At 50.8% G+C, this 143,192-nt stretch overlaps 2 protein-coding genes across 3 annotated transcripts; one reads left to right on the forward strand and one right to left on the reverse strand.

Annotated features, from left to right (window-relative positions):
• The first annotated feature begins 1,292 nt into the window (after positions 1-1,292).
• LOC147097737 (transitional endoplasmic reticulum ATPase-like) lies at positions 1,293-57,458 on the forward strand. The gene is made up of 18 exons (XM_085971784.1): positions 1,293-1,509; positions 11,845-11,956; positions 14,504-14,676; positions 15,244-15,386; positions 18,085-18,215; positions 22,038-22,169; positions 23,757-23,859; positions 27,861-27,994; positions 34,552-34,687; positions 36,872-36,984; positions 39,189-39,353; positions 41,772-41,894; positions 43,002-43,214; positions 46,299-46,477; positions 49,532-49,661; positions 53,003-53,161; positions 54,127-54,278; positions 55,872-57,458. Exons 1-18 carry the CDS (start codon positions 1,490-1,492, stop codon positions 55,969-55,971), a joined length of 2,418 nt encoding a protein of 805 aa, XP_085827910.1. The 5' UTR covers positions 1,293-1,489; the 3' UTR covers positions 55,972-57,458.
• Positions 57,459-64,438: 6,980 nt separating this feature from the next.
• On the reverse strand, positions 64,439-90,005 carry LOC147097738 (prostaglandin E2 receptor EP1 subtype-like). Of its 2 annotated transcripts, none has more exons than XM_085971786.1 (3): positions 89,646-90,005; positions 76,397-77,282; positions 64,439-70,569 (listed from the first exon to the last, which is right to left on the reverse strand). In XM_085971786.1, the coding sequence occupies exons 2-3, from the start codon at positions 77,255-77,257 to the stop codon at positions 70,324-70,326; spliced, it is 1,107 nt and encodes a 368-aa protein (XP_085827912.1). In that variant the 5' UTR covers positions 77,258-77,282; positions 89,646-90,005; the 3' UTR covers positions 64,439-70,323. The 2 variants fall into 2 exon arrangements, with proteins under 2 accessions (XP_085827912.1, XP_085827911.1); XM_085971785.1 differs by having other exon boundaries at positions 89,202-90,005.
• Positions 90,006-143,192: the final 53,187 nt, after the last annotated feature.

Genomic DNA, 143,192 nt, shown 5'->3' on the forward strand with positions numbered 1-143,192 from the left:
CAGTGCCGCAATGCGGTCTGTCAGTAGCTGCAGCTGGGTACACTTCCTGCACATGTAGTTGTCAGGGACAGAGGAAGTGTCGCTGAGTTCCCACATATCGCAGGAGGAGCATACCACAGCACCGGGCTGTCCTGCCATGACTTACCCTTTAATTAATTGAATTTAAATTAAATCAATCAATCCCACTAATTACACTACAGTTAAATGGTTTACCAACAGTCCCGCTACACCAGAGAGACCTTAGTAACTATAAACCACAGAGTTTAAGTTTATAAAGAGAGAAATACTCACCAACCAATCACCTACCTGCTTTCTGGTGACGTCACACTTTGATTACTTTTTACTTCCCTCCCTCCCCCTGAGCTCGGAGACTGGAGACTGGTACGATGTTGAAAGATGTAAGAAGTCACACAACACCAGGTTATAGTCCAACAGCTTTATTTGAAATCACAAGTTTTCGGAGCGCTGCTCCTTCGTCAGGTGATTTCAAATAAAGCTGTTGGACTATAACCTGGTGTTGTGTGACTTCTTACATTTGTCCACCCCAGTCCAACACCGGCATCTCCACACGATGTTGAAAGAGACCAAGGTGCACATCTGGTGGTGCTAAGTGTGTCCGCTCAGGAACATAAGAAAACAGCCGAAACCACTGATGTAAACCGCACATATGGTCTAAATTGTACTTAACAACCGAATAAATGAAATGTTCACCCAACTCTGCTATTTTATGGGAAAGAGGCCAAAGTTATGGATTTCATTTGCAGTAGCTCGCAGCGGGTAGTGAACTCCTGATCAGCATTTGATATATTTAAACGACGTGAAGCATGCATGTGAAAAGCTACTCTCTTTTTCTCCCTCTTTTTGTCTCCATTGTTTATTGATTTAAAGGCGCGTTTCCACTTGGTGCCTGTTCCTGTATATCACTCCTGCGAGTTCACATTCCTCCCCAGAGTCCATTGCATTTGGAATAGCATCCAATCGCACCACTAGTTGTTCTGCCAGTCACTATGCTGGCCTATGTAATCCCTTCTAATACGCACCGGGCAATACAGACAGGGGAGGGGGGAGGGCGAAAAGAGGACTGCATTGCTAAGCCGAACCAACTCGTTAATAAAATGAACCTTGCAGTTAGAACTGGGTCACTGTTCTGATTCCAATTCTTTTAGCTTGCACTGTGTGTGTGTGTGTGTCTGTGTGTTCTGCTAGAAATTTCTGTCTGGATGGTGGGTGGGGGAAGGGAGGGAGGGAGGGAGGGAGGGGGAGGGGAAAGGGGGTGGCTGACACAAGCTCAATGCAGTTGGGAGATGATCCAGAGCAGAAGGCTGCTGTGACTAAGCATTGAGCAATCTGACATTTCAGCCAAGACTACAGCCAGACAGCGAGAGAGAGAGAGACAAGAGACAGAGAGAGAGCAGTACAACAAACGAAATAAAGGGGAGGGAAGGACGATTTTTCTACAAAATCCGCTGCGTGCGCTCAGAGAATCACCATGCCAAAAGCAGGAGGAGAGTACGTATTCCAAGCTTCAGGTTAATTTTGGTTTTAGAAATTTTGACCTTCTAATTAGCACCGGCTCCGAAACTGTGCCGAATAAATAGATGTCCTTTTATGGATATTGCTTGTGATATTTGCCTGCGAGTCGTGAGAGAAAGAAAAAGAATTAACGTGCTAATGAGTTTTGGAATTTGCTGTTAAACGGAACTAATTGATCTCCGCGTTGATGAAGTAAATGAGCTGGAGGCTTAAATCACAGTCCACTCTGATTTGCAGAGATTCCAGCCGCCCATCTGGGTGACTGTCTGTGAAAGTGCGTTTATTAAATCTTGACTTCAGTCAGCGATTCGATGTATAAAGTTTGTTCTTGTACACTGCCTGTTTTATCGGTAGCACGAGTCACATGTTGTAATGTGAGTTGTGTGGGGGGGAGGGGTGGGGTTGGGGGTTAGGTTTGATCGGATATGTTTTTTATTTTTAAAGTCTCTTGAGATTTCTGTCACAAAATGAGGGCCAGGTGGGCCAGATTCTGATTTGCTCTATTATGTTGTTCCCCCTGCCCTGCCCTGCACCATCTGCATGAGCTGAGCGAGAGTGCAACTGACCTTCATTCTGGCCTGATCATTCTTTCCTGGTGTCTACTTGTACAATTCTGCCTCATTTATTCAACTGGGCCTGCTAGTCTCGACCAGTAACACCATCCTTCAGATTTATTTATCTATTGCCCAACTTTAGAAGGACATCGAGTCTACAGCACAGACACAGGCCGCTCGGTCCCACCAGTCTGTGCCGGTGTCCGTGCTCCGCACCAGTCTCCTCCCGCTCTTCATCTCATCCTATCGGCGTGGCCTTCTATTCCTTTCTCCCTCGTGTGTTTATCCAGCTTCCCCTTAAATGCATCTCTGTTATTCGCTTCAACCCCTCCCTGCGGTAGCGAGTTCCACATTCTCGCCACTCTCCGGGTAATTCCTTCCTGGATTTATCATTGAATGATACAGCACAGAAGGAGGCCATTGGGCCCATTGTGCCAGAGCTTTGAAAGAGCTCTCCGATTAGTTCCACTGCCCTAATCTTTCCCCATAGCCCTGTACTTATTAGTGACTCTTATATGTATGGCCCCTAGTTTTGGACTCCCTCACAAGTGGAAACATCTTTTCTCAGTCTGCAATATGCGTGGGGCGAACAAATGAAGGACAGAGTCATGATGAGTTGCTAGTTCATGAGCTTGCTTTACTGGGCCAGAGCAAACTGAGCATGCTCATACCAAACCATGTGACAAAACATGTGATAACAGATTGCAACGTCTGCCCTATCAAACTCTTTCATAATTGTAAAGACCGCCACCAGGTCACCCCTCGGTCATCTCTTTTCTAGAGAAAAGAGCCCCAGCCTGATCATTCCTTCCTGGTGTCTACTTGTATAATTCTGCCTCATTTATTCAACGAGGGAGAGAAAGTTATTTAGTTTTGGAGGGTGTTCGAAGGGCCTTAATACAACTGAAGGCTGTTCCCAATAGTTGATGGTACAAGGACCAGGTGACACAGATTTAAGGTTTTGGGCAAGAGATACAGGGGGGACGTGAGGAAAAACTTTTTTACGCAGCGAGTGGTGAGGACCTGGAACTCGCTGCCGACGGAAGTGGTGGAAGCGGAGACACTCAATGTTTTCAAAGGGAGACTGGATAGGCACTTGAGGGAAATAAACTTGCAGGGCTACGGGGATAGAGCGGGGGAATGGGACTGACTGGATTGCTCCACAGAGAGCCGGCACGGACTCGATGGGCCGAATGGCCTCCTTCTGTGCTGTTATGACTCTATGAAAGGATTTGATGCTGTCTGTCCTCAACCATAAGGATGAAAGTTGAGTGATTCATGTACTTGTGACTACTCGTAAGGTCGTGAGGGACCCATTAGTGTTCCCCAACCTAAATCATTTATTTTGCGCCCCCTTTCCTGAGGTTGCTGACCCATTCTTGGATACTGCATCACCTAATGTCCTCCAGTACCCCAGCCACTTCACCATTTTTCATCTGTGAATCCCAATGACAGTTGGGTGTTGGCACACTATTGGGCTGAGCTTAATCTGCCCTTGCCTAACATCCACATGCATGCACGTTTTAAAAAATATTTGTTCATGGGATGTGGGCATCACAAGGCCAGCATTTATTACCCATCTTTAGTTGCCATTGAGAAGGTGGTGGTGAGCCCCCTTCTTGAACTGCTGCAGTCCGTGTGGTGAAGGTGCTCCCACGGTACTGTGAGGGAAGGAGTTCCAGGATTTTAACCCAGCGACGATGAAGGAACAGCCGAAATATTTCCAAGTCAGGATGGTGTGTGACTTGGAGGGGAACTTGGAGGTGATGGTGTTCCCATGCGCCTGCTGCCCTTGTCCTTCTAGGTGGAAGAGGTCACGGGTTTGGGAGGTGCTGCCGAAGAAGCCTTGGCGAGTTGCTGCAGTGCATCTTGTAGATGGTCCACACTGCAGCCACGGTACGCCGGTGGTGGAGGGAGTGAATGTTTAAGGCAGTTTCAAGGGTTGCTGGATAGTGATCAGGACTGGGAACCATGCCTAATCGCTGTCCTCTCTGGTCAAAAGCTCCTGAGGTACAATGGTAGCATGCGGCTCAGATCAGCTCACTCAACACCGACCAGGGCTCGAAGCTGGGGCCATCCTGGTAAAGTACCAGACTGTAATATTTACCAACTCAACTTTTGGAGTGCATCCAAAGCACCTGCTCCTTCATGCAGTATATTGAGAGGAATTTTAAAGAACAGTGCAGTCCATCATTGTAGTCTTTTGAGGACAGTGACAGTTTAATAGGTCGTATTCGCATCGCCTCACTTGATCAGACAGAACAGTGATACAGGAGAACATGCTGCAGTATGCTAATAAGAACATAAGAATTGGGAGCAGGAGTCGGTCATTCGGCCCCTCGAGCCTGCTCCACCATTCAATAAGATCATGGCTGATCTTCGACCTCAACTCCACTTTCCCGCCCTATCCCCATTTCCCATGATTCCCCGAGAGTCCAAAAATCTATCGATCTCAGCCTTGAATGTACTCAATGACTGAGCCTCCACAGCCCTCTGGGGCAGAGAATTCCAAAGATTCACAACCCTCTGAGTGAAGAAATTCCTCCTCATCTCAGTCTTAAATGGCCGACCCCTTATCCTGAGACTGTGACCCCTAGTTCTAGACTCTCCAGCCAGGGGAAACAACCTCCCAGCATCTACCCTGTCAATCCCCCTCAGAATCTTGTATGTTTCAATGAGATCACCTCTCATTCTTCTAAACTCCAGAGAGTATCGGCCCAATCTACACAATCTCTCCTCATGGGACAGCCCTCTCATCCCAGGAATCAATCTAATGAACCTTCGTTGCACCGCCTCCAAGGCAACTATATCCTTCCTTAGATAAGGAGACCAAAACTGTGCCCAGTTATGGTCTCGCCAAATGTGTACAATATAGTGCGGTATAAATCTGGCCATGGAAAAGGAAATTGGGCGGAGGGCGAACTGGGCTGCCGATTCGCTGTCGCCCCCATTTTGCGATACCACCCAAGACGGATTTATACTCCAGTGCCCTTAATAAATAAATAGCAAAAAAAAAAAACACCTGCTGCCTGCTCCCTTAAGGTTCCATTGGTGACCCCCCCATGCTGGAAGGTATGTGTGAACAGCGGGTGAGGGCAGGGTCCGGGTTTAGCACTGCCGCCGGGAACCATTCAATAGCCTGGCATCACTCACTGTCCGAGCTCCCGCAGCAAGAGTGGCGAGGTTACTCGAGGACACTCGGGTTCTGTATAAGTGGACGCTGGCATGAGTCAGCACCTTCATGGGAGAAGGAGAAAAATTGAAGGGACAAATTAATTTTTTTAATAAATTCGTTAGAGGAGAAAGTGTGAGTAATTCCTCCCGCCCCTTTTTATATCTCCAAACTTAATTTATATAAATAGAAAGACTTGCACCCTGATGTAGCACGTTGTCACGTCCCTCACAAACATCTCAAAGTGCTCTGTGTACCGTGTTCTCGCAGCTCTTACCATTGGCAGCTATGTTCATACAGCAAAATTCCACAGGCAGAAATAAGATGATTAACTGGATAATGTTCATTCCTCAACCACTAGCCCTAAATTAACAGAGTACCGGTTTGTGGGATCTTACTGTGCGCAAATTTGGCTGCTGCGTTTCCCACATTACGACAGTGACCGCACTTCAAAAAAAAGTACTTCATTGGCTGTGAAGCGCTTTGGGATGGTCTGAGGTCGTGAAAGGCGCTATATAAATGCAATGTCTTTCTTTGTTTTAAAATTCCCACAGGAGAAAGGGAGGGCCGAGGGAGGAAAGAATTACAGAGAATGTACAGCACAGAAACAGGCCATTCGGCCCATCTGGTCCGTGCCGGTGTTTCTGCTCCACACCAGCCTCCTCCCGCCCCTCTTCATCTCACCCCATCAACATATCCTTCTATTCCTTTCTCCCTCGTGTGTTTATCTAGTTTCTCCTTTAAATGTATCTATACTATTCACCTCAACCACTCCCTGTGGCAGCGAGTTCCACATTCTCACCACTCTCTGGGTAAAGAAGTTTCTCCTGAATTCCTATAGAATTCATTAGTGACTATCTTATATTTATGGACCCTAGTTTTGGACCCCCACACATCTTCTCAATGTCTACCCTATCGATCCCCTTCATAATTTTAAATACCTCCGGGGTATAGAATCTTCAGGCGAGACAGAGGGGGGTGTAAAAGGGGAGGGGGTGTTGCAATATTAATTAAGGAGTCAATTACTGCTGTAAGGAGGGATGATATATTAGCGGGTTCCTCTAATGAGGCCATATGGGTAGAACTTAAAAACAAAAAGGGGGCAAGCACTTTGCTGGGAGTGTACTATAGGCCCCCAAACAGTCAGGGGGAGATAGAGGAACAGATATGTAGGCAAATCTCAGAGAAGTGCGAAAATAATAGGGTAATAATAGTGGGGGATTTCAACTTCCCCAATATAAATTGGGACAGTCAGAGTGTGAAAGGCTTAGAGGGTGCAGAATTCTTAAAGTGCATCCAGGAGAGCTTTTTGAGCCAACATGTAGAAAGTCCTACAAGAGAGGGGGCGGTACTGGACCTAATTCTGGGGAATGTAGCCGGGCAAGTGGTGGAAGTGTCAGTAGGAGAGCATTTTGGCGACAGTGACCATAATTCGGTGAGATTTAAGGTGGTCATGGAAAAAGACAAAGACGGCCCGGAAATAAGGGTTCTAAATTGGGGGAAGGCCGATTTTAATATGATAAGGCAGGATCTGGCCAAAGTGGACTGGGAGCAGCTGCTTATAGGAAAATCCACATCAAAACAGTGGGAGACTTTCAGAAGGGAAATAGAGAGAGTACAACGCCAACATGTTCCTGTAAAGGTCAAGGGTGGGACCAACAAGCAAAGGGAACCTTGGATGACAAGGGATATACAAAAATGCATTAGAAATAAAAGGGGGGCTTTTGGCAGTTACAAAAGACTAAAGACAGAAGAAGCCCTAGAGGAGTATAAAAAGTGCAGGGGCATACTTAAAAAAGAAATTAGGAGGGCGAGGAGGGGCCATGAAATAACACTGGCGAGCAAAATAAAGGAAAATCCTAAGATGTTTTATAAGTATATTAAGGGCAAGAGGATAACCAGGGAAAGGGTAGGGCCCATTAGGGACCAAAGTGGCAATCTGTGTGTAGAGCCAGAGGATGTAGGCGGGGTTTTAAATGAATTTTTTGCATCTGTGTTCACTATGGAGAAAGACGATGCAGACATAGAAATCGGGCAAGGGGACTGTGACATACTTGAACATATTAGCATCGAGAGGGAGGAGGTGCTAGCGGTTTTAGCGGGCCAAAAAGTGGATAAATCCCCAGGCCCGGACGAGATGTATCCCAGGCTGCTGTGGGAGGCAAGGGAGGAGATTGCAGGGGCTCTGACACTAATTTTCAGAACCTCTCTGGCCACAGGGGATGTACCAGAGGACTGGAGAACAGCTAACATAGTACCATTATTCAAGAAGGGTAGCAGGGATAAACCAGGGAATTACAGGCCAGTGAGTCTAACATCTGTGGTGGAGAAATTATTGGAAAAAATTCTGAGGGACAAAATTAATCTCCACTTGGAGAGGCAAGGATTAATCGGGGATAGTCAGCATGGCTTTGTCAAGGGTAAATCATGTCTAACAAATCTGATCGAATTTTTCGAGGGGGTGACTAGTGGGGTGGATGAGGGAAATGCTGTGGATGTGGTTTACATGGACTTCAGTAAAGCTTTTGACAAAGTCCCGCATAGGAGACTGGTCAAGAAGGTAAGAGCCCATGGGATCCAGGGTGCCTTGGCGCGTTGGATCCTAAACTGGCTGAGTGGCAGGAGGCAGAGGGTGATGGTCGAAGGTTGCTTTTGTGACTGGAAGCCTGTGTCCAGTGGGGTACCTCAGGGATCGGTGCTGGGTCCCTTATTGTTTGTGATCTATATAAATGATTTGGATGAAAATGTAAAAGGTATGATCAGTAAGTTCGCAGATGACACGAAAATTGGTGGGGTGGTAAATTGCGAGGAGGAAAGCCTCCAGCTACAGGACGATATAAACGGGTTGGTCAGATGGGCGGAAAAGTGGCAAATGGAATTTAACCCTGAAAAGTGCGAGGTGATGCATTTTGGACGGACAAATAAGGCAAGGGAATACACAATGAGTGGTAGGACCCTAGGAAGTACAGAGGGTCAGAGGGACCTTGGTGTACATATACATAGATCCCTGAAGGCAGCGGAGCAGGTAGATAAGGTGGTTAAAAAGGCATATGGGATACTTGCCTTCATTAGCCGAGGCATAGAATATAAGAGCAGGGAGGTTATGATGGAGCTGTACAAAACGCTGGTGAGGCCACAGCTGGAGTACTGTGTGCAGTTCTGGTCGCCTCACTATAGGAAGGATGTGATTGCTTTGGAGAGGGTGCAGAGAAGATTCACCAGGATGTTACCTGGGATGGAGCGCCTCAGCTATGAAGAGAGGCTGGACAGGCTGGAGTTGTTTTCCTTGGAGCAGAGAAGGCTGAGGGGGGACCTGATTGAGGTGTACAAAATAATGAGGGGCATAGATAGGGTAGATAAAGAGGAACTTTTCCCCTTAGTGGGGGGGTCAATAACAAGGGGGCATAGATTCAGGGTAAGGGGCAGGAGATTTAGAGGGGATTTGAGGAGGAACTTTTTCACCCAGAGGGTGGTTGGAATGTGGAACTCAATGCCTGAAAGGGTGGTGGAGGCAGGAACTCTCACAACATTCAAGAAGCATTTGGATGAGCACTTGAAATGCCATTGCATACAAGGCTATGGACCAAGTGCTGGAAAATGGGATTAGACTGGACAGGGATGGATGGGCGGCGCAGACACGATGGGCCGAAGGGCCTCTTTCTGTGCTGTAAAACTCTATGACTCTATGACTCTATGACTCTCTGAGGCCACCCCTCAGCCGCAGACCAGGCCTATACTCTCTAGAGTTTAGAAGAATGAGAGGTGATCTCATTGAAACATACAAAATTCTTTCAGGGCTTGACAGGGAGGATGTTTCCCCCTGGCTGGGGAGTCTAGAACCAGGGGCCACAGCCTCAGGATAAAGGGTCGGCCATTCAGGACTGAGATGAGGAGGAATTTCTTCACTCAGAGGGTGGTGAATCTTTGGAATTCTCTGCCCCAGAGGGCTGTGGAGGCTCAGTCATTGAGTATATTCAAGACAGAGATCGATAGATTTTTGAATATTAAGGGAATCAAGGGATACGGGGATAATGCAGGAAAGTGGAGATGAGGTAGAAGGTCAGCCATGATCTTATTGAATGGCGGAGCAGGCTCGAGGGGCCGAATGGCCGACTCCTGCTCCTATTTCTTATGTTCCTATGTTCTTTTCTAGAGAAAAGAGTCCCAGCCTGTTCAGTCTTTCCTGATAGTCATAAACTCTCAGTTCTGGGATCATCTGGTATTGTAAGAACATAAGAATTCGGAGCAGGAGTCGGCCTCACAGCCCCTCGAGCCTGCTCCGCCATTCAATGAGATCATGGCTGCTCTTTGGCCTCAACTCCACTTTCCCGCCCGATCCCCATACCCCTTGATTCCCCTAGGGTCCAAAAATCTATCGATCTCAGCCTTGAATATACTCAACGACAGAGACTCCGCAGCCCTCTGGGGCAGAGAATTCCAAAGATTCACCACCCTCTGAGTGAAGAAATTTCTCCTCAATAATAAAGATTACAATAATAATTGTAATAAAGAAGTTTCAACAGCTTTAAAGCGCTGGGAAAGATTGGCGTTGGCGGCAGTGCAGTGATTGATGCTTACAACACAGTGAAGATGAGGAGGGAATGCATTTAGGACATCTATGGAGCAATGGCCGTAGCAGTAACAGTGGAACAGAGACACAGGAGATGTTGTCTCTGTAACTCACCCTCATTTTTGTGGCCTATTAAATCCACTGGCCACTGGGATGCAGCAGTAGCCATCCTCTGGCCAATGGAATCCACTCCCGACGGTTTGGAACGCGTTATTTAGGAAAGCTTAAATCAGGTTCAGGTACTGAGGTTGTGCACATCACTCACCGAGCAACTCATTGTGCAGCTGTGCACTATTGGGTGGAGGGGGAGGGGGACAATCCGTCAGCTGCTTGGATACCAGAATGGGCAAACAACTGGGAACCATTTGTATTCGTCTCAGAACAATGGAGCCCATCCTACGATTGAATTCAGAGACTGTGCTGCCCATTCAAAACCTGATGTGGAGATGCCGGTGTTGGACTGGGGTGGACAAATGTAGGAAGTCACACAACACCAGGTTATAGTCCAACAGCTTTATCATCATCAAAGACCCTACCCACCCCAGCCACAGTCTGTTCGCCCTCCTGCCATCTGGGAGACGCTACAGATGCATTCGCACCCTTACGACTAGATTTAGGAACAGCTTCTTTCCCAGGGCTGTCATCCTACTGAACTCCACAAATAAACTCTAAAGCCTGCACATCTGCCAATGCACTTTATTAGGGTTATGTTATGTTAATATACTACAAGCCAAATGTATGTTGAATGTTTAAATGTCTTAATCCAAATGTACACTCTTGGGAGCCGCAAGCCTACATTTCGTTGTACTGCACTTGTGCACTAACAATGACAATAAAAGTTGATTTGATTTGATTTGATTTGAAATCACAAGCTTTCGGAGCGTTGCTCCTTCGTCAGGTGAAGTCTTCTGACAAAGGAGCAGCGCTCCGAAAGCTTGTGATTTCAAATAAAGCTGTTGGACTATAACCTGGTGTTGTGTGACTTCCTACATTTAAAACCTGAATGAGGTAGACTTTTGCATTTGGTCCCAATTTGTGTGACGAGTGAGTGAGTCGCACTGTAATGGAATCGTGTGGTGATCACCCTCATTGGCCCCGCCGCCAGTCATCATAAACACTCCCCTGTGTGCTCTTTGGGATTGCTGACAGTTCAGAAGAGCCCTTTTAATGGCACGTGCTATACACAGGAACATAACAATCGCTAGATGAGAAAAGGCCAAGGTCCGTCTGGTTCAGCTTCTACCATCCCGTTAGTCGCCTGATCCGACGATAATAGAGTTATTGACCAATCACAGCGATCAATCTCGATCAATGAGTCTACAACAGACCCAGAGACAAGGTGAGGAAAACCCCCAGTGATGGAGAGCTTTGGGAACCAGAGGCCCAAAGTCACCCGTTCCTCCTGAGCTCGCTGCACTCCCCACACCTCACGTCTCCATTACTCAGATACTGGAGCGCAAAGTGTTATTTTCTGAAAGAAATCTCTCTAATTTGCATTTGAATGAATCAATACAAACTGCTTCCGCCGTCTCCCTGGTGAGCCTGTTCCACGGATTGGCCACTCGCTCACTGAAATATTATTCAGTGTTGAATTTACCCCCCTTCGAGCGCAGGCCGTGTCCTCTGGTTCTTCTGTTCCGGCCAAGGTGAAACAGCTTACCATGGTCGACATTATCCAGTCTCTTTAGAATCCTAAAAAACAGCAATCACATCACCTCTCAGCCTTCTCTTTGTCCAGTGAGAACATGCTCAATTTACACAATCACGCCCCATAGATCATAGAATGACACAGCACAGAAGGAGGCCATTCAGCCCATCGTGCCTAGGCTGGCTCTTTGAAAGCACTCTCCAATTAGTCCCACTCGTAGTCCAATCCCTCCATCCCCTCAATCATTCAGGTTGCTCTCCTCTGTATCACTTCACACATCTCTTTGTTGAGGGCAACACGTAAGGACTAGTTGCCAGTAAAGCCTAGTCGCACCTGGCTAACCGCTTTCTCGCCCTGATTTCCGCAGCGCAAAGTCAGAGGATATCTCGACCGCTATCCTTCAGCAGAAGCATCGGCCAAACCGGCTCATTGTGGATGAGGCCATTAATGACGACAACAGCATTGTGTCGCTGTCCCAGGTACGTAGAAACATCTCGCACCCTTACCGCCCGGCCTCAGTGCGTCTGTTGTAGCAGCTGGTTTTAGTACACGGGGCTTCTTTACTTTTGTAAAGCAGCGGGCCGCTGAGATACTTAAACAGGTTGAGAGTTCAACGGAGACGAATACTGAAAATCCAGAAAATACCAGAGAAGCACAGCATCTAGATCAGCCTCAGAGGTAACCAACAACTTTTGCATTTACATAGCGCCTTTAGCATAGTAAAACCTCCCAAGGCGCTTCACAGGAGCGATTATCAAGACAAAATTTGACACTGAGCCACATAAGGAGACATTGGGACAGGTGACCAAAAGCTCGGTCAAAGAGGTCGGTTTTAAGGAGCGTCTTAAAGGAGGAGAGAGAGGCGGAGAGGTTTAGGGAGGGAATTCCAGAGCTTAGGGTCTAGGTAGCTGAAGGCACGGCAGCCAATGGTGGAGCGATTATAATCAGGGAGGTGCAAGAGGCAAGAATTGGAGGAGCGCAGAGATCTCGGGGTGGGGGGTTGGGGGGGGTGGTTGTAGGGCCTGGAGGAAATTACAGAGATAGGGAGGGGACGAGGTCCTGGAGGGATTTGAAAACAAGGATTAGAATTTTAAAATCGAGGCGCTGCTTAACCGGGAGCCAATGTAGGTCAGCGAGCACAGGGGTGATGGACGAACGCGAGTTGGTGCGAGTTAGGACACGGGCAGCCGAGTTTTGGATGATTTATTGGTGATTCCTTCATACCCATCCGTCAAGCATCGAGTAAAATGAAGTAGCAGAATTGCAAACCACCAACACTTTGGATGCTACGGAGAGGGCAGTTTAAATTGTTAAGTCCCATCACCAGAGCTCCTTGCCCTCCCGAACCCCTTTCAATCCCCGCAGCTTAATCGTTTATCACTTTGAGAAGCGCTTTGACGATTGAATCAATTCTAAGGTAGGCCTCAATTTTTCCACCATTTTGTTTGCCCATGTGACTACATCTTTTCCTTGGTGCCTCACGCTCACCTTGACTCGCAGTGACCTCTGCTGTTTAGGGTCGCCAACTCTGGTCGGCCGTATTCCTGCCTCCAAACGCCCCTCCCCCCCACCCCGCCACGCTCCCGCCATTGGTCGCCCGACACGTCCCTCTTCGCGGCGCCCCGCCATCCTGCGGCCAATCGGTGTCAGCTGTGGCTCAGTGGGTAGCACACTCGCCTCTGGGTCAGAAGGTTGTGGGTTCAAGTTCCCACTCCAGCGACTTGAGCACAAAAATCTAGGCGACACTCCCAGTGTAGTACTGAGGGAGCGCCGCACTGTCGGAGGGGCAGTACTGAGGGAGCACCGCACTGTCGGAGGGGCAGTACTGAGGGAGCACCGCACTGTCGGAGGGGCAGTACTGAAGGAGCACCGCACTGTCGGAGGGGCAGTACTGAGGGAGCACCGCACTGTCGGAGGGGCAGTACTGAGGGAGCACCGCACTGTCGGAGGGGCAGTACTGAGGGAGCGCCGCACTGTCGGAGGGGCAGTACTGAGGGAGCACCGCACTGTCGGAGGGGCAGTACTGAGGGAGCACCGCACTGTCGGAGGGGCAGTACTGAGGGAGCGCCGCACTGTCGGAGGGGCAGTACTGAGGGAGTGCTGCACTGTCGGAGGGTCAGTACTGAGGGAGTGCTGCACTGTCGCAGGGGCAGTACTGAGGGCACACTGCACTGTCGGAGGGGCAGTACTGAGGGCGCACTGCACTGTCGGAGGGGCAGTACTGAGGGCGCACTGCACTGTCGGAGGGGCAGTACTGAGGGAGCGCTGCACTGTCGGAGGGACAGTACTGAGGGCGCACTGCACTGTCGGAGGTGCCGCCTTTTGGATGAGACGTTAAACCGAGGCCCCGTCTGCTTTCTCAGGTGGACGTAAAAGATCCCATGGCCACTATTTTGAAGAAGAGCAGGGGAGTTCTCCCCGGTGTCCTGGGGCCAATATTTATCCCTCAATCTACATCACTAAAACAGATAATCTGGGTCATTATCACATTGCTGTTTGTGGGAGCTTGCTGTGCGCAAATTGGCTGCCGTGTTTCCCACATTACAACAGTGACTACACTTCAAAAAGTACTTCATTGGCTGTAAAGCGCTTTGGGATGTCCGGTGGTCGTGAAAGGCGCTATAGAAATGCAAGTCTTTTTTCTTTCAATCGGAAAGCGAACAGACTCGTCATTCCCCGATTGGCTGATTCTTGACTCTCAGTCAAACAGCCTTTTAATCCCCCTCCCCTGCAATCTCCAATATTTTTTATAATTAACAAACAAAAGAAAATAAACAATTATCTAACGCCCCTGTGATTTTACTCCCGGGTGTTTGCTCGCCGCAGTGTCCCGGAGATTAACCTTCAACTCCTGGACAATCCTGGTGAGTTGGTAACCCCCTCCTGTTATTCCGTTTTTTTCAATGCACATGACCACCTTTTTATTTTGTAAGTGAATCGGTTTTGGGTTTGGCCAGTTCTTCCAGACACGCCGCCCGCTGAGGGGATTCTTCCCGTGATCACTCGGGACTCGGTGTTTATTGCAGGTGAAAATGGACGAACTGCAGCTTTTCCGAGGGGACACCGTGTTGCTGAAAGGCAAGAAGCGGAGAGAGACGGTTTGCATCGTCCTGTCGGATGAGACCTGCGCGGAGGAGCGAATCCGCATTAGCAGGGTGACCCGGAACAACCTGCGGGTTCGGCTGGGCGACATCGTCAGGTAACAACAACACCGACTGCCGTTTATAGTGCAAAATGTAGCACCGAACCACCCTAAGGAGACATTAGGGACAGGCTCGGTCAAAGAGGCCGGTTTTAAGGAGCGTCTTAAAGGAGGAGAGAGAGGCAGAGAGGTTTTAGGGAGGGAATTCCAGAGCTCGGGGCCCAGGCAGCTGAAGGCACGGCCGCCAATGGTGGAGCGATAAAAATCGGGGATGCTCAAGAGGGCAGAATTGGAGGAGCGCAGAGATCTCGGAGGGTTGCAGGGCTGGAGGAGGTGACAGAGATAGGGAGGGGGCGAGGGCCACGGAGGGATTTGAAAACAAGGATGAGAATTTTTAACTGGTGGCATTGCCAGACTGGGAGCCCACAGCGATCACAGTGGGTGATGGGTGACGGGACATGGTGGGAGTTTTAGATGAGCTCAGGTTTACGGAGGGTGGATGGTAGGAGGCTGGGGGAGAAGCAGTTTCCCCCCCAATGCCCTGGAGCGCTGGGCTACTTCAGGTAGTTGGGGATTAACGCTCTGTGCCATCGGGCGCTAATTGTAGCATTTTCTGCCCTCCAGTATTCAGGCCTGTCCGGATGTAAAATATGGAAAGCGAATTCACGTATTACCCATTGACGATACCATCGAAGGACTAACGGGGAACCTGTTTGAAGTCTATCTAAAGCCCTACTTCCTGGAAGCCTATCGACCTGTGCACAAAGGTATGACCGAACCCGTATTCAGCAGGTTTACGAGTTCCCAGGAGGTCCATGGGTGGCACAGCTGTATATACAATTCACAGTATTGCAACATCCCACTTACCGTATAAACCATACCAGGCACTGTATAAGAATGAAATAAAAACAGAAGATGCGGGAAACACTCAGCAGGTCAGGCAGCATCCGTGGAGAGAGAAACAAAGTTAACGTTTCAGGTCGAAGACCTTTCGTCAGAACTGGAAAAAGTTAGGGATGTGTGATAGGGTGGAAGGCAGGAGAGATTAAATGACAAAAGGGATGATGGTGTGAGGCAAAAGGAGATGGTAATGGGACAAGTTAAGAAACAAAAGATGGGTCTAGAGGAGGTGTAAATGACAACAGCAGAATCATTACCAATAACTGCTGTCCCAAAAAAAATGGGAGCAGTGGTTATGATCTGAAATTGTTGAACTCAATGTTGAGTCCAAAGGTTGAAAAGTGTCTAAACGATGTAATGGACCTGAAACGTTAACTCGGCTTCTCTCTCCACAGATGCTGCCTGACCTGCTGAGTATTTCCAGCATTTTCTGTTTTTATTTCAGATTTCCAGCATCCGCAGTATTTTGTTTTTGTATTACTGTTTAAAACATAGCAGGTACCGCATAATACATTCCAGATACACAGTGGTTATGTTACGGGACTAGTGATCCAGAGGTCCTGGACTAATAATCCAGAGATATGAGTTCAAATCCCGCCACGGCAGCTGGGGAGTTTAAATTCAGTTAATTAAATTAATTAAATAAGAAGCTAATATCAGTAGTGGTGACTATGATTGTTGTAAAAACCCATCTGGTTCACTAATGTCCTTTAGGGAAGGAAATCTGCTGCCCTTACCCGGTCTGGCCGATATGTGACTCCAGACCCACAGCAATGTGGTTGACTCTTAACTGTCCTCTGAAATGGCCCAGCGAGACACTCAGTATCAAACTGCTAGGAAAAACTGCAGCAGTTCAAGAAGGCGGCTCACCACCACCTTCACAAGGGCAATTAGTGTTGACCCGCACATCCAGTGAATAATAAAAAAATAACGCATCCTGTATAACAGGTACCAGCTAGTGCATAACACATACAAGTCTCCTTACCTAAGAAAGGATATACTTGCCATAGAGGGAGTGCAGCGAAGGTTCACCAGACTGGTTCCTGGGATGGCAGGACTGTCGTACGAGGAGAGATTGGGTCGACTAGGCCTGTATTCACTAGAGTTTAGAAGAATGAGAGGGGATCTCATTGAAACATATAAAATTCTGACAGGTCTAGACAGACTGGATGCAGGGAGGATGTTTCCCCTGGCTGGGGGAAGGGTCTAGAACGAGGGGCCACAGTCTCAGGATACGGGGTGGGACATTTAGGACTGAGATGAGGAGGAATTTCTTCACTCAGAGGGTGGTGAACCTGTGGAATTCTCTACCACAGAAGGCTGTGGAGGCCAAGTCAGTGAATATATTTAAGAAGGAGATAGATTTCTAGACACAAAAGGCATCAAGGGGTATGGGGAGAGAGCGGGAATATGGTATTGAGATAGAGGATCAGCCATGATCGCATTGAATGGCGGAGCAGGCTCGAAGGGCTGAATGGCCGACTCCTGCTCCTATTTCTCTATGTTTCTATGTTCTAAGTCAGCATATAATGCCTAACAAGCACTGTACCATACGTTTAAGGTCCTGTATAACATGTATGAAGTACTGTATAATACAGGGTACTGTATAAGCATTCAGCGAATCCTGGATTGAGATGGCATCAGACTTACTGGAGAGATTCACTGCAGAACGATCTTGCTGCAGCACATGCACTGTCTCCTGTACTGGCAACAGTGATGTCAAAAGTTTTTCAAAGGGTCTTTCGGGGAGGTTCCTCCACGAGCTGTTGTATCCAAGGACTCTTCGACGTGTGAGCCTTGGCAGTGAGTATCAGCGGGCTATTCGACTGCCAAAGTCATCACTCCCAAGCCTGATCCTGTCTTTTGCCCAACGCCCACTTCTCCATTTCCAGTGGTGGAGGTGGGAGTGTCACTGTGTAGTAATCCGGAGCAGGAATCCTAGCCCAGGATTGTAATTATAGAGACGATAGCAAAATACTGCGGATGCTGGAAATCCGAAATAATAACAGAAAACGCTGGAAAAATTCAGCAGGCCAGGCAACATCCGTGGAGAGAGAAACAAAGTCAACATTTCAGGTCAAAGACCCTTGTAATTATAGATGCTGAGAGGCTGTCACAGTCTCAGGATAAGGGGTCGGCCATTTAGGACTGAGATGAGGAGAAATTTCTTCACTCAGAGGGTTGTGAATTTTTGGAATTCTCTACCCCAGAGGGCTGTGAATGCTGAGTCGTTGAGTATATTCAAGGCTGAGATCGATTAGATTTTTGGACTCTAGGGGAATCAAGGGATATGGAGATCGAACGAGAAAGTGGAGTTGAGGTCGATGATCAGCCATGATCTTATTGAATGGCGGAGTATGGCCTACTCCTGCTCCTATTTCTTATGTTCTGATATTCTCCTGCCTAACCCACGATTGAACCTTGAACCTTCCTGGCCTGTAGAACAGGCTCGAGGGGCTAAATGGCCTTCTCCTGTTCCTCTGTTGCTATGTACGGCTGCCACCCTGTGTCGGGAGGAGGAGAATGGGGAGGTGGTGCAGTGTAACGCCGGTGTGTCTTTTGCAGGAGACATCTTCCTAATCCGAGGTGGGATGCGAGCCGTGGAATTCAAGGTGGTGGAAACTGACCCAGTGCCCCATTGCATCGTGGCTCCCGATACAATCCTTCACTGCGAGGGAGAGCCAATCAAACGAGAGGTAAGGGCACCCACCCCTGGATTTACAGTCACACTTCGCTCCCCCCCCACCCCCCCCAGGTCAACATGTCCGACTCCGACAGCCTAGATTTAATGGAAGCCCAACAAAGCCTGCAGATACAGCTCTGAGGAGGCAGCCTTGGCGGGACGAGGCTGGGGAGAAGTAGCTTCAACTAGATCCAATCTGGAACCCAATCATGCTCCTTTCTCAATTGTTCTGGGGGGCTGATGAGGGAGGAAGTTGTTCGCAATATATATTAATGATCTGGACGAGGGAATTGGATGTAGTATCTCCAAATTTGCAGACAACACAAAGCTGGGTGGGAGGGTAAGCTGTGAGGAGGATGTCGTGAAACTCCAGTACGATTTGGACAGGTTGGGTGATTGGGCAGAAACATGGCAAATGCACTATAATGTGGATAAATGTGAGGTTATCCACTTTGGTGGCAAAAACAGGAAGGCAGATTATTATTTGAATGGCAATAGATTGGGAGAAGGGAAAGTGCAACGAGACCTGGGTGTCCTTGTGCACCAGTCACTGAAGGCAAGCATGCAGGTGCAGCAGGCAGTTAAGAAGGCAAATGGTATGTTGGCCTTCGTAGCAAGAGGGTTCGAGTACAGGAACAAGGATGTCTTGCTGCAGTTGTACAGGGCCTTGGTGAGACCGCACCTTGAGTATTGTGTGCAGTTTTGGTCGCCTTATCTGAGGAAGGATGTTCTTGCCATGGAAGGAGTGCAGCGCAGATTCACCAGGCTGATACCTGGGATGGCAGGAATGACGTATGAGGAGAGATTGGGTCGATTGGGCTTATACTCGCTGGAGTTTAGAAGAATGAGAGGGGATCTCATTGAAACTTATAAAATTCTAACAGGACTAGACAGACTAGATGCAGGAAGGATGTTCCTGATGGCCGGGGGAGTCCAGAACCAGGGGTCACAGTCTAAGGATAAGGGGTAAGCCATTTAGGACAGAGATGAGGAGGAATTTCTTCACCCAGAGAGTGGTGAACCTGTGGAATTCTCTGCCACAGAAGGCGGTGGAGGCCAATTCATTAAATATATTCAAGAAAGAGTTAGATATATTTCTTAAGGCTAAAGGGATCAAGGGATATGGGGAGAAGGCAGGGACAGGGTACTGAATTTGGATGATCAGCCATGATCTCATTGAATGGCGGAACAGGCTCGAGGGGCCGAATGGCCGACTCCTGCTCCTATTTTCTATGTTTCTATGATCATCGCAAATGTTGCTATATTATGTATGGATTGGAAGGCTGTCCTTTATCTCAAAGGGTCTGGAATAGAAAGGGGTGGCAGTTATGTTACAGCGGTTTAAAGCTCTGGTCAGACCCCATTTAAGACCACTGTGCTCAGTTCTGGGCACCACACCTCCAGAAAGATATAGTGGCCTTGGAGGGGGTGCAGCGCAGATTCACCAGAATCAATATAAGATAGTCACCAATAAATCCAATAGGGAATTCAGAAGAAACTCCCTTACCCAGAGAATGGTGAGAATGTGGAACTCGCTGCCACAGGGAGTGGTTGAGGCGAATAGCAGAGATACATTTAAGGGGAAGCTGGATAAACACATGCGGGAGAAAGGAATCGAAGGATAGACTGATGGAGTGAGATGAAGAGGGGAGGGAGGAGGCTGGTGTGGAGCATAAACACCGGCACGGACCAGTGGGGCCCAATGGCTTGTCTCTGTGATGTACATTCTGTGTAATTCTACGTAAAGAGTTCATGGGATGGCGTGTTTGTTGTTTAGAGGAAAGTTCAGAGCACTGACCATAGTAGTATTGATAAAATAGGCAAGAAAGTTCAAAATGAAGACAAAACCACTGCAATAATTTCACCAGAGCAGCATGGGTCACCCAGCATTCCTTTGCTTCCACATTGTTCACCCCTCACCCTCCCCACACAGAGACCCACCGCAATCGGGAGTTGTCTGTATGTGGAGTAGGGGAGTTACCATCCTATGCACACTGTTTGCCTCAAGGCACTGTCGGAGGGGCAGTACTGAGGGAGCGCCGCACTGTCGGAGGGGCAGTACTGAGGGAGCGCCGCACTGTCGGAGGGACAGTACTGAGGGAGCGCCACACTGTCAGAGGGGCAGTACTGAGGGAGCGCCGCACTGTCGGAGGGGCAGTACTGAGGGAGGGCAGCACTGTCGGAGGTGCAGTACTGAGGGAGCGCCGCACTGTCAGAGGGGCAGTACTGAGGGAGCGCCGCACTGTCGGAGGGGCAGTACTGAGGGAGGGCAGCACTGTCGGAGGGGCAGTACTGAGGGAGCGCCGCACTGTCGGAGGGGCAGTACTGAGGGAGTGCCACACTGTCGGAGGGGTAGTACTGAGGGAGGGCTGCACCGTCGGAGGGACAGTATTGAGGGAGCGCCGCACTGTCGGAGGGGCAGTGCTGAAGGAGCGCCGCACTGTCAGAGGGGCAGTACTGAGGGAGCGCCGCACAGTCGGAGGGGCAATACTGAGGGAGCACCACACTGTCAGAGGGGCAGTACTGAGAGAGCGTTGCACTGTCGGAGGGGCAGTACTGAGGGAGTGCCGCACTGTCGGAGGGGCAGTGCTGAGGGAGCGCCGCACTGTCGGAGGGGCAGCGCTGAGGGAGCGCCGCACTGTCAGAGGGGCAGTACTGAGGGAGGGCAGCACTGTCGGAGCGGCAGTACTGAGGGAGCGCCGCACTGTCGGAGGGGCAGTACTGAGGGAGTGCCGCACTGTCGGAGGGGTAGTACTGAGGGAGGGCTGCACTGTCGGAGGGACAGTACTGAGGGAGCGCCGCACTGTCGGAGGGGCAGTACTGAGGGAGCGCCGCACTGTCGGAGGGGCAGTGCTGAGGGAGTGCCGCACTGTCAGAGGGGCAGTACTGAGGGAGCGCCGCACAGTCGGAGGGGCAATACTGAGGGAGCACCACACTGTCGGAGGGGCAGTACTGAGAGAGCGCTGCACTGTCGGAGGGGCAGTACTGAGGGAGCGCTGCACTGTCAGAGGGGCAGTACTGAGGGAGCGCCGCACCGTCGGAGGGGCAGTACTGAGGGAGCGCCACACTGTCGGAGGAGCAGTACTGAGGGAGCGCCGTACAGTCGGAGGGGCAGTACTGAGGGAGCGCCACACTGTCGGAGGGGCAGTACTGAGGGAGCGCCGTACAGTCGGAGGGGCAGTACTGAGGGAGCGCCGCACTGTTGGAGGGGCAGTACTGAGGGAGCGCCGCACTGTCAGAGGGGCAGTACTGAGGGAGCGCCACACTGTCGGAGGGGCAGTACTGAGGGGGCGCCGTACAGTCGGAGGGGCAGTACTGATGGAGCGCCGCACTGTCGGAGGGGCAGTACTGAGGGAGCGTCGCACTGTCGGAGGGGCAGTACTGAGGGAGCGCTGCACTGTCGGAGGGGCAGTACTGAGGGAGCGCCGTACAGTCGGAGGGGCAGTACTGAGGGAGCGTCGCACTGTCGGAGGGGCAGTACTGAGTGAGTGCCACTCTGTTGGAGATGCTGCCTTTTGGATGAGACGATAAACGGAGGCCCCGTCTGCTCTAGGTAAGAGGAGCGGGGGAGTTCTCCCCGGTGTCCTGGGCCAATATTTATCCCTCAATCAACTAAAGCAGATTATCTGGTCATTATCACATTGCTGTTTGTGGGAACTTGCTGTGTGCAAATTGGCTGCCGCATTTCCTACATTACAAGAGTGACTACACTTCAAACATTACTTCATTGGCTGTAAAGCGCTTTGGGTCCCCCTGAGGTGCTGAAAGGTGCTATAGAAATGCAAGTCTGTCTTGATTTTATGGTGGGGTGGTGACCCTGTTGCTCTTCTGACAGGATGAGGAGGAGAACCTGAATGACGTTGGGTACGACGACATTGGAGGGTGTCGCAAGCAGCTCGCGCAGATCAAGGAGATGGTGGAGCTGCCCCTTCGACATCCGGCCCTCTTCAAAGCCATTGGAGTGAAGGTTGGTGTGTCAGGCATGGAGTTTCGGAAGTATTTTTTCCCAGAGTTTCTCATTTTTAACACGGTGACCGTCACCCCAGTGACAATAGTGGAGCTGAATTCGTCTCGGTTAGAGATAGGATGGAAGAAGGCTTACACGGATGTGTGAAATACAGGCGCTGAGCTCACTGCTGTGAGGCAGGTCGTATGACCAGAGTGTGAAGGTCACCAGCATGAGTTTTGTTGCAACTGCCAATACACAGTGTTACTGTGGTCGCCGCAGTATCAACAAAGCAAATTCAAACATGGGGAGGAAATTCAGGGAATGGGGAGTAAATTCAGCGAATGGGGAGTAAATTCAGAGAATGGGGAGTAAATTCAGTGAATGGGGAGTAAATTCAGCGAATGGGGAGTAAATTCAGCGAATGGGGAGTAAATTCAGTGAATGGGGAGTAAATTCAGGGAATGGGGAGTAAATTCAGTGAATGGGGAGTAAATTCAGCGAATGGGGAGTAAATTCAGCGAATGGGGAGTAAATTCAGCGAATGGGGAGTAAATTCAGCGAATGGGGAGTAAATTCAGGGAATGGGGAGTAAATTCAGAGAATGGGGAGTAAATTCAGTGAATGGGGAGTAAATTCAGCGAATGGGGAGTAAATTCAGCGAATGGGGAGTAAATTCAGCGAATGGGGAGTAAATTCAGCGAATGGGGAGTAAATTCAGCGAATGGGGAGTAAATTCAGCGAATGGGGAGTAAATTCAGCGAATGGGGAGGAAATTCAGGGAATGGGGAGTAAATTCAGCGAATGGGGAGTAAATTCAGCGAATGGGGAGTAAATTCAGCGAATGGGGAGTAAATTCAGCGAATGGGGAGTAAATTCAGTGAATGGGGAGTAAATTCAGGGAATGGGGAGTAAATTCAGCGAATGGGGAGTAAATTCAGAGAATGGGGAGGAAATTCAGAGAATGGGGAGTAAATTCAGCGAATGGGGAGTAAATTGAGAGAATGGGAAGCAAATTCCAAATATCAGAAATTAGGCCAGATTCTCAGAACCACTTTCACTGTTAAAGCAGTCGTGAATCACACTTAGTTATCACACTTGTCACTAGACTGTAAGCCTTTTGCCTTTTGCATTTCTATGAAATTCTTCCAACCCCACGCCAAGACCCTGAGGCAGATCACAAACACTGATTTTCCCCACAGGTCTGGGCCCAGGGACCTGTAGTAACTATGCCGCCCGTCTAGAGGCTGCAGCATTTACGCTGTTGGTCACCCTCGTGCCTTTGGGATGCGAATGGTGCGGACACAAGCGAAGAGAACCAACACCATTACATCTGGTGACCGTCCAGATATGGCGTTGACGCCTGGAGATACATCAGGAGATGAAGAGGCTCCTTGTGGCCTTGGAAGCAGTGGTTGTGTTGCTATGGTACCAATACGGGTTGGGAAATTTGTCTCTATACCACAACTACTAGGGGAGGGGGTTTCGTTGCTATGGTAGCAGTACAAAGTTTGGGGGATGGGGTAGTCCCTGTTAAGCTTTACAACAAGAAGCCATGTTAACGCACCTTTTTTAATTTGATAATCGTCTGGTTCAATCTGCCCACAGCCTCCTCGTGGGATCTTGCTGTATGGACCTCCAGGGACTGGGAAGACGCTAGTTGCCCGGGCTGTGGCCAATGAAACTGGAGCATTCTTTTTCCTGATCAACGGTGAGAAATAAAGGCTCATGGGATTGGGGGCAAAGTATTAACGTGGATAGAGAACTGGCTGGCGGATAGAAAACAGAGAGTTGGAATAAACGGCTCGTTTTCGGAGTGGCAGGCAGTGACCAGCGGGGTGCCGCAAGGATCTGTCCTGGGACCCCAGCTGTTCACAATATATATAAATGATCTGGATCAGGGAATTGGATGCAATATTTCCAAATTCGCTGACGACACTAAACTAGGAGGAGGGGTGGGCTCTGATGAGGATGTCAGGAGGCTACAGTGCGATTTGGACAGGTTGGGGGAATGGGCGGATACGTGGCAGATGCACTATAATGTGGATAAATGCGAGGTTATCCACTTTGGGGGTAAAAACAGGAGGGTAGATTATTATCTAAATGGCAATAGATTGGGAGATGGGGAAGTGCAGAGGGACCTGGGTGTTCTTGTGCACCAGTCACTGAAGGAGAGCATGCAGGTGCAACAGGCGATTAAGAAGGCAAATGGTATGTTGGCCTTCATATCAAGGGGGTTCGAGTATAGGAATAGGGATACCTTACTACAGCTGTACAAGGTGCTGGTGAGACCGCATCTGGAGTATTGTGTACAGTTTTGGTCGCCCCATCTGCGGAAGGATGTTCTTGCCATGGAAAGAGTGCAACGGCGATTCACCAGGCTGATACCTGGAATGGCGGGAATGACCTACGAAGAGAGATTAAATAGTTTGGGCTTGTACTCACTGGAGTTTAGAAGATTGAGAGGGGATCTCATCGAAACATATAAAATTATGGCAGGCCTGGACAGGCTGAATTCAGAGAGAATGTTTCCAATGGCCGGGGAGCACAGAACCAGGGGCCACAGTCTAAAAATAGCGGGCAAATCATTTAAAACAGAGATGAGGAAGAATTTCTTCACTCAAAGAGTGGTGAGCCTGTGGAATTCCCTGCCACAGAGGGCTGTGAAGGCTAATTCAATAAATATTTTCAAGAGAGAATTGGATATATTTCTGAAGGCTAAGGGGATTAAGGGTTACGGAGAAAAGGCGGGGACGGGGTACTGAACTGGTAAGATCAGCTATGATTTCAGACGAAGATCAGCCATGATCTCATTGAATGGCGGAGCAGGCTCGAAGGGCCGAATGGCCTACTCCTGTTCCTATCTCTATGTTTCTATGTTTCTATGAAACGCCAGACACAGCTTCTCCATTCCTCAGTGGGAGGTCACAAGACACATTCAGATGAGAGAGGCCCATCTTAATTCATCCTACAGTGGTCCCCATCTTAGCATCTAATGATCTCCTAAATGGTTCCAAGGTTGTCTACCTGGTTGGCTCCTCTATCTGGGAATCTGTTCCATGTGTTAATCCAAAGATGAATTTCCTGATATTATTCCTAAATTTACCTTTCATTAGTTTGAATCTGTCCCCCCGCCCCCACCTTGTTCCCACTCCCACAATTTACTTTGAAGCAATACGTTGGATTTAGCGTTCCCACCCTGAACCATCATCTACCTCGACAAGATCAGGTGCCTCCTTACCTAGCTGAAGAGCTGGCAACAGTGAAACAAGTGCGAGCTCTCTCACTCAGGGACCGGCGCAGAAACACGCTCCCAAAAAAAACCCGAATCACTTCAACAAGAAAATTAAATCAAACAGCTCGCTCAAAGAGAAAGTTGGATACCGTATTTATCCGATAGTTTGACATCATAATAATACACTGGCAGGAATAATAGAATCTTACAGCACAGGAGGAGGCCATTCGGCCCATCGTGCCTGTGCCAGCTCTTTGAAAGAGCTCTCCAATTAGTCCCACTGCCCCTTGCTCTTTCTCCACAGCCCTGTGAATTTTTCCCCTTCAAGTATTTATCCAATTCTCTTTTGAAAGTTACTATTGAATCTGTTTCCACTGCCCTTTCAGGCAGCGCGTTCCAGATCACAACAACTCGCTGTGTAAAAAAAACCATTCTCCTCATCTCCCCCCCCCTGGTTCAGGACCCTGTGCAGCCCGGATTTATCGTTCTTGACTAGCTGGCATCCTGTGGCATTGCCCACATTGAACCGGAGGCTCCGCTGGTTTATGACTATAGGGGGTGTCATCCACAACGTGCGATGGGCAAAGTGCTCCAGAGAGCACGACACTTACTGAAAGTGTGTGCTCTACACAAGACTGTTAATAATATAGGAACAGAGCAAAGTAGGAACTGGAGGAGGCCATTCGGCCCCTCGAGCCTGTTCCGCCATTCAATGAGATCATGGCTGATCTGTATCTTAACTCCAACTACCCTGGTCTAACAAAAATCTATCAGTTTTGAACTTTTCTATTGACCCCCAGCCTCAACAGCTTTTTGGGGGAGAGAGTTCCAGATTTCCACCACCCTTTGTGTGAAGTGCTTCCTGACATCACCCCTGAACGGCCTGGCTCTAATTTTAAGGTGACGCCCCCTTTGTTCTGGACTCCCCCCACCAGAGGAAATAGTTTCTCTCTCTCCACCCTATCGAATCCTGTAATCATCTTAAACACCTCAATTAGATCGCCCCTTAATCTTCTACACTCGAGGGAATACAAGCCTGCTCTATGCAACCTGTTATATTAATAGATTTTGCCTTTCCTCTATTGGTAAGCTGAGAATACTTTGACTGCTTGTGTCTCGCTCTTTCGCCCTTCCCCTGTCATGCATCGATCCCCTAGAAAGGCCACTTGATCTTTGTGCAAGGCTGTGTCAGCATTACTGATACTAGCTTTTATATTCTAGATTTATTTGATTAACTGAATTAGCAATTCTCCAGCTGGGAGATTGAGTGCAGGAGCAAGGATGTCTTACTACAGTTATACAGGAATAACAACAGAAAATGCTAGAAAAACTCAGCAGGTCAGGCAGCATCCGTGGAGAGAGAAACAGAGTTAACGTTTCAGGTCTGGGACCCTTCATCAGAACTGGAAAAAGCTGGAGATGGAACAGATATTAAGCAGGTGCAGAGACAGGGAGGGGGAGGAAGGAATTGAAAGAACATCCTGTGCTTTTGTAAGAGGCAGGAAAAATAAAATGTTGTAAATGGGAATGGCAAAATCATAGAACATGAAAAATTTGCAACAATGGCCTCCCACATTCTACCCTCCGTAAACTTGAGGTCATCCAAAACTCTGCTGCCCGTGTCCTAACTCACACCAAGTCCCGTTCACCCATCACCCCCTGTGCTCACTGCCCGTGTCCTAACTCACACCCAGTCCCGTTCACCCATCACCCCCTGTGCTCACTGCCCATGTCCTAACTCACACCAAGTCCCGTTCACCCATCACCCCCTGGCTCCCGGTCCAGCAACGCCTTGATTTTAAAATTCTCATCCTTGTTTCCAAATCCCTTCATGGCCTCGCCCCCCCTCCCTATCTCAGTAACCTCGTCCAGCCCCACAGCCCCCCCCGAGATCTCTGCGCTCCTCCAATTCTGCCCTCTTGAGCATCCCTCGATTTCAATCGCTCCACCATTGGTGGCCGTGCCTTCAGCTGCCTGGGCCCTAAGCTCTGGAATTCCCTCCCTAAACCTCTCCACCTCTCTCTCCTCCTTTAAGATGCTCCGTAAAACCGACCTCATCTGCACTGGGACCCCTTTCTCTAGAAAAGGAGATACCCTTATGTGACTTGGTGTCAAATATTGCTTTCTAATACTCCTGTGAAGCGCCTTGGGACGTTTTACTACGTTAAAGGCGCTATATAAATACAAGTTGTTGTTGTTGATTTTCAATGGTAATCCATTCACTTTACTGGGTTATGGTTGGTGTTCTAATTGGAAAATCTAGGTCTAATGGCTCCTTGAATGATCTAACAAGCCATTGTTCACTTATACAACGGCTACTACAAGAAGGTCCACCACCACTTTCTCAGGGCAACTAGAGACGGGCAATAAATGTGGCCAAATCCCCTAAGTACAAACTCAAAAATAAAGTGGTGGATTTTAATGCTTTGCTATAAATGTACTTCTTTGAACGGTGCTGTCACTTACATGTTGCGCAGGCCCTGAGATTATGAGCAAACTTGCCGGGGAGTCTGAGAGTAACCTGAGGAAGGCATTTGAAGAAGCTGAGAAGAACGCGCCAGCCATCATCTTCATCGATGAACTGGATGCCATCGCTCCAAAGAGAGAGAAGGTAACGTTAGAAATCGCAACCCAACCACCGGGGGTTCATTGCTAGAGGGACAGAATTCAAAAGCAGGGAAGTTATGTTAAACCTGTATCGAACCTTGGTTAGACCACGCTTGGAGTACTGCGCACAGTTCTGGTCTCCATATTATAAAAACGAGGAATGAAAGTGTCAGAGAGGCCTTTTTGTTCAAAGTATTACTTATTTTTACAGAAGAAAATAATGGTCTTGGCAAATTTTGTTTAATTTAAAGGCACTGGAGATGGGGCAAAAAAGATTTACAAGGATGATACCAGAACTGAGCGGTTATACCTATCAGGAAAGGATGAACAGGCGGGGGCTCTTTTCCCTAGAAAAGGGAAGGTTGAGGGGGTGACCTGATAGAGGGCTTTAAAATTATGAAAGGGTTCGAGAGGGTAGACGTAGAGACAATGTTTCCACTTGTGTGGGAGACCAGAACTAGGGGCCATAAATATAAGATAGTCACTAATACACCCAATAGGGAATTCAGGATAACTTCTTTACCCAGAGAGTGGTGAGAATGTGGAACTCGCTACCACAGGGAGTGGTTGAGGCGAATAGTATGATGCGCCATCAATTACTCAAAAGACTGAGGTTAAGCGAGTAACAACCAGGCTTTTATTAACTAAAGAATGAAGGTCTAGTCTCGAGTGGTCGACCCGTCCAGGATCCTAAGGGACTGGGAGGTAGTCACTTATATACCTGGAATAGTGGGAGGAGTCAGCCGAGGCATGTCCAGACCTGTACCTAGTGGAATACACATACACATACAGACAGGTATAACAGTGGTTTACCACATTCACACCTTGTTTAAAAATGAGTCCGGCGGGGTGAAGTGTATTTAAAAGTTCGTGTATTGGAGTCTCTCCGGAGGTCTTGTCTGCCGCTGTGATCGACGTGGCGACGGCAGGGGTGGTGCAGCTTCCGGCGTCGCGTCCCGTGTAGGCTGGGGCACTGGAGTGTAGTCCTCGTGGGTGACGGTCCAAGGCGAGCCGGCTGCTGGGGTTGGATATCGGGTCGTGGGGGGGGGTGGTAATGGGTAGTGGGTTACAGCGGTCCCCGAAGGTATCGTGGGGGGGGTGGTAATGGGTAGTGGGTTACAGCGGTCCCCGAGGGTGCGAGGTCTCGTATGGAGACTGTGTCCTCCCGCCCGTCCGGGTACGCAATGTAAGCGTACTGGGGGTTGGCGTGGAGGATGTCGACACTCTCGACCAGGGGGTCCATTTTATTGGTCCTCACGTGTCTTCTCAGTAGTACCGGCCCTGGGGACATCAGCCATGGCGGTAACGCTGTCCCCGATGTGGACTTCCTTGGGAAGACAAACATTTTCTCGTAAGGGGTGGCATTGGTGGCAGTGCAGAGCAGTGACCGAATCGAGTGGAGCGCATCGGGGAGCACCTCCTGCCAGCGGGAGGTCGGAAGGCCCCTAGACTTTAAGGCTAGTAGGGCGGCCTTCCAAACTGTTGCATTCTCTCTTTCCACCTGTCCGTTCCCCTGGGGGTTGTAACTGGTGGTCCTGCTTGTGGCTATACCCCTAGCGAGCAGGTACTGGCGGAGTCCATCGCTCATAAACGATGAGCCCCGGTCGCTATGGATATAGCTGGGGAAACCGAACAGGGTGAAGAGGCTGTTCAGACATTTAATGACCGTGGCACTGGTCATGTCCGGGCAGGGGATAGCGAACGGGAAACGGGAGTACTCGTCAATGATGTTGAGGAAGTACACATTGCGGTCGGAGGAGGGGAGAGGCCCTTTAAAATCGACACTCAGGCGTTCGAAAGGGCGAGTGGCTTTTATCAGGTGGGCTCTGTCTGGTCTATAAAAGTGCGGTTTGCACTCAGCACAGACTTGGCAGTTCTTGGTCATGGTCCTGACCTCCTCAATGGAGTAAGGCAGGTTGCGGGCCTTGATGAAGTGGAAGAACCTGGTGACCCCCGGGTGGCAGAGGTCATTGTGGAGGGCCCTCAGCCTATCGATCTGCGTGCTGGCGCAGGTGCCACGCGATAGGGCATCTGGGGGTTCATTGAGCTTCCCAGGCCGGTACAAGATCTCGTAATTGTAGGTGGAAAGTTCGATTCTCCACCTCAAGATCTTATCATTTTTGATTTTGCCCCTCTGCTTGTTGTTGAACATAAAAGCAACTGAACGCTGGTCAGTGAGCAGGGTAAATCGTTTTCCGGCCAGGTAGTGCCTCCAATGACGCACAGCCTCCACAATAGCCTGGGCCTCCTTCTCGACCGCGGAGTGTCTGGTCTCCGGGCCCTGGAGGGTTCGTGAGAAGAATGCCACAGGTCTCCCCGCCTGATTAAGGGTGGCGGCCAGAGCGAAGTCGGACGCATCGCTTTCCACCTGGAAGGGGATGGATTCGTCCACTGCATGCATGGTGGCTTTGGCAATGTCCTCCTTGATACGGTGGAAGGCCGAGCGGGCCTCTGCCATCAGGGGAAAAGAGGTGGATTTGATCAGCGGACGGGCTTTGTCTGCATAGTAGGGGACCCACTGGGCGTAGTAGGAAAAAAACCCTAGGCACCTCTTCAGAGCTTTTAGGCAGTGGGGCAGTGGGAGTTCCATAAGGGGACGCATCCGGTCCGGGTCGGGACCGATGATCCCGTGTTCCACAACACAGCCAAGGATGGCGAGGCGGTCTGTGCGGAATATGCACTTCTCCTTGTTATATATCAGGTTCAGGAGTTGGGCGGTGCGGAGGAATTTCTCGAGGTTTGCGTCATGGTCCTGCAAGTCATGGCCGCAGATGGTCACATTGTCGAGGTAAGGGAAAGTGGCCTGCAGCGCGTTTTGATCGACCATCCGGTCCATCTCCCTTTGGAAGACGGAGACCCCGTTGGTAACGCCAAAGGGAACCCTAAGGAAGTGATAGAGGTGGCCGTTTGCCTCAAAAGCAGTATACTGGCGGTCTTCGGGGCGGATGGGGAGCTGGTGGTACGCTGATTTCAGGTCGATGGTCGAAAAGACGTGGTACTGCGCGATCTGGTTGACCATGTCAGCTATGCGGGGGAGTGGGTAGGCGTCCAGCAGGGTGTAGCGGTTTATTGTTTGGCTGTAGTCGATGACCAGCCGTTGTTTCTCGCCGGTCTTAACGACCACAACCTGGGCTCGCCAGGGGCTGGAGCTGCCCTCAATAATCCCCTCCTTCAGGAGCCGCTCCACTTCGGTTTTGATGAAAACCCTGTCCCCGGCACTGTATCGCCTGCTCTTTGTGGCGATTGGCTTACAGTCGGGGGTGAGGTTAGCAAACAGTGGGGGGGGTGGGACTCTGAGTGTGGAGAGGTTGCATCTGGTGCGCGGCGGGCAATTTGGAGGCTGCTGGCTGCGGACTGTGAGTGGGGGGAGGGGGCCACCGTACGCCATCGTAACGCTTTTGAGGTGGCACTGGAAATCCAACCCCAGTAGAACGGCAGCGCAAAGTTGGGGCAGGACCAGGAGTTTAAAATTATTGAACACAGTCCCGTCTACTACTAGTGTCACCACGCAGTAGCCGCCAATGTCCGCTGACTGGGACCCGGCGGCCATAGAAATCCGCTGGTGCGCAGGCAGGACTGGGAGAGAGCAACGCCACACCGTGTCGGGGTGGATGAAGCTCTCTGTGCTCCCGGAGTCAAAAAGGCAGTTTATTGCATGGCCGTTTACCTTAACGTCCATTTTGGACCGAGCTAGTTGGTGCGGTCTCGTTTGGTCCAGCATAACAGAGGCCAGCGTAGGGGTCGGTGTGTCGCTGCGGGTATCAGATGGGGGGGGGTTGGCGGCCTGCTGCGTCCCGGCTGGTGTCCAAGATGGCGGCGTCCATGATTCCCATGTGGCTGGAGTCGTCCAAGTTGGCTGCTGCTGCGGTGGTTCGCACATGGCTGGGGAGGCCCAAGATGGCGGCCCGCACGGCCCCCACGCGGCGCTGTTGGGGGCCCAAGATGGCAGCTCGCACGGCCCACACGCGGCGCTGCTGGCGTTCGGGGTGGCTTTGGCCTTGCAGACGCTAGCGTAGTGTCCCTTTTTCCCGCAGCCCGAGCAGGTCGCATTCTTCGCCGGGCAGCGCGCTCTGGGGTGTTTGGCCTGGCCACAGAAGTAGCATTTCTGGCCTTGGGATACTGCTGTCTGGCTTTGGGACACTGCTGCGGTGGTTGGGCCGTTGTTGGGCTGTGGCTGGGGTGGCACGGTGCTATGGGGCTGTCCTACCGTGTCCCAGGTTGTCGTTCCCCGCGGCGTCCACGGTGCAGAGGAGTAGGCATCCATGCCCCGGTAGGCTGCGTCCAGCGTTAGTGCGATTTCGGAGGCTTTGTCGAGGGTGAGGTCACTCTGCTCCAGCAGTCGCTGTCGGGTGTAGTTGGACCTGTGGCCCGCTACGAAGGCATCCCGGATCAGTTCCCCCGTGTACTTAGTGGGCGTTACCGCCTTACACCCACAGGCCCGGCCAAGCACGGACAGTGCTTGGAGGTATTCCTCAGTCGATTCCCCAGGTTGTTGCTTGCGACTCCCCAGGAGGTGCCTGGCGTAAACTTCGTTCACAGGGCGCGTGTACTGGGTCTTGAGGAGCTGGAGGGCGGCTGTGTACGAGGTCGCGTCCCGGATGACTGAGTACACTCGGTGGTTCACCTTGGAGATCAGGACAGACAGTTTGTTCGCATCCGTTACGACCGCAGTGGAGGCAGTCAGGAATGCCTCGAAGCACATGAGCCAGTGAGCAAACTTGGTGGAAGCGTCCGCTTCCCGACTGTCCAGGTCCAGGCATGCTGGTGTGAGGATCTTCTCCATTATAAAATTTAGTTAATAAAATTGATGCGCCATCAATTACTCAAAAGACTGAGGTTAAGCGAGTAACAACCAGGCTTTTATTAACTAAAGAATGAAGGTCTAGTCTCGAGTGGTCGACCCGTCCAGGATCCTAAGGGACTGGGAGGTAGTCACTTATATACCGGGAATAGTGGGAGGAGTCAGCCGAGGCATGTCCAGACCTGTACCTAGTGAAATACACATACACATACAGACAGGTATAACAGTGGTTTACCACATAGTATAGATGCATTTAAGAGGAAGCTGGATAAACACATGAGGGAGAAGGGAATAGAGGGTTATGTTGATAAGGTGAGATGAAGAGGGGCGGGAGGAGGCTCGTGTGGAGCATAAACACCGGCACGGACCAGTTGGGCTGAATGGCCTGTTTCTGGCTTTAAGTTCTATGTTACAATTTCCAAATTATATCTTAAAGAACCATCTTCGGGAGGCCATTTGAAAACAAAGCATTAAATAAGAAGTAGAGGTAAAGGCACCACTTCTGTGGCCAGTAGGTCAGGAAGGAAGGGTGTCACGTTCAGTCCCCGGTCTGTGCGGCATTAACTGTTCTCACCTGGGTCCGAGGTGTGGGGGTTATAATGGGCGTCAGTCCTTAGGGTTAGGAAAAGGGGAAAAATGAGCGCGGGTTCCTGCTACCAATGACTGTCCAGTAACCCCTCGCTGGAGATGCGCGTGTGAACTCTGGGGGAGAGGGCAGGGTGGGTCTTGGTGTGATGCCCCCTCCTGTCCCTGCTGGGACTCAGGGTCACACAAAGAATGGCCACTTGTGGGTGAGGTCAAGGAGGACATTGGCCAGTTGTGGAACTGTATCTCAGTGAGGGAGTTAGAACTTAAGATGTATTGGCCAATATTTGTCCCTCAAACAACATCCCTAAAACAGCACCTCCCAAACCCGCAACCTCCGCCACCTAGAAGGACAAGGGCAGCCGGCGCATGGGAACACCACCACCTCCAAGTTCCCCTCCAAGTCACACACCATCCTGACTTAGAAGTATATCGGCCGTTCCTACATCGTCGCTGGGTCAAAATCCTGGAACTCCCTCCCTAACAGCACTGTGGGAGCACCTTCACCACACGGACTGCAGCGGTTCAAGAAGGCGGCTCACCCCCACCTTCTCAAGGGGCAATTAGGGATGGGCAATAAATGCCGGACTCCAAGGGTTAAGTTACGAGGAGAGATTACACAAATTGGGGTTGTATTCCCTAGAATTTAGAAGGTTAAGGGGTGATCTGATCAAAGTTTTCAAGACATTAAGGGGAACAGATAGGGTAGATAGAGAGAAACTATTTCCACTGATGGGCGAGTCCAGAATAAGGGGACCTAATCTTAAAATTAGAGCCAGGCTGTTCAGGGGTGATGTCAGGAAGCACTTCTCACACAAAGGGTTAGTGGAAATCTGGAACTCTCCCCCCCCCCAAAATCTGCTGAGGATGGGGGTCAATTGAAAATTTCAAAACTGAGATTGATAGAATTTTGTTGGGTAAGGGTATTAAGGGTTACAGAACCAAGGTGGGTAAATGGAGTTAAGATACAGATCAGCCATGATCTGATTGAATGGTGGAAGAGGCTGGAGTGGCTGAATGGCCTCCTCCTGTTCCTATCTTCCTATGATTTAACCGACCATTATTCAAGATGTCAACTTGAGTAATGGTATCACAGGTACTGGCCACACTCTCTCTATTTCTCTCTCTCTCTCTCTCTCTATATATATATATCTCTCGATCTCTCTGTCTTCCAGACTCACGGAGAGGTGGAGCGTCGCATTGTCTCCCAGCTCCTGACCCTAATGGATGGGTTGAAGCAACGTTCTCACGTCATCGTCATGGCTGCGACGAACAGGCCAAACAGCATAGACCCCGCACTCAGGAGATTCGGTACGTTACTGAGCAGCTCCTCCTTGCCCCGCGGCAGGTAAATATCACAGGATGCCCGAGGCGGATTGACAGCTGAAACACAAGATGTGCAGTCACGTTTGTTCTTTATCTTTTCCCCCTCCACCCGCCCCCCCCCCCGCCGCCCCACAACCCCATCTCCAGCTCTTGAACACGTTGAGCTACGGACCCTTGAGCGTTGACAGCTCGAGTGGCTAGTTGAAAATCGACTCCTTGGTTGAAGCCCGCTCTTAGGGATTGAACAGCACACTGCACCATGGGCCGGGTCTGTGCTGGGACTGCCCCCATAGTCAGTGACATAAGAAAACTACTCGGCACTTGGTCTAAGCGTTAAACAAAGCTTTAATCAACTGTTTTACAACATGGAGGTCTAGTTGTGTGCTTCACTAGTTCCTGTTAAGAATGTCCTGCGCAAGCTGGGCCCATGCCCGAATATTTATACTCTCCCTGGACAGCACCACCCGTAGGCCACTCAGTATTATTTCATAAGTCTTTCTTTCATGAATGACTGATTCATGTCAGTCAGCTCATGCTTTCAGTCGTACGACTGCGGGCTGTGGCCAAGTCAAGGCCAGCTATTGCACCTCAGGAAGAGGAGGCAGAAAAAAGCTGCAGGGCTAATAATAAACATAGCAATCGCTAGACGGTAAAAGGCCACGGTCCGTCTAGTTCAGCTTCTACCATCCTGGGAGTCACCTGATCCAACGATAATGGAGTTGTTGACCAATCACAGCGATCAATCTCTATCGATGATTCTATAACAGACCCAGACATGAGACGAGGAAATCCCCAATGGGGGAGAGCTTTGGGAACCAGAGGTCCAAACTCACCCGTTCCTCCCGAGCACGTTGCACTCCCCACACCTCACGTCTCCAATTACTCAGATACTGGAGCACTAAGTGATGTTTTCTGAAAGAAATCTCTCTGAAACAAATTTACTTCGGGCTTTTCTATCATAAATTTTGTCATGTAAACAGTCGACAGAAATTGTGACAAAAAAATGACAACAGGAAGTAAGGTTTTGTAGGGAGGAAGTGCATAAAACCATTAGTAAGATAGACACATAGACAGTTGTAACAACAGAAAATGCTGGAAAAACTCAGCAGGTCAGGCAACATCCGTGGAGAGAAATTAGAGTCAACGTTTTGGGTCGAAACCCTTTTTCAAAACTGGAAAGGAAATGAAATAGATCGAAGGCAGGGCTGCGATAGAACAAAAGAAGTAAAAGAGACATTAAGAGGTATTCAAAACCAGACAAGATGGCGATAGGACAGTGGAGACAAAAGACGGCTGAGATTAGGTGTGAAGTGTACTGGCAGGATGAGAGACAGCTGCCAGGTGGGAGAGAGAAAAAAAAAAGTGGGGGGGAAAGGAGGACCCAAAACAAAGGGGTGGAAAAAAATATAAGTAAAAAAGTAATAGGGGCCGAGGTTATGATCTGAAATTGTTGAACTCGATATTGAGTCCGGAAGGTTGCAAAGAGCCTAATCAGAAGTCCTCCTTTCCCCCCCCCCTTTCCTTTTGTTTCTCTCTCCCACATGGCAGCTGTCTCTCATCCTGCCAGTACACTTCACACCTAATCTCAGCTGTCTTTTGTCTCCACTGGCCTATTACCATCTCGTCTGGTTTTGAATACCTTTTAATGTCTCTAATACTTCTTTTGTTCTATCGCAGCCCTGCCTTCGATCTATTTTATTTCCTTCCCAGTTTTGAAAAAAGGGTTTCGACCCGAAACGTCGACTCTAATTTCTCTCCACGGATGTTGCCTGGCCTGCTGAGTTTTTCCAGCATTTTCTGTTGTTATTTCGGATTTCCAGCATCCGCAGTATTTTGCTATCGTACATAGACAGTTGTGTTTGAACAAAACCCCTTGGCATGTAGGAGCTGGAATAACGTTCTCTTCTATTAGCATTCTTGAGCTTCTTTTCCGGGAGAGGGAACGGAACTGAATCTGGACTCATTCCACATCCCACAGCCATAAACAGTGACCGAAAGCCACCTTATAGTCCCCTGGGCCCTATTGAGAGTGTCGCTGCCTGGGTGATCAGACTGGCGAAGTGTGCCATTGGGCTTGATCCATCCAGCGGCCCCCTTTAACTCCGCGCCCGTGCGAAGGTGACCTCTCTGGATGACTGACACACTAGTGCTCGCTCTGTATTGTGACAGGTCGGTTCGATCGGGAGATCGATATCGGAATTCCCGATTCCATCGGGAGACTCGAGATTCTGCAGATTCACACTAAGAACATGAAGCTGTTGGATGACGTGGATCTCGAGAAGGTAGGAGGTGCTCTTTGTTCGGGTTGGGGGGAGAGGGGCAGGTAATGGTCAGAGCGTGTCTGTTGAGACTGATTTTAACTTGAATTAAAGAATCACTCGAGAAGCACGAGAACTAATTTTGCCTTTGAAGTAGTTTTTGTTTCTCTTGACCGCTGGTTCATTGGAACCAACCCCGTATTCATCACTGTCATAGAATGATACAGCACAGAAGGAGGCCATTCGGCCCATCGTGCCTGTGCCGGCTCTTTGAAAGAGCTCTCCAATTAGTCCCACTCCCCCCTGCTCTTTCCCCACAGCCCTGCAAATTTTCCCCCTTCAAGTATTTATCCAATTCCCTTTTGAAAGTTACTATTGAATCTGCTTCCACCGCCCTTTCAGGCAGCGCGTTCCAGATCACAACAACTCGCTGCGTAAAAGAAATTCTCCTCCTCTCCCCCTCTGGTTCTTTTGCCATAACATTGGCAGCAATCCATGAACAGGCTGTGCCTGTGAAACACAGAATCCTAGAATGATACAGCACAGGAGGAGGCCATTCAGCCCATCGTGCCTGTGCCGGCTCTTTGGAATGTGGAGGCTCTTTGCCTGCTCACTCATTTGACGGTCCCGATTGTGACTGTCATTTCCGGCCCATGGACATTCCTCAGCGTCTTGGGATGGTCTGCATAGATCAGCAGTGCCACACCCCCTATCACAGGCCTACACAGTTAGGCTGAGCACTCAAACCATCCTTCAACAACAACAACTTGCATTTATATAGCGCCTTTAACGTAGTAAAACGTCCCAAGGCGCTTCACAGGAGCGTTTATCAGACAGAATTTGACACCGAGCCCCATAAGGAGATATTAGGACAGGCAACCCAAAAGCTTGGTCAAAGAGGTCGGTTTTAAGGAGCATCTTAAAGGAGGAAGAGAGAGGCGGAGAGGTTTAGGGAGGGAATTCCAGAGCTCAGGGCCCAGGCAGCTGAAGGCACGGCCGCCAACGGTGGAGCGATGGAAATCAGGGATGCTCAAGAGGCCAGAATTGGAGGAGCGCAGAGATCTCGGAGGGTTGTAGGGCTGGAGGAGATTACAGAGATAGAGAGGGGGCGAGGCTATGGAGGGATTTGAACACAAGGATGAGAAGTTTTAAAATTGAGGCTTCAAATTTCATAAGCGCTCACCAGCAGTGAGAGAGGCCCAAGTGAATGCTTCCATTTTATCTGCTCCAAGGTTCAATGGACGCCTTAGTCAACCATAGCAGCAGTGGGTTGGGTTATCAAAGGTTCTCTTCCTCAATCCCACGCACCATCCTGACAGGAATGTCGGATGGATGATGGACACAGTTCCCCCGATGCCACCAATCACTGCTCGGAGTTGCATGGGGTGTGACAGAGTTCGTGACCCTGCTGGCTGTTGATGGATATTCGTAAGAGTGCATTTTAGGCATAACCTCACCCCCCACCGACAGTTGTTCCATTCTGACCAGGGTGTGTGTGGGGGCCGTGCTGCCCCGCCAGTGACAGGCGGGTGCTCGCTCCAACAGCTGACCCCTCGCTAGCAGGTTCACGGTCATTGTCGTCCCATCTCAGTGCCCCGCCCCTCGCCCCCGACCAGCCATCAGTCACCATAGCGCAAATAAACCAAGATGTACCCCACGGGAATTTAAGTGTTGGCAGTTGATTTATAAAGGTTGCACCGGCTGGGGTTGGCGGGCTTGAACATAAGAATTAGGAGCAGGAGTCGGTCATACGGCCCCTCGAGCCTGCTCCGCCATTCAATAAGATCATGGCTGATCTTCGACCTCAACTCCACTTTCCTGCCTGATCGCCATAGCCCTTGATCCCCTAGAGTCCAACAATCTATCGATCTCAGCCTTGAATATACTCAACGACTCAGCATCCACAGCCCTCTGGGGCAGAGAATTCCAAAGATTCACAACCCTCTGAGTGAAGAAATTCCTCCTCATCTCAGTCCTAAATGGCCGACCTCTTATCCTGGGACTGTGACCCCTGGTTCTAGACTCTCCAGCCAGGGGAAACAACCTCTCAGCATCTACCCTGTCAATCCCCCTCAGAATCTTGTATGTTTCAATGAGATCACCTCTCATTCTTCTAAACTCCAGAGAGTATCGGCCCATTCTACTCAATCTCTCCTCATAGGACAACCCTCTCATCCCAGGAATCAATCTAGTGAACCTTCGGTGCTTGACATATTTTCTCGCTGCAGATTGCGCACGATACCCACGGGCACGTGGGCGCTGACCTGGCGGCCCTCTGCTCCGAGGCAGCCCTGCAGGCCATTCGCAAGAAGATGAGCATCATCGACCTGGAAGACGAGACGATCGACGCAGACGTCCTCAACTCGATGGCGGTGACAATGGACGACTTTCAGGTGAGGACCTGCCACGTGTACAACAACAACAACTTGCATTTATACAGCGCCTTTAATGTCCCAAGGTGCTTCACAGGAGCGATTATCAGACAAAATTTGACACCGAGCCACATGAGATATTAGGGACAGGTGACCAAAAGCTTGGTCAAAGAGGTTGGTTTTAAGGAGCATCTTAAAGGAGGAGAGAGAGTCGGAGAGGTGTAGGGAGGGAATTCCAGAGCTTAGGGCCCAGGCAGCTGAAGGCACGGCCGCCAATGGTGGAGCGATGGAAATCGGGGATGCTCAAGAGGCCAGAATTGGAGGAGCTCAGAGATCTCGGAGGGTTGTAGGGCTGGAAGAGGTTACAGAGATGGGGGGGGGCAAGGCCCACAGAGGGATCAAACCCAAAAGCGTGGAGCGATGTAAATCGGGAATGTCCAAGAGGCCGGAACCAAGCTACGGGTGAGGGTTCGGTGGGTGAAAAATTGAGTGTTAAAGGCTGGTATGCTTTATCTTTAGTTATTATTTGTCAACGTACTGCACACAGCGAAACAAGGCCAAGTTTAGTCTTCAGGTGAAGTGAGGTTAGAGGACAGTGATCCCCCCGCTGGACATGGACATCAGGTGAGAACAGGAGCAGCCTTGGCTGTAATGTTCTCCCAGTTGCTTGACCCATGGACATTTAGTCCCCAGACCCAGATGTGTATAAGTACAACAGCAAAATAATGCGGATGCTGGAAATCTGAAATAACAACAGAAAATGCTGGAAATACTCAGCAGGTCAGGCAGCATCCATGGAGAGAGAAACAGAGTTAACGTTTCAGGTCTGGGACCCTTCATCAGAATGTGTATAAGTAGCCTTGTATCTGAGCAGGTGGAGCTGTGCCCACAGCTAAGAGGTAACACCTTCGGGAGAGGAGAACGAGAAAATTGGAGAAATACTGAAATAAAAGTATAGGGGGGAAAAAACCTCAAACTCGCTTCTGAATTTATCTCGATTGCTCCTCTAGTCTTGGTGATGTTCTGCACCATAAGCCTTCACTCAAGAGGACAGGATTGGAGGAGCGCCGAGATCTCAGAGGATTGGCGGGCTGGAGGAGGTTACCGCGATAGGGAGGGAGCGAGGCCATGGAGGGATCAAACCAGAAAAGGGCCCTTATGCTTGCAATGGCAAGTCTTAATTTTGAGTTTGGCGAGTTTAGTTCGTATCTACCACGCAAGTACAGCGACTTCACCTTGTTCGAAGCACGCCAATGGCCAGGCCGGCAGCGAGATGCCGTGTTCGCGAAGCTAATGGCAGAGCGGCGCACTGGGGGTGGCAACCTTTGGAATATCGGCATTTAGCCACGCACCTGCCCCCCCCCGCCCCCCGCCTGAAGTTGCTGTACCATTGACCCATAAATACCGGCGAGCGCCATTAGCCTCACCGTTACTTGGACAGCAAAATATGGCCCCACTAAAACTTTACTGAATAGGCTCCGTGAGAAAGGAGGGTGGATGGGGGCCAATTAAAAAAATGAAATGCAAAGAACAGTTTGCGAATATCTCGGGGGGCTGTTTAGATTCGGAGGAAGGGGCTGCAGTTACCGGTGCTTCTTCGCAGTGTTGTTTTTTAAAAATTATTCGTTCATGGGATGTGGGCATCGCTGGCGAGGCCAGAATTTATTGCCCATCCCTAATTGCCTTTGAGAAGGTGGTGGTGAGCTGCCTTCTTGAACCGCTGCAGTCCGTGTGGTGAAGGTGCTCCCACAGTGCTGTTAGGGAGGGAGTTCCAGGATTTTGACCCAGCGACAGTGAAGGAACGGCCGATATATTTCCAAGTCAGGATGGTGTGTGACTTGGAGGGGAACTTGGAGGTGGTGGTGTTCCCATGCGCCTGCTGCCCTTGTCCTTCTAGGTGGAAGAGGTCGCGGGTTTGGGAGGTGCTGCTGAAGAAGCCTTGGCGAGTTGCTGCAGTGCATCTTGTAGATGGTACACACTGCAGCCACGGTGCGCCGGTGGTGGAGGGAGTGGATGTTTAAGATGGTGGAGGGAGTGAATGTTTAAGATGGTGGAGGGAGTGAATGTTTAAGATGGTGGAACATAAGAACATAAGAACATAAGAAGTAGGAGCAGGAGTAGGCCATACGGCTCCTCGGGCCTGCTCCGCCATTCAATAGGATCATGGCTGATCCGAATCTAGACTCACGTCCACTTCCCTGCCCTCTCCCCGTAACCCCTAATTCCCTTATCTGCTGGGAAACTGTCTATCTCCGATTTAAATTTATTTAATGTTGCAGCTTCCACAGCGGTGGTGGAGGGAGTGAATGTTTAAGGTGGTGGAGGGAGTGAATGTTTAAGGTGGTGGAGGGGGTGAGTGTTTAAGGTCATGTTTAATGCTAGCCTGGAGAATGTTTCGGAATGTTTAACCCTTGTGATCTGCTTCTACCTGTATTCCAGTGGGCTTTGAGTCAGAGTAACCCGTCCGCCCTGCGGGAGACCGTGGTGGAGGTACCGACGGTAACCTGGGAAGACATCGGAGGCCTGGATGAGGTGAAACGTGAACTCCAGGAGCTGGTGCAGGTGTGTGCTTAAAAATAACAAAACAAGGAATACTTCCCGTGTCAAAGGTTGAAACTTTCATGGCTATATTCAGGACAGAAGGGATTTTGATGGAGTAAATAAGGAGAAACTGTTTCCACTGGCAGGAGGGTAAGTAACCAGAGGACACAGATTGAAAATAATTAGCAAAAGAACCAGAGGGGAGATGAGGAGAATGTTTTTTACGCAGCGAGTTGTTGTGATCTGGAATGCGCTGCCTGAAAGGGCGGTGGAAGCAGCTTCAAGAGTAACTTTCGAAAGGGAATTGGATAAATACTTAAATAGCAAAAATTTGCAGGGCTGTGGGGAAAGAGCAGGGGGAGTGGGATTAATTGGAGAGCTCTTTCAAAGAGCCGGCACAGGCACGATGGGCCGAATGGCCTCCTTCTGTGCTGTAAACTAAACAGAGTTCTAGAGCATTCTAGAGCTCCTGAGTGGGGTGGAGTGGGTTGTGGAGAATAATTTAATGATGTGGCGTTGGGAAGGTGCAGGCTGATAGGTTTATATATTGTAGTGTTAATGACTTTTATCGACATAAAATCAGTTGTTACGATGGCCGAGCTTAGAAGCTGCAAGCCTGGAGCGTCTAGAGCTCAAATCCTAGTTAGAATCACAGGACAGGTGACTCAAAGCTCGGTCAAAGAGGTCGGTTTTAAGGAGCGTCTTAAAGGAGGAGGAGAGAGGCGGAGAGGTTTAGGGAGGGAATTCCAGAGCTTAGGGCCCAGGCAGCTGAAGGCACAGCCGCCAATGGTGGAGCGATTAAAATCAGGGATGCTCAAGAGGCCAGAATTGGAGGAGTGCGGAGATCTCGGGGGGTTGTGGGGCTGGAGGAGGTTACAGAGATGGGGAGGGGCGAGGGCCAGGGAGGAATTTGAACACGAGGATGAGAATTTTAAAATCAAGGCACTGCCGGACCGGGAGCCAATGTAGGTCAGCAAGCACAGGGGGTGATGGGCGAACGGGACTCGGTGCGAGTTAGGACACGGGCAGCCGGGTTTTGGATGAGCTGAGCTTTGCGGAGGGTGGAACGTGGGAGTCCGGTCAGGAGAAGTGAGAACAGGATTCATTTCCGTCCTTGTCTCTCCTCAGTACCCAGTGGAGTATCCAGATAAATTTTTGAAGTTCGGCATGACTCCCTCCCGTGGCGTTCTGTTCTATGGGCCCCCAGGGTGCGGAAAGACTCTGCTCGCCAAGGCTATCGCCTGTGAATGTCAGGCTAACTTTGTCTCCATCAAAGGGCCGGAGCTGCTTACCATGTGGTTCGGGGAGTCAGAGGCCAACGTCCGGGATGTGTTTGACAAGGTAGGAGGTTATTTATTCACTAACCGTGGATTTACTGATATCTTCTTCTTAGGCAGTCCCTCGGAACTGAGGATGACTTGCTTCCACACTAAAAATGAGTCCCGTGCGGGACCTACAGTCTCTGTCACAGGTGGGGCAGACGGTGGTTGAAGGGGCTGGTGGGTGGGGTGCTTGGGTTGACGTGCGCTCCTTGCGCTCCTTGCGCTTGGCTTCCGCTTGCTCCCGGCGAAGAGACTCGAGGTGTTCGGCGCCTTCCCGGATGCTTCTCCTCCACTTTGTGGGGTCTTGGGCCAGGGATTCCCAGGTGTCGATGGGGATGTTACACTTTTTCAAGGCGGCTTTGAGGGTGTCCTTGAAGCGTTTCTTCTGCCCACCTGGGGCTCTCTTGCCGTGTCGGAGCTCCAAGTAGAGCGCTTGTTTTGGGAGTCTTGTATCGGGCATGTGGACAATGTGACCCGTCCATCGCAGCTGATCGAGCGTGGTCAAAGCTTCGATGCTGGGGATGTTGGCCTGAGCGAGAACACTGACGTTGGTGCGCCTATCCTGCCAATGGATTTGCAGGATCTTTACTGATATATCGCATGAAGGGCAGCTGTGTGAAAGGTTTGAGTACGTATTCGCGATATGTGCACATGTAGACTGGAGAAGCTGGGATTGTTTTCCTTAGAGCAGAGACGGTTAAGGGGAGAATTAATAGAGCTGTTCAAAATCATGAAGAGCATGGTGGCATAGTGGTTAGCACTGTTGCCTCACAGCGCCAGGGACCCGGGTTCGAATCCGGCCTTGGGTGACTGTCTGTGTGGAGTTTGCACATTCTCCGTGGGTTTGCTCCGGTTTCCTCCCACAGTCCAAAGATGTGCGGGTTAGGTTGATTGGCTATGATAAATTGACCCTTAGTGTTAGGGGGGTTAAATACGTGGGGTTACGGGGATCGGGTGGGATATGTGTCGGTGCAGGCTCGATGGGCCGAAATGGCCTCTATCTGCACTGTGGGGTTTCTGTGATAAGGAGAAACTGTTTCCAGTGGCAGGAGGGTCGGTAACCAGAGGACACAGATTTAAGGTGATTGGCAACAGAACCAGGAGAATTTTTTTTTACGTAGCGAGTTGTTGTGGTCTGGAACGCGCTGCCTGAAAGGGCGGTGGAAGCAGATTCAATAGTAACTTTCAAAAAGGGAATTGGATAAATACTTGAAGGTGAAAAATGTGGAGGGCTGTAGGGACAGAGCAGGGGGGGGGGGGGTGGGACTAATTCTCCAAGGAGAGAGTGCGAAGATACGAAAGCAATAACAACGGCAGACTGTTAATCATCTGAGATCCTTCCACTGCTTCACATTGTTTTCCAAGGGGAACAGCGTGAAGATACGGAAGCAGCAGCAGTGGGTTAATAGCCCCCGTTGAAACAGCCCACAAAGGAATTTAAGAACATAACATAAGAAATAGGAGCAGGAGTCGGCCACTCGGCCCCTCGAGCCTGCTCCGCCATTCAATAAGATCATGGCTGGTCTTGGGCTCAAAGCCACTTCCCCGCCCGCTCCCCATAACCCTTCACTCCCTTACCTTGCAAAAATTTGTCTATCTCCACCTTAAATGTAATTTCACATGAACATGTTGCATGACCAGAGGAAGTTAAACCCTCACGGCCCTGGTATCACTTGCAGAATCCCTGTCCGTCCAGTGTAAGGTATGGTGGCACGGTGATTGTGTTACAGGCCTGGACTATCAGAGTGCAAATCTCCCCACAGCAGCTGGGGAATTTAAATTCAGTCAATTAAATAAATCTGGAATAAAAAGCTAGCATCAGTCATGGTGACCATGAAACTACAGGAAACTTTGGTTTATCCGGAGGTTGTATGTCCGGAATACTCGATCTAACGGCAAAAATCAGGAGCCGTTTTCTGTAAGTTTTTTTAGTTCTCGTGCTTTTTTTTTCCCAGTCAGGCACTGCAAGGTCTGTAGCTATAGCAACAGCTTCAGCTACAGACGCTTGCAGCTGCAGCCGACTCTTTAGAAGCTGTTGCTAAGCAACAGTGTTTGTTGTCAGATACGGAGATGAAAACCTCCGTATGCTTCCACATTAACTTTGTATGTCCGGCAGTTTTGATAGATCGGCAACACGCCGGTCCCGTCAGTGCCGGATATCACAAAGTTTCCTGTACCGGGATTGTTGTACAAACCCATCTGGTTCACTAATGTTTTTTAGGGAAGGAAATCTGCCGCCCTTACCCGGTCTGGCCGATATGTGACTCCAGACCCACAGCAATGTGGTTGACTCTTAACTGCTCCTCTGAAATGGCCGAGCGAGACACTCAGTTGTACCAAAAACCGCTACGACAGTCAGCACTGTGGGAGTACCTTCACCACACGGACTGCAGCGGTTCAAGAAGGCGGCTCACCACCACCTTCTCAAAGGGTGATTAGGGGAATGGGCAATAAATGCTGGGCCTTGCCAGCGATGCCCACATCCCAGGAACGAATAAAAAAAAATATAAGGAGCTCTGTTGAACTTCAAATATCAATTCCTTCATTGTCTTTATTAGTAATTCTAAATAAAATGTACATAAGTGCGCATGAAGACTTCTGGTAAAATGTAATTCATTCTCGGGGATGTGGGTGTCGCTGGCAAGGCCAGCATTTATTGCCTATCCCTGGTTGCCCCCGGATACAACTGAGCGGCTGGCTGGGCTTCTCCAGAGGATTTTCAGAGTCAACCACTTTGATGCTGGATTGGAGTCACGTACAGGCCCAGGCCGGGTCAGGGCGGCAGGTTTACTTCCCTGAGGGACATTAGTGAACCAGTTGGGTTTTTACAACAAGTTGATCGCGTCTACTGACGTCAGCTTTTTATTTTTATTTCCAAATTTTTTTTCAAACTGATTTCCAAGTCCTCAAGCTGCTGTGGTAAGAGTTTGACCTCGCATTCCCTGGGTCACTAGTCCAGTAACAGAACCACTACACCACTGTACCTGACACTGTTCCAAGGCCGATTGAATGTCAGTCAATGAATACTTTGTTCTGTGTTGTTCCCAATCTAGCCTTTTGGGCTGAATGCTCATGTTCTGATTGGCTGTTGCTGTTTTTAAAGGCGCGACAAGCTGCCCCCTGTATCCTGTTCTTCGATGAGCTGGACTCCATCGCCAAGTCTCGTGGAGGGAATGCCGGTGATGGTGGCGGGGCCTCGGACAGGGTGATTAACCAGATCCTCACTGAAATGGACGGCATGTCAGACAAGAAGAATGTCTTTATTATTGGAGCCACAAACAGGTAGATCGAGACAAGGCCCGCTCCCAGAGACCGGGCCCACTCCCAGAGACAGAGCCCACTCCCAGAGACATGGCCCACTCCCAGAGACAGGGCCCACTCCCAGAGACAGGGCCCACTCCCAGAGACAGAGCCCACTCCCAGAGACAGGGCCCACTCCCAGAGACAAGGCCCACTCCCAGAGACAGAGCTCACTCCCAGAGACAGGGCCCACTCCCAGAGACATGGCCCACTCCCAGAGACAGGGCCCACTCCCAGAGACATGGCCCACTCCCAGAGACAGGGCCCACTCCCAGAGACAGGGCCCACTCCCAGAGACAGGGCCCACTCCCAGAGACAGGGCCCACTCCCAGAGACAGGGCCCACTCCCAGAGACAGAGCTCACTCCCAGAGACAGGGCCCACTCCCAGAGACAGGGCCCACTCCCAGAGACAGGGCCCACTCCCAGAGACAGAGCCCACTCCCAGAGACATGGCCCACTCCCAGAGACAGGGCCCACTCCCAGAGACAGGGCCCACTCCCAGAGACAGAGCCCACTCCCAGAGACAGGGCCCACTCCCAGAGACAAGGCCCACTCCCAGAGACAGAGCTCACTCCCAGAGACAGGGCCCACTCCCAGAGACATGGCCCACTCCCAGAGACAGGGCCCACTCCCAGAGACATGGCCCACTCCCAGAGACAGGGCCCACTCCCAGAGACAGGGCCCACTCCCAGAGACAGGGCCCACTCCCAGAGACAGGGCCCACTCCCAGAGACAGAGCTCACTCCCAGAGACAGGGCCCACTCCCAGAGACAGGGCCCACTCCCAGAGACAGGGCCCACTCCCAGAGACAGAGCTCACTCCCAGAGACATGGCCCGCTCCCAGAGACAGGGCCCACTCCCAGAGACAGAGCTCACTCCCAGAGACAGGGCCCACTCCCAGAGACAGGGCCCACTCCCAGAGACAGGGCCCACTCCCAGAGACAGGGCCCACTCCCAGAGACAGGGCCCACTCCCAGAGACCGGGCCCACTCCCAGAGACAGGGCCCACTCCCAGAGACAGGGCCCACTCCCAGAGACAGGGCCCACTCCCAGAGACCGGGCCCACTCCCAGAGACAGAGCTCACTCCCAGAGACAGGGCCCACTCCCAGAGACAGGGCCCACTCCCAGAGACAGAGCCCATTCCCAGAGACAGGGCCCACTCCCAGAGACAGGGCCCACTCCCAGAGACAGGGCCCACTCCCAGAGACAGGGCCCACTCCCAGAGACAGGGCCCACTCCCAGAGACAGGGCCCACTCCCAGAGACCGGGCCCACTCCCAGAGACAGGGCCCACTCCCAGAGACAGGGCCCACTCCCAGAGACAGGGCCCACTCCCAGAGACAGGGCTCACTCCCAGAGAATGAGCTCACTCCCAGAGACAGGGCCCACTCCCAGAGACAGGGCCCACTCCCAGAGACAGGGCCCACTCCCAGAGACAGGGCCCACTCCCAGAGACAGGGCCCACTCCCAGAGACCGGGCCCACTCCCAGAGACAGGGCCCACTCCCAGAGACAGGGCCCACTCCCAGAGACAGGGCCCACTCCCAGAGACAGGGCCCACTCCCAGAGACCGGGCCCACTCCCAGAGACAGGGCCCACTCCCAGAGACAGGGCCCACTCCCAGAGACAGAGCCCACTCCCAGAGAGGGCCCACTCCCAGAGACAGGGCCCACTCCCAGAGACAGTGCCCACTCCCAGAGACCGGGCCCACTCCCAGAGACAGGGCCCACTCCCAGAGACAGGGCCCACTCCCAGAGACAGGGCCCACTCCCAGAGACAGGGCCCACTCCCAGAGACCGGGCCCACTCCCAGAGACCGGGCCCACTCCCAGAGACAGAGCCCACTCCCAGAGACAGAGCCCACTCCCAGAGACAGGGCCCACTCCCAGAGACAGGGCCCACTCCCAGAGACCGGGCCCACTCCCAGAGACAGAGCCCACTCCCAGAGACAGAGCCCACTCCCAGAGACAGGACACACTCCCAGAGACAGGGCCCACTCCCAGAGACAGGGCCCACTCCCAGAGACAGGGCCCACTCCCAGAGACAGAGTCCACTCCCAGAGACAGGGCCTGCTCCCAGAGACAAGGCCCGCTCCCAGAGACAGGGCCCACTCCCAGAGACAGGGCCCACTCCCAGAGACAGGGCCCACTCCCAGAGACAGAGTCCACTCCCAGAGACAGGGCCCACTCCCAGAGACAGAGCTCACTCCCAGAGACAGGGCCCACTCCCAGAGACAGGGCCCACTCCCAGAGACAGGGCCCACTCCCAGAGACAGGGCCCACTCCCAGAGACAGAGCTCACTCCCAGAGACAGGGCCCACTCCCAGAGACAGAGCCCACTCCCAGAGACAGAGCCCACTCCCAGAGACAGGGCCCACTCCCAGAGACAGAGCCCACTCCCAGAGGCAGAGCCCACTCCCAGAGACTGGGCCCACTCCCAGAGACCGGGCCCACTCCCAGAGACAGGGCCCATTCCCAGAGACAGAGCCCACTCCCAGAGACAGAGCCCACTCCCAGAGACAGGGCCCACACCCAGAGACAGGGCCCACTCCCAGAGACCGGGCCCACTCCCAGAGACCGGGCCCACTCCCAGAGACAGGGCCCACTCCCAGAGACAGGGCCCACTCCCAGAGACAGGGCCCACTCCCAGAGACAGGGCCCACTCCCAGAGACAGAGCCCACTCCCAGAGACAGAGCCCACTCCCAGAGACAGGGCCCACTCCCAGAGACCGGGCCCACTCCCAGAGACCGGGCCCACTCCCAGAGACAGAGCTCACTCCCAGAGACAAGGCCCACTCACATGGACAGGGACCATTCCCTCAACTAATATCACTAAAACAGATTATCTGTTCATTATCACATTCTGTTTGTGGGAGCTTGCTGTGCGCAGATTGGCTGCTGTATTACAACAGTGACTACATTTCAAAAGTACTTCATTGACTGTAAAGCATCTTGCGATGTCCTGAGGTCATGAAAGGCGCTATAGAAATGCAAGTATTTTCTTCATTGCTTGACTTAATTGACTTGTTTATTTACAGACCAGACATCATCGATCCAGCCATCCTACGGCCAGGGCGCCTGGATCAGCTGATTTATATCCCGCTCCCCGATGAGAAATCAAGAATGTCCATTTTGAAGGCCAACCTGAGGAAATCGCCGATAGCTAAGGTGAGGAGACAAGGAATTCAAGCACAGGGCACCAGAGAGATGGAATAAGCTGGTGGAGAAAGCCATTGAAACCAACCGGTTAATATGTTTGAAGAAAAAAGGTTAGATGGATATGGTAAGAAGGCAAGAAAAGCCTGGTTAGGATCAACCCAAGGCCTGGTGGGCTAAATGGCCTTTTACAGATACTTCCTAGTGTGTGTGTGTCAGATCAATGTCTTCCCGCAGTCGTGCTCAATAATTCCCCATCACTCTCCATAATCATATCAGCACAACACACTCCTCAAATATACTAAAGGGGGGAGAGCCATAACTGTGTTTTTAAAAATTCATTCATGGGATCTGGGCGTTGCTGGTAAGGCCAGCATTTATTGCCCATCCCTAATTGCCCTTGAGAAGGTGGTGGTGAGCCACCTTCTTGAACCGCTGCAGTCCGTGTGGTGAAGGTGCTCCCACAGTGCTGTTAGGGAGGGAGTTCCGGGATTTTGGCCCAGTGACGATGAAGGAACGGCCGATATATTTCCGTGTCAGGACGGTGTGTGACTTGGAGGGGATTGTGGAGGTGGTGGTGTTCCCATGCCCCTGCTGCCCTTGTCCTTCTAGGTGGAAGAGGTCGCGGGTTTGGGAGGTGCTGCCGAAGAAGCCTTGGCGAGTTGCTGCAGTGCATCTTGTAGATGGTCCACACTGCAGCCACGGTGCGCCGGTGGTGGAGGGAGTGAATGTTTAAGGTGGTGGATGGGGTGCCAATCAAACGGGCTGCTTTATCCTGAATGATGTCGAGCTTCATGAGTGATGGGATGAAGGAGCCATGGTCGGAATGAGGCAAGTTCCATTCTTATTGCATGAGAATTTGGCATTCCGTGATTCTGTCCAAATGTTCCTTGCAAGCCATAAACCAGCGGCCCTAGCCACGTGCTGCTCTTGCCGTGATTATATCACAGGCAACTGAGGTTATGGATTATTTTCAACACAAATTAATTCACCAGCTTGATGCCTCATCAGCTTAATGAACTTTAAAATTCCCCTCAAATTAAAAATTAATCAGTAAGTTTCGCGCCAAAGTTATTGGTGGAATTTCAACCACCATTTGAAGTTGTCTCCTGCCCAGGATTTCACGAGGCCCCCTAATCAAACGACAAGTTCGAACGCTAAAAGATGATGAAACCTTTAAAGGAAAGATCCAATTGTGCTTATAGTTATCCAGCTATCTGTAGTGGGGGCCGGGTCTAAAGACAACATAAAGCACTGCCACCTCCGTGCAGTAGGGGCGCTCTTCTGAGTCAGGGTGGAAGCAAGTTGTTGGGTTATAGCTTCATTCCTTCTCCATTTCTTCTTTCTATTTTTCAGACATTTTATTGCTTTAGATGTCCCTCCCCACCCCCCATTTTTGTAATTATTGTGTTGTCATCTCTGAGGCCTCTCATCTATTTGACCAGAGCAACAACCCCTCTCCCCCACCACCGTCCCTCCCCACAGGTAGGACGGGACCTGTTCTCACAGTATTTACAGCACAGAAACAGGCCATTCGGCCCAACTGGTCCGTGCCAGTGTTTCTGCTCCCTCCCGCCCCTCTTCATCTCACCGTATCGACATAACCTTCGATTCCTTCCTCCCTCATGTGTTTATCGAGCTTCCCCTTAAATGCATCTATACTATTCGCCTCAACCACTCCCTGTGGTAGTGAGTTCCACATTCTCACCACTCTCTGAGAAACTCCAGGATGATTTGGACAGGTTGGGTGATTGGGCAAAAGCATGGCAGATGCAATATAACATGGATAAATGCGAGGTTATCCACTTTGGTGTCAAAAACAGGAAGGCAGATTATTATCTGAATGGCAATAGATTGGGAGAAGGGGAAGTGCAACGAGACCTGGGTGTCCTTGTGCACCAGTCGCTGAAGGTAAGCATGCAGGTGCAGCAGGCGGTTAAGAAGGCAAATGGTATGTTGGCATTTGTAGCGAGAGGGTTTGAGTACAGGAACAAGGATGTCTTGCTACAGTTGTACAGGACCTTGGTGAGACCACATCTTGAGTATTGTGTGCAGTTTTGCTCATCTTATCTGAGGAAGGATGTTCTTGCCATGGAGGGAGTGCAGCGAAGATTCACAAGGCTGATACCTGGGATGGCAGGAATGACGTATGAGGCGAGATTGGGTCGATTGGGCTTATACTCGCTGGAGTTTAGAAGAATGAGAGGGGATCTCATTGAAACTTATAAAATTCTGACAGGACTGGACAGACTAGATGCAGGAAGAATGTTCCCGATGGTCGGGGAGTCCAGAACCAGGGGTCACAGTCTAAGGATAAGGGGTAAGCCATTTAGGACAGAAATTAGGAAGAATTTCTTCACCCAGAGAGTGGTGAACCTGTGGAATTCTCTACCACACAAGGCAGTAGAGGCCAATTCATTAAATATATTCAAGAAGGAGTTGGATATATTTCTTAAGGCTAAAGGGATCAAGGGATATGGAGAGAAGGCGGGGACAGGGTACTGAATTTGGATGATCAGCCATGATCACATTGAATGGCGGAACAGGCTCGAGGGGCTGAATGGCCTACTCCTGCTCCTATCTTCTATGTTTCTGGGTAAAGAAGTTTCTCCTGAATTCCCTATTGGGTTTATTGGTGACCATCTTATATTGATGGACCCTCGCTGTTAGTGCTACATCACCAGTCACTTGCTAGCCTATGATAGAGTGCCTGGGGTAGCTCCTCAGGGGAGTGAGGTCTTTCCATGTGGTGGTTCAAGACCAGGAACTTCTGTGTCGGGTAGTTTGGGACACCAGGTGGACACCTCTGGTGGAAACAAGAAACAAGGGGGGAGACACACAAAAATAGAAACCTCGGCCGATTTACGACAGGTTTGTCAGGCGAAGCTCGAAGGATTGAGGGCCACGACTGCCTGTAGTACAGGAAACTCTTTTTTATCGGGCACCGACGGGACCGGCGTGGTGCCGGTTTATCAAAAAGTCCGGATTACCGAGAGGTATAGTAAAAGGTACGAGAGCTCCGTACACAGCAACAAATCCAGGCTTCCCTGTTGCTTAGCAACAGCTGCAGGAACCCCGGCCACAGACCAAGCGTCCCTGTTGCTTAGCAACAAGTGCAAGAACCCCGATTACACAACCACAGATCCAGGAACGGCCACTAATATGAAGAAAAACTTAACTGAACCTACTCCTGAATTTTGCCGGTTAACTGAGATTTCCGGTTGTTTGGGTGCCGGTAAATCGAGAGTTTCCTGTAGTCCAGTTCTCTGGAAGTTAGGTTGTTACTGCTGCGGGGAGATGTGATGAAGCACAATGTTCACCCCCCCCACCCCGGCTCTTCTTTTGGTTCACAGAACGTTGACTTGGCGTACCTGGCCAAGATAACCCACGGCTTCTCGGGCGCCGACCTCACCGAGATTTGCCAGCGGGCGTGCAAACTGGCGATTCGAGAGGCCATTGAAGCGGAGGTTAAACGGGAGCAGGAGCACCAGAACAACCCAGATGTGGCCATGGTGAGTGACGTTCACACGACACCGCGGACACCACGGAATGACAATTACCTGAGCGTTGTAAGGCTGGAGCACGTGGGGACCTCTGATAGCTCTGTGTCCTAATCCCAGCTGGCTCTTGACATTTACACTTTGGGTCCCAAGCATCATTAATGGTATTTGTGGAGATACACACTGGCTGAGGTGAATAAAAAGCCTCAACAGCAACAGATCGCATTTATACAACACGTAGTAAAACGTCCCGAGGCGCTTCACAGGAGCGATTATCAAACAGTATTTGACACCGAGCCACATAAGGAGATATTAGGGCAGGTGACCAAAAGCTGGGTCAAAGAGGGAGGTTTTAAGGAACGTCTTAAAGGAGGAGAGAGAGGCGGAGAGGTTTAGGGAGCAATGGTCCCGCTAAGGTGCGCGTCGCACGGCCACGCAGTGATCTGAAAGGTCCCGCGCGGGCCGCTCACCGGCTTCTACACTGTAACCACCGCGCAGGCGCAGAAATTTAAAGGGACCGCGCATTGAAAGCAACAGGCCGTGCGGAAACAAAGCGCGGCAGCTCACGGGGAACAATTCCCCAGGGATTCCACAGCTTGGCAGCTGAAGGTACGGCCCTGTCATTCACCCCGGTCCCAGATGCCCCGTTGCCCTCGTTATCAGCTCGCCATGCTCGAGCTGGAGTGGGAGGGGGGAAAAGTCTAACTAACAGGGTCACGTCACGAGATGACTGCGGCTCCAGCAAAATTCTGGGCCAGTAAAGATTTCCAACAGAGCAGTGGGGGTTGCGAGTTGAAATCTGCCGCTCTTCAAGTTGCTGATGTTAAGTCAAAGGCCTCTTTATGAAACTAAACTCTGCCCCCTCCCTTCGAGCCACTTCCGCTGCAGTTTAGGCCAGGATCTTTCCCGCTGCAGTGCCGGGGTTTTTTGTCCGATACCCGCTTCCACCGCTCCGCATTTTTCTTTTTTCTCGACAGGAGGATGACTACGATCCTGTTCCTGAAATCCGCCGCGATCACTTCGAGGAGGCCATGCGGTTCGGGCGCCGCTCGGTCAGCGATAACGACATCAGGAAATACGAAATGTTCGCCCAGACACTCCAGCAGAGTCGCGGCTTCGGCAACTTCAGGTCTCTTTACTGTCGCGGCACGTTGTCGCACCGCGTTTATACCGCGCCTTTCACCACCTCGGGGCGGCCCAAAGCGCTTCACAGCCAATTTTTGAAGTGTAGTCACTGTTGTAATGTGGGAAACGCAGCAGCCAATTTGTGCACAGCAAGCTCCCACAAACAGCAATGTGATAGCGATCAGATAATCTGTTTTAATGATGTTGGTTGAGGGATAAATATTGGCCCCGGGATAACTCCCCTGCTCTTCTTCCAGATAGCACTGTGGGATCTTTTACGTCCACCTGAGAGAGCAGACGGGGCCTCAGTTTAATGTCTCATCCGAAAGATGGCACCTCTGACAGTGCAGCACTCCCTCAGTACGGCCCCTCCGACAGTGCAGTGCTCCCTCAGTACTGCCCCTCCGACAGTGCGGCGCTCCCTCAGTACTGCCCCTCTGACAGTGCAGCACTCCCTCAGTACTGCCCCTCCGACAGTGCGGCGCTCCCTCAGTACTGCCCCTCCGACAGTGCGGCGATCCCTCAGTACTGCCCCTCCGACAGTGCGGCGCTCCCTCAGTACTGCCCCTCCAGCAGTGCAGCACTCCCTCAGTACTGCCCCTCCAACAGTGCAGCGCTCCCTCAATACTGCCCCTCCGACAGTGCGGCGCTCCCTCAGTACTGCCCCTCCGACAGTGCGGCGATCCCTCAGTACTGCCCCTCCGATAGTGCGGCGATCCCTCAGTACTGCCCCTCCGACAGTGCGGCGCTCCCTCAGTACTGCCCTTCCAACATGCGGCGTTCCCTCAGTACTGCCCCTCCAACATGCGGCGTTCCCTCAGTACTGCCCCTCCGACAGTGCGGCGCTCCCTCAGTACTGCCCCTCCGACAGTGCGGCACTCCCTCAGTACTGCCCCTCCGACAGTGCGGCGCTCCCTCAGTACTGCCCCTCCGACAGTGCAGCGCTCCCTCAGTACTGCCCCTCCGACAGTGCGGCACTCCCTCAGTACTGCCCCTCCGACAATGCGGCGCACCCTCAGTACTGCCCCTCCGACAGTGCGGTGCTCCCTCAGTACTTCCCCTCCGACAGTGCGGCGCTCCCTCAGCACTGCCCCTCCGACAGTGCGGCGCTCCCTCAGCACTGCCCCTCTGACAGTGCGGCGCTCCCTCCATACTGCCCCTCTGACAGTGCGGCACTCCCTCAGTACTGCACTAGAGTGTCAGAGATTTTTGTGCTCAAGTCTCTGGAGTGGGACTTGAACCCACAACCTTCTGACTCAGAGGTGATGGCGCTACCCATTTCTCACACCGGCTGCTGTGTATGGAATCTGTGCCCTAAAGAAAAAGGACTTGCATTTCTATAGCGCCTTTCATGAACTCAAGACATCGCTAAGTGCCTTACAGCCAATGAAGTGGTTATTTTTTGAAGTGTCCTCACTGTACGAGGCACTGCCATTGCAACAGGGGTAAGAGGAGAATATTTACAAGAGGAACTTTCTGATTCCGATGTGCTAACCTCGGGCTGTCCCGGCGAGTCCACGCATTGTTACACAATGGACATCATGTTGATAATCTTTCCCAAAGTGCCAACCGGTGTCTCTTCCCGTTCCTCTCGCAGGTTTCCGTCCGGCAGTCAGAGCAGTGGACAGGTGAGCAACGACGGAGGGAGTGGAGGGAACCTGTACCGCGAAGAGGGAGACGACGATCTTTACAACTGAGCAACAGGTCAAAAATCGCAGGTCATGTTTTGAGGAAGGCTGCCTACCCCTGCACCTTGCACGTCGCCAGGGACAGAACTGCCACGCCTTGAACTTTGCAGGAAAGTGGCGCATTATTTGCGACGGCCTGGACTCCCGAGTGTAGCTTCAGCTTTGTGACCTCTGACCCGCGTCCCAGTGCCTACGTGTGATTAACGACGGCCGCGAGTTCATAGCTCAGTGCTTTGTACAGTGCACAGCGAGCAAACGGGGATGGCCCACTCACCCGGCGGACTGCGCAGGGCACGTGTGCATGCTTGTGTGTGAGTGCGCGTGCGTGTGTGTGTGTGTGACTGCACGTGTGTGTGTGTGTGTTCACCCCTGTACACTGAGTCGGCCACCCATCCAGATTTGGACCGGATAGCTCGGACTTTTCACAGCACGGCTAAATCATAAACCAAACGTCTGGGCTCCAAACAAAAGAAAAGTCCATTTTCTTTTGAGGTGCTTCTGTGTTTCATAATGTGGCGTTCGGAACGTTTTAAAGGTTTTCAATCATTTTCATCGGGAGGAACGCTAGTGGCCGAATTGTCACTGTAATCCCATCTCCTCGCCCATCCTGGTTCATCTCTCGAAGTCTTGGATCTGGCAATCCTGCTGTACATGTGCATTGTAAACTGGGATACGTGGTGCGAGGGCAGAAACCGGTTGTGTCTGAGGGATAGCAGAAATGGAAACTCATTCGCAAACCTCCCAGCTTTTAGATGGCATGTTTTGGGAACAAGACCGATACTGGCTCCTGGTCCCTCAAGGCTACAAATTTAAAATTCTCATCCTTGCGTTCAAATCCCTCCATGGCCCTCGCCCCTCACCCCCCTCCCTATCTCTGTAACCTCAGAGAGATTGTGATCCCCAGATGTGGCGGGGGGGGATGTGAAATCACAATCTCCCACGAGGCTCCCCTGAGGGTGTGGCTTGGCCTGATTCTGATACTGCTTTAAATGTCAGACGTGTCCTAACTCGCACCAGGTCCCGTCCACCCATCGCCCCCCTGTTTCTCGCTGACTTACATTGGCTGTCGGTCCGACAACGGCCAGGATTTTAAAACGTGCATCCTTGTGTTCAAATCTCTCCGTGACACAGCCTAAGGATAAGGGGTAAGCCATTTAGGACAGAGGTGAGGAAGAATTTCTTCACCCAGAGAGTGGTGAACCTGTGGAATTCTCTACCACAGAAGGCAGTTGAGGCCAATTCATTAAATATATTTAAGAAGGAGTTGGATATATTTCTTAAGGCTAAAGGGATCAAGGGATATGGAGAGAAGGCAGGGACAGGGTACTGAATTTGGATGATCAGTCATGATCTCATTGAATGGCGGAACAGGCTCGAGGGGCCGAATGGCCTACCCCTGCTCCTATCTTCTATGTTTCTATGTGGCCTCGCCTCCTCCCTATCTCTGTAATCTCCTCCAGTCCCACAACCCCGCGCCCCCTCCCCCCCCGCCACCCTGAGATCTGAGGGATGGAAATTGGACAGCGTTGGGTGCAGGGAACGATCCCAGGTAGGCCCAAAGCCTCATTTAAATTAGACCGGCGAGCTGGCCCCCAGAGGGTTACTTTTAGTGCCTCAAATAAGTTAGCGCCCCTGCGCCATAAATTCAGCGGTAGCGCCCCAAGCAGGAGGCGGGGTGCTATTGGACGTGCTCCCCCTCCTTCCCGGGGCGCTAACATTGAAGATCGCGGTGCGACGTGCAACAGCGCCACCCACGTTGACTGGTAGCGCCGCGGTACTGCAGGCCTCCCTCCCCTGATTAAAGGGGAGAGGCCTAGCGCAGCACGCACCGGGGCCCTGCTGGACCACTGGGGAGCGGGGTGCCGGGAAAAGAGACCGGCGCTCGAGAGGAGCTGATCGCGGCCGGCGCACCGTAGGAGGAGGCCAGAAGGGGCAGGTGCTGGCAGGGCGGCGCCAAAAAAAATGGCCGCCCGACACCTGCCCTTTAATTATCGCCGCCCCTGGCCGCAAACACGGCACCCCTGACCCTGTCGGACGCGGCGTCCGGCGGTATGTCAGGGGTGCGCGACCGAAGTTTGCAGCCGGGGCGCTGCGCAGGGCGATGAAGTCATTGCCGGAGGCGCAGCGTCGCGGGGCGCTACCACTGCCGCTGACCTCCGCTGAATTTCGCGGGAGGCGTTAGCGGCACCGCGCCCTCCAGGGGCGCTAACAGGAGGCGCTAAGCCACCCATTTTTCCCCCCCTTTTTGTTTATAAGTTACGTAAATACTAGAGATGGGGCAAAAAGGCTGTTTGACCGAGCAGAGCGGAGAGGGAGGGGAGAGGGAAGGGAGGGGAGGAGAGAGGCACAGGGAGAGGAGGGGAGGGGAGAGGCACAGGGAGAGGAGGGGAGGGGAGAGGGACAGGGAGAGGAGGGGAGGGGAGAGGGAAGGGCGGGGAGGGGAGGGGAGAGGGAAGGGAGGGGAGGGGAGGGGAGAGGCACAGGGAGAGGAGGGGAGGGGAGAGGAGGGGAGGGGAGAGGGAAGGGAGGGGAGGAGAGAGGCACAGGGAGAGGAGGGGAGGGGAGAGGGACAGGGAGAGGCGCTGAGAGAAGAGGAGGGGAGGGGAGAGAGGAGGGGAGGGAAGGGGAGAGGAGAGGAGGGGAGGGAAGGGCAGAGAGGAGAGGGGAGGGGATGGGAGGGATTGTGAGGGAAGGAGGGGGGACTGGAGGAATGGGGAGAGGAGGGATGGGGAGGGGAGGAATGGGGAAAGGAGGGATGGGATGGGATGGGGAGTGGAGAGAAGGAGGGAGGGGAGGGGAGCAGAGGGGGACAGGGAGAGGAGCTGAGAGGAGAGGGGAGGTGAGGGGAGGGGAGGGAAGGGGAGAGGAGAGGTGAGGGGGCAGAGGGGAGGGGATGGGAGAGGAGAGGGGAGGGGAGGAGAGAAGAGGAGGGGAGGGAAGGGGGGAGGAGAGAGGAGAGGGGAGGGGAGCAGAGGGGGACAGGGAGAGGAGCTGAGAGGAGAGGAGAGGTGAGGGGAGGGGAGAGGAGAGAGGAGAGGGGGCAGAGGGGAGGTGAGGGGAGAGGGAGAGGAGCTGAGAGGAGAGGTGAGGGGGTTGGAGGTGGGAGGTCACGTGATGAAAGCTCCAGGAATATATCCAACTAGAGTCGGCAACGCTAGCAATGGGTCTGTTTTGAAAGCTATCCGTGGTTTTTTTGTTGCCTCCAGGCCGGAATTCCGCCTCTCTCTCTCTCTCTCTCTCTCTCTGCAAATTCAGAATTAATGAGAGAAAGATCCTGCCCGTAATTCCCATGATTCTTTTCTCCTGTGAGGACTGACGCGGGCTCCAGGCCTACATACGCTGGTCTGGTTTTTGCTGGAGCAAGGAACAGATTTAAAGCTTGCTCCTCGACCATCAGTGCCAAAAGCCTTTAATGCTTTGAAAATGGAAAGGGTTTAAAAAAAAAAAATTCCAAATATATTTCAGAAATAGGTCCAATGACAGTCAAAAACATACGGAATCCAGTCGCGGTTGTGACATTTTGTTGAGTGCAAAATTTGGACGGAGAGTACGACGGGGGTGGATCAGTACGGGGCAGGGGTAGAATCGATCAGGGTGGGTTTCTGCCTTTTGCTTTGCTGATGAAAGTTCTTTGAAAACCTTTAATGGCCTCATTACCCCAAGACCTCCTGGTCATAAAACACAGAAGATCTAGATTGATTCCTGGGATGAGAGGGCTGTCCTCGGAGGAGAGATTGTGTAGACTGGGCCGATACTCTCTGGAGTTTAGAAGAATGAGAGGTGATCTCATTGAAACATATAAGATTCTGAAGGGGATTGACAGGGTAGATGCTGAGAGGCTGTTTCCCCTGGCTGGAGAGTCTAGAACTAGGGGGCATTGTCTCAGGATAAGGGGTCGGCCATTTAAGACTGAGATGAGGAGGAATTTCTTCACTCAGAGGGTTGTGAATCTTTGAAGTTCTCTGCCCCAGAGGGCTGTGAATGCTGAGTCATTGAGTATATTTAAGACTGAGATCGATAGATTTTTGGACTCTAGGGGAATCAAGGGATATGGAGATCGGGCAGGGAAGTGGAGTTGAGGTCGATGATCAGCCATGATCTCATCAATGGCGGAGCAGGCTCGAGGGGCCATACGGCCGACTCCTGCTCCCATTGCTTATGTTCTTAACAATCTGATTGTATATGTATTCTGATTGAAATAAACAATGAGGTCGTCTTCCGAGGGTGTTCCCTCAAAGCACGACTCCCTGAGGTTCAATCCCCGGTCTGTGCGGAATCGGCCAATCCCAGCCAGGGAAGCGACCGGGGCTCTCTCCATTGGCTTCAGTGCACTTTGGATCAGGAGAGGGGAAAGTCCGGCCTGCTCCGGATCGCACTCCAGCAATTCCCGGAAAGTGCAGCTCTGGGGGGGGGGGGAGTCGGCTAAGGTCAAGACTGCGATGCCTTCTGGTGTTGAATAGCCCCTCCACCCCTCATTGCCTGAGCCCCCACATCGAAGAATGGCCCATGCCCAAGTGGTGGAAGGCTGCCAGTGCCGGTGGAAACTACAACCCAATATAAGTTAGTCGGGGAGAAATAAGGAAAGGATTGAGCCCTGGCAATACAACTCAATTAGCCCAAGAAAATCAATTAGTCCTTAAACTTCTTATTCACTGGCTCGTCTAGTTTGGGCCTGGAGGTCTGGCAAGGGCGTTTCTTAGTGCTGTTCCCTCTTTGACAGATGAATCCTAAATCAGAGCAGGAAGATCTGGACCAGAAACTGGAGATATTTGCAAATGAATGGGAAGAGGAATTTAAACTTTATATGGCCACCTACCCCAGTATACCTCTCCAACCTCCCTGAAGGCTGTAAGCTGCTTTACTGCTTATTCTGCTATGGAGAGGTTTGCAGCAGATCCCACTCCTTATCCAAGGCAGTAACCTGCCTTCACACGGTGCGAGGGTAACGTTAGCTATAGCGTGTGTTTGAAGCAGCTTTAACTCCTCACAGAACAACCTTGAAAGCCAGAAGCTCGACTGGGCAGCAATTAACGAGTCCATCATTTTTCATAATTACGTTTTTGAACAGTTTGCAAACTGATCTACCAAAAAATTAGAGTTGTGCTGTACTGACTGCTTCAGGTGAACTATTGGTAGGTCCCCTCCTCCTCTCCACTCCCCATCCCATTCCTCCTCTCCCCATCTCTCCTCTCCCATTCCTCCAGTCCCCCCTCCTTCCCTCGCAATCCCTCCCATCCCAATCCCTCCTCTCCCCTCTCCCCTCCCCCTCTGCCCCCTCTCCTCTCCTCTCCTCCCCTCTCCCCCACTCTCCTCTCCTCCCCTCTCCCCTCTCCTCTCTCCCTCTCTCCTCCCCCTCTCCCCTCTCCTCTCCTCCCCTCCCCCCATCCCAACCAGTACCAAAGTAACAGTGTGGAGATTCTGGTTTGCAAACTGTTAAATGACCTTCCGATCAAAGTAATCTGCATCGTGACATCTGCGAGTTTTACTATATCCGTCTGTGATATCATTTAAAGTTTGAGATTCTTGTGGTTTCATTTTGGATTATGAGCTGAAGTTGTACACATTTATAAAACATATTATAAAGTCTATAAATCACAGCTTGCTGAGACATGGCACAGATTAAAGTTCATCCACTCTGATGTAAAAGGACACTAAAGGTGCTGAACTACGAATTCTACTTCAATAAAAGTGAAACCTAAAGGAGGCATTTTTGTGGCTCTAAGATATAAAGCTTTGTCGTAGATAATGGAGAAGCAGGCCGTAATGTAACCGTGGCCTTCACATAAATACTGTGGCAACAAGAGCAGGTCAGAGGCTGGGTATTCTGCAGCGAGTGTCTCACCTCCTGACTCCCCAAAGCCTTTCCACCATCTACAAGGCACAAGTCAGGAGTGTGGTGGAATACTCTCCACTTGCCTGGATGAGTGCAGCTCCAACAACACTCAAGAAGCTCGACACCACCCAGGACAAAGCAGCCCGTTTGATTGGCACCCCATCCAACACCTTAAACATTCACTCCCTCCACCACCGGCGCACCGTGGCTGCAGTGTGTACCATCTACAAGATGCACTGCAGCAACTCGCCAAGGCTTCTTTGACGGCACCTCCCAAACCCGCGACCTCTTCCACCTAGAACGACAAGGGCAGCAGGCGCATGGGAACACCACCACCTCCAAGTTCCCCTCCAAGTCACACACCATCCTGACTTGGAAATATATCGGCCGTTCCTTCATCGTCGCTGGGTCAAAATCCTGGAACTCCCTCCCTAACAGCACTGTGGGAGCACCTTCACCACACGGACTGCAGCGGTTCAAGAAGGCGGCTCACCACCACCTTCTCGAGGGCAACTAGGGATGGGCAATAAATGCCGGCCTTGCCAGCGACGCCCACATCCCATAAACGAATAAAAAAAATGATCTGACTAACTTCAGGAGCGAAGTCTGAGCCTCCAAGCAGAGTAACTGATTGCTTCCTCCGTTTCAAACATCAGGCACACAAGGTAAGCACTGGAGAGTTGGAAGATGGAACGTGCGAGCGCCTTGACAGGGAAAGGGGTTATTCACCTCACAACATGGCTTCTGGGAAAGGTCATGTCTTACAAACCTGATTGAGATCTTCGAGTGCAGTGGGTTCCTAGATGAAGCTAGCGCTATAGACGTAGGCTTTCGACAAGGTGCAGTACAATAGGTGACTAGAGCTAGAGTCCTGTGGGATTGAAGGGAAATTCTGGGGTTGGAGAGGAATTGGTTACATTCTTATCGACAAAGGGTTGTCACTGATGGTGTGGGCTGTGACCAGTTACTAGAGGAGTTCCCGCAGGGATCAGGGATAGGGCCGTCATTCTTCAGGATCTGGACCAATGATCTGGATCCAGGCTTTAGGGGTTACTGTCTGCAAGTCCGCAGATGACGCCAGGAATTGTGCTAGTGTCAGAACCCTTGAGGAAGAAAAAAAAGATTACAAGCGGGTCCTGATGCGACGGGGAGCGAGCCTGCACGCGCCGGGTTTTCTGAACCCAAGCCTATCACTTGGGACATTCCTGAGGCCATGGAGCAGCGAGCACCACCATGAACCCTGTTCACAGATCGCCCACCACATTCAAGTGAATTGACCCCATTGAGTGGGAAAGAGACCGAGATGTTTTGGTGCATGAGTGTCGACAGGTTCATGACCAGTGCCGAGAGGCTCGAGTGAAAGCAAACTGAGTAGGAACATACAACATTGATGGGCAGGAAAAGACCAGCTGGTCCATCAAGCCTTCCCCGTGCCATGATGGCCAGGACATCGTGACTAAACACTTCCTCCCCTCACCCACCCCTCCCCACACCCGTCACCCACCCTCTCCCCACACCTCCTACCCCCTCTCCCCACTCCCCTCAACCACCCCCCTCCTCCTCCTCACTCCCCCCACTCCCCTCACCCACCCTCTCCACCTCCCCACTCCCTCTCCCCACTCCCCTCACCCACCACCTCCCCCTCTCCCCCATCCCCTCTCCCCACACCTCCTACCCCCTCTCCCCACTCCCCTCAACCACCTCCCTCCTCCTCCTCACTCCCCTCACCCATCCCTCACCCACCCCTCCCCTCTCCACCTCCCCACTCCCTCTCCCCACTCCCCTCAACCACCTCCCTCCTCACTCCCCCCACTCCCCTCACCCACCCCCTCCCCTCTCCACCTCCCCACTCCCTCTCCCCACTCCCCTCACCCACCCCTCCCCACACCCCTCACCCACCCTCTCCCCCTCTCCCCACACCTCCTACCCCCTCTCCCCACTCCCCTCAACCACTCCCTCCTCCTCCTCACTCCCCCCACTCCCCTCACCCATCCCTCACCCACCCCCTCCCCTCTCCACCTCCTCACACCCTCTCCCCACTCCCCTCAACCACCCCCCTCCTCCTCCTCACTCCCCCCACTCCCCTCACCCATCCCTCACCCACCCCCTCCCCTCTCCACCTCCCCACTCCCTCTCCCCACTCTCCTCCTCCTCACACCCCTCCCCCTCTCCCCACACCCTCTCCCCCCACTCCCCCTCACAGCACCCCCACCCCCCTTACTACACTTTCCCGCCACTCCCCTCACCCACCCCCCTCCTCCTCCTCACTCCCCCCACTCCCCTCACCCATCCCTCACCCACCCCCTCCCCTCTCCACCTCCCCACTCCCCTCAACCACCCCCTACCCCTCTCCACCTCCTCACACCCTCTCCCCACTCTCCTCCTCCTCGCGCCCCTCCCCCTCTCCTCACGCCCCCCTCCTCACACCCCTCACCCTCTCCCCACACCCTCTCCCCCCACTCACCCTCACAGCACTCCCACCCCCCTTACTACACTTTCCCGCCACTCCCCCCACCCTCTCCCCTCCGCCCACCTCCACTCCCACTCCCCCTCCCCTACTCACCCCACTCCCTTATCCGTTCCCCCCAGCCCCCCTCATACCTTCCCCTGCAGCCATGCCGGTTAAATATTAAATACAAAGCGTATGATGAATGTCTATTTTTATTCAATCACATCAAAGCACTGACTAAAAAGGCCACAATACAAAAATACACGGAGCAGGTATATTTCTTTTAAAACTAATGACAATAATTCTTAAATACATTCATTTAATATATATATAGTTTTAAAATTCTTTCAGCTAAACGACTCCACAAAGAATAAACAGTACTGGGATCTTAGCAAATATATAGATATTTCATTTAAGTGCCACTAGCAAAATAAAGTGCAATGATTTAAGGAGTTCACAGTCAACAGTAGCTTAAGATTCAACCCCTTCACAGAACGCGTCACAGTCTTGACTGTTAATGTTTTTGGAATTTTCTAGAAAGTGGTCAGTGCTTTGTTTATTTTTTTCAAATCTAGCCCCGGCCTACCCAAGTCACACAGCGACAGTGCCGGTGACAATGTCACGTTGGGAAAAGAACTTGCATTTCTATAGCACCTTTCACCACATCAGGACGTCCCAAAGCGCTTTACAGCCAATGAAGTACTTTTTGAATTGTAGTCGCTGTTGTAATGTAGGAAACGCGGCAGCCAATTTGCGCACAGCAAGCTCCCACAGACAGCAATGTGATGAATGATCAGTTAATCCATTTTTAGTGATGTTGATTGAGGGATAAATATTGGCCCAGGACACCGGGGAGAACTCCCCTGCTCTTCTTCGAAATAGTGCCATGGGATCTTTTATGTCCACCTGAGAGAGCAGACGGGGCCACGATTTAGCGTCTCATCCGAAAGACGGCCCCTCCGACAGTGCAGCGATCCCTCAGTACTGCCCCGCCGACAGTGAAGCACTCCCTCAGTACTGCCCCTCCGACAGTGAAGCAATCCCTCAGTACTGCCCCTCCAACAGTGCGGCGCTCCCTCAGTACTGCCCCTCCGACAGTGTGGCGCTCCCGCAATACTGCCCCTCCGACAGTGCGGCGCTCCCTCAGTACTGCCCCTCTGACAGTGTGGCGCTCCCTCAATACTGCCCCTCCGACAGTGCGGCGCTCCCTCAGTACCGCCCCTCCGACAGTGCGGCGCTCCCTCAGTACCGCTCCTCCAACAGTGCGGCACTCCCTCAGTACCGCTCCTCCGACAGTGCGGCGCTCCCTCAGTACCGCCCCTCCGACAGTGCGGCGCTCCCTCAGTATCGCCCCTCTGACAGTGCAGCGTTCCCTCAGTACTGCCCCTCCGACAGTGCGGCACTCCCTCAGTACTGCCCCTCCGACACTGCGGCGCTCCCTCAGTACAGCGCTCCCTCAGTACTGCCCCTCCAACAGTGCAGCGCTCCCTCAGTACTGCCCCTGACAGTGTGGCGCTCCCTCAGTACTGCCCCTCCGACAGTGCAGCGCTCTCTCAGTACTGACCCTCCGACAGTGCGGCACTCCCTCAGTACTGCCCCTCCGACAGTGCGGCGCTCCCTCAGTACTGCCCCTCCAACAGTGCGACACTCCCTCAGCACTGCTCCTCCAACAGTGCGGCGCTCCCTCAGTACTGCCCCTCTGACAGTGCGGCGCTCCCTCAGTACTGCCCCTCTGACAGTGCGGCGCTCCCTCAGTACTGCCCCTCCGACAGTGCGGCGCTCTCTCAGTACTGCCCCTCCGACAGTGCAGCGCTCTCTCAGTACTGACCCTCCGACAGTGTGGCACTCCCTCAGTACTGCCCCTCCGACAGTGCAGCGCTCCCTCAGTACTGCCCCTCTGACAGTGCGGTGCTCCCTCAGTACTGCCCCTCCGACAGTGCGGCACTCCCTCAGTACTGCCCCTCCGACAGTGCGGCGCTCCCTCAGTACTGCCCCTCCGACAGTGCGGCATACCCTCAGTACTGCCCCTCCGACAGTGCGGCGCTCCCTCAGTACTGCCCCTCCGACAGTGCGGCACTCCCTCAGTACTGCCCCTCCGACAGTGCGGCATTCCCTCAGTACTGCCCCTCTGACAGAGCGGCGCTCCCTCAGTACTGCCCCTCCGACAGTGCGGCACTCCCTCAGTACCGCCCCTCCGACAGTGCGGCGCTCCCTCAGTACCACCCCTCTGACAGTGCAGCGTTCCCTCAGTACTGCCCCTCCGACAGTGCGGCGCTCCCTAAGTACTGACCCTCCGACAGTGCAGCGCTCCCTCAGCACTGCACTGGAGTGTCAGCCTGGATTTTTGTGCTCAAGTCTCTGGAGCGGGACTTGAAAGCATGACCTTCTGACATCAAAGGCAGGAGTGCTGCCCACTGAGCCACGGCTGACACTGTTTGACGTCTGTGCCCACTGGTTTTAAATATGTTTCTTTAAAGATTTAACTCCAATTCCCGCGACAATGGCCTGGGCTGAGCAGTTCTCTCGGCCAGCTCTCTCACGGGCGAAGACCATTTCGGCGCACGTTGAAGGCAAAAGTTGCACAGCGTTTGCTTCCAACACCATTGGCTTGGAATCCCCGGCAGAAAGCGGGGGAAAAAACTCGCCTGCAAATTTAAAAATAAATATGGGGCAGGAGCGCTCTCACCTGCAACGAGAAAGTGACGGTATTATTTTGGATTGAGATACTTTGTCAAAATGAACCAATATCCTGGCTTTTCCTTTTCACAGGTGCTGGAGAGCCTATCGTGTGTTTTTCAGCAATTTTTGCATAGAATGTACAGCACAGAAACAGGCCATTCGGCCCACTCGAGCCTCCTCCCACTCTACTTCATCTCAACCTATCAGCATACCCTTCCATTCCCTTCTCCCTCATGTGTTTCCCGAGATTCCCCTTAAATGAATCTACCATATTCGCCTCAACCACTCCCTGTGGCAGCGAGTTCCACACTCTCACCACTCTCTGGGTGAAGGGGTTTCTCCTGAATTCCCTGTTGGATTTATTAGTGACCGTCTTATATTGATGCCCTCTAGTTTTGGACTCCGCCACATAGAATCATAGAAATTTACGGCACAGGAGGAGGCCATTCGGCCCATCGTGTCCGTGCCGGCCGACAAAGAGCTCTCCAGCCTAATCCCACTTTCCAGCTCTTGGTCCGCAGCCCTGGAGGTTACGGCACTTCGAGTGCAGATCCAAGTACTTTTTAAATGTGATGAGGGTCTCTGCCTCTACCACCCTTTCAGGCAGAGAGTTCCAGACCCCCACTGCCCTCTGGGTGAAAAAAGTTCTCCTCAACTCCCCTCTAATCCTTTCACCATCTCAGGACATCCCAAAGCTCTTTACAGCCAATTAAGTATTTTTGAAGTGTAGTCACTGATGTAATGTACGAAACGCAGCAGCCCCTCGAGCCTGTTCCGCCATCCAATTAGATCACAGTTGATCTGTATCTTAACTCCATCTACCCGCCTTGGTCCCATATTCCGTAAAGAGGAGGTGTTGAGTGACAGAGAAGGGTGCGGTTTATCATGGGACGTGGTAGTCAATTGGTAAAAAGGTTCCTTTTATTAGGTTGCTGTTCCTTGTCCTAACATGGGCAAAGGGTCTCTTGTTGATTATTTCTGTGAGTTCAGAGGTTCTATGTCATTGATCCCAGGCAGCCGTACCAATGACCTGGTCTTACTGAAGCTGATAAAAACCCTTCTCGTGGCTACCTTGTGCCAAACCATTTGGCTATTCTAATGTGTTGCTCCAAACTTTGGTAGGTCAAAGTATGTTCCTGGGGTGGACATCACCTCTTACAGAAGGTGGGTACTGCAGGGAATTCAGGCCCACAGTGAGCTCCTGGACTAGTGTCGATCGCCTAGATGGTGCGGAGAAGTTGTTTTTTTCTCCAAATCGGCCTGGGTTTTTTATCTGGTATTTTCCGCCTCTCCCAGGAGATCCTATGGTTTCGGGGTGGGGTGGTGAGTGTATATGTCGTGATGCACAAAGTATCGCAATTGTGTGGGACGGGCTGAATGGACCAGAGGGTCTTCACCTGTCCGTTATTGTGCATATGAAACCCCCCCCCCCCCCCGCACCCCACCCCACCATAAACTCCTACTCCGAGTTGGGTTATTGAGGGGCGCCTCCAATGCAGGGCAAGGATCGCCATCACAGGCAGGTACGCTGGTGGAGAGAGTAACCTTGGCCCACACCCGCCCATCTCCCAGTCGCTGGCTACAGACCGGGCTGGACCAAAGCCTGGGCATAAACTGGGGCTCCTCGTCCATCTGTCCAAGGGGCAGGTTGCACGGCGCACAGGGGGAAAACGTAAACGTCAAGAAGGAGTTGGATATATTTCTTAAGGCTAAAGTGATCAAGGGATATGGGGAGAAAGCAGGGACAGGGTACTGAATTTGGATGATCATTCATGATCGCATTGAATGGTGGAACAGGCTTGAGGGGCCGAATGGCCTATTCCTGCTCCTATCCTCTATGTTTCTATGGAGCAAAAAGGAAGGGAACATATTTTTTTTTAAAACACACTCACGTCAACATCAGAACAATTAGGTAGAATCCAAAGGTGCACATCAAAGAGCAGCAACGCCAAGAACCACCACAGCTATAGGCAGCACACCAACACAACTTCAAAGATATTATAGCTCCTACAAAGGAATAGGCCTGTTCAGTGTTTCTGCTTCATGCAGGCTAATATCTAGATCCAGTTGGACAACACTGTCAAAGTAGCGGACATTTAAAAAAACTGTGTTGCCATCTTCTGATCTTGGAAATTCGACGTCAGCCAGTGTTACAACATCCCCCCACCACCCCTCCCGAAAACACGTACAGCAACTTGGGAACTTCTTGTTGTACAGAGACGATTGCAACATTAGACACCATGGCATGTGGCTAGCCAACATAATATTGTTAACTAGTTTCCTTAAGTGTCTTCAGAAGATGGTGGTTTGGCTGTTCTTGCTAAGGTTTACTTTACTTTACTTTACTTTACTACCACTTGACTTTCTGCTCTTCCTTATTTGTGCTAGACGGTACTTTTTTGTTCTTCATTTTTTAAAAATACTTAATCTTCATCATTAGTTCCCTGTTCCACCCCTTCCTCTTCTACGCCAGGTCCTGTGTGGCCAGAAAGGTGGGTTCTGCCAAAGCTGTAGATGTCCCAACAACCTCCACCGCACAAAATGAGACAGCCAGACGGATATCTAGAATGGAATGGCCAACAAACCATCTTTTCTCCCAAGAGGTGACTTACCAGAAGGAAAGCATTCCACCTAGATGGAAACTGGCGTAATTCAGCCCGGCTGTAGCTGGCTGATCTGAGAGTGACCAGGCCAACTTGGAACTCTCAGCCCATTAGTCTCCTGGTAGACCAGCGAGCACTTTACCATCAAGTCACTGGTCTGCAGAATCAGTCAAGGTTCAGGGCATGTGACGCCTCCCCTCCCTGCCTATCGCCCTAAAACCCCATTTAATGCAAGAAGGGGATTCTTTTCTTTCTTGATCAACCTCAAGTGTCGCACAGATCAACTCAAGCCCAAAGAAAGAGATGACTGCACTAGAGAAGGATCAGCCTGTTGTGTGTACAGATACTCTACTGATTATGCAGCTTGGTAGATGACGATGATGATCACCACCACGCAGACGGCTGTGTCCAGTCCTCCATAACTTGAGGTACTTCAATTCAACTTCAGTCTGAATTTCTCAATCCCAATACTCTAAGATCTAAATCAAATCCCAACGGGTTAAAATGGCAATTTGTTTTCTCCTGGTCGACTGAACCCCAGCTGTTCCAAAGAACCCTGAGGGATATAGTCATCGAGTCCAGTTCCGATCTTACCCTCCTCCTCTTGTCTCCCTAGTGTCATTTCCTGCCTTCTGTTCATCCAAAGACGCCTTTATGTTCTTTGAAGGGTTCTTTTGGTCCCCCGTACAACACCCCCTCCCCCGCCCCACCCCGCGTTGAACCAGGCCTGTCCTGATTCATGTCCAGGTAATCAACTACTTCAACAATCTCTTCCAATACGCAGAGGCTGTTTCCATTCAGAACCTGTTGACCGCACTACGCTCCGAGCTCTGAAACGAGCTGATCTCCCAGCGGTCAAACTTGCTCTTGTTGAAGTCAGTCTTTCTCACGACCATTTTGTACACGTTCCTCAGGACTGCACGACGGAGCAGGATGTAGACCCAGGGGTCCAGAATCTGATTCCAACTGGCCATGCGGACCCCGAGGAAGCTTAACCAACGATAGTCCTCGCTGTGCTGGATTCTGATTATAGAGACGGTCACCTGAACGCAAACAAAATGAATGGAAGTTCAGTGAATGGTGCAGAACTGACACAGAATCTACAGCACCGAAACAGGCTGGCCATTCAACCCAACTGGTCCATGCTGGTGTTTATGCTCCGCACCAGCCTCCTCTTCATCTCAACCTATCACCACATCTTTTTTTTATTCGTTCACGGGATGCGGGCATCGCTGGCAAGGCCGGCATTTATTGCCCATCCCTAATCGCCCTCGAGAAGGTGGTGCGTGAGCCGCCTTCTTGAATACAACTGAGTGTCTCGCTCTGCCGTTTTCAGAGGGCAGTTAAGAGTCAACCACATTGTTGTGGGTCTGGAGTCACATACCGGCCAGACCGGGTAAGGGCAGCAGATTTCCTTCCCTAAAGGACATTAGTGAACCAGATGGGTTTGTATGACTATCCGGCAGTTTCATGGTCACCATTACCGATACCAGTTTTTTATTCATAAGAACATAAGAAATAGGAGCAGGAGTAGGCCAATCGGCCCCTCGAGCCTGCTCCGCCATTCAATAAGATCATGGCTGATCTGATCCTAACTGCCAATCCACTATCACAGAACCATCCCCTGAATCTAACAGAATTAGACACACGAAATAGGAGCAGGATCAGGCTACACGGCCCCTGGGCCTGCTCCGCTACCCACAGGGCCATGACCGATCCGAACCTAGACTCATGTCCAAATTCCTGCCCGCTCCCCGTAACCCTTAATTCCCTTTACTTCTAGGAAACTGTCTATTTCTGTTTTAAATTTATGTAATGATGTAGCTTCTACAGCTTTTTGGGGCAGCATATTCCATGGACCTACCACCCTCTGAGTGAAGTAGTTCCTCCTCATCTCAGTTTTGAAAGAGCAGCCCCTTATTCTAAGACTATGCCCCCTAGTTCTAGTTTCACCCATCATCGGGAACATCCTCCCCGCATCCACCCGATCCAACCCCTTCACAATCTTATATGTTTCAATAAGATCGCCTCTCATTCTTCTGAACTCCAATGATCAAATTGTACAGATTTATTAAAATGTCAGGGTGGGATTTGAACTTATGTTTCCAGGTCAATGAGTTTAAACCTACTGGATTACTGGTCCAGTAACATAACCACTGGTGTTTGAGCCTTGTTTCCCTCATGTGTTTATCTAGCCTCCCCTTAAATACTTCGGGCAAGTTACAAATATTTCAGCCACCGTAACACAACTTTCACTTATACAGATCCTTTAATATAAAGCGAATACCCCGAGATACTTTACAAGGAGGGGAGTGGACAAGGAGCAGGGTTTTGGGAGAGGGGTTTACCCACAGGAGGGACACAGTAAGGTGGGCAGGGTAATTCCAGACTGTAGGGGTCAGGTAATGGGGACCAAATCAGGAGCTGTGCTGCTGACCAGAGTTGTGATTTGAACTGATCATTTGTACTAGACTGTTGGCAATGTTAAACTTGTGTATCTGTTAAACTATAACTATTCTGAGAATATGTGATTTGCTACACTGATCACCCTTTGCAAAGGGCTAATTAATCCTTTGAGGAATCAGGTTGTTCCTGTGCGGAGGAAGATCGAGGTCCTCAGAGGTAATTGTTGTAGTTGAATGTATTTAGAAGCATCCGTGGTTGGAAGAGAGATGTTGACCTTGGTCAGGGCTGTGCTGGGATCATGGTTACATAGAGTCTGCAACACAGAAACAGGCCATTCGGCCCACCTGGAGTATTGTGGAGAGCTTTGGTCTCCTTACCTAAGGAAGGATTTCCTTGCCGTAGAGGGAGTGCAATGAGGGTTCCCCAGACTGGTCCCTGGGATGGGGGGGATTGTCCTATGAGGAGAGATTGAGGAGACTAGGCCTATATTCTCTAGAGTTTAGAAGAATGAGAGGTGATCTCATTGAAACGTATAAAATTCTTAAGGGGCTTGACAGGGTAGATGCTGGGAGGATGTTTCCCCCTGGCTGGAGAGTCTAGAACCAGGGGTCACAGTCTCAGAATAAGGGGTCGGCCATTTAGGACTGAGATGAGGAGAAATTTCTTCACTCAGAGGGCGGTGAACCTTTGGAATTCTCTACCCCAGAGGGCTGTGGAGGCTCAGTCGTTGAGTATATTCAAGGCAGAGATCGATAGATTTTTAGATACTAAGGGAATCGAGGGATATGGGGATCGTGCAGGAAAGTGGAGGTGAGGTTGAAGATCAGCCATGATCTAGCTGAATGGCGGAGCAGGCTCGAGGGGCCGTATGGCCGACTCCTGCTCCTAATTCTTATGTTCTTCTGTTCGTAACTGGTCAAAGCCGGTGTTTATCCTCCACACGAGCCTCCTCCCAGCCTATCTTACAGATGATCAAAACCAAAAAAGGATCTACTCCTCATACAAAACTACTGGGCGCGATGTTCGTCGATGAACATTTAATACCTGGGAATCAAATTCATCTCTCCACCACTTTTAACATTTAAAATAAACAAGACAATCTTCCTTCTGTGGGCTTTCCCCCCCCCCCTCCGCCACCCTTCCTGGCACGTCATCCGTTGCTGGTGGGCCCGGGAGTCCTGATATTGGCCAGCCTCAATCTGACGAGCTGTGTCTAGAGAGGCCCGTTTGGCGTCCGGCAACTCGCCGGCCTGGTGTTAACCGGGCCGTAGGCTCAAAACGGCACCAATTAAAACATTTTTTTTATTCGTTCGTGGGATCTGGGTGTTGCTGGCGAGGTCGGCGTTTATTGCCCGTCCCCTAGTTGCCCTCGAGAAGGTGGTGGTGAGCCGCCTTCTTGAACCGTTGCAGTCCGTGTGGTGAAGGTACTCCCAGCAATTGAAAGAAAAGAAAGCATTTGCATTTCTGTAGCGCCTTTCACAACCTCAGCACATCCCAAAGCGCTTTACAGCCAATGAAGTACTTTTTGGAGTATGGTCACTGTTGTAATGCGGGAAACACGGCAGCCAATTTGCGCACAGCAAGCTCCCACAAACAGCAATGTGATAATGACCAGATCATCTGTTTTAGTGATGTTGGTTGAGGGATAAATATTGGCCCGGGTCACCGGGGAGAACTCCCAAAAGTCGGGGGCGAGGGGAAACAGACGTAATTCTATGCAGAATGTGCTTTAAAGTTTGTGTCATAATTCTAGTGGATTCACCAATTCTCTCGGGAAATTTGGCTACTTCAAGCGGGGAAAGTAATTGGGCGGCGCTGAATTCGGGCTTGTAACAGCCCCACTGCAGCACCAGGGGGAGGTGTGGGACCACAGATGGGGGCCAGGCTCACCGAGCTCGCCGGCCGGAAAGCACTGTGCTGGCAGCAAGGAGGTTACTGCACAGCAGGAGAGGGTTTCAGAAATCTTAGCTCACTCCCCCCGCCAATCGCCAGGCCCCACACCAGAGAAGAATCCCAAATGGGAAACAGAAGCGAAAATAAGAGTGAAAAGAAAGACACTTGGATTCCTACAGCGCCTTCCACCACCTCAGCCAACGGAGTACGTTTTCCGAAGTGCGGTCACTGTTGTACTGTGGGAAAGCCGGCAGCCAATTTGTGCACAGCAAGATCCCACGAAAAGCAGTGAGATAAATGACCGGATCATCTGCTCTTTGAAGGATACATTTTGGCCAGGACACCTAACAATGGCTGAGTACCAGCTCGATAGGATACTTAACAACAACAACAATAACCTGTATTTATACAGCACCTCTAACATAGTAAAACGTCCCAAGGCGCTTCACAGGAGCGAATATCAAACAAAATTTGACACCGAGCCACATAAGTTGAAGTTAAGGCAGGTGACCAAAAGCTCGGTCGAAGAGGCAGGTTTTCAGGAGTGTCTTAAAGGAGGAGAGAGAGGTTTAGGCAGGGAATTCCAGAGCTCAGGGCCCAGGCAGCTGAAGGCACGGCCGCCAGTGGTGGAGTGATGGAAATCGGGGATGTTCAAGAGGCCAGAATTGGAGGAGCGCAGAGATCTCGAGGGGGGTTATAGGGCTGGAGGAGGTTACAGAGATAGGGAGGGGTGAGGGCCATGGAGGGATTTGAAAACAAGGATGAGAATTTTTAAAATTGATACGCTGCTGGACCGGGAGCCGATGTAGGTCAGCGAGCACAGTGGGTGATGGGTGAACGGGACTTGGTGCGAGTTCGGACACGGGCAGCCGAGTTTTCGATGAGCTCCAGTTTACAGAGGGTGGAATGTGGGAGGCCAGCTTTGGGAGAGCGTTGGAATAGTCAAGTCTGGAGGTAACAAAGACATAGATGAGGGTTTCAGCAGTCTCAAAGGAGGATAGAGAGGCAGAGAGGTTTAGGGAGGGAATTCCAGAGCTTAGGGCCCAGGCAGCTGAAGGCACGGCCGTCAATGGTGGAGCGATTAAAATTGCGCAAGCGGCCAGAATTGGAGGAACGCCGAGATTCCGGAGGGTTGCAGGGCTGGAGGAGGTGACAGAGATAAGGAGGGATTTGAAAACAAGAATGAGAACAAGGAGGGTTGAGGCCAGTTAAAGTTTCCAAATCACCACCCATAAGGATACCGGGAATCTGAGTCTAAACCTTGTGAATTGGCACATCCTGAGGATAATTGCTTCCTTCCTCCTTTTTAAATGCTTGTTGATTGATGGATTCCTATCTGGTCCGCTGTAATGTGTTGCTGTTTTAGGAACATGTTGAGGCCAATCAGGTGCGGCAGACGTTATGTGTGATATTATCAAGTGTGATGCTATCAAGTGTGATGCGTGCACGGGAGGCAAGGTTTGACTCTAACAGACCTCCCGTGGCATTGCTTATAGCGAGTCAGTAGATAGACTGAGCGTGACATCTCAGGTGTGACCTCGAAACTGTGTCACTTACAACAATGGTGTGCAACACACAATACCTTTAATAGAGATGGACACAGCGCTTAAAGCAGATTATATTAAAAATGTGTTTAATGTGTGTAAAATAGAGTGCATCATTATATAAAATTAACAGGGAATATTTCTTAGTAACAACTTTGCCAGACCTGGGAGGAAATCACTCAAACTGGTGCTTCAAAAAAAGGCTACTAAATCATCTGCTAACACTGTCTCGCCCCCTCCCTATCTCTGTCACCTCCTCCAGCCCTACAACTCTCCGAGATCTCCGCGCATCCTCCAATTTTCAGCGCTCCACCATTGGCGGCCGTGCCTTCAGCTGCCTGGGCCTTAAGCTCTGGAATTCCCTCCCTGAACCTCTCCGCCTCTCTCTCTCTCTTCCCTCCTTTAAGGTGCTACCTCATTGAGCGTGTATTTGGTCAGCTGTCCTAATATCTCCTTTCATAGAAACATAGAAGATAGGAGGAGTCAGCCATTCGGCCCCTCGAGCCTGTTCTGCTATTTAATGAGATCATGGCTGATCATCCAAATTCAGTACCCGGTCCCTGCCTTCTCCCCATATCCCTTGATCCCTTTAGCCTTAAGAAATATATCCAACTCCTTCTTGAATATATTTAATGAATTGGCCTCAACTGCCTTCTGTGGTAGAGAATTCCACAGGTTCACCACTCTCTGGGTGAAGAAATTCCTCCTCATCTCAGTCCTAAATGGCTTACCCCTTATCCTTAGACTATGACCCCTGGTTCTGGACTCCCCCGCCATCGGGAACATCCTTCCTGCATCTAGTCTGTCTAGTCCTGTTAGGATTTTATAAGTTTCAATGAGATCGCCTCTCATTCTTCTAAACTCCAGCGACAAATTTAGTCCGATAATTGCTCCTACGATGCGCCTTGGGATGTTTTACTATGTTAGAGGCGCTGTAGCAATGGTTGTAGAAATCTATTTTTTTAAAAACACGTTAGGTGAGGGATTAACTTTTTATGTAACATTACATGATATTCCCAATACCCACCAGCAGAGGGCTCCAGCAGATGCAGGAGACCATCATGATCCCAATCAGCTGTACGACCATTTCAATGTCGTGGGACTTGGCCCTTCGATTGCAGTTCTTCTTTTTAATCCTGGCCTGTATGAGTGTCACTCCGCTGATGGTGTTGCAGATCAAGGATATCAAAAGGGCCGTCACTCCGAGGAATGAGAAGAGCAGGGCAAAGACGTCCTCTGTCCAGTGGCTGTTGGGGCCCACGCTGATGAAGCACCAGGTCTCTGGCCACTGGACACCATACCTGCCCACGTTTACCAACGGCAGCAAAGCCACCGAGCCGGCGAAGAGCCAGAGGCAGATGACCGCCAGCTTAGTCCTTGTGGAGGTCACCGCTGCTGAATGGAGGAGGGGCCTGGTCACGCCGACGCAGCGCTCAATCGCCATGATGCACCCGAGGAAGAGCGGGCACAGGCCAAAGAACACCAAGCAGCCCCCCAGAAACTGGCACATGGGACCGGCACCGTCTATTTTCTTGGAGTAGAGGCGGAGGACCAAAGCACCGGGGATGACGTGGCCAGCGAAGTCCGTCAGCACCAGACTGCTGGCAAAGAGCAGGAAGGTGGCTTTGGACCTCCTGCGGAACCTGGCGTAGGACTTGATCAGAATGACGAGAGCGATGATGTTCGACAAGGCCCCCAGGGTCATGGAGAAGATGGGGACAGCGACAGACTTAGAAGAGGGCGCGGCTACCTCTGAGCAGAGCAGAGTGCTGGCGTTGGCTTGAGGCAGGCTGCTGTTGTCAGTCGAGCTGCTGATAGTGTTAACGTGGTCTTGATAGAGCAGCGTCATGTTGGCATACTGACCCATGATGCATTTCACCACCTCCATAACCCACGCAGGTCCATCTATGCAGCTATCAACAGGGAAATTAATAGTGTTAAATAAATAAAAACTAGCACAGGATGAAGTATAAGCTCACTTGATCAGAAAGTTATTCATTTGAGAACCATAAGAACATAAGACCATAAGAACTAGGAGCAGGAGTCAGCCATTCGGCCCCTCGAGCCTGCTCCGCCATTCAATAAGATCATGGCTGATCATCGACCTCAACTCCACTTTCCTGCCCGATCTCCATTTCCCTTGATTCCCCTAGAGTCCAAAAATCTATCGATCTCAGCCTTGAATATACTCAACGACTGAGCCTCCACAGCCCTCTGGGGCAGAGAATTCCAAAGATTCACAACCCTCTGAGTGAAGAAATTCCTCCTCATCTCAGTCTTAAATGGCCGACCCCTTATCCTGAGACTATGCCCCCTAGTTCTAGACTCTCCAGCCAGGAGAAACAACCTCTCAGCATCTACCCTGTCAATCCCCCTCAGAATCTTGTATGTTTCAATGAGATCACCTCTCATTCTTCTAAACTCCAGAGAGTATCGGCCCAATCTACTCAATCTCTCCTCATAGGACAACCCTCTCAGCCCAGGAATCAATCACTGCCTGAAAGGGCGGTGGAAGCAGATCCAATAGTAACTTTGAAGCGGAGAAAATTTGCAGGGGCTCTGGGGAAAGAGCAGGGGGGCAGTGGGACTAATTGGAGAGCTCGTTCAAAGAGCCGGCACAGGCACGACGGGCCGAATGGCCTCCTTCTGTGCTGTAAGAATCTATGATTCTAATTCATCTTATTTCACAAGAGGTCATTGCGGTCCAATTGCCCTGGCCATTCCAGACTGCCTGATTGAGGAGCAGGTGCCTTGGCTTGTCCTGCAGTTAATGAAGAATTGTATTGAGAAATGGGAAGCCTCTATTGCGTCTGCCTGCCAACTGTGCCTCTTGTCTTCTGAAGACAGAATGAGTTTATCCAGTGGGTGGCAAAGCCGCGGGGAGCAGAGAAAGACCTCAGACTTGACTCGCCTGTGCTGGGTTAGCCTGGGTGGCAGCAATGAGAGGCGCAGTCTCAAAGCCCATGGGTTAGCGAGGGAATAAGAACATAAGAACATAAGAAATAGGAGCAGGAGTAGGCCAATCGGCCCCTCGAGCCTGCTCCACCATTCAATAAGATCATGGCTGATCTGATCCTAACCTCAAATCTTCTATCACTCTGCATCCACCCGAACCCATGTGATCTCCCGGGAGAGGCGAAAAACCAGATAAAGACCCAATGGCCAATTTGGGAGAAAAAAATCTGGGAAATTCCTCTCCGACCCATCTAGGCGATCGAAATTCTTCCAGGAGATCACTCTGTCCCTATATTTTCTACAGTACTTACCTTCTGTAAAGGCGATCTCCACCCCAGCCAGGAACAGGAATAAAACCATCTCCTGAAATCTAACAGAATTAGAACACAGTAGGAGCAGAACAAGGCTACACGGCCCCTGGGCCCGCTCCACTACCCACAGGGCCATGACCATTCCGAACCCAGACTCATGTCCAATTTCCTGCCCGCTCCCCGTAACCCTTAATTCCCTTTACTTCTAGGAAACTATCTATTTCTGTTTTAAATTTATTTAATGATGTAGCTTCCACAGCTTTCTGGGGCAGCAAATTCCACAAACCTACCACCCTCTGAGTGAAGAAGTTTCTCCTCATCTCAGTTTTGAATGAGCAGCCCCTTATTTTAAGATTATGCCCCCTAGTTCTAGTTTCACCCATCATTGGGAACATCCTCACCGCATCCACCCGATCAAGCCCCTTCACAATCTTATATGTTTCAATAAGATCGCCTCTCATTCTTCTGAACTCCAATGAGTAGAGTCCCAATCTACTCAACCTCTCCTCATATGACCACCCCCTCATCCCCGGGATTAACCAAGTGAACCTTCTTTGTACTGACTCGAGAGCAAGTATGTCTTTTCTTAAGTATGGACACCAAAACTGTATGCAGTATTCCAGGTGCGGCCTCACCAATACCTTGTACAACTGCAGCAATACCTCCCTGTTTTTATATTCCAACCCCCTAGCAATAAAAGCCAACATTCCATTGGCCTTCTTAATCACTTGCTGCACCTGCATACTAACTTTTTGAGTTTCGTGCACCAGGACCCCCAGATCCCTTTGTACTACAGTACTTTCCAGTTTCTTGCCATTAAGATAATAACTTGCTCTATGATTTTTCCTGCCAAAGTGCATAACCTCACACTTTCCAGTATTGTATTCCATCTGCCAAATCTCTGCCCACTTACTTAGCCTGTCTATGTCCCTTTGCAGGTTTTTTATGTCCTCCTCACTCACTACTTTCCCTCCCATCTTTGTATCATCTGCAAACTTTGATATGTTACACTCGGTCCCCTCCTCCAAATCGTTAATATAGATTGTAAAGAGTTGGGGACCCAGCACTGACCCCTGCGGAACACCACTAGTTACTGGTTGCCAATCTGAGAACGAACCATTTATCCCAACTCTCTGCTTTCTGTTAGAGAGCCAATCCTCCACCCACGCCAGAATATTACCCCCAATCCCGTGATTTTTTATCTTGAGCACAGTGTCCTCTTCCTAATTCCTTATCAAGCTACTTATCCTGGAAGTGAGTGCATGTGTAGAGTGACCCTTTCACCTGAAGCTTCCCTCTTGGAACTTGCCTATTCCCACCAGAAGGGATTGGTCTTGTTTCCAATGTTGTTTTCCACTTACTCGCTATCAAAAGGGAACTGGACTCTTCATACACCTCTTCCCGTTTATACCCAGCCGCTAGATAATGGCTTCCCAGCGGAGGCGGTGCGTGTCTGCACTGATCTTTATTCAGTTAATTGTATGAGGCGGGACAGCTGTGAAACGCATCTTGAAGAAACAGAGGAAGAATCAGTCGCAAATATGTTTTGAAATCTGACCAAGGCTGGCGGGAATTAAAGGGACACTCCAAAACAAAGTGTAAACCAAGCATAAGAAGGCAAGAGGGGCATCATTTTTAACCCAACCCGCTGGCGGGACCGGGAGGCACCCCGCCCGATTTCACTCTCCGTTGAGGTCAATATTGGGCGGGGTGGAAAACCGCGTTCCACCCGGTCCCATGGAGCTCCCACACAGCCAGTTAAAATTAAACCCAAGATAACCTGTTCAGAGAAAAGGCCCTTCATCCCATCAGCCAGAAACCTGATTCTGTCACGGATCTCCCTGTTAGTTTAGGTGCTGGCTCTGAGGTATGAAGCTAATTGCCCTTCTCTGCACTCTCTCCAATGTGTATGAGGCCAGACCAGCGCTTGAATAAGCCTATCACTATCCCTTGTATAAATCTATCCCTCTGGCTATTACCCCATGGATCTTGTCCGCATTCTGCACTCCTGCTATACACTAAGCTGACCATTCCTGCTAGTTCTCCCCCACATCCCGCTCGCATATTTTGTCCCGAAGAATACCATTAAACTTATTGCCCTCCCCTAGTCTCATCACTTGGCATGACCAGCAAGGTCTGAGAATTTATAGATACTCTCTTAATCAATATTATAATTAAGCTTCCGATCAGAACCAGACCAGGGGTGGGGGCGATCAGTCTGCAAGTCATTATATGTCGGAACAGGAGGAGGCCATTCAGCCGCTGGAGCCTGTTATAGAGTCATAGGGGGAGAAATTCGATTGGTTGCGTCACTGATTAACGCCTAAAGAGGCCGAGAAGTGGGGCGTTAGCCAATTTCCGGGCGGGCGCAAGGCGCCTAGCGCCTCGCCCCATATTGAGCATGCATTTAGCGCCGGCGCTAAATCTTAGCGCCCGCTCATGGGCGCAGGCTGATTATGATGTCATTTGAGTGTGCAACGCCTTTTTGGTGCCCCGGACTGGAAATTCAGTGGCGCCCCCTCCGTAGCGCCTGGCGCTAATAGTGACAGCTTACCTGGGCCTTACCAAGTCGCTCTCGGGCTGGAGGAGCGTTATTTAAAGGGGACTGGTGTGGTTTAAAAGCGGCAGCCATTTTTGGTGCACAACTTCCTCGAGAGCTGCAAAGAGTTGCTGAGCTGCACACTGAGAGCCATCTGACCACTGAGCCAGCGCAGGCAGATGATCTTCAGCCTTCTGACCATCACCTTGCTATTGGTGAGCCTTGACAATGGGGAACCTGCCTGTGGGCACTTATTATGGGGGCTGCATTGGAGGGGAACGTCCTGCTGCTGAATCATCTGGAAAGGGCACTGAGACACTGGGAGAGGGGGGCGGGCATGGCCAGACGGAGGAGGGCCAACAGACGTCGCCACAGCAGACCTTACGCTGGCAGGGTTTTCCGACAGCAGTTTTCCTATATGAACATGCCGGAGGAGCAGTGTGTCAGAGGGCTGCGATTTAGAAAGGAGGTGGTGACTGAGCTGTGCCAGCTGCTTCAGCCAGATCTGCAGCCTCAGATAAGGTGCAGGACATCTCTGTCGGTGGCTGAGAAGATGCCAGGTGGCCTGAACTTCTACGCGAGTGGCTCTTCTCAGGCTGCGCGTCAGAGGTTGATCAGAAGTAGCTTCTAGGCCCCTCTCACGGAATGCTTGCTGCCATTCCAAGAACAGGAATGGAATGGGTCTGATACCCCCAAGCCTGTGAAGGGCAAGATGCATGTAAATAGCAGGTATGGCCATTGTAAATGAAGAAAGTGTTTCATTACACAAAATGTGGTTCCTTCAAACATGAGAAAGCTATGGCAACAGAAAGCAAAACTAATACACTGACACATAACTGGCTCTCACACCCGGGAGACTGTCCAAAACATAAATCACATTCCGACCATCTTCCTTGGCCTTGATTCCACTGCGCCAACCAAAGCATCCAATGCCCCATCAGTGAGGCGTTCCGCCCTCTGCCTCACCCTTTCCATGTCTTGCTAGGCTGGTGCGCCACAGGTAGGCTCCCACCGCTTTGAAGGCCTACAAGGTAGTGAGTGTGTCTGGTGATGCCAATTGACCTGCCCCTTTAAGAGCTGGCCGGCGCCACTGTGTCTCAGGGAAAGTGATTATTGAAAGCACCTGCGCTGCACCCCGTCGCCGCTAAATTGGGTTGCACCCCCGGGTTAGCACCTTAAGAGCCTTGTGCAGCGCCTGATTTAGCGCCGCAATCACCCTCAGGGGCGCAACGACCCAATATCGCGCCAGGTGGCGCTAAATCGCAACTGGCGCTAGGCTTTGCGCTTCACCAGAACTAGCGCCCCAAACGGGGCTATACCCAATTTCTAGGCCATAGAGTCATAATGGCGCAGAAGGAGGCCATTCGGCCCATCGAGTCTGTGCCGGCTCTCTGTAGAGCAATCCAGTCAGTCCCATTCCCCCGCTCTATCCCCATAGTTTATTTCCCTCAAGTGCCTATCCAGTCTCCCCTTGAAAACATTGAGTGTCTCCGCTTCCACCACTTCCGTCGGCAGCGAGTTCCAGGTCCTCACCACTCGCTGCGTAAAAAGGTTTTTCCTCACATCCCCCCCCTGTATCTCTTGCCCAAAACCTTAAATCTGTGTCCCCTAGTCCTTGTACCATCAACTAGTGGGAACAGCCTTTCCCCGCCTAGCCTATCCAAACCCGTCATAATCTTGTACACCTCGATCAAATCACCCCGCAACCTCCTTTGCTCTAATGAAAATAAATCCAGCTTCTCCAGCCTGTCCTTGTAACTAAGATCCCCCATCCCCAGAACCATTCTGGTAAACCCACCATGCAATCAGATCATGTTGTTGATCTATATCTTCACTCCATCTACCCGCCTTGGTTCCGTAACCCTTGACCCCTTTACCCAACAAAAATGTATCCACCTCAGCTTTGAAATTTTCACTTGACCCCTCAGCTTCAACAGCATTTTGGGATTGTCCAACAGGGCAATGAAGAGTCTGTTCGCTTCTCGACAGGCGGTGGCTCTGCGAGGGTGGACATGTCGGAGCAATGATGGGGGGCGGGTCAGTGGAAGGCCAGGTCATGAAGCCTCCAACCTGATTTGGCAAACCCTACCTTGGCTGCGGGCTATTCTCAGTAGAAAGCATCTCCCACCTCGGAGGGGCAGTACCGAGGGAGCGCCGCACTGTCGGAGGGGCAGTACTGAGGGAGCGCTGCACTGTCGGAGGGGCAGTACTGAGGGAGCGCTGCACTGTCGGAAGGGCAGTACTGAGGGAGTGCCGCACTGTTGGAGGGGCAGTACTGAGGGAGTGCCGCACTGTCGGAGGGGCAGTACTGAGGGAGCGGCGCACTGTCGGAGGGACAGTACTGAGGGAGCGCCGCACTGTCGGAGGGGCAGTACTGCGGGAGCGCCGCATGGTCGGAGGGGCAGTACCGAGGGAGCGCCGCACTATCGGAGGGGCAGTACCGAGGGAGCGCCGCACTGTCGGAGGGGCAGTACTGAGGGAGCGCCGCACTGTCGGAGGGGCAGTACTGAGGGAGCGCCGCACTGTCGGAGGGGCAGTACTGAGGGAGCGCCGCACTGTCGGAGGGGCAGTACTGCGGGAGTGCTGCACGGTCGGAGGGGCAGTACCGAGGGAGCGTCGCACTGTCGGAGGGGCAGTACTGAGGGAGCGCTGCACTGTCGGAGGGGCAGTACTGAGGGAGCGCCGCACTGTTGGATGGGCAGTACTGAGGGAGCGCCGCACTGTCCGAGGGGCAGTACTGAGGGAGCGCTGCACAGTCGGACGGGCAGTACTGAGGGAGTGCTGCACTGTCAGAGGGGCAGTACTGAGGGAGCGCCGCACTGTCGAAGGGACAGTACTGAGGGAGCGCCGCACTGTCGGAGGGGCAGTACTGAGGGAGCGCTGCACTGTCGGAAGGGCAGTACTGAGGGAGCACTGCACTGTTGGAGGGGCAGTACTGAGGGAGCGCCGCACTGTTGGAGGGGCAGTACTGAGGGAGCGCTGCACTGTCAGAGGTGCAGTACTGAGGGAGCGCTGCACTGTTGGAGGTGCGTCTTTTGGATGAGATGTTAAACCGAGGTCCCGTCTGCTCTCTCAGGTGGATGTAAAAGATCCCATGGCACTATTTCGAAGAAGAGCAGGGGAGTTCTCCCCGGTGTCCTGGGGCCAATATTTATCCGTGTGAGTGTGAGTGAGTGTGAGTGTGTGAGTGAGTGTGAGTGTGTGAGTGTGTGTGTGTGTGTGAGTGTGAGCCGGTGTCTCTGTGTGTGTACGGATATGTGAAAGAGTCACACAGAATGATCGGTGAGTTGAGAGGTAAATCCTTCAGAATGAATATACTTCATGTTTATTTTAACTCAGTTCTGCTCCTTTGTCTGTTCCGTCCACAGCTTAGAATGTGCACGGGACACTTTGTTTCATTTCTGACACTTTAAGGATCCAGAAGTTATTTCCTTTTTTTCCCAAACAACATTCCTGTTACTCAGGGATTAGTAGACGATACTCAGTCTGACTCTTGTGGTTTTTTTATTAATTCCTATAATAAAGTGAATTGTAATCAACGCTTGCTGTGCTTTGTGCTGGATCGTGGGGCTGATGGTTCATTAGACACACGAAGCTTTGACCGCGCTCGATCAGCTCCGATGGATGGGTCACATTGTCCACATGCCCGATACGAGACTTCCAAAACAAGCGCTCTACTCGGAGCTCCGACACGGCAAGAGAGCCCCAGGTGGGCAGAGGAAACGCTTCAAGGACACCCTCAAAGCCTCCTTGAAAAAGTGTAACATCCCCACCGACACCTGGGAATCCCTGGCCCAAGACCGCACAAAGTGGAGGAGAAGTATCCGGGAAGGCGCCGAACACCTCGAGTCTCTTCACCGGGAGCAAGCGGAAGCCAAGCGCAAACAGCGCAAGGAGCGCACGTCAACCCAAGAACCCCACCCACCCGCCCCTTCAACCACCGTCTGCCCCACCTGTGACAGAGACTGTAGGTCCTGCACTGGACTCATCAGTCACCTGAGAACTCATTTTTAATGTGGAAGCAATTCATCACAGTTCCGAGGGACTGCCTGGGACTCACGGAGATGGCCAAGAAATGTTATTGTTATAAAACGCAGGGTCATTGGTGGACAGGTGGTTCTTTGCGTGTGGATCTGTTACAATCTCTTGTTTCACATAACGACTAGGCACATGGGCTTATGTGAGTGACTATGTGTGTGAGTGTGAGTGTGTGTGAGTGTGAGTGTGAGTGTGTGAGTGTGAGTGTGTGAGTGAGTGTGAGTGTGAGTGTGTGAGTGAGTGTGAGTGTGAGTGAGTGTGAGTGTGTGGGTGTGAGTGTGTGGGTGTGAGTGTGTGAGTGTGTGTGAGTGAGTGTGAGTGTGTGAGTGTGAGTGAGTGTGAGTGTGTGAGTGTGAGTGAGTGAGTGTGAGTGTGTGAGTGTGAGTGTGAGTGTGTGTGTGAGTGTGTGGGTGTGAGTGTGAGTGTGTGTGAGTGTGAGTGTGTGAGTGTGAGTGACTGTGAGTGTGTGTGAGTGTGAGTGTGTGTGTGAGTGTGAGTGTGAGTGTGTGTGAGTGTGTGTGTGTGAGTGTGAGTGAGTGTGAGTGTGTGAGTGTGTGTGTGTGTGAGTGTGTGTGTGTGTGAGTGTGTGTGTGTGTGAGTGTGAGTGTGTGTGTGTGTGAGTGTGTGTGTGAGTGTGTGTGTGTGAGTGTGAGTGTGTGAGTGTGAGTGTGAGTGTGTGAGTGTGTGTGAGTGTGAGTGTTCCCCGCACTCTCTGTCACTTGTTTTTTCTCTTCCTCTGTCTCTGTCTGTCTCTGTCTCTGTCTGTCTCTGTCTGTGTCTCTGTCTGTCTCTGTGTCTCTGTCTGTGTCTCTGTCTGTCTGTGTCTCTGTCTGTGTCTGTGTCTCTGTCTGTGTCTGTCTCTGTCTGTGTCTCTGTCTGTGTCTCTGTCTGTCTCTGTCTGTGTCTCTGTCTGTCTCTGTCTGTGTCTCTGTCTGTCTCTGTCTCTGTCTGTCTCTGTCTGTCTCTGTCTGTCTCTGTCTGTGTCTCTGTCTGTCTCTGTCTCTGTCTGTCTCTGTCTGTCTTTCTCTGTCTCTTTCTTTTTGTCATCCTTTCCCTTGTCACTTTCTCTTTCTCCCAAGTTGTTTCACTCTCTGTGCCTTGTCTTTGTCTTGTCACTGTATTTAGACTGACTCCTTTTTTTCCCCTCGATATTTTCTCTCTCCCTCCATTTCGTTCTTTCGTTCATTCGCTTTTTCTTTTATTCTTTCTAGCTCTTTGTTTTCCTGCGGGCCAGCAATGTAATTCGCAGTGATGTCAATTCCCTCCTGTGGTCAGTCAACAGGAGGGGGGTTGTGTGTCCCCACTTCCTTCCCCCTGACAGATGCACAGCACAGACACCACACCACAACTAAACCTCCCGACTCCTGAGACTCTCACGGTGCATAAAACCCAGTAAATTGACGAGTTCAACTCTCTGGTATGGAAACAGCGCCCCCAACACCTTTACATAGGAAATTTCCATTACAATTGTGAACACGGGAGTGGCGGAGAACAGATCCTTCAAATCTAAAATGGATAAATGGGCTGGCGAAAAGAAAGATAGAACTAGCATTTATATAGCGCCTTTCACGACCACAGGATGCCCCAAAGCGCTTCACAGCCAACCATATACTTTTAAAGTGCAGTCACTGTTGTAGCGTAAGAAACGCGGCAGCTAATTTGTGCACAGCAAGCTCCCACAAAACAGAAATGCTATGAATGACCAGATAATCTGATTTTTAGTGGTGTTGATTGAGAAGTAAATATTGGCCATGATACCAGAGAGAGAACTCCCCTGCTCTTCTTCGAAATAGCACAATGGGATCTTTTACATCCACCTGAGAGAGCAGATGTGGCATCTGAAAGATGGCACTTCCGACAGTGTAGTGCTCCCTCAGTACTGCCCCTCTGAGTGCAGCGCTCCCTCAGTGCTGCCCCTCCGACAGTGCGGAGCTCCCTCAGTTCAGCCCCTCCGACAGTGCAGCACCCCCTCAGTACTGCTCCTCCGCCAGTGCGGCGCCCCCTCAGCACTGCCCCTCCGACAGTGCGGCTCTCCCTCAGTACTGCCCCTCCGACAGTGCAGCGCTCCCTCAGTGCTGCCCCTCTGACAGTGCGGAGCTCCCTCAGTTCAGCCCCTCCGACAGTGCAGCACCCCCTCAGCACTGCTCCTCCGCCAGTGCGGCGCCACCTCAGCACTGCCCCTCCGACAGTGCGGCTCTCCCTCAGTACTGCCCCTCCGACAGTGCAGCGCTCCCTCAGTGCTGCCCCTCTGACAGTGCGGAGCTCCCTCAGTTCAGCCCCTCCGACAGTGCAGCACCCCCTCAGCACTGCTCCTCCGCCAGTGCGGCGCCACCTCAGCACTGCCCCTCCGACAGTGCGGCTCTCCCTCAGTACTGCCCCTCCGACAGTGCAGCGCTCCCTCAGTGCTGCCCCTCTGACAGTGCGGAGCTCCCTCAGTTCAGCCCCTCCGACAGTGCAGCACCCCCTCAGCACTGCTCCTCCGCCAGTGCGGCGCCACCTCAGCACTGCCCCTCCGACAGTGCGGCTCTCCCTCAGTACTGCCCCTCCGACAGTGCAGCGCTCCCTCAGTACTGCCCCTCCGACAGTGCGGCACTCCCTCAGTACTGCCCCTCCGACAGTGCAGCACTCCCTCAGTACTGCCCCTCCGACAGTGCGGCACTCCCTCAGTACTGCCCCTCCGACAGTGCAGCGCTCCCTCAGTACTGCCCCTCCGACAGTGCGGCACTCCCTCAGTACTGCCCCTCCGACAGTGCAGCACTCCCTCAGTACTGCCCCTCCGACAGTGCGGCACTCCCTCAGCACTGCACTGGAGTGTCTGCCTGGATTTTTGTGCTCCAGTCTTTGGAGTGGGACTTGAACCCACGACCTTCTGACTCAGAGGCGAGAGTGCTGCCCACTGAGCCACAGGCTGACAAACTTAGGGTCAAGAGATGTTCCATCACTCATTAGGTTTCTCCAAATCTACTCCACGAGATGTCGCAGGGATTAAAATATGAAAATGCAGGAACTACTCGATAACCGGAATAAAAGCTGAGTGCGCACAAACCCAGCGCTGGCTCGCTGCGCGAAACACAAAGCTGAAGTTTCTCCTTTCATTACACGAGCGACGGATGATCATTTTAGCAGAAAGTGAAAGTCAGGAGCAATGCGGCAGGGAAACACGCGTGACGGCCCCAGTGGGAGGGAAACACGCGTGACGGCCCCAGTGGGAGGGAAACACGCGTGACGGCCCCAGCGGGAGGGAAACACACGTGATGCCCCCAGCGGGAGGGAAACACACGTGATGCCCCCAGCGGGAGGGAAACACACGTGACGGCCCCAGCGGGAGGGAAACACACGTGATGCCCCCAGCGGGAGGGAAACACACGTGATGCCCCCAGCGGGAGGAAAACATGTGTGACGCCCCCAGCGGGAGGAAAACATGTGTGACGCCCCCAGCGGGAGGAAAACATGTGTGACGCCCCCAGCGGGAGGGAAACACACGTGACGCCCCCAGCGGGAGGAAAACACGCGTGACGCCCCCAGCGGGAGGAAAACATGTGTGACGCCCCCAGCGGGAGGAAAACACGCGTGACGCCCCCAGCGGGAGGAAAACACGCGTGACGCCCCCAGCGGGAGGAAAACATGTGTGACGCCCCCAGCGGGAGGGAAACACGCGTGACGCCCCCAGCTTTTATTCATTCTTAGAACCATACAGCACAGAAAGATTAGTCCCACTCCCCCCCCCCCCGCTCTTTCCCCACAGCCCTGCAAATTTCTCCTTTTCAAGTATTTATCCAATTCTCTTTTGAAAGTTACTATTGAATCTGCTTCCACCGCCCTTTCAGGCAGCGCGTTCCAGATCACAACAACCCGCTGCGTAAAAATTAATCTCCTCGTCTCCCCTCTGGCTCTTTGGTCAATCAGCATAAATCTGTGTCCTCTGGTTACCGACCCGCCTGCCACTGGAATCTTCTTAATTACAGGAGCTATTTTATTTGCAAACTTACCTTTATCCCTTTTCCTCTCCTCGGGAGGTCCGGCTCGCAGACGGCAAGGGACAGGAGCCGCTGCACAAAGGTCGGTCCCCAAAGTTTCACCCTGCCAGGCACTGCGGTCCCTCTTTCGGAAAGACTCCGCCTGTGGGAATGAGCTCAGGATCCCGGGCTGCGGAGAGCTGCTCCTCTCCTACGGTTGCGGGTCGGCAGGGATGGGACGGGGGGAAGAGGAGGGAGAGGCAGGACCCACCACCCGGAGGGTGAGGGCACGCCCGCCTGAGAGAGAGAGAGAGGCTGCGGGGGGTGGGCAGGGAGGGGTGGGGGGGGGGGGCGAAGCAAAAGACCTCAAACTGCAGGCTTTGAAGTTCACCACATTCAACTCTGTGTCTCTCACACACACACACACACAAAAACACTTCCTACAGCAGAGCAAAAAGCATTTGTGGTTTCTCTGACCTTCCTTGCAGGCTTGCGGAAGAGAGGGGGGAAGGGACGAATGGAACCGCTTTCCTTTTCAAGTTTCCTGTAGAAAAGGTTGTGAACGAGGTCTCAGGGAATCTGCCCCTTAGCTGTCACTGCCAAACCTTCAGTGACAGTTCCCTGCTGGGCAGCGCTGGTCTCCAATTCATCTCCCCGGTGTGTAAGATCGCAGCTTGTCCTTTTGCGAGTGAGACCTCTTTTCTCTTTTAAGGCACAGAGTGGGAGCTTTAGCCGGCGGGGAGAGAGCAATTTTCACCGTCTCCTTCAGCCTCTGTGTCTGTCTCTCCGGCGCTTGTAGCAGCTTGTCTACAAGAACCAGTCCTGACTTTGACTCACTCTCTCTCTCTCTGGCAGCTCCTGTGAAGCCCTTTATAACCAGCCCCTTTCCACAGCTCCCCTGCTCACAGCCAATAGGGGGAGGATCCCAGCTTCCAGACCACAATGAAATATTGCAGGCAGCCACGTTCAAAAGCTCTCAGTTCAATCTCACTTCAGATCGACCAACTTCCTGAGTGTGCAGAAACAAATTTAAAAAAAATCCTGTTGCACCAAATTCGAATTCACTCCCTGAATTCTAAACTGTTAGTTCTCTTGGCACTAAAAAGATCTTTGTAAACTGTTTGGTTTGTTTCTGTAATTTTATTTTTGGCTAGCTACAGGCTGCCAGCTTCCCTGTGCTTCAGTTAATATCGCCTGGAACCAAACCTACTCTTACAGGTCAGGGATGCCCTAGATGTTCGGTTTCTGCTGGTCTCTGCCAGTCTCTGCTGGTTGCTGCTGGTCTCTGCTGGTCTCTACCAGTCTCTGCTGGTCTCTGCCGGTCTCTGCTGGTCTCTGCTGGTCTTTGTCAGTCTCTGATGGACTCTGATGGTTCTGCTGGTTGCTGCTGGTCTCTGCCGGTCTCTGCTGGTCTCTGCTGGTCTATGTCGGTCTCTGATGGTCGCTGCTGGTGTCTGCTGGTGTGTGGCAGTGGGGCAGTTACCACTGAGCTCAGTGCCCCTGCGCTGGGGAATGTTGGGTGCCCGCTCCTGCAGGGAATCGTGCCCATGTTCTGGAGAGGGGGGTTGGGAAGGTGGTGTCTGGCTCGGCTGTGAAAGAAAGAAAAAGAAAGACTTGCATTTCTATAGCGCCTTTCATGATCACCGGACATCCCAAAGCGCTTTACAGCCAATGAAGTACTTTTGGAGTGTGGTCACTGCTGTAATGTGGGATGCCCTCCTGCAGTCGAATTGCCTGTAGGCGTTCACTATCTTGCCTCGCACACGGAGGACGGTTGGAGGGTGGAATGGCGCTGCCTCGACCTGGATGGTCTCAGGCTTTGACCCTTGGTCTGTGCTGATTTACCGGACCACGGCCAGTGGGGGAGGGGTGAGGTGGGGGCCGGGAGCCGGGGGTTATAATCAGTCTCGGTGCCACCGGGATTGAGAAGAGACAATAAATCCTCCAGGGTTGCTGCCGGTCTCTGCCGGTCTCTGCCAGTCTCTGCTGGTCTCTACTGAACTATGTCGGTCTCTGATGGTCGCTGCTGGTGTCTGCTGGTGTGTGGTGTATTGATTTCTTTGTGGGTTCAATGATGAGACATTTATGAAAGAGAATGAGTTTTAATCTAAAGTCTGTTCAACTCTTTATACAGCTTTTTACAGGAGACATCAAGCTAGTTGTGCATCTAGAACGAAACTGAAACTAAACTCCACTGCCTTGCTTGTCTCGGTCACATGACCTCTGCTGGTCAGGCACAAGCAATCAATACCTGCAATCATGCTGCTAAGGCATCATAATCGAACAGGCAAATACCATCTCTATTTGCTGATATCATTACATCTCCTTTCCTTAAAACAAAAGTATTTTACTTTTAACTAACAACATGTTTTCTTTGTATTAATCTGCATTTTAACTGTAACATTTAATGAACTTACATTATCATTATCATGATCAAGGTTTTTTAACCTTGCTTTGTGTGTTCACATGAAATATGTCAATACACTAGAACTTGAAGAAAGAATAAGATAACATTACTTCCTTCTATAACAATAGTCCTTAAATTTGCTCAATGAGTCTCTCAGGAGGCTTCACGTGTCTTGAGGATTTTCTGATTGATTGTCCTTGAATCTGAGTTGTTGCCTCAGATGATTGGTTCTCAGCTGTGTGATCAGGTTGTTCAACAGTATCAGTCTCTTGACCTGCTGTGGCTGGTCCCATGAGAAGATCTCGACGATTTCTTCTCAGAACAGCACCCTCATCTGTCTGAATGGTGTATGATCTTGGTTGAACTTCACTCAGGACAGTTCCCTTCTGAGTCCATGTGTTTGTTTTGTCTTTCAACCTTACTTGGCCACCAGTGTGGAGTTCAGGTAGGTTTTGTGTTCCTCTGTCATAGTAGTACTTTTGCTTTTCTTTCTGTTGCTCTTTGAACTTCCTCACTTTCTCCCCCTCTTTTGTTTTCAGGAGGTTCTCCGGGATGGGTAGGTTTGACCTTAGCCGACGTCCCATCAGGAGTTGGGCTGGTGACATACCACACTCGAGCGGCGTTGTGCGGTATACAAGCATGTTCTGGTAGAAGTCAGTTCCACTGTCTTTTGCCTTGTACATCAGTCTTTTCACTGTCTGGACCGATTTTTCCACTAGTCCATTGGACTGTGGAAAGTGAGGACTTGACGTTGTGTGGACAAAGTCCCACTCTTTGGCAAAGTGTCAGAAACTTGCATTGTAAAACTGAGGTCCGTTGTCTGTGAAGACCTCGCTTGCCACGCCATGTCTGGAGAATATGGCTTTCATACATGTTATCACCGCACCTGCAGTGGTGGTGTGCAGTCTACAAACCTCTGGATACAGGGAGTAATAGTCTGTGACTACAAGATAGTCCTTCCCTTGACATACGAATAGGTCAGCGCCTACCTTCTGGTAAGGTCTGTCTGGTGCTGGGTGTGGCTTTAGTGGTTCTACCGGATTGCTTGCTCGATATTTCAGGCATATTGTGCAGTTTGACACCTCATTTGTCACATCTTGGTTGATTCGTGGCCAGTACATCACCTCTCATGCTCTTTTCTTACACTTTTCGATTCCCAGATGTCCTCCATGGATCTTTTTTAGCATCTCTCTTCTCAGACTCTTTGGGATAACTATTTTACTTCCTTTGTAGATGATGTCTTCAACCACTGATAGTTCCGCCCTGCAGTTCCAGTACTCTGCTATATCAGGTGAGCAGTCTTGCTTCATGTTGGGCCATCCATCCAAGATGTTTTTTCTCAGTCGTCTCATTGTTTCATCTTTGTTTGTCTCAGTCTTTATGAGCTCCATTTTTGCATCTGCTATGGGCAGTGCACTTGTGATCATGTCCACGTAGGCGTTCACTTTTTCATCCATTGTGGTGTTTGCGGGCTCACTTGGGTCAACAGCTCTGGACAACGTGTCTGCTGTATACATCAGCTTACCCGGTGTGTACGCAACATTCAGTGTATAGCGTTGCAGCCTGATCATCATTCTTTGTATTCTAAGCGGACAGCTATTTAGTGGCTTTTGGAACAATGCAATCAAGGGCTTATGGTCAGTCTCTATACTGATTGCTTGTCCTGCCACAAACTGGTGAAATCTTTCACAGGTGTATGTGATGCTGAGCAGCTCCTTTTCTATTTGAGCATATCGCGTCTCCGCGTCTGTCATTGAGCGCGATGCATATGCAATAGGTTGCCAGTAGTCATATTGTTGCAGAAGAACGGCACCGAGCCCACTCTGTGATGCATCTGATGATATCTTGATGGGTCTCGTTGGGTCATAAAACCTCAGAACTGGTTCCTCTGTGAGCAGTTTCTTTAGATCGCTCCATGACTTCTCATGCTCATGATTCCATTCCCATTCTATGTTCTTTTCAGTTAGTCTTCTCAGTGGCGCCATCTTTTCTGAGAGGTTGGATATGAATTTCCCCATGTAGTTGATCATTCCATTAAACCTCTGCACGTCCTTTTTGCATTGTGGCCTTGGCATATTCTCAATGGCGGACACCTTTCTGGGATCTGGTCTGACGCCCTCACCGCTAAGGATATCTCCCACGAATGTCAGTTCTGTCACCCCGAGCTGGCATTTCTCTCTATTCAGCTTCAGGTTTGTTTTCCTTGTTGCTTCCAGCACTTTTTTCAGTCTCTCGTCCTGCTCAGTTCTCGTGGTTCCCCATACTATGATGTCATCCATTGATGTATCAACTCCCTCCAGGTGCTCATAGATCATATGGATAGTCTTGTGATACACTTCAGGAGCTGAGGCAATGCCAAATGGTAACCTTAGGAATCTGTATCTGCCAAATGGACTGTTGAACGTGCACAGTCTTGAACTTGCTTCATCCAGCTTCATCTGCCAAAATCCTGATGATGCATCTAACTTGCTGAAATATTTTGCATTTGCAAACTGTGCCATGATTTCCTCACGTGTAGGAAGCTTGAAGTGCTCTCTCTTTATTGCTCTGTTTAGATCTCTTGGATCCAGGCAAATTCTGAGCTTTCCATTCTTTTTGTCCACTACAACGAGGGAACTCACCCACTCAGTTGGCTCATCTATCTTCTGAATCACGTTCAGGCTTTCCATCCTGTCCAACTCTGCCTTCAGTTGCTTTTGAAGAGCAAACGGAACTTTTCTGCATGGATGTATGACCGGTGTCATACTTTTATCTACTCTGATCGTGTGTTCTCCTGGAATGCAGCCTAGACCCTTAAATAGGTCTTTGTACTCTTTCATGAGTTCATCATAGACTGTCTCTCCTTCGCTTTCCACAACGAGGACTCTCTTTACCAGGTTCAGTCTCTCACAGGCTTTTAAACCTAGTATGGCTTGCACATCCTTTGGCACCACGATTAATGCTAGCGTGTGCTCTCTGTCCTTGTGTGTCACTTTGACAATGCATCTTCCTTTCACTGGTATTTCAGTACCTGAGTATCCTGTCACTTTCACTTTGATTCCTTGTATCTTTGGTCTGGGTCTAATTTTCTTAAAATTAGTCTCTGATATCACATTAACTTGTGCTCCAGTATCCAATTTAAATGGAATGTGTATGTCATTCACTTTTAGTGTCAGCATCCAGTCTCTTTCTTCTTTTTTTGTTTTCAGACACAACATCTACATTGAACTCCTCTGTCTCGCTTTCATCTACTGCATGGACCTTGCTTTGTTGCATTTGGTTCTTACAGCAACAGGCATAATGGTTGTTCTTGTTGCAACTATTGCATGTTTTACCATATGCTGGACACTTTCTTGGTGGATGCTGTGTACCGCATCGACTACATGTCTTTCGATTGTCCCTTTCATTTTTGTTCGCTGGCCACGCCTCTTTTTTCACATTGGCGCTCTTTTTGTTAAACGGTTTGTGTCCGTTCTTACTCACTGCATCCACGTTGCAGCTATTGTCACTGAACAGCTCCTTTGCCTGCAACTTCACAGTCTCTGTAGCCCTACACAGTGCTATGGCTTTTCCCAGGTCTAGATCTTGCTCTCTTAGCAGTCTTTCCCTTAGACCATTATCTGGAATACCACACACCAGTCTGTCTTTTATCAGCGAGTCTGTCAGTCCCCCAAATTCACATGTTTTGCTTCGGTTTCTCAGTTCAGTCACATACTGATCAATAGTCTCACCCGTTTTCTGTACACATGTGAAAAATCTGTGCCTCTCAAACGTCACGTAACGTTTAGGTATGCAGTAGGCCTCAAACTGTTCCATTATTTTATCTAGCTTCATTTTGTCTCCATTAGCAGCGAATGTGAAGTTATTATACACCTCCAGCGCCTCATCACTCACGACATGTAAGAACAGTGACGATTTCCTTTTATTACTTTTCTCGTCAGCTCCGATTGCTGATAAATACAACCCCACACTTTGTTTGAACCTCCTCCAATTTTCAGCCACATTACCTGTCAACTGAAGCGCCGCCGGTGGGTGTAAACCTTCCATTTTTTCACTTCATTAGCTATTCTCCAATGGTAAGCAACGATGTTCTCTTTTGGCTTGCTAATTTGTGGAGAGCTGATTTAACTTCAGATATTTTCTCTTCATCTCTTTCAATCACTTCTGACACCATGTATTGATTTCTTTGTGGGTTCAATGATGAGACATTTATGAAAGAGAATGAGTTTTAATCTAAAGTCTGTTCAACTCTTTATACAGCTTTTTACAGGAGATATCAAGCTAGTTGTGCATCTAGAACGAAACTGAAACTAAACTCCACTGCCTGGCTTGTCTCGGTCACATGACCTCTGCTGGTCAGGCACAAGCAATCAATACCTGCAATCATGCTGCTAAGGCATCATAATCGAACAGGCAAATACCATCTCTATTTGCTGATATCATTACATGTGGCAGTGGGGCAGTTACCACTGAGCTCAGTGCCCCTGCGCTAGGGACCATCAGAGACCGACAAAGACCAGCAGAGACCAGCAGCAACCATCAGAGACCGACAAAGACCAGCAGAGACCAGCAGCGACCATCAGAGATCACGGTACGGTGGATGTATGGTTGAGGGAGGGGGGCCGTGGAAGTGGGGCGAGAAAGGGAAAGGACACAGCAGTGATGCCCTCCATGGGTGGAAAAGCCCACTCACCCTCACTGTCGAGGCTCATTCCCCAATGTCAAGGGGCTGAGAGACTTAGGCTCTTTCGCCTGGAACAGAGGCGTCTGAGAGGCAATGTGATCGGGGTAAGTAACTGTGGGAGCAGGACAGGGGAACACAGCTTCAAACTAACAAAAAGGGTAAATTTAGCAGGCAGCGAAGATTCACCAGACTGATAACTGGGATGGCAGGAATGACGTATGAGGAGAGATTGGGTCGATTAGGCTTATATTCGCTGGAGTTTAGAAGAATGAGAGGGGATCTCATTGAAACTTATAAAATTCTAACAGGACTAGACAGACTAGATGCTGGAAGGATGTTCCCGATGGCGGGGGAGTCCAGAACCAGGGGTCACAGTCTAAGGATAAGGGGTAAGCCATTTAGGACAGAGATGAGGAGGAATTTCTTCACCCAGAGAGTGGTGAACCTATGGAATTCTCTACCACAGAAGGCAGTTGAGGCCAATTCATTAAATATATTCAAGAAGGAGTTAGATATATTTCTTAAGGCTAAAGGGATCAAGGGGTATGGGGAGAAAGCAGGGACAGGGTACTGAATTTGGATGATCAGCCATGATCGCATTGAATGGCGGAGCAGGCTCGAGGGGCCGAATGGCCGACTCCTGCTCCTATCTTCTATGTTTCTATGTTCCCTTCTTCACACAGAGCGTGATCGACGCTTGAATGGCTGATTGGTGGAGGAGAAAACCCTGGAATCAGTTCAGTTGCGTGTCAGCTGTGGCTCAGTGGGTAGCACTCTTACCTCAGGGTCAGTCATGGTCGTGTGTGGCTCAAATCCCACTCCACGGGACTTGAGCCCATTACTCCAGGCTGACACTGACACCAGTGCTGAGGGAGTGCCGCACTGTCGGAGGTGCCGTCTTTCAATGAGACGTTAAACCGAGGCCCCGTCTGCTCTCTCAGGTGGACGTAAAAGATCCCATGGCACTATTTCGAAGAAGAGCAGGGGAGTTCTGGCCAGTATTTATCCCTCAACCAACATCACTAAAATATAAAAGATCATCGAATCGTTAACTCTGTTTCTCTCTCTGCAGATGCTGCCTGACTTGCTGAGTATTTCCAACATATTTTGTTTACATCTCCAAAAAAACAGATGATCTGGTCATTATCGCATTGCTGTTTGTGGGAGCTTGCTGTGCGCAAATTGGCTGCCGTGTTTCCTACATTGCAACAGCGACTACACTTCAAAAGTACTTAATTGGCTGTAAAGGACTTTGGGACGTCCTGAGGTTGTGAAAGGCGGTATAGAAATGCTAGTCTTATATTTTCTTTCTTTATCACAAAGGTTGACATGCCTTCAGGTTATTAACCAGTTCTGATCAACTGCTAATAACGAAATCTAATGCAGCAGCCGCCCCAGGTTCTTTGCTTGACTTTGGAGGGTGGAGGCCTCCCCCTCTATGACACTGTCTGTGATTTCACCCGTTGTGTTGTGGTTACGCCTGCCTGTCCACTTTACCCATGGGGCATTCTACTCGCCCAGCATGATGACATTAGAAATTCCCATCTCATCTTTCACCGGCAGAACCAAGTCATCGCCTACCCGTTCCACTCGAGCAGATGGCCAAGAGCAGTGGACAATGATTACATTGTTACCCTTGTCACTAATGTTCCTGCTCTGCACTTTGTTGTCATATCAACCCTTTGAATAATCCCTTAGCCACAACGTCGCTCTCCCGCCCCAATTTACCACGTCAATCTTCTACTTCCTTTTACACCATCTCATGGCCACATTCTGCCCGCGGCCGTGTTTCTGCGACATCCACCAACGTCAATGTTTTTTGCTAACTGTGTATATTCCGTTGTGAAAGGCGCTATATAAATGCAAGCCTTATTTTTTCTTTCTTTATCACAAAGGTTGACACCACTTCTGATCAACTTCTAATAACTAAATCTAATACAGCAGCTGCCCCAACTGTCTAATTCTGGACTCTTGAGCCTCCCTGACTTTAATCGCTCCACCATTGGCGGCCGTGCCTTCAGCTGCCTGGGCCCTAAGCTCTGGAATTCCCCCCCTAAACCTCGCTACCTCTCTCTCTCCTTTAAGACGCTGCTTAAAACCGACCTCTTTGACCAAGCTTTTGGTCACCTGTCCTAACTTCTCCTTATGTGGCTCGGTGTCAATTGTTTTGCCTTATAATACTCCTGTGAAGCGCCTTGGGACATTTTACTCCGTTAAAGGCGCTATATAAATACAAGTTGTTGTTGTTGTATATCTCAACAACAACTTACATTTATATAGGAACATCACAAGGTGCGTTACAAGTAGCCCTAATGGAAATGAGGCTGAGGTGGCAGGAGATGAGGAGGGAAGACCAAAAGGTAGGCGTTAAAAAAAGTTTTCATCAACAACAACTTGTATTTATATAGCGCCTTTATAGTGCCTTTAATGTGGTAAAACGTCCCAAGGCGCCGCACAGGAGCATTATTGAACAAAATTTGACACCGAGCCACATCTCACCCTATCAACATATCCTTCTATTCCCTTCTCCCTCATGTGTTTATCGAGCTTCCCCTTAAATGCATCTATACTATTCACCTCAACCACTCCCTGTGGCAGTGAGTTCCACATTCTCGCCACTCTCTGGGTAAAGACGTTGCTCCTGAATTGGATTTATTAGTGACTATCTTCTATTTATGGCCCCGAGTTTTGGTCTCCCTCACACGTGGAAGCATCGCCTCTAACTGGAGGGGCTTAGAGAAGGAGTTGCAGGGAGTTGGACCAAGGCAGCTCGTCCGCTAACGGGGAGGGAGGGGTGGTGCGGAGAGGGGAGGGGGGTGCATAGTTTTTTTTAAATTTGTTTTTATGGGATCTGAGCGTCGCTGGCAAGGCCAGCATTTATTGCCCATCCCTAATTGCCCTTGAGAAGGTGGTGGTGAGCCGTCTTCTTGAACCGCTGCAGTCCGTGTGGTGAAGGTGCTCCCACAGTGCTGTTAGGGAGGGAGTTCCACGATTTTGACCCAGTAACGATGAAGGATCGGCCGATATACTTCCAAGGCAGGATGGTGTGTGACTTGGAGGGGAACTTGGAGGTGGTGGTGTTCCCATGCGCCTGCTGCCCTTGTCCTTCTAGGTGGAAGAGGTCGCGGGTTTGGGAGGTGCTGCCGAAGAAGCCTTGGCGAGTTGCTGCAGTGCATCTTGTAGATGGTACACACTGCAGCCACGGTGCACCGGTGGTGGAGGGTATAGTAGGCTAGAGTAAGGGGAATGGAGCGCTCAGTAGAGGGTGTAGGAGGAGACATGAAAGATATAAACAAAGAGAGGATTTTGAATTTAATGTGTTGAGTGATGGGGAGCGAGTAGATCTCCATCAGAGGACCTCGAAACCGAAATTATTCTTAATAATCCTTGCACTTTCACTCGGTTTCTTTTTCTATCTTTTTCTCAAAGTTTTCTCCTCCTATTTTTCTTGATCAACCACAACCCTTGCATCATCTATTTTAAACAGAGTGCTGTCTCCTCCTCTCCAAGCAGCTTTAAACGATTCCTAATTATTGATGTTACGTTTGTGCCAACATTGAGTCCATTAGTGGTTAAGTGCAGCCCAGTCTTGCTGTAGGAGTCTATCCCACCTGAGGAAGCTCCTCCTCAGTAACTGCCTTCCTTTGTTCACCACTTTAATAACCACTTTTTGGGAACAGCAACAGCAGCTGGCATTTATATAGCGCCTTTAACATAGTAAAACATCCCAAGGTGCTTCACAGGGGTGTAATCAAACAGAATTTGACACCGAGCCACATAAGGAGAAATTAGGGCAGGTGACCAAAAGCTAGGTCAAAGAGGGAGGTTTTAAGGAGTGTCTTAAAGGAGGAAAGAGAGGTAGCAAGGCAGGGAATTCCAGAGCTTAGGGCCCAGGCAACAGAAGGCACGGCCGCCAATGGTTTAGTGATTATATTCAGGAATGCTCAAGAGGCCAGAATTGGAGGAGCGCAGATATCTCGGGGGGTTGTGGGGCTGGAGGAGTTTACAGAGATAGGGAGGGGCGAGGGCCATGGAGGGATTTGAAAACAAGGATGAGAATTTTGAAATCGAGGTGTTGCTTAACCGGGAGCCAATGTAGGTCAGCGAGCACAGGGGTGATGGATGAACGGGACTTGGTGCGAGTTGGGACACGGGAAGCTGGGTTTGGATGACCTCAAGTTTATGTAGGGTAGAAAGTGGGGGGCCAGCCAGGTGTGCGTTGGAATAGTCAAGTCTAGAGGCAACAAATGCATAGATGGGGGTTTCAGCAGCGGATGAGCAGCCGGGCGATGTTACCGAGGTGGAAAAGTCAATTATTGGCCCAGAAATTAGGTTCGGGGGCTTGCCGCGCGTGCAAGCCCCCGATGTGCACTTACCCGGCGCGCCGACAGCCGAAGCCTGGGCCTGCTTGGAATTCCTGTCACTGGCCCGGTTCAGCTGTCGGCGCGATGTGCTTGCCTGATCCAGCGGCATAGTTAGTTCGATGTGCCGGCTGGGATCAGGTGAGCACTGGGCAGCCAATCAGGGGAGGGAAAACTTCATTCATGAGTTTGATAGTAAGAACTGTCAAACTCATGAAAACTACGGGCGCCCAAAACACTACTTAAACTTTAAATAAAATTAAAAAAAAACCCACTAATTAAATGAACTATAAATAACTTTTAAAAACTATTTTAAACAATTATTCAAATTTTTGAAAAAAATAATTTTTTTAAAAACCGGGTCTAAAAATACACTTACCTTACTGTAAAGCCCTTAAAACAATAAAGCTGTGGAAAAAATGTTATAATTTTAAATAATAGACCACTTATCTTAAAGAATCAAGTCCTTACGTCTCCTTTTTACATTTCTAAAAAGTTGGGGCCCTTACACACGGGCAAACCTGTCAAAAAGAAGGAAGTTCAACGCGTGCGCGCAGAGTCCTGCGCGCACACGTTGGACCTCTGAACCCCTTGGAGGAAATGTCGGTTTCCCGCGCATGCGATGTCCATGCAAGAAACCGGAAACTCCATCGGGTCCACGCGTGAGTACCCCGTCCGTACTCACGCGTTGGGACCGGAATTACTGGGCCATTAAGTCTTATTGAATTCCTACAACCTACAGGTTTTTAAACCCTGAGCTAGACATTATTTCTTGTCTTCTGCTTCACTCTTTCCAGCCTTGCTGATGTCCAGTATACTGGAAGCACCCACATTCCTGCACCCTTTGCCTCAATCTTATCCATTTTCCATCGTATGTCCCTTCTTTATTTTGAGACCTCTTGTCCCAGATATCAGCTGTCCCCACATCCAATGAAACGAAGAATGGAAGAAAGATCTTGCATTCATATGGCGCCCTTCGTGTCCTAAGGAAGTCGCAAATTGAATCACTTTTGAAGTTCTTTGTGGGCAGTACATTTGAAACAATCCGTTCAACCCTGTCCTCTTTCTTCAGCCCACCAGGTCTTGCTTTTATATCCTTTGCTCTCAGGAAAAACATTATACGGCACTACTAGCATTCATTGAATCATAGATTGATACAGCACAGAAAGAGGCCATTCGGCCCATCCTGCCTGTGCCAGCTCTTTGTCGTCTGGTGACCGACCCTCCTGCCACTGGAAATAGAACTGGAACAGTATTATCACCCCAGCGCAACTCAATTTCTATCCATCCCACTATTGAGTTCCCTCTTATGATGGTTACTTGTGTTCAGCCTGCTCTTCCATAGAAACATCGAAAAATAGGAGCAGGAGTTGGCCATTCGGCCCTTCGAGCCTGCTCCGCCATTCAATATGATCATGGCTGATCCTCTACCTCAATACCATATTCCCGCTCTCTCCCCATACCCCTTGATGCCTTTTGTCCCAACATATTTGCCACCACTCCATTTGCCTCTTCACTTTGGGTGGTAGTCTTTGCATTGTCCTCTGTATGTGCCTCGGAAGCTTCCGCCCTCCGAAGACACGCTTCTTGTGGCTTCCAGAAACCTCTGGATCGTTTTCAAGCCCGTGAAGCTTTTCACTTCAGCCTGTAAATCAACGAACCGTTTAAACTCTTCCAACTGCGCGTATTAGGAGCGCCGAGGAACGTGTCCAATTTGCTTCCCTTCCCTTCTCCGCAAGTTTTGGATCTGCCGTCACTGCATTACAAAATCTCCTCAGTCTAACGATTAATTTTGATTTTGATTAGCGCAATCCCACTCTGTTACCGTGAGATTATTTCCACACATTAACTGATAGGGTCAGAGGGGTTGGTTCATTTCCATTTTTTAAAATGGTAAATACTGACTATTAAAAACGTGTTATGGTTGGCGAGCTTCCCACAGCCCCTGCCATGCAGTTAATTGGAAAATGACGATTTCACAGCTTGGTGTTAAACGTACAGAGTTACTCCTCCTTCATCACCCAAAGTCCACATGTTACCTTTTCACATAATTCCGTCTCATGTTAATTCACCTTCCTCGTCCTTAGCATTTCTTCCATTTCTTCAGGGTTGTGGTAGACCTCCCATTCTACACCTCGCCCAATCTGCCCTTCCATTGACTTTAACAGAAAGGACAATTGGGCTGGGTGGACATAGAATTACAGAGTATTTACAGCACCGAAACAGGCCATTCGGCCCAACTGGTCCGTGACAGTGTTTCTGCTCCACACGAGCCTCCTCCCGCCTCCACTTCATCTCACCCCATCAGCATAATCTTCTACTCCTTTCTCCCTCGTGTGTTTATCGAGCCTCCCCTTAAATTCATCTCCATTCGCCCAACCACGCCCTGTGGCAGCGAGTTCCACATTCTCACCACTCTCTGGGTGAAGAAGTATTATAACGGGCGGCTGGTTCGATAGCGCCCATTTCACACCCTCACCCAAAGGCAGAATCACCCTCAGTGAGTTCTTGTGATTGTTAGTCTTACTATCTATCGCCTCGCTGAGCATATAACAAGTCAACGGCGCGGGCCTGTTGGTGACTTTTTGCAGCCCGTGTTTCTGTGCCGGGGAACATGCTTCTGCGATGAATCCGAGCTCAGGGCTGCATCCGCGTCCTGTTTTCTTTACCACTTTTAAACCCGCAATCAGCGTTTGGGTATGTGGCTTGGCATGTCTTGGGAGAGTTGTCTTATTTTCCACCCGGGAGGAAGGTTTGTGTGAAAACAGCAACGGGAATCAGAGTTGCATTCCCAGTGAATGTCTGGCAAAAGAATCCAGTAAATCTATCACAGAGCCATGAGTGCGCTCATTGCCATCAATTATAATGTTACAAATCTCACATTCTTACAGGCTATTTCCTAACTTCCTGCTGAAGCTGAATTATGGGCATTGAGGCAGATCAAGCCTGAAAAGAATGAAAGACTTGCATTTCTATAGCGCCTTTCACAACCACCGGACGTCTCAAAGTGCACTACAGCCAATGAAGTACTTTTGAAGTCTGGTCGCTGTTGTAATGTGGGAAACGCGGCAGCCAATTTGCACACTGCAAGCTCGCAAAAACAGCAATGTGATAACTGACTGTTTGTTTTTGTTATGTTGGTTGAGGGATAAATATTGGCCCCAGGACACCGGGTAGAACTCCCCTGCTCTTCTTCGAAATAGTGACACAGGTGCTTTCACATCCACCTGAGAGAGCAGACGGGACCTCGGTTTAACGTCTCATCCGAAAGACGGCACCTCCGACAGTGTGGCGCTCCCTCAGTACTGCTCCTCCGACAGTGCGGTGCTCCCTCAGTACTGCCCCTCCGACAGTGCGGTGCTCCCTCAGTACTGCCCCTCCGACAGTGCGGCGCTCCCTCAGTACTGCCCCTCCGACAGTGCAGCGCTCCCTCAGTACTGTCCCTCCGACAGTGCGGCGCTCCCTCAGTACTGCCCCTCCGACAGGGCGACGCTCCCTCAGTACTGCCCCTCTGACAGTGCGGCAACCCCTCAGTACTGCCCCTCTGACAGTGCGGCGCTCCCTCAGTACTGCCGCTCCGACAGTGCGACGCTCCCTCAGTACTGCCCCTCCGACAGTGCGGTGCTCCCTCAGTACTGCCCCTCCGACAGTGCAGCGCTCCCTCAGTACTGCCCCTCCGACAGTGCAGCGCTCCCTCAGTACTGTCCCTCCGACAGTGCGGTGCTCCCTCAGTACTGCCCCTCTGACAGTGCGGCAATCCCTCAGTACTGCCCCTCCGACAGTGCGGCGCTCCCTCAGTACTGCCCCTCCGACAGTGTGGCGCTCCCTCAGTACTGCCCCTCCGACAGTGCGACGCTCCTTCAGTACTGCACTGGGAGTGTCAGCCTAGCTTTACGTGCTCAAGTCCCTGGAGTGGGACTTGAACCCACAACCTTTTGACTCAGGGGCAAGAGTGCTTAGTCTTCAGAAAGAGCACATGGCTGGGAAACAGGGATGCTTCACTGGAATATTAAGGTGCCAGTAAATCTAAGCCTTGAATACCAACCTGCCCGCGCCACACAGTACTGCCCCCCGATTATCAAAATCCACGACAAGGCCTTGGACAACGTGGACCACTTTCCATACCTCGGGAGCCTACTGTCAACAAGGGTAGACATCGACGACGAAGTCCAACACCGCCTTCAGTGTGCCAGTGCAACCTTCGGTCGCCTGAGGAAGAGAGTGCTTGAAGACCAGGACCTCAAACCCGGCACTAAGCTCATGGTCTACAGAGCAGCAGTGATACCCACCCTGCTGTATGCCTCAGAGACATGGACCATGTACAGCAGGCACCTCAAAGCACTGGAGAGGTACCACCAACGCTGCCTCCGCTAGATCCTGCAAACCCATTGGCAGGATAGGTGCACCAACGTCAGCGTTCTTGCTCAGGCCAACATCCCCAGCATCGAAGCTTTGACCACGCTCGATCAGCTCCGTTGGACAGGTCGCATTGTCCGCATGCCCGATACGAGACTCCCAAAACAAGCGCTCTACTCAGAGCTCCGGCACAGCAAGAGAGCCCCAGGTGGGCAGAGGAAATGCTTCAAGGACACCCTCAAAGCCTCCTTGAAAAAGTGCAACATCCCCACCGACACCTGGGAATCCCTGGCCCAAGACCGCACAAAGTGGAGGAGAAGCATCCGGGAAGGCGCCGAACACCTCGAGTCTCTTCACCGGGAGCAAGCGGAAGCCAAGCTCAAACAGCGCAAGGTACGCACATCAACCCAAGCACCCCACCCACCTGCCCCTTCAACCACCGTCTGCCCCACCTGTGACAGAGACTACAGGTCCCGCATTGGACTCATCAGTCACCTGAGAACTCATTTTTAATGTGGAAGCAAGTCATCCTCGATTCCGAGGGACTGCCTAAGAAGGAGAAGACTAAGGTGAGCCTTTCTTGGGATTGAGGTGAACTGTTGAGTCATGGCTGCAGTCGCCGTTGTAGCACACAATTGCTTTGAGAAGTGCTGAGGTCTTTTGTAATTGGATAGGTTCCACACGGTTAAATCATTTAAATGGGAGCAGTGTCGGCCAGTGAGATACCAGATTGACGCACTCCTAACCAGGAGATTGACAAAAAGCCAATTACTTCACAGCGGCAGAGAGCAAATAAATAAATCAGTGTGAATTTTCACTGCGAGGAGGTGAGCTTATTCTTTCCCTTAATACCAGCGAAGGTTTGATCTGTCCTCAGGGAATTCTTGATGTCTGTGGAGCGCTCAGAGTGTTCTGTCCCCAGTGAAGTTATTTGTTCACAGGTACCTGGATGTACAGATGAGCTCATTTTCACGCCAGACTGACCCAAGAAGCTTCCCATCATTTTCACCGGTGAGGCATTGAACCGGCTTCTTCACGGTAACTCCAATTGTGCCGTGTGGCTGGAGGGAAATCAAGGGGTCCAGCTTTGGGCTTGAGGCCGCCTAGCAAAGGCAGCTTCCAGCCGCTCCTGGTTTCACACTGCTTGCAGTATAGCTGAGAGTCAAGGCCCTGATTTTTAATAGTTACGAGGTTTTCAAGTCGCGCGCCTAGAGCACCCGTAAGGTTTCGATGCAACAGCTGTGGCTCAGTGGGCAGCACTCTCGCCTCTGAGTCAGAAGGTTGTGGGTTCAAAACAACTCCAGAGACTTGAGCACAAAAATCTAAGCTGGCACTCCCAGTGCAGTACTGAGGGAGAGCCGCACTGTCGGAGGGTCAGTACTGTTGTAGCACAGTTCTGCCCCTCCTACTGTGCGGCACTCCCTCAGTACTGCCCCTCCGACAGTGCAGCGCTCCCTCAGTACTGCCCCTCTGACAGTGCAGCGCTCCCTCAGTACTGCCCCTCCGACAGTGCAGCGCTCCCTCAGTACTGCCCCTCCTACAGTGCGGCACTCCCTCAGTACTGCCCCTCCGACAGTGCGGCGCTCCCTCAGTACTGCCCCTCCGACAGTGCAGTGCTCCCTCAGTACTGCCCCTCCAACAGTGCAGCGCTCCCTCAGTACTCTCCCTCCGGCAGTGCGGCGCTCCCTCAGTACTGCCCCTCTGACAGTGCGGCGCTCCCTCAGTACTGCCCCTCCGACAGTGCAGCACTCCCTCAGTACTGCCCCTCCAACAGTGCGGCGCTCCCTCAGTACTGCCCCTCTGACAGTGCGGCGCTCCCTCAGTACTGCCCCTCTGACAGTGCAGCACTCCCTCAGTACTGCCCCTCCGACAGTGCGGCGCTCCTTCAGTACTGCCCCTCTGACAGTGCGGCGCTCCCTCAGTACTGCCCCTCTGACAGTGCGGCGCTCCCTCAGTACTGCCCCTCCGACAGTGCACCTCTCCCTCAGTACTGCCCCTCCGACAGTGCAGCACTCCCTCAGTACTGCCCCTCCGACAGTGCGGCGCTCCCTCAGTACTGCCCCTCTGACAGTGCGGCGCTCCCTCAGTACTGCCCCTCCGACAGTGCGGCACTCCCTCAGTACTGCCCCTCCGACAGTGCGCCTCTCCCTCAGTACTGCCCCTCCGACAGTGCAGCACTCCCTCAGTACTGCCCCTCCGACAGTGCGGCGCTCCCTCAGTACTGCCCCTCCGACAGTGCAGCACTCCCTCAGTACTGCCCCTCCGACAGTGCGGCGCTCCCTCAGTACTGCCCCTCCGACAGTTCAGCGCTCCCTCAGTACTGCACCAGGAGGGAATCACTGCCATTGGAACTGTACCCCAGCTGGTTCTTGGTATCCTACTCTCCTCTCTCTGACTCCTGGTCTCCTGGTCACCTGTCTGCAGCTTCTGGAACACCAGCATGCAATCATGGCCGTGTGTGGGAACAATCTGCATTCACTCAAAGCCCCAGTGAGTGATGGAGATTCCTATATGTGGATCATAGATTATTCTCGACTAGAAGATATGTGATGGCGCACCTTATAGCCCTCACTGTCGGTACCGCCAGACACCAGGGAACTTGTATGGTAGACTGAGAAAGTGTGCAAACATTGCTGATGTTAAGTCTGTGTGTCCCAGTTATGCTTATTATAAATCACTGGACACAGACCACAAGAATAACTTTAACAGGTCTTTACTACTCGGAGGTCAGGGCTGAACTGCCCAGCAAATCCCTACACAACACTTATATACCGCTGTGGTCACCACCGGTATTACAGTATACAGCAGCCAAGAGAAAGTAGTGCATCTCTTAAGGTAGTTCTCTTAAGGTGGAACAGGTTACATACACCACAATCCTCCCTTTTTAGCTTAACAGTTATATCCCCATTTAACATAACATAATAACATATATATATATATACAACTTCATGCAAAACAGTTCAAAGATTCAGTCTCTGAGGAGGCCTCCTGATTCGAGTTGGATAACGCCTTTCAGGGGTCTCTGATTCTCGTTGCTGGGGTGACTCATCTCGTTGGTCTCTTATGGATTGGACATCATCATCAGGTACATTCACTTCTGAGGTAGATGCTTCAGGTTCACTAACTTCTTCCACGGTTGTCTCTGCCGTAACCATGGGTTCGACCCTTGTTCTCGATTCTACCAGTTGGTCAGCATGACGCCGTATTACATTTTCACCAATATCTACCGTGTACATCAGGGGTCCTTGTCTGGCCCGAATTGTTCCAGATTGCCATTTCTCGTTTTTATAGCCCCGGGCTAACACTGGTTGTCCTATTTCGAAGCTCCGAGTGGTCTTGTTATTTATATGCTGGAACTGTTTGTTTGCAACTTCCCTCCGCACATTTGGTTTTAACAAGTCCAACCTGGACCGCAACCTCCTGTTATAGAACATCATGGCAGGACTTTGGTTTGTCACTGCATGAGTGGCGTTTCGATATGTGATGCGCTATCAATTACTCATAAAAGACTGAGAGTTAGAAGAGTAACTAAAGGCTTTTATTAACAACAGAATGGAGGTCTGCCTCGAGTGGTCGACTGGTCCAGGATACAAGGGCTGGGGAGCAGTCACCTTTATACTAGGACCTGTGGGAGGAGTCAGCCGAGGCATGTCCAGGCATGTACACAGTGGAATACAAACAGGACAAACAGGAATACAAACAGTGGTTTACCACATTCACCCCTTGTTTAAAATTGAGTCCGGCGGGGTGAAGTGTATTAAAAGTTAGTGTATTGGAGTCTCTCCGGAGGTCTTGTCTGCCGCTGTGATCGGCGTGGCGACGGCAGGGGTAGTGAAGCTTCCGGCGTCGAGTCCAGCGTAGGCTGTGGCACAGGCGTGTCGTCCTCGTAGATGTCGAGCGGGTCGCGGGGCCCAGGCCTGCCGTCTGCTGGGGCTGGATATCGGATCGTGGGGGGGGGTGGTAGTGGGTAGTGGGTTACTGTGGTCCCCGAGGGTGCAAGGTCTCTTATGGAGACTGTGTCCTCCCGCCCGTCCGGGTATGCGATGTAAGCATACTGGGGGTTGGCGTGGAGGAGGTCGACCCTCTCGACCAGGGGGTCCGTTTTATGGGTCCTCACGTGTCTTCTCAGTAGGACCGGCCCTGGGGACGACAGCCATGGCGGTAGCGATGTCCCTGATGTGGACTTCCTTGGGAAGACAAACATTTTCTCATGAGGGGTGGCGTTAGTGGCAGTGCAGAGCAGTGACCGAATAGAGTGGAGCACATCGGGGAGCACATCCTGCCAGCGGGAGGTTGGAAGGCCCCTAGACTTTAAGGCTAGCAGGACGGCCTTCCAAACTTTTCTCTTTCCACCTGTCCGTTCCCCCGGGGGTTGTAACTGGTGGTCCTGCTTGTGGCAATACCCCTAGTTAGCAGGTACTGACGGAGTTCGTCGCTCATAAACGATGAGCCCCGGTCGCTATGGATATAGCTGGGGAAGCCGAACAGGGTGAAGAGGTTGTTCAGACATTTAATGACCGTGGCACTGGTCATGTCCGGGCAGGGGAAGGCGAACGGGAAACGGGAGTACTCATCAATAATATTGAGGAAGTACACATTGCGGTCGGAGGAGGGGAGAGGCCCTTTAAAATCAACGCTCAGGCGCTCGAAGGGGCGAGTGGCTTTTATCAGGTGGGCCCTGTCTGGTCTATAAAAGTGTGGTTTGCACTCAGCGCAGACTTGGCAGTTCCTGGTCATGGTCCTGACCTCCTCAATAGAGTAAGGCAGGTTGCGGGCCTTGATGAGGTGGAAGAACCTGGTGACCCCCGGGTGGCAGAGGTCATTGTGGAGGACCCGTAGTCTATCGATCTGCGCGCTGGCGCAGGTGCCACGCGATAGCGCATCCGGGGGTTCATTTAGCTTTCCTGGCCGGTACAAGATCTCGTAGTTGTAGGTGGAAAGTTCGATTCTCCACCTCAAGATCTTGTCATTTTTGATTTTGCCCCTCTGCTTGTTGTTAAACATAAAAGCAACTGAACGCTGGTCAGTGAGCAGGGTAAATCGTTTTCCGGCCAGGTAGTGCCTCCAATGACGCACAGCCTCCACAATCGCCTGGGCCTCCTTCTCAACAGCGGAGTGTCTGGTCTCCGGGCCTTGGAGGGTTCGTGAAAAGAAGGCCACGGGTCTCCCCGCCTGATTGAGGGTAGCGGCCAGGGCAAAGTCGGACGCGTCGCTTTCCACCTGGAAGGGGATGGATTCGTCCACTGCGTGCATGGTGGCTTTGGCAATGTCCTCCTTGATACGGTGGAAGGCTAAGCGGGCCTCTGCCGTCAAGGGAAAAGAGGTGGACTTGATCAGCGGACGGGCCTTGTCCGCATAGTAGGGGACCCACTGGGCGTAATAGGAGAAAAACCCTAGGCACCTCTTCAGGGCCTTGAGGCAGTGGGGCAGTGGAAGTTCCATAAGGGGACGCATCCGGTCGGGGTCGGGGCCGATGACTCCGTGTTCCACAACACAGCCAAGGATGGCGAGGCGGTTTGTGCGGAATATGCACTTCTCCTTGTTATATGTCAGGTTTAGGAGTTGGGCGGTGCGGAGGAATTTTTCGAGGTTTGCGTCATGGTCCTGCAAGTCACGGCCGCAGATGGTCACATTGTCCAGATATGGGAAAGTGGCCTGCAACGCATTTTGATCTACCATCCGGTCCATCTCCCTTTGGAAGATGGAGACCCCGTTGGTGACGCCAAAGGGAACCCTAAGGAAGTGATAGAGGCGGCCGTTTGCCTCAAAGGCAGTGTACTGGCGGTCCTCAGGGCGGATGGGGAGCTGGTGGTACGCTGATTTCAGGTCAATGGTCGAGAAGACGCGGTACTGCGCGATCTGGTTGACCATATCAGCTATACGGGGGAGTGGGTAGGCGTCCAGCAGGGTGTAGCGATTTATTGTCTGGCTGTAGTCGATGACCAGGCGTTGCTTCTCGCCGGTCTTAACGACCACAACCTGGGCTCGCCAGGGGCTGGTGCTGCCCTCAATAATCCCTTCTTTCAGGAGCCGCTCCACTTCGGTTTTAATGAAAACCCTGTCCCCGGCACTGTATCGCCTGCTCTTTGTGGCGATGGGCTTACAGTCGGGGGTGAGGTTAGCAAACAGTGGTGGGGGGGTGACTCTGAGTGTGGAGAGGTTGCACCTGGTGCGCGGCGGGCAATTTGGAAGCTGCTGGCTGCGGACTGTGAGTGGGGGTAGGGGTCCACCGTACGCCATCGTAACACTTTTAAGGTGGCACTGAAAATCTAACCCCAGCAGGACGGCAGCGCAGAGGTCAGGCAGGACCAGAAGTTTAAAATGATCGTACACGGTCCCGTCTACTACGAGTGTCACCACGCAGTAGCCGCCGATGTCCGCCGACTGGGACTCGGAGGCCATAGAAATCCGCTGTTGCGCAGGCAGGACTGGGAGAGAGCAACGCCGCACCGTGTCGGGGTGGATGAAGCTCTCCGTGCTCCCAGAGTCAAAAAGGCAGATTGTATCGTGACCATTTACCTTAATGTCCATTGTGGAACTGGCCAGTTGGTGCGGTCTCGCTTGGTCCAGTGTAACGGATGCCAGCGTAGGGGTCGGTGTGTCACTGCGGGTATCAGATGAGGCGGTGTCGGGGGCCTGCTGCGTCCTGGCTGTCGTCCAAGATGGCGGCGTCCATGATCCCCATGTGGCTGGAGGCGTCCAAAATGGCTGCTGTACCGGTGATTCGCACACGGCCGGGGAGGTCCAAAATGGCGGCCCGCATGGCCCACACGCGGCGCTGCTGGGGTTCAGGGTGGCTTTGGCCCTGCAGACGCTAGCGTAGTGTCCCTTCTTCCCGCAGCCCGAGCAGATCGCGTTTTTCGCCGGGCAGCGCGCTCTGGGGTGTTTTGCCTGGCCACAGAAGTAGCATTTCTGGCCTTGGGGCACTGCTGTCTGGCCTTGGGACACTGCTGCGGTAGTTGGGCCGTTGTTGGGGTGTGGCTGGGGTGGCACAGCGCTATGAGGCGGTCCTACCGTGTCCCAGGCTGTCATTCCCCGCGGCGTCCACGGTGCAGAGGAGTAGGCATCCATGCCCTGGTAGGCTGCATCCAACGATAGTGCGAGTTCAGAGGCCTTGTTGAGGTCGAGGTTACTCTGCTCCAACAGTCGCTGTCGTGTGTAATTGGATCTGTGGCCCGCTACAAAAGCGTCCCGGATAAGTTCCTCTGTGTACACGGCGGCCTTTACACCCTTACAACCACAGGCCCGGCCAAGCACAGACAGTGCCTGAAGGTATTCCACGGTCGATTCCCCAGGTTGTTGTTTACGACTCCCCAGGAGGTGCCTGGCGTACACTTCGTTCACTGGGCGCGTGTACTGGTCCTTGAGGAGCTTGATAGCATCCGCGTACGAGGTCGCGTCTTGGATGACCGAGTACACTCGGTGGTTCACTTTGGAGGTCAGGACATCCAGTTTGTCCTCGTCCGATTTGATTGCTTCGGAGGCGGTCAGGAATTTTTCGAAACACTTAAGCCAGTGAGTAAACTTGGTGGATGAGTCCGCCTCCCGATGATCTAAGTCCAGGCATGCTGGTGTGAGGATCTTCTCCATTATAAAAATGTTGTTAATAAAATTGATGCGCTATCAATTACTCATAAAAGACTGAGAGTTAGAAGAGTAACTAAAGGCTTTTATTAACAACAGAATGGAGGTCTGCCTCGAGTGGTCGACCGGTCCAGGATACAAGGGCTGGGGAGCAGTCACCTTTATACTAGGACCTGTGGGAGGAGTCAGCCGAGGCATGTCCAGGCATGTACACAGTGGAATACAAACAGGACAAACAGGAATACAAACAGTGGTTTACCACAATATGCCAGTAGGAATTTGTCCACCTTGTGTTGTAGTGGAACCTGATTTTCGCTCATGGCCTTTATTGCTTTTTTGAACGTTTGTACAAATCTCTCGGCCAACCAGTTTGTAGCCGGATGATATGGGGCAGAGGTATAATGTTTCACCCCATTCTTCTTCATGAATTTCTGGAATTCTTCTGACACGAACTGCGGTCCGTTGTCTGAACATATTTGTTCTGGCAATCCATTTCTCGCAAATATCGTTCTTAGCACCGCGATCGTCTTTTCCGAGGTAGTGGTAGTCATCTTGATCACTTCTGGCCATTTAGAATGTGCGTCCACCGCAATTAAAAACATGGAGTCCATGAATGGACCAGCAAAGTCAATATGTACACGTTGCCATGGGGTTGAAGGCCATTCCCATGGATGCAGCGGTGCAATCGGAGGTGCATTTTGCACTTTTTGGCACCCTGAGCAGCTTTTCGTCAGATCCTCTATCTGTTGGTCGATACCCGGCCACCACACATAAGCCCTAGCAAGGCTTTTCTTCTTGACTCCCCCCCAGGTGACCTTCATGCAGCTCCTTTAGAACTCTCTCTCTTAACTTAGGAGGAATAATCACCCTTGTTCCATACATCAATGTTCCTTGACAGACGGACAGCTGGTCTCGTCTTGCTGAGAATGCCGGTAACAGTGGATCACCATGTGCTGGCCATCCCTTCACTGTCACTTCGTAGACCCGGGACAGTGTCGGGTCGTTCCTGGTTTCTCTTTCAATACTTGCATTGGTGACTGGTAAACATTCGATGATGGTTGAGTGAAATAACTCAACAGGGTCAACCGTCGGTGCCTCCTCCTCTGTAGGTAGTGGCAGGCGCGACAGCCCATCAGCATTACCATGCTGCTTTGCACCTTTGAATTCGATCTGATATTGATGTGCCCCTAGGAAAAGGGACCATCTCTGGAGTCTCTGTGCTGTCATCACTGAAACACCCTTCTTAGGGTTAAAAATGGATACCAACGGCTGGTGGTCTGTCAGAAGCGTAAACTTTTGGCCCTGCAGGTAATGATTAAACTTCTTTACTCCCCACACAAGGCTGAGAGCCTCCCTATCTATCTGAGCATAGTTGCGCTCAGCGGAGGTCAATGATCTGGATGCGAACGCAACTGGCCTCTCCAGGCCATTTGGCAACTTGTGTGAGAGTACTGCCCCAATACCATATGGAGAAGCATCACAAGCCAAACGAATAGGCAGCGTTGGGTTGAAGTGAGCCAACACTGCCTCTGAGGTGATCAATGCCTTGCTTTTGCAAAAGGCCCTCTTACAGTCCTCGCTCCACTTCCATGGTACTCCCTCCTGCAAAAGAGCGTTCAGCGGGTGCAGCACCGTGGATAAATTTGGCAGAAACTTATGGTAATAGTTAATCAACCCTAGGAACGACCTCAACTGGGATACATTATCCGGAGCGGGAGCCTTCACAACAGCTTCGATCTTGTCAGGAGACTTATGAAGCCCCTCCTGGTCAATGACATAACCACAGTATGAGATCCGCTTCTGAAAGAACTCACATTTCTGGCGATTAACTCGAAGTCCATATTCTTTCAATCTTGTGAGCACCAGTTCCAAATTTGCAAGGTGTTCCTCGTCATCATCTCCTGTAATCAGAATATCGTCCAGGTAACATTGTGTGCCTGGAATTCCCTGTAATACCTGCTCCATGGCCCTCTGCCAAATTGCTGGAGCCGATGCCACTCCAAAAACCAGTCTATTATACCGGTACAAGCCTCTATGCGTGTTGATCGTGAGATACTGGCGTGACTCTTCCTCAACTTCCATCTGTAAGTACGCCTGCGCCAGGTCTATCTTGGTGAAGTGTTTCCCGCCAGACAACGAAGCGAAGATATCCTCAATCCAGGGAAGCGGATACTGCACCGTGTGAAGCACCGGATTAACAGTGATCTTGAAATCTCCACAGATGCGAACCTTCCCCGGTTCCCCCGGCTTGTTGCTCGATGAACGCTTCATGACGGGAACAATGGGCGTGGCCCACTCACTCCAGTCTACCTTAGACAGTACTCCTGAACGTTCTAGCCCTTCCAGCTCAGCTTCCACAGCAGGTCGTATCGCATAAGGTACCGGTCTGGCTTTGAAAAATTTCGGGTTTGCATGTTCTTCAACCTTGATGTTTGCCGTAATTCCTCTCAGTGTTCCCAGTCCCTGTTGGAACACCTCTTTAGCATCGTCCAATATTCTGGACAATCGTTTAGGTTTGACATCTTTTTTACCGGAATCTACCGTTAGTGCTTTTAAGGAATGCCAGTCCATATTTATTTTCCTAATCCACTCCCGTCCCAGTAGTGGTGGACCTCCCTCAGGTAGCACATATAAGTCCATTCCTGGGCTTTCTTTGCCCTTGTGGACCACCTTTACCTCTATCTTCCCGATGGGGTATACTCTTTGCCCCGTGTATGTTTTCAATACAATCTCTGTATCCCGTAGGGGAATATGTGGGAATAACCTTTTGTAATCTTGCTTATTCATGACCGTCAATGCCGATCCAGTGTCCAATTCCATCTTCACTTGGACTCCTGCTATCTGAAGTGTGACCCAGATTGTTTGGAGGTCTGCTTCATTACCAACATTGTGTACTCTTAGACTACCCAGTTCATTACTGCTGGAGTCTGAATTTGACTTCTGTTCGTTCGAACTGTTCTCTGTCACCTTGTGTACCTTTCTGTACTTTTCCTGCAGTGACTTTTTGTTGCTGGTCTTCTTTCCTGACCGGCATACTTTAGCTATGTGACCAAGCCTGCCACATTTTCTGCATTCCTGATTTTTGAACCAGCACTGGTTCTGATCGTGCGTTGTCTTTCCACAACGATAACATTTTACTGTACCCAAGACCATTTGATTGGTGCTGAGTTCCGGTGACCGTAGCTGCATTTCCGCAGTGCCTCTCGCTGCGGCTTCGTGCGATGCTGCAATAGTGACAGCTTTATCAAGCGTAAGATCATTCTCCTCAAGCAGTCGCTTTTGTATTCCTTCTTTTAACAATCCACACACAAATTTATCTCTCAGCGCATCTGCTAGTCCTGTTCCAAACTGACAGTACTTTGATAGCTTACGCAGTTCAATTAAAAATTCAGCGTTGCTTTCGTCTTTCAGCTGCGTTCTTCTGTAAAATTTAAATCGTTCCGCTATCATCAGCGGCGTGGGGTTTAAATGATTTTTCAGGACAGTAACAATATTCGCGAAAGTCTGATCCACCGGTTTATCTGGTGACAGAAGGTGCTTCAATAGCCCGTATGTCTTCGCACCCATTGAGCTTAATAAGGTTAGTGCTTTCTCATCATCTGGTACCTTATTTGCTTTACAATAAACTTCCATGCGTTCTACATACGTGGTCCAATCTTCGATATCGCTATCAAAGGTATTAATGTTCCCATGTTTAGGCATCCTTGCAAGTTTTAAAATTTTTCTTTTTCTCAAAATGGCGGCTTCCCGCGCTTGTCTTCTTCCCCCGCCTACTAAAATGGCGGCTTCCTGCGCTTGGCGGTCTTTCCCGCGCTCGTCTTCTTCCCCCGCCGACTACAATGGCGGATTCCCGCGTTTGCCTTCTTCCCCCGCTGGCTGCAATGGCGATTGCCTTGCTGCTGCCGTTCTCGCCTCCCCAGCGGTTCTCAATGCCTTAAGCTGCCCCAGTCGCTGCGCCTCTCGGCCTCGATTGCAGCCCGGCCCTTTTCACCAGCCGTGGTCGAGTTCTCCGCCCTTTTTCCTCCGTTTTCCCTCCACCACTCCACAGTCAACGCGGCCGACTTTCTGCTTGTGTCGCTGATCGGCTTACCCACCACCGTGGTAGAAGGGATGATCACTGCCTGTCGCTGATGGAGGGCTTCGTGGTCAGAATTTTTCTTTTTAACCCGGGTTCTCGATGCCTCCCGTGCGATGGTGCTCAGCAGGATGATGAGGGCGGATGCCTCTTCTCGACGCCCGTTCTGAGGACGAAGCTGCCTTGGATGTAAAACTGCCGCAGGGTAAGATCGGACTCGTCGCCACTGTTAAGTCTGTGTGTCCCAGTTATGCTTATTATAAATCACTGGACACAGACCACAAGAATAACTTTAACAGGTCTTTACTATTCGGAGGTCAGGGCTGAACTGCCCAGCAAATCCCTACACAACACTTATATACCGCTGTGGTCACCACCGGTATTACAGTATACAGCAGCCAAGAGAAAGTAGTACATCTCTTAAGGTAGTTCTCTTAAGGTGGAACAGGTTACATACACCACAGCTGAGTGCCGTAAAAAGTTTACTAATCAAATAATCGTTGACTTGTTAAAGCTCCAAATCATAATGAAGTAAAATCTAACCCCAAGAATATCTTTTATGCTGAAGAACTCCACAGTGTAAATCCAAGGGAAAAGGTCCCAATTTACAGGAAATCTCACCGAGTCATTTGCTTGTTTTTGCAGAAACAGTGATTAAGGATTAGGAATCCAGAGTAATAGCCACACAATTCGGTACAGATCGTCAATCATGCGGGAATGTTTGAAAGCCATCCTACGTATTCTTGTTACATTTGTCATGTGTACGATGTGAGTTTCTAAATTAACGATACTGCTCAACCAGTTATTTAAATGAACGTACAGTCTGTGCGTCCGACAAAAAAGCACAGTCAGGCATCAGTTTCACTGCTGCCCAAAACACGCTGAACCGACGCAATCCACGCACCACCAGATACACCGCCCAACTCGGGAAGCCATTCCATCAATCACGCTTTCAGAGGCCAGATTACAAGGTGCAGGCGTGTAGTGAATCTCGGCTCGCAACCCTGGAGTCGTGAGTGAAACTGCATTCAATTAATCTGGAGACTTGTGGACTCAGAGAGCTGCCGGGCTGTTGTCAAAAAAACACGACCACTTCGCTAATGTTTCCTTGGGGAATGGAACCTCGGGATGTGAAGGAATAAGTCATAAAACCTGACATAAGAAAACTACGAGGCACTTGGTCTAAGCGTTAAACAAAGCTCTAATCAACTGTTTTACAACATGGAGGTCTAGTTGTGTCCTTCACTAGTTCCTGTTAAGAATGTCCTGCGCAAGCTGGGCCCGTGCCCGAGTATTTATATACTCTCCCTGGACAGCACCACCTGCAGGCCACTCAGTATTATTTCCTAAGTCTTTCTTTCATGAATGACTGATTCATGTCATAACCTATTCAGAGAAATACACTATCTTATGAAAGAATTCTGGCCTTTTGAAACATGACAAACTGGGTTTGGAAATCTAGAAACCGAACTATGAAATAGCTATGAAAGCATTCTGGCTATTGAGATAAGATAGTTGTTGACCCTGAATAAATAACCTTATTGAAACAGAAGGTTAAGGGCTCCGACAGGCTGAACTTTTTGGAACGAAACAATGGTTCACCCTGGATAAGGTGTTCTAATTTACACTTCATAAAGAAGCACATAAAGTAAGGAAGGGTTCTGAAGAAGGGTTTCGACCTGAAACGTTAACTCTGTTTCTCTCTCCACAGATGTTGCCTGGCCTGCTGAGTTTTTCCAGCTTTTTCTGTTGTTATTTTAAAGTAAGGAACATCTGCCCTTGTAAAGATGACATCAAGTAAGGAACACCTGCTGTCACACCGTTTTTTATATGGTAAACTTAGAACACCTCGAGATGAGACATGAGTCTGGTTGAGCTGGCAGTAAGAATTGCAGAGGTCAGCAGAAAAATGACTAAAGATAATTAGCTTGCATCAGCAGAAAACCTTAAAGGAAATACCACTGGAAAAGGGTATAAATATTGAACTCTCAAATGGGATAGTAGACTCGCTTTAATTGGGCAAAGCGATTCTCGGCTTCAGAGGCAGCTCTGTAAGTCTCCAACTCTTTGTACCTCAGGGATCAAAGGTATTTGATTTTGGTGGATATCCTGTAGAACACTAAGAACTGTAAAACTGTAGTGAAGTTAAGATTTAAAAGTAAGATTCTTTGATAATAAGATTGTAAGTTTTCTCTTTTTGGAACTGTTAATGTTGCGATTGACTCACCAACTGTAAATTGCATGTCGGTTCTTTAATAAATCTATATATTTTTAGAATTGTCTCACATAAGACTTCTGTATCAAAAACTTGCGAACTCAATCTCTGTACACTCTTTGGTGGGGAGTTACAGAATTCTGGGGGAGTTTTCCGGACCCTCATAATATCCGGAACGTTACAGTCTAGCTAAACTTATTAAAAGCGCTATCTGGAGGATGGTAACATTCTCGGGTTGTTCCTTTCCTTTAGAGAGAGATAGCCCGGACCTTTAGACCCAATTAAGCGTCTTTAGGATTCGGCTACCTCAAACTTTAGTTGAAAGTGAACGTCTGAGAAATACGCCTGATCCAGGGTAGTCCTAAAGGGGCTCGGACTAGTAATTATCCCTTCAGGGATGGGCAGAGGGTGATTGGGCATTGGGTGGAGGGGTGCAGATATCAATCCTTGGTGGGGGGAGATTGGGCCCCAGGGGAGATTGGGCAGGGGGTGGGCAGAGATCGTGCCTCGGAGGAAGAGGTCGCGGGCATCAGGGGAAGATCACGGGCATCGGAGGGGAGCCGCCACATCCTGTTAATGTGGCGTTGGTGGGGGGGGAGCACTCCAGCTCCTCCCGGCTCCACGATCAACCAATCACGGGGTAGTCTTCCAGCTGGTTAGTGCCATGTCGTGCTGTGCGAGTTCAGCACGTGGCGAGTGAAGTGCTGGACCCTAATTCGAGTAAGTGATTCTACAGTTAAAACGCTCCCGACATGCGATGATGCTGCCGTTGGCGCACCGACCTTACCCAACATGGCGGGCGGCGCACTTCCAGCCCGAAATGCGCGCACTCTTCCTGCCTGCCATGTTGGTGGCTTCGGAGGTTGTCTAGTGCCCAAAATATGGGTGTTGCGCGGCTGAATTTCTAGGCCAGGGTGTCACTTGCAGTATTGCGGGAGGGCGATAACGTCTGGAGGAGTGTCTCTTGGTTGAGGCATAGTGCAAACATGATTAGTTCTAGCTAGGCAATTTTCTATCTATTCTGAACCCAGTTTAAGTGTGTCTTTCCTGTGCAACCAAGTAGAGATAGACTGACAAGAAGCCTATAAATTTAGGTCTATAGATCGTCTACATCACTGGGTCGACAGGGTGTCCGCATCAGAAGACCCAAAACACAATTTTACATTAAAAAAAATTCATTCTCGGGATGTGGGCGTCGCTGGCAAGGCCGGCATTTATTGCCCATCCCTTGAGAAGGTGGTGGTGAGCCGCCTTCTTGAGCCGCTGCAGTCCGTGTGGTGAAGGTACTCCCACAGTGCTGTTAGGGAGGGAGTTCCAGGATTTTGACCCAGCGACGATGAAGGAACGGCCGATATATTTCCAAGTCAGGGTGGTGTGTGACTTGGGGGGGAACTTGGAGGTGGTGGTGTTCCCATGCGCCTGCTGCCCTTGTCCTTCTAGGTGGAAGAGGTCGCGGGTTTGGGAGGTGCTGCCGAAGAAGCCTTGGCAAGTTGCTGCAGTGCATCTTGTAGATGAAGTGCTATGAACTGAATATTGATTATTGACCATGATACCCGCTCTCATCCATCTACCCACCAATGCCCCCTTCAGCAAATACTTCGGACAAAAGTTTTTGCCAAAGCAAGATCCTCTCTGCAATTCCTTCCAGCCTCTGTCAGTGATGGGTTACACCAGTTATTGAGACAACCATCCCAGACTTCATGAGAGTTCCCATTCAATCGGCATAGCAAACTTCAGTTAAGTACATCTAACCGATACAGTGACTCTTGTGCACTTTACAAAGCCCACCCAGCCTGCTACATCAGCGGACACGGCCGCAGGAATACCCGTGAGCCTTCGCCTGTGGGCTCGTGCTTGCAAATACCTCGGCAACAAGCTCCCGATGTTGTCTCTGGCAGTTTCCCTGACCTTCTTCCCAACCTCCCTTCTAGTTCAAAAGCAGGGCTGGCAGAGGCCTGTAGTTCATTTCAGTTAAATAACTTGCTCCCATTATATTACCTGTGCCACTCAGCATCTTAAAAGCCTTTCCTACATTACAACAGTGACTACACTTCAAAAGTACCTCATTGGCTGTAAAGCGCTTTGGGAGATTGTGAAAGGCGCTATAGAAATGCAAGTCTTTCTTTCTATTCTTTTGGACTGCGCCTCCATTCAAATATCGCCAGCAAGGACAAATCAAGCTGTACTTAAGTTAAACTCTCAAGTCCCAGAATCGGCCTTGTTTCGCTTCGGTGTCGTTCTTCAAGGTAAGGCTCTTAAAGTTGAATATACGGTAGTATTGTAAATGTATCTTTAGATTGCTTAGACTAGGCTTGTATTCCCTGGTGTATAGAAGATTAAGGGGTGACCTGATCGAGGTGTTTAATTGTTAAAAAGGATTTGATAGGGGAGATGGAGAGAACAAGGGAACACAATCTTAAAATTAGAGCCAGGCCATTGAGGAGGACATTCACAGAAATCACAGAAACCCCACAGTGCAGATAGAGGCCATTTCGGCCCATCGAGCCTGCACTGACACATATCCCACCCGATCCCCGTAACCCCTACACCAACACATATCCCACCCTATCCCCGTAACCCCACGTATTTAATCCCCCTAACACTAAGGGTCAATTTATCATAGCCAATCAACGTAACCCACACATCTTTAGACTGTGGGAGGAAACCGGAGCACCCGGAGGAAACCCACGCAAACACGGGGAGAATGTGCAAACTCCACACAGACAGTCACCCGAGGCCAGATTCGAACCCGGGTCCCTGGCGCTGTGAGGCAACAGTGCTAACCACTATGCCACCGTGCTGCAGGAAGCACTTCTTCACACAAAGGGTAATGGGAATCTGGAGTTCTTTCTCCCAAAGGCTGTGGTTGCTGGGAGGCAATTGGAGTTTTCAAGACTGAGATGGTTAGATTTTTGTTGGGCCAGGGTACCAAGGGATATGGAGCTGTGGAGGATGGATGGAGTTGAGGTCACAGATCAGCCGTGATCTGATTGAATGGCGGAACGGGCTCGAGGGACTGCATGGCCTCCTCCTGTTCCTGTGCTCCTTCCCAATTGGCTGCAAAGAGTTAAATCATCTTGTTCAACTTGTAACCAAATGCTTTGGAGATGCATCCTAAGATTTGACTGACACTGTTTACCTCGGCTTTACATCTGAATGGGGACTTTCGGTAAATGGTTTCAAAAATACATTCAAATCATTCGAAATATGTTCTGCCAAACTCCTCAGATTCTTCACTTGGAGGCCAACCTGTTAATATCCCTGTGGTTTCATTGGAGGGTGTTTATCTCCAGGTTATTTTTAACTCACAGAGCCAATTCCAGCGTGCAACAGTTTGTTCATTTGTTAGGAATTCCACAATCAGCACCAGCAGAAATATTCTCTTGCACAATTAATTAAGGCTCACTGACGTTTAATGGGCTTCATCCTGTCATTAACTTCCTGTCATCTGATAGACGATAGAAACAATGGGGAAGGTTTCCTGCTGGGAGCAGTTACATAAGAACATAAGAAATAGGAGCAGGAGTCGGCCATTCGGCCCCTCGAGCCTACTCCGCCATTCAATAAGATCATGGCTGATCTGATCTTGGCCTCAACTCCACTTCCCATTCGCTCCCCATAACCCTTGACTCCCTTATCGTTCCAAAATCTGTCTATCTCCACCTTAAATATATTCAACGACCCAGCCTCCCTGTTAGTTGACGCACCAATGCCATTCAATCTTTCGGCTTGAATAAAGACATGTTCCCGATGATTAAACATTACTTCCTGTCCTGCTCCTGCCTTTCTTTCGACCCCGGTGACCTACATTACCATAGAATGATACGGCACAGGAGGAGGCCATTCGGCCCATCGTGCCTGTGCCGGCTCTTTGAAAGAGCTCTCCAATTAGTCCCACTCCCCCCCTGCTCTTTCCCCAGAGCCCTGCAAATCTTTCCCCTCCAAGTATTTATCCAATTCCCTTTTGAAAGTTACTATTGAATCTGTTTCCACCGCCCTTTCAGGCAGCGCGTTCCAGATCACAACAACTCGCTGCGTAAAAAAACATTCTCCTCATCTCCCCTCTGGTACTTTTACCAATTGTCTTAAATCCGTGTTCTCTGGTTACCGACCCGCCTGTCACTGGAATCAGTTTCTCCCTCTTTATTCTATCGAAACCCTTCATGATTTTGAACACCTCTATTAAATCGCCATTATGAGCTTAGGTCCATCATGTCTCAACAGGCTTCCAGGAACAGGGCTTGAGCTAGAAACACTGTTGCTTAACTTGCCCTGTATTTATAGGGTAAATATATAATATCGGATATCAGGGTATGATTGCCGTCTATTCTTGGATTGCAGGTGACCTTTGAAGGAACATCTAACCTGTAATGACCTCTTCATGCCAATTCCATTTATAAATGGTCGAGTTGTCTCAGGCCTCTATATTTATATTGCCCTTGCTTTGGCCTGTGGATAAACTAACTGGGGGACGGTTGAGGGAGGTGGGAGGGTGTTTAGGTTATTGTACTGTGATTTCCTTCCCCTTAATGTCCTCCTTTCCCTCCTATGGCCTGATTCACGCCAGGGCCCAGTTTTACGCACGTTGACAGTTGACCTCTGCTCTTTCGCCCAATTGACCGCTCCCCGGGCGGGAGCGCAGACAGTGAGTGACCTCGCCCGACATCTGCACAAATACTTTTTCTGGAAGGAGCCGCTGGATAATGGTTGGGAGCAGAAATCCTGGCCAACTTTTCCCTCCATGAGCACTGGTACTGGCTGACTATCTCTCCAAAGCTAAAATCTAATTTCATATAAAACGTCTTATGCAGTTCACAGAACAGATCACAGAAACCCCACAGTGCAGGTAGAGGCCATTTCGGCCCATCGAGCCTGCACCGACACATATCCCACCCAATCCCCGTAACCCCTACACCAACACATATCCCACCCTATCCCCGTAACCCCACGTATTTAATCCCCCTAACACTAAGGGTCAATTTATCATAGCCAATCAACCTAACCCGCACATCTTTGGACTGTGGGAGGAAACCAGAGCACCCGGAGGTAACCCACGCAAACACGGGGAGAATGTGCAAACTCCACACAGACAGTCACCCGAGGCCGGATTCGAACCCGGGTCTCTGGCGCTGTGAGGCAACAGTGCTAACCACTATGCCACCGTGCTGCTTGTTCTTCTTGTATACTATGAATAGGAACATTGGGAGCACAAGGCGTCCATTCAGCCCCTTGAGCCTGCTGCACTATTCAATTAGATCATAAGAACATAAGAAATAGGAGCAGGAGGAGGCCATTTGGCACCTCGAGGCAGCTCCGCCATTCAATAAAATCATGGCTGATCTTATCTTGGCCTCAACTCCACTTTCCCGCCTATTCCCCACACCCCTTGACTCCTTTGTAGCTCAAATATCTCTCTATCTCCGCCTTGAATATATTCACTGACTCCGCCTCCACAGCTCTCTGGGGCAAAGAATTCCAAAGATTCACGACCCTCAGAGAGAAGAAATTCCTCCTCATCTCCGTTTTAAAAGACTGATCTGCACCTCAACTCCATTTACCTGCCTTAGCTCCATATCTCTTGACGCTCTTCCTTAACAGAAATCTATCAATCTCAATCTTCAAAGCTTCAATTGACCCTCAGCAGCCACAGCCTTTTGGTGGAAGAGAGTTCCCGATTTCCACCACCCTCGGTGTGGGGAAGTGCTTCCTGACGTCACCCCTGGACGGCCTGGCTCTAAGTTTAAGATTGTGTCCCCTTGTTCTTGACTCCCCGCCAGTGGAGATAGTTTCTCCAAATCTGCCCTATCCAATGCTTCTTAACACTTTAAGCACCTCGATCAGGTCACCCCTCAGTCTTCTATACTCTAGGGAGCACAAGCCAGGTTTATGCAACCCGCCCTCACAATTTAACTCTCTAAGCCCCGATAACATTCTGCTGAATCTGCACTGCACCCCCGCCAAGGCCAAAACATCCTTCTGAGGCGCGGTGCCCAGAACCGGACGTAGTGCTCCAGATGGGGTCTGACCAAGGCTCTGTACAGCTGAAGCATAACTTCCTCCTCTTTATACTCCAGTCCCCAGTATACATGTTTATATACAGCATATATATAGCGTGCGCTGTAACAAGGGAACAATTGCTGGTTTTTGTAACGCTTCACTGGAGTGTTAGCAGACAACATTGGACACCGAGCCACCTAAGGACAGAGAGATAGGTTTTAAGGAGCGTCTTAAAGGAGGAGAGAGAGGTAGAGAGGCGGAAAGGTTTAGGGAGGGAATTCCAGAGCTTGGGGCCCAGGCAGCTGAAGGTACGGCCACCAATGGTTGATCGATTATAATCAGGGATGCTCAAGAGGCCAGAATTGGAGGAGCGCAGATATCTCGGGGGGCTGGAGGAGGTGACAGAGATAGGGAGGGGCGAGGCCATGGAGGGATTTGAAAACAAGGATGAGAATTTTGAAATCGAGCCGTTGCCGGACCAGAAGCCAATGTAGGTCAGCGAGCACAGGGGGTGATGGGCGAACGGGACTTGGTGCGAGTTAGTTCAGAGGCGGTTCAGAGAAGGTTCACTCGGTTGATTCCGGAGATGAGGGGGTTGATGTATAAGGAAAGGTTGAGTAGGTTGGGCCTCTACTCATTGGAGTTCAGAAGAATGAGAGGCGATCTTATCGACACATATAAGATTGTGAGGGGGCTTGATCGGGTGGATGCGGTGAAGATGTTTCCACTGATGGGTGAGACTAGAACTAGGGGGCATAATCTTAGAATAAGGGGCTGCCCTTGCAAAACTGAGATGAGGAGAAACTTCTTTACTCAGAAGGTAGTAAATCTATGGAATTTGCTACCCCAGAGAGCTGTGGAAGCTGCAACATTAAATAAATTTAAAACGGAGATAGACAGTTTCCTCGCAGATAAGGGAATTAGGGGTTACGGGGAGAGGGCAGGGAAGTGGACGTGAGTCTAGGTTCAGATCAGCCATGATCCTATTGAATGGCGGAGCAGGCCCGAGGGGCCGTATGGCCTAATCCTGCTCCTACTTCTTATGTTCTTATGTTCTTATGTTCTTAGGATACGTCTCACATTTAAAACAGTATCAGAATCAGGCCAAGCAACACCCTCAGGGGAGCCTCGTGGGAGATTGTGATTTCCCATCCCTCCCAGCTGGGGATCACAATCTCTTGCCCGTCTTGGCAGAACTGACGATTCCAGTCTCTCAGTGGACATGGAGCTATCCCAGCATTCACAGCAGAAGTAAAAGCTCCCTATTAAAAGCATTGAACGTCTAGTTTTGATGGAGGGCCTTCACTATCATCATGGCTTCTGTTATAGCTCAGCCTCCATAGCTGCACTCTCACCGGACCAGGGACAGTAAATAAAGAAGAAAGCAGTCGCAAATCCCGCAGTCAGGCAGACTTTTTATTTATTCGTTCAGAGGATGTGGGCGTCACTGACAAGGCCCCGCGTTTATTGCCCATCCCTAGTCGCCCTTGAGAAGGTGGTGGTGAGCCACCTTCTTGAACCGCTGCAGTCCGTGTGGTGAAGGTGCTCCCACAGTGCTGTTCGGGACGGAGTTCCAGGATTTTGACCCAGCGACGATGAAGGAACTGGGAAAAGGAAAGGAAGACTTGGATTTCTACAGCATCTTTCACAGCCTCAGGATGTCCCAAAGCGCTTTAGAGCCAATGAAGTACTTTTTGAAGTGCAGTCGCTGTTGTAATGTAGGAAACGCGGCAGCCAGATTGCGCACAGCAAGATCCCACAAACAGCAGTGAAATAAATGGCTAGATAATCTGTTTTTTAGTGATGTTGGTTGAGAGATAAATATTGGCCCCAGGACACCGGGGTTAACTCCCCTGCTCTTCTACGAAATAGTGCCGTGGGATGTTTTACATCCATCCGAGAGGGCAGACGGGGCCTCGGTTTAACGTCTCATCCAAAAGACGGCACCTCCGACAGTGCAGCACTCCCTCAGTACTGCCCCTCCGACAGTGTGGCGCTCCCTCAGTACTGCCCCTCCGACAGTGCAGCGCTCCCTCAGTACTGCCCCTCCGATAGTGCAGCACTCCCTCAGTACTGCCCCTCTGACAGTGCAGCACTCCCTCAGTACTGCCCCTCCGACAGTGCGGCGCTTCCTCAGTGCTGCCTCTCCAACAGTGCAGCGTTCCCTCAGTACTGCCCCTCCGACAATGCAGCACTCCCTCACTACTGCTCCTCCCACAGTGCGGCGCTCCCTCAGTACTGCCCCTCCGACAGTGCGGCGCTCCCTCAGTACAGCCCCTCCGACAGTGCAACGCTCCCTCAGTACTGCCCCACCAACAGTGCAGCGCTCCCTCAGTACTGCCCCTCCGACAGTGCAGCGCTCCCCCAGTACTGCCCCTCCGACAGTGCGGCGCTCCCTCAGTACTGCCCCTCCGGCAGTGCAGCACTCCCTCAGTACTGCCCCTCCGGCAGTGCAGCACTCCCTCAGTACTGCCCCTCCGGCAGTGCAGCACTCCCTCAGTACTGCCCCTCCGACAGTGCAGCGCTCCCTCAGTACTGCCCCTCCGACAGTGAGGCGCTCCCTCAGTACTGCCCCTCCGACAGTACAGCGCTCCCTCAGTACTGCCCCTCCGACAGTACAGCGCTCCCTCAGCACTGCCCCTCCGACAATGTGGCACTCCCTCAGTACTGCCCCTCCGACAGTGCGGCGCTTCCTCTATACCGGCACTGGGAGCGTCAGCCTCGATTATGTGCTCCAAGCTCTAGAGTGGGACTTGAACCTTCTGACACATAGGCAAGAGTGCTACTCACTGAGCCATAAGAGAAATACGGGAAGGGAGAGGAAGAGGGAACCGGAGAAGAGGGAGACAGGGATACATCGATGGCAGTCGACTGTCCCCACAGGCACACTTGACGGACGGGTCTTGGATACCTCCGACCCAGGACCCAACGTTTCACACCTGCAACTCCTTCAGTGCTGACATTCTGATCCCAGCACTCGCACAATCCCCAGACCTACACTCCGCCCATTCAGTCTCACGCTGCAGTCTGAGGCGAGCAACGTTCTTTGCAGCCTGTGAGCTGTGAGAGTGCCGATTTGTCGCTGTGAGCCGTGCCCTCGGCCTCCCATACGGGCCGGAGACTTTCTTTGCGTGGCACCAGCAGAGCTGCTAATGAACAGCCCTCAGAGTGATGAATGTGGTCCCATTACACACACTGGCCCTGAGTTATCCCGCCGGTGACTAAAGTGCTCCAGTAGTTAAATCTGTAATCTCTTACTGGAAGTATTTCTCTGGTATGTTTATCACTATAAGTAAATCAGACAGCTCAGGCCAGTCACTGAAGCAGTGAAAGAGGTCAACAATTATGATTGCGGGATTGGCTTTCATAACAAGGTCAGGAAGTTCAATGCTAGCCTGTATCATATGTAATGTAGACCATATTGGGTCTTAAATCCAAGATATTATCAAGTCGTTCTCCCTTTACCATAATATATCTAAAAGGAGTACTCACAATCGGTGGAGGGCCGGAGACGAGAGAAGCTGGGTTTGTTCCCCTTAAGAGCAGAGATGTTTAATGGGAGATTGACTAGAGGTGTTCAAAATTAGGAAGGGTTTTAATAGAGTAGACAGGGCGAAACTGTTTCCACTAATAGGAGGGTCGGTAACCAGAGGACACAGATTTACGACAATTGGCAAAAGAACCAGGAGGGAGATGAGGAGAATTTGTTTTTAACGCAGCGAGTTGTTGTTGTAGAATGCGCTGCCTGATAGGGCGGTGGAAGCAGATTCAATGCTAACTTTCAAAAAGAGAATTGGATAAATACTTGAAGGGGAAAAATTTGCAGGGCTGTGGGGAAAGAGCGGGGGAGTGGGACTAATTGGAGAGCTCGTTCAAAGAGCCGGCACAGGCACGATGGGCCGAATGGCCTCCTCCTGTGCTGTGTCATTCTACCATAATGTAACTATTTTAACAAATACTTCAATGTGGGGGGAGGGGGAGGTGGGTGGGGGGGGTAATTTTCCCGACTTTGCGCTTCAGACAGGTTCCCCACTGGAAACAGGAAGTGACGACATCAACGAAAAGTGCCCAAACCAAGCAGGGGTTTCCAAGATATTAAAAAAGAACTTCAAATGCTGGAAATGTGAACTAAAAGAAGAATTGGTTTGCAGACACGCAACAGCATTTGTAAAGAGAGAAAAAAACAAGATAATGTTTCTGTCCATTCGCCAGAACTGGAGACTGGAGGATAGGCGATGAAGCGCGGGCCGATTCCAACCCCCACCCCCGCCCCTCTCTGATTTATGGGAATTGTAGCATCCCTCCTACCGCTGCAGCCAGCTAGACCAACACAGACCAGGCGTTAAAGCTTTCTGGTCTCTATGATTCAGCTACTCGCTTTAAAAAAAAAGAATTATTGAGGCGCTAGCGGTATCTGTGAACTTTTATGTTTAATGTGGTGGACATTGAAAATTAAAATTTAGTATTGACACCACAGTGTCAGCGAATGAGTTAGAGGCGGGACGGGAACTATAGTGGGACTTACAGCAAACAGAGTCTATTTTATAGCAAACAGAGTCTATTTACTCATCAAACAACAGTCTATTTACTTAACAAACAGCAAACAGAGTCTATTTACTCATCAAACAACAAACAGAGTCAATTTATTCATCAAACAACAAACAGAGTCTATTTACTTAACAAACAGCAAACAGAGTCTATTTACTCAGCAAACAGAGTCTATTTTAACAGTTTATTTAAACGGAGTCTCTATGAACTGCAGCAAACAGAACTCATGACCAAAAACTACAGCAAAGTCTCCTGATTAAAGCAAGATTATTTCTCCAGCAAAATACAGAGAGTGGAAGATAGTTATATATTACAAATTGTGTGCATAAAATCACTTACAGCCGTGCGGTCTCCAGGTATGATTGATGGGGGAATTACCCAATTACCCCCACCCTGACCGAGACTTGTGGTGTCATGACATGCAACCATGAAAAATTATATATACCAGCTGATCACCCATGGCATTGCTCATTGCTGCGGTTCTGGAGAACAGTTCTGATGTTTGGTAACTAGCCCAGCCATTCCTTTTTAGGGTCACTGCTCACGTATTTCCAGTGGGGGAATTATCTAAATTGGCCCCCAGGTCATTCAGAGTGTAATTGCTGCATGGTGAGGGAGGTTTACAGATTGGAAGGTGCTGGCAAACATTGGGCTGTAGGCTTTTCAAACAAATAGAAAAGGGAACAGCGAAATGAGGTGGCTAGGAGTTGTTCCAAAACAATTCCAGTAGGCAGATATTTGGAACAGCGATAATGTACGTAGAAAAAGATATTATTTAAAAAGTTAGCGGATGAGTATTTAATGTGTTTGCATTGCACCCTTCTGCTACTATAAGAGGTATTAAAGTAAATGGGTTAAAATTTCTATCCTAATAAAGGATTGAGGAATGCCATTCAAACAGATTAAACTTTAGTCAAGAAAGACTTGCATTTCTATAACGCCTTTCACGACCACCAGATGCCCCAAAGCGCTTTACAGCCAATGAGGTACTTTTTGAAGCGTAGTCACTCTTGTAATGTAGGAAACACGGCAGCTAATTTGCACTCAGCAAGCTCCCACAAACAGCAATTTGATAATGACCAGATCATCTGTTTTTGTTAGGTTGAATGAGGGATAAATATTGGCCAGGACACCGAGGAGAGCTCTCATGCTTTTCTTCGAGATAGTGCCTTGGAATCTTTTACGTTCGCCTGAGAGAGCAGACGGGGCCTCAGTTTAATATCTCATCCGAAAGATGGCACCTTGATGAAGGATGAAGGATGGCACCTTGATGAAAGATGAAGGATCAGCCGATATATTTCCAAGTCAGGATGGTGTGTGACTTGGAGGGGAACTTGGAGGTGGTGGTGTTCCCATGCGCCTGCTGCCCTTGTCCTTCTAGGTGGTAGAGGTCACGGGTTTGGGAGGTGCTGCCGAAGAAGCCTTGGCGAGCTGCTGCAGTGCATCTTGTAGATGGTACACACTGCAGCCACGGTGCGCCGGTGGTGGAGGGAGTGAATGTTTAAGGTGCCGATCAAACGAGCTGCTTTGTCCTGGATGGTGTCGAGCTTCTTGAGTGTTGTTGGAGCTGCACTCATCCAGGCAAGTGGAGAGTATTCCATCACACTCCTGGCTTTAGTCATCCCCAACTATAGCTAAGGGTCAGTACCGTACTGGAGACACGGCCCTTCAGAGAGAACATTTACCTCAGGTGCATCCTTTTTGGTCTAGATAACTAATGGCTCCAGTGGCAAAGAATAGAGTGTCAACTCTTCTTCCGACAATCTATGGGCTTTAAAACCAAGCATGGTGACGTAAGAAAACTACTAGGCACTTGGTCTAAGCGTTAAACAAAGCTTTAATCAACTGTTTTACAACATGGAGGTCTAGTTGTGTCCTGCACTAGTTCCTGTTAAAGAATGTCCTGCGCAAGCTGGGCCCGTGCCCGAGTATTTATACTCTCCCTGGACAGCGCCACCCGCAGGCCGCTCAGTTGATTCATGTCACATGATGTCCCTGAAATGCTGTGTTTATGGAACTTGTCCCCTCTCCAACTCCTTTCAAGCTAGGAGGGGTCTTCCATTACGGGCATTGACCCTTCACTTAAGGTTTCTCAATACACGGACAGGCTCTAAAGAAACGTACGCATTCCCACTTTCCCTCGGGGCCCCAAAGGAGAAAGGAGCGCTACAACCTCACTCGGTTACCAGCCGCTAAATGAAGTAATTAACATTAACTGTGGGACCATTAATATTACAGTTAACAGGGGTTATTTTATTTTGGAGTTTCCATGCCAGCTTGGCTTGGCAAGCTGTTCCTGAGTTGCATCACAACAGCACATGATATAAATGATGCTGGATTCTGGAATGTGTGAATTTTGGGATCATTTTAATCTGTGTCTAAAATGTCTTTTCAGAAAAGAAAGAAAGGCTTGTGGTTCTCCAGCGCCTTTCACAACCTCAGGACGTCCCAAAGCTCTTTACATCCAATGAAGTACTTTTTGAAGTGTAGTCACTGTTGTAATGTAGGAAACGCGGCAGCCAATTTGCACACAGCAAGCTCCCACAAACAGCAGTGCGGCACTCCCTCAGTACCGCCCCTCCGACAGTGCGGCGCTCCCTCAGTACCGCCCCTCCGACAGTGCGGCGCTCCCCCAGTACTGCCCCTCCGACAGTGCGGCGCTCCCTCAGTACTGCCCCTCCGACAGTGTAGTGCTCCCTCAGTACGGCCCATCCGACAGTGTGGCGCTCCCTCAGTACCGCCCCTCCGACAGTGCGGCACTCCCTCAGTACCGCCCCTCCGACAGTGCGGCGTTCCCTCAGCGCTGCCCCTCCGACAGTGCAGCGCTCCCTCAGTACTGCCCCTCAGACAGTGCGGCGCTCCCTCAGTACTGCCCCTCCGACAGTGCGACGCTCCCTCAGTACTGCCCCTCCGACAGTGCGGCGCTCCCTCAGTACTGCCCCTCCGACAGTGCGGCGCTCCCTCAGTACTGCCCCTCCGACAGTGCGGCACTCCCTCAGTACTGCCCCTCCAACAGTGCAGTGCTCCCTCAGTACTGCCCCTCCGACAGTGCAGTGCTCCCTCAGTACTGCCCCTCCGACAGTGCAGTGCTCCCTCAGTACTGCCCCTCCGACAGTGCAGCGCTCCCTCAGTACTGCCCCTCCGACAGTGCGGCGCTCCCTCAGTACTGCCCCTCCGACAGTGCAGTGCTCCCTCAGTACTGCCCCTCCGACAGTGCAGTGCTCCCTCAGTACTGCCCCTCCGACAGTGCGGTACTCCCTCAGTACTGCACTGGGAGTGTCAGCCTATCTTTATGTGCTCAAGTCTCTGGAGTGGGACTCAAACCCACAACCTTCTGACTCAGAAGAAAGAGACCCCCTGAGCCAGGGCTGACACAGTCTGCTAATATTGTTCCCTCAAAATTTCTACACCACTGGCAGATCTCCAACTTTAGTGTCATTAGCAGCACTCTCACGTCTGAGTCAGAAGGTCAAGGGTTCAAGCCCCACTCCAAGGATTTAAGCAGATGAGCTTCAGTGTTGCATTGTGGGGGTACTGGGGGTAAAATTCGCTACAGTGGCTCCGCAACACGGGTGACAGCGAATCGGCTGCCTGCTTTGCACCCCGCCCAATTTTTGCTTTATTCTTTCTGGGCATCGCTGGCAAGGCCAGCATTTATTGCCCATCCCTAGTTGCCCCTTGAGAAGGTGGTGGTGAGCCGCCTTCTTGAACCGCTGCAGTCCGTGTGGTGAAGGTGCTCCCACAGTGCTGTTCGGGAGGGAGTTCCAGGATATCTTTTCCATTGAGCTGGGAGCTGGCATCGAAGGAGGGGTGGGTTCACAATCAGCAGGAACGGAACGGAACGACAACAGAAACAACAACCTGCATTTATATAGCGCCTTTAACATAGTAAAACGTCCCAGGGCACTTCACAGGAGCGATTATCAAACAGAATTTGACACCGAGCCACATAAGGAGATATTAGGACAGGTGACCAAAAGCTCGGCCAAAGAGACAGGATTTATGGAGCGTCTTAAAGGAGGAGAGAGAGGTTTAATGAGGGAATTCTGGAGTTTCAGACTCCGGCAGCTGAAGGCACGGCCGGTGGAGCGATGAAAATCGGGGATGGGCAAGAGGCCAACATTGGAGGAGCGCAGAGATCTCGGGGGGGTTGTTGTGGGGCTGGAGGAGGTTACAGAGATTAGGAGGGGGGCGAGGCCAGGGAGGGATTTGAAGACATGGATTGAGAATTTTACACCATCTCAGCCCTTTACTCTCATCTGGCAGTGCGAGGACCCGAGAGAGTCCTAAATCTGACTGGACTGGTCGCGGGATGACACTCTGTGAAAAATCACTCGACTTCATCATTATTATACCGACCTCAAAATAAACCACAGCGTGAGTCAAGCTTATGCAATTTGATCTTTTCTCTGGCCTGTGAATTATGTGGCCACCAATACCATTCACTGGTTTAATGTTCCTGTACACTGGATCTGTTTAGTTACATTACAAACAGTCTATATTTACATCTCCTTCCCGGTGTCTCATACCAATCATGCCATCTGACCTCTCCTTTCTTAGGTTTTTGGGTAACATTTTTGGGCACTATTTCGAAGAAGAGCACAAGAGTTCCTCCCGGTGTCCTGGACGATATTTATCCCTCAACCAACATCACTAAAGCTGCTGATGTGGTTATTAGCTCACTGCTGTTTGCGGGAGCTTGCTGTGCGCACATTGGCTGCCATGTGTCCTACGTTACAACAGTGATTGCACATCAAATAGGGAGATCCGCAAGATCCTGCAAATCCATTGGCAGGATAGGCGCACCAACGTCAGGGTTCTTGCTCAGGCCAACATCCCCAGCATCGAAGCTTTGACCACGCTCGATCAGCTCCGATGGACGGGTCACATCGTCTGCATGCTCGATACGGGACTCCCAAAACAAGCGCTCTACTTGGAGATCCAACATGGCAAGAGAGCCCCAGGTGGGCAGAGGAAACGCTTCAAGGACACCCTCAAAGCCTTCTTGAAAATGTGTAACATCCCCACCGACACCTGGGAATCCCTGGCCCAAGACCGCACAAAGTGGAGGAGAAGCATCCGGGAAGGCACCGAACACCCTGAGTCTCTTCGCCGGGAGCAAGCAGAAGCCAAGCGCAGGCAGCGCAAGGAGCGCACGTCAACCCAAGCACCCCACCCCCTTCAACCACCATCTGCCCCACCTGTGACAGAGACTGTAGGTCCCGCATTGGACTCATCAGTCACCTGAGAACTCATTTTTAATGTGGAAGCAAGTCATCCTCGGTTCCGAGGGACTGCCTAAGGAAGGAAGGAAGGAAGGACATCAAAAATAGTACTTCTTTGGCTGTAAAGCGCTTTCGGATGTCCTGAACTCGTGAAAGATGCTATAGAAAGGCAAGTCTTTTTTTTATTCGTTCATGGAATATGGGCGTCAGTGGCAAGACCAGCATTTATTGCCCATCCCTTGTTGCGCTTGAGAAGGTGGTGGTGAGCCACCTTCTTGAACCGCTGCAGTCCGTGTGGTGAAGGTGCTCCCACAGTGCTGTTAGGGAGGGAGTTCCAGGATTTTGACCCAGCGACGATGACGGATCGGCCGATATATTTCCGAGTCAGGATGGTGTGTAACTTGGAGGTGGTGGTGTTCCCATGCGCCTGCTGCCCTTGTCCTTCTAGGTGGAAGAGGTCACGGGTTTGGGAGGTGCTGCCGAAGAAGCCTTGGCGAGTTGCTGCAATGCATCTTGTAGATGGTGCACACTGCAGCCACGGTGCGCCGGTGGTGGAGGGAGTGAATGTTGAAGGTGGTGGATGGGGTGCCAATCAAATGGGCTGATGGATGGTGTCGAGCTTCTTGAGTGTTGTTGGAGCTGCACTCATCCAGGCAAGTGGAGAGTATTCCATCACACTCCTGGCTTTAGTCATCCCCAACTACAGCTAAGGGTCAGTACCGTACTGGAGACACGGCCCTTCAGAGGGAACATTTACCTCAGGTGCATCCTTTTTTGGTCTAGATAACTAATGTCTCCAGTGGCAAAGAATAGAGTGTCAACTCTTCTTCCTACAATCTACGGGCTTTAAAACCAAGCATGGTGACGTAAGAAAACTACTAGGCACTTGGTCTAAGCGTTAAACAACGCTTTAATCAACTGTTTTACAACATGGAGGTCTAGTTGTGTCCTTCACTGGTTCCTGTTAAGAATGTCCTGAGCAAGCTGGGCCCGTGCCCAAGTATTCATACTCTCCCTGGACAGCGCCACCAATAGGCCGCTCAGTTGATTCATTTCACATGGTGTCCCTGAAATGCTGTGTTTATGAAGCTTGTCCCCTCTCCGACTCCTTTCAAGCTAGGAGGGGTCTTCCATTACTGGCATTGACCCTTCACTTAAGGTTTCTCAATACACGGACAGTCTCTACGGACAGTCTCTAAAGAAAAGTACATACTCCCACTTTCCCTCGGGGCCCCAAATGAGAAAGGAGCGCTACAACCTCACGTACCAGCCGCTAAATGAAGTAATTAACATTAACTGTGGGACCATTAATATTACAGTTAACAGGGGTTATTTTATTTTGGAGTTTCCATGCCAGCTTGGCTTGGCAAGCTGTTCCTGAGTTGCATCACAACAGCACATGATATAAATGATGCTGGATTCTGGAATGTGTGAATTTTGGGATCATTTTAATCTGTGTCTAAAATGTCTTTTCAGAAAAGAAAGAAAGGCTTGTGGTTCTCCAGCGCCTTTCACAACCTCAGGACGTCCCAAAGCGCTTTACAGCCAATGAAGTACTTTTTGAAGTGTAGTCACTGTTGTAATGTGGGAAGCGCGGCAGGCAAGTTGTGTAGAGCAAGCTCCCACAAACAGCAATGTGATAATGACCAGATAATCTGTTTTCGTAGTGATGTTGGTTGAGGGATAAATATTGGCCGAGGACACCGGGGAGAACTCCCCCTGCTCTTCTTTGAAATAGTGCCGTGGGATCTTTTACTTCCACCTGCGAAGCCAGACAAAGATTCAGATTAGCATCTCAGCCAAAATGCAGCACCTCCGACAGTGCGGCGCTCCCTCAGTACTGCCCCTCCGACAGTGCGGCGCTCCCTCAGTACTGCCCCTCCGACAGTGCGGCGCTCCCTCAGTACTACCCCTCCGACAGTGCGGTTCTCCCTCAGTACTGCCCCTCCGACAGTGCGGCGCTCACTCAGTACTGCTCCTCCGACAGTGCGGCGCTCCCTCAGTACCGCCCCTCCGTCAGTGCGGTGCTCCCTCAGTACTGCCCCTCCGACAGTGCGGCGCTCCCTCAGTACTGCCCCTCCGACAGTGCGGCGCTCCCTCAGTACCGCCCCTCCGACAGTGCGGCGCACCCTCAGTACCGCCCCTCCGACAGTGCGGCGCTCCCTCAGTACCGCCCCTCCAACAGTGCAGCGCTCCCTCAGTACCGCCCCTCCGACAGTGCGGCGCTCCCTCAGTACTGCCCCTCCGACAGTGCAGCGCTCCCTCAGTACTGCCCCTCCGACAGTACAACTCTCCCCCAGTACTGCTCATCTGAATGTGCGGCGCTCCCTCAGTACCACCCCTCCGACAGTGCTGTGCTCCCTCAGTACTGCCCCTCCAACAGTGCATCACTCCCTCAGCACCGCCCCTCTGGTAGTGCGGCGCACACTCAGTACTGCCCCTCCGACAGTGAAGCGCTCCCTCAGTACTGCCCCTCTGACAGTGCAGCGCTCCCTCAGTACTGCCCATCTGACAGTGCGATGCGCCATCAGTACTGCCCCTCCGGCAGTGCAGCGCTCCCTCAGTACTGCCCCTCCGACAGTGCAGCGCTCCCTCAGTACTGCCCCTCCGACAGTGCAACTCTCCCTCAGTACTGCTCATCTGACTGTGCGGCGCACCCTCAGTACCGCCCCTCCGACAGTGCTGTGCTCCCTCAGTACTGCCCCTCCAACAGTGCATCACTGCCTCAGCACCGCCCCTCTGGTAGTGCGGCGCACACTCAGTACTGCCCCTCCGACAGTGAGGCGCTCCCTCAGTACTGCCCCTCCAACAGTGCAGCGCTCCCTCAGTACTGCCCATCTGACAGTGTGGCGCGCCATCAGTACTGCCCCTCCGACAGTGCGGTGCTCCCTCAGTACTGCCCCTCCGGCAGTGCGGCGCTCCCTCAGTACTGCCCCTCCGACAGTGCGGTGCTCCCTCAGTACTGCCCTTCCAACAGTGCGGCGCTCCCTCAGTACTGCCCCTCCGACAGTGCGGCACACCCTCAGTACCGCTCCTCCGACAGTGCAGCGCTCCCTCAGTACCGCCCCTCCAACAGTTCAGCGCTCCCTCAGTACCGCCCCTCCGACAGTGCGGTGCTCCCTCAGTACTGCCCCTCCGACAGTGCAGCGCTCCCTCAGTACTGCCCCTCCGACAGTACAACTCTCCCTCAGTACTGCCCCTCCGACAGTGCAGCGCTCCCTCAGTACTGCCCCTCCGACAGTGCAGCGCTCCCTCAGTACTGCCCCTCCGACAGTGCAGCGCTCCCTCAGTACTGCCCCTCCGACAGTACAACTCTCCCTCAGTACTGCTCATCTGACTGTCCGGCGCTCCCTCAGTACCGCCCCTCCGACAGTGCTGTGCTCCCTCAGTACCTCCCCTCCGACAGTGAGGCGCTCCCTCAGTACCGCCCCTCCGACAGTGCGGCGCTCCCTCAGTACTGCCCCTCCGACAGTGTGGCGCTCCCTCAGTACTGCCCCTCCGTTAGTGCGGCGCTCCCTCAGTACTGCCCCTCCGACAGTGCGGCGCTCCCTCGGTACTGCCCTTCCGACAGTGCAGCGCTCCCTCAGTACTGCACTGGGAGTGTCAACCTAGATTTTTGTGCTCAAGTCTCTGGAGTGGGACTTTGATCCCACAACCTTCTGACTCAGAGATGAGAGTGCTGCCCACTGAGCCACAGCTGGCATATGCTGAAGCACACGGACATTTGTGACTTTTCCCCCCCCCCGCATCAATTTCAAAAACAAAATTGATTTGCAAACCAGCAAACCACATCGAGAGGAAAGAAGCCTGGATCAATTGAAGGGAAATGTTAATTGGAAAACAGTGGAGTATCAGTGGGAAATATTTAGTGTGAAGTTGGCGCAGTACAGTCTGGGGATAGTCCAGTGAGAAAAAAATAAGGACTGAATGAGGGTTTATTGTGTTTTTTATTCATTCCTGGGATGTGGGCATCGCTGGCAAGGCAAGTATTTATTGCCCATCCCTAGTTGATCCTGAGAAGTTGGTGGTGAGCCACCTCCTTGAACCGCTGCAGTCCGTGTCGTGAAGGTGCTTCCACAGTGCTGTTAGAAACATAGAAACATAGAAGATAGGAGCAGGAGTCGGCCATTCGGCCCCTCAAGCCTGCTCTGCCATTCAATGTGATCATGGCTGATCATCCAAATTCAGTACCCTGTCCCTGCCTTCACCCCATATCCCTTGATCCCTTTAGTCTTAAGAAATATATCCAACTCTTTCTTGAATATATTTAATGAACTGGCCTCCACCGCCCTCTGTGGCAGAGAATTCCACAGGTTCACCACTCTTTGGGTGAAGAAATTCCTCCTCATTTCAGTCCTAAATGGCTTACCCCTTATCCTTAGACCGTGACCCCTGGTTCTGGACTCCCCGGCCATCAGAAACATCCTTCCTGCATCTAGTCTGTCCAGACCTGACAGAATTTTATAGGTTTCGATGAGATCCCCTCTCAATCTTCTAAACTCCAGTGAGTACAATGGGCAGCACGGTGGCATAGTGGTTAGCACTGTTTCCTCACAGCGCCAGGGACCCGGGTTCGAATCTGGCCTCGGGTGACTGTCTGTGTGGAGTTTGCACATTCTCCCCGTGTTTGCGTGGGTTTCCTCCGGGTGCTCCGGTTTCCTCCCACAGTCCAAAGATGTGCAGGTTAGGTTGATTGGCTATGATAAATTGACCCTTAGTGTTAGGGGGATTAAAATGTGTGGGGTTACGGAGATAGGGTGGGATATGTGTTGGTGTAGGGGTTACGGGGATCGGGTGGGATATGTGTCGGTGCAGGCTCGATGGGCCGAAATGGCCTCTATCTGCACTGTGGGGTTTCTGTGTTTCTGTGTGAGTATAATCCCAATCGACACAATCTCTCCTCATACGTCATTCCTGCCATCCCAGGTATCAGCCTGGTGAATCTTCGCTGCACTCCCTCCATGGCAAGAACGTCCTTCCTCAGGTAAGGTGACCAAAACTGCACACAATACTCAAGGTGCGGTCTCACCAAGGCCCTGTACAACTGTAGCAAGACATCATTGCTCCTGCACTCGAACCCTCTTGCTACGAAGGCCAACATACCATTTGCCTTCTTAACTGCCTGCTGCACCTGCATGCTTACCTTCAGCGACTGGTGCACAAGGACACCCAGGTCTCTTTGCACTTCCCCTTCTCCCAATCTATTGCCATTCAGATAATAATCTGCCTTCCTGTTTTTGCCACCAAAGTGGATAACCTCACATTTATCCACATTATAGTGCATTTGCCATGTTTCTGCCCAATCACCCAACCTGTCCAAATCGTACTGGAGTTTCCCGACATCCTCCTCGCAGCTTACCCTCCCGCCCAGCTTTGTGTCGTCTGCAAATTTGGAGATATTACATCCAATTCCCTCGTCCAGATCATTAATATATATTGTGAACAGCTGGGGTCCTAGGACCGATCCTTGCGGTACCCCACTAGTCACTGCCTGCCACTCGGAAAAAGACCTGTTTATTCCAGCTCTTTGCTTTCTGTCCGCCAACCAGTTCTCTATCCAAGTCAATACCTTGCCCCCAATCCCATGTGCCTTAATTTTGCATGCTAATCTCTTGTGTGGGACCTTATCGAAAGCCTTCTGAAAGTCCAAATACACCACATCCACTAGTTCTCCCTTATCTATTTTACCAGTTACATCCTCAAAAAATTCCAGTAGATTAGTCAAGCATGATTTACCTTTTGTAAATCCATGTTGACTTTGTCCGATCCTGTCACTGCTTTCCAAGTGCTCTGCTATTACATCTTTTATGATAGACTCTAGCATTTTCCCCACTACCGATGTCAGGCTTACCGGTCTATAATTCCCCGCTTTTTCTCTACCACCTTTTTTGAATAGTGGGGTAACATTAGCTACCCTCCAATCCATGGGTACCGTTCCAGAGTCTATCGAGTTCTGGAAGATGACCAGTAATGCATCTACTATCTCTAGGGCCACTTCCTTAAGTACCCTGGGATGTAGACCATCAGGCCCTGGGGATTTATCGGCCTTCAGTCCCATCAATTTTCCTAACACCATTTTCCTACAAATACTGATTTCTTTCAGTTCCTCTCTTTCATCAGATCCTATGTTCCCCGGCATCTCTGGGAGGTTATTTGTGTCCTCCTTTGTGAAGACAGAACCAAAGTATGTATTTAGTTGGTCTGCCATTTCCTTGTTTCCCATTATAAATTCCCCTGATTCTGACTGTAAGGGACCTACGCTTGACTTCACTAATCTTTTTCTCTTCACATATCTATAAAAGCTTTTACAGTCAGTTTTTATGTTCCCTATTAGCTTACTCTCATATTCTATTTTCCCTTTCTTAATTAATCCCTTTGTCCTCCTTTGTTGACTCCTAAGCTGCTCCCAATCCTCAGGATTATTGCTTTTTCTAGCCAATTTATATGTCCTCTCCTTGGATCTTATGCTATCCCTAATTTCCCTTGTTAGCCACGGTTGAGTCACCTTTTTTGTTTTATTTTTATGCCGTTCCAGGATGTTGACCCAGCGACAGTGAAGGAACGGCCGATATACTTCCAAGTCAGGATGGTGTGTGACTTGGAGGGGACCTTGGAGGTGGTGGTGTTCCCATGCGCCTGCTGCCCTTGACCTTCTAGGTGGAAGAGGTCGCGGGTTTGGGAGGTGCTGCCGAAGAAGCCTTGGCGAGTTGCTGCAGTGCATCTTGTAGATAGGGAAACAGGGTGAGCAGTCAGATTAGGCTGAAAATGTAGGATCTGAGAAAGCCAAATTTACTGGCACAATGGAGAGTCGTAACAAGTAGACACAAAGGAAAGCTGAGAGTATGGGGGTTAAAAAGATTCCAGCCAACAAAAAGAGAAAGAGCAAAGACAGTTTTTTAGAATTGCATTCGGAAAAAATGAATCATTAAGGAAGGATAGGGCCTCTCAAAACTGAGCGTGGGGAGATTATTCTGATAGACAAGGAAATAATAGATTTGCTTAATGAACGCTTCCGTATTTGCAGAAGAGAGTGAAGGGAAGTCTTCAAAGGCTTGTGCATTAGAGAGTAGAAGGCCAACCAATAGATGTGTATATAGATAAGGAAATAGTTCTTAAAGGGGCTCTGGGGGGCTATAAATTGGTAAGCTCCCAGGACCAGATGGCATGCACTCCAAAATACTGACGGGGTTCAGTGAGGAGGCAGCGGAGAGACTGACCCATGGTTTTATTTTTAATTCATTAGAGGTGGGAGTTGTGCCAAAGGACTGGCAAATGTTACCCCTGGGTTCAGAGAAAGGGAAAGGGATTCGCCAATTAACTGCTGACAAGGCCGCCTTGGGCCAGGCACAGCGAAATGGCTACAGGCTGTAGCTAGAGGTAAGAAAGAGGAACACTTTGAAGGGCAGGAACAAATCCGAGGTAGTCAACATGGAGCAGCGACACATAGGGAATGAACTAGCCTCAGTGGGGTGGAAGGGAGCGTGACAATTGAAAGACAGAGAGCAAAGGCTTGCAGTAAATGATGATTCTCAATAAGTGACGAGCGAGGTACCTAAGGGGCAGCTTTTATTAATTTTAGTCATAAAAGCTCTGGACTTAGAACCTACTTACAAGTTCCTTAAAACCTACCTCATTGACCAAGCTTTTTGTCATCTGCCCTAATATCGCCTTATGCGGCTCAGTGACAAATTTTGTTCGTTAATGCTCCTGTGAAGCACCTTGGGACACTTTCCTACTTTAAAGACGCTGTATAATCACAAGTTGACGTAAGAAAGCTACTAGGCACTTGGTCTAAGAGTTAAACAAAGCTTTAATCAACTGTTTTACAACATGGAGGTCTAGTTGTGTCCTTCACTAGTTCCTGTTAAGCATGTCCTGCACAAGCTGGGCCCGTACCCGAGTATTTATACTCTCCCTGGACAGCGCCACCCATAGGCCGCTCAGTATTATTTCATAAGTCTTTCTTTCATGAATGACTGATTCATGTCCCAAGTTTTTGTTGTTTTTATCGTTGAACATAAAGGAGCGGATACCAACATACGCTGATGATGTCAAACTGGGAGGAGCAGCAAAATGCCACGAACAAGCCAAAGGATAATACAGGAGGGCACAGGACAGCCGGGCAGCGTGGAAAAATGTTCAACAGGAACAGGATGAGGCCATTTATAAGCCCCTCGAGCCTGTTCTGCCATTGAATGAGACCATGGCTGGTAATACATTGTGGAGCAAGAATAAAGACATCAAATAAGCAACAAGAACGTGCATTTAAATAGCGCCCGTAACAACCACAGTGGGTGGCCGACAATTATTCGTGTTGGGAGGCGTACAGGTGGGCTGTAGAACCTATTCCACTTCTGCACTTTCCTGTGTCCCTCTGAACCGAGAAAGTGAATCTTTTGGCGGGTTTCTTTATCGATAAATTGAAAATTAACGACGAGCTCAAGAAAAGCCAACCAGGGGCAGGTTTGGAAGGACCTTTTCTTTCACCAACGAGTGATTAGAAGAGGTGATCAATGCAAAATTGATTGCACGGCATTCAAAAAGGTGCCAGATAATGACTGCGTACCAGAGGGTAAGAAGGAGAAAGGAGGGA

This window comes from Somniosus microcephalus, chromosome 31 (genome assembly GCF_052327205.1).
Source record: "Somniosus microcephalus isolate GS21.2 chromosome 31, FLI_Smic_1.0, whole genome shotgun sequence".
Classification (NCBI taxonomy): Eukaryota; Metazoa; Chordata; class Chondrichthyes; order Squaliformes; family Somniosidae; genus Somniosus; species Somniosus microcephalus.

Coding starts and splice junctions, on each gene's coding strand:
- LOC147097738 (XM_085971786.1), bottom strand. CDS start 77,257: ATGGAGGTGGTGAAATGCATCATGGGTCAGTATGCCAACATGACGCTG. Junction 70,570..76,396: donor TCTGCTGGAGCCCTCTGCTG/GTGGGTATTGGG, acceptor GTTTGCGTTCAG/GTGACCGTCTCTATAATCAG.
- LOC147097737 (XM_085971784.1), top strand. CDS start 1,490: ATGCCAAAAGCAGGAGGAGA. Junction 11,957..14,503: donor GCATTGTGTCGCTGTCCCAG/GTACGTAGAAAC, acceptor TGTTTATTGCAG/GTGAAAATGGACGAACTGCA. Junction 22,170..23,756: donor TCAAAGCCATTGGAGTGAAG/GTTGGTGTGTCA, acceptor ATCTGCCCACAG/CCTCCTCGTGGGATCTTGCT.